Below are 144179 nucleotides of genomic sequence, written 5' to 3'. Positions count from 1 at the left end.
TATATTGACCTTATTTGAAAACTGGATAACTATTACATGCTCTGTAGTAACTCTCTGTGAATTAGTAATGTTACTGTTGTTGTTGTTAATAACGATGATCTACTTACTTACTAAAATGACAGAAACAACTAGTTTTACGAATTAGTAAAAAGATGAATAGAGAATATGTAGTGGACTGTAATGAACGGGTAAGAACATGTAGCGGAGGGATGGAGGAAAATTGTAAGAAAGGGTTGAAAGTTGGGCGGGGGAACATGCTGGGACGTGTAAAGGATTGAGAGATTGTAAGGGATGATATCAAGATGTTCGGAAAACAAGCTACAACATGTAAAGTAGAAAAAGCGTAGTGAGTTGGGCGGTGAACACGCTAGGACTTGTAATGGATGGAAGGAGTTGGGTATATTTACATATGAGTAATGTTTAAATAAGATAGGGGACACAGTAATAGTTGTTTAAGTCTTGTATAAAATGGAAAGAACTAGAGAATATGTAAGACTAAGCACAGATCTGAACTTACAGAGAATATGCTATGAACGGGGGGAAGAGAACGCAAATTAACAGCTACATTTAAATTTATGAGACTTGGATGAGACGGAGGAATGTGAGAGGGGATGAAAGATAATTACACAGGTTGGGGTTATGTGAGTACTCGGATAAGAGTTAGGCTGGAGATGGACTTGATCGAATATATTTATGTCTGATGATCTAAGACAGAGGAAATGGAGCTTGGCTAATGCCCTGATTAATTTTACTACGTTAGAAATAAGGTGATCTTAAATCTCAGGTGATTTAGTTGGATAATAAAGAACTTGTACAAAATGAACTAAGCTGGGGGACAAGAGTTGAAACTTGATAACTGAACTGGTTTTTATTTAATATGTCTGAAAATGTAGTTGGGTGTTTAAATCTCAGGGGGATTTGGACTGATAGTAATGAATTTACATGAGTGAACTTGGACAGAGGACAAGAGCTAGAGTTTTATAATTGTTTACATCATATTTACTATGTCTGAAATACAGAGGGTAGAAATTTCAGGGGAATTGATGGGTTATTTACAAATATACGAGAGAGAACTAAGGTGGGGACGAGAGCTGGAGCTCAGTAACTGACTTGATCTTATTTACGGTGTCTGAAATACAGAGGGCTAAAATTTCAGGGAATTTGATTAGGTTGACGAAGATGTGCGAGGGAACTAAGGTGGAGGACGAGAGCTGGAGCTCAGTAACTGACTTGATCTTATTTACTACGTCTGAAATATGACTGTTTAAAATTTCATGGGGATTTGGACTGCTAGTAGCGAAAATGTGGTCTCTGTCAAATTTGGGTCTTTAATTGGACTCTGATTAATTTCGATCATGAACTGGACTCTGAATATTTTGGCACAAAGTGAACTCTGGCGAATTTTGCTAGAAAACTAGACTCTGACGAATTTCTGTTGATAATTGGACTCTGGCGAATTTGAGCATAAACTGGACTCTGACGAAAATTGGGTATAAAATGGACTCTGACGAAATTCTGTCTATAACTGGACTCTGTTCAATTTTGGTCTTTACAGGTGAAATAGCTGTAAATGGATATAAAACTAAATGTTATGGCTAAGTTGTCTGTTTTCCTTAACAAATCATCTAAGACAATATTCTCTGAAAATGGTCTTTTTTACAAATTCGGTCATAAACATATAAATAAACTTCTATGATTATTTGAAACTCTGAAATATTTTCTTAAAACTGAACTCTGAAAAATTTGAGTTTCTCCCATATGAACTTTAACAAACTTCTAAGTCTCGGAAATTATTTTCATGATAAGAACTTTAACAACTTCTAAAATCTGTGACTGACAAATTTACCTGAAAACCCTGGCTCACAAGCGGGATATTGGACCTCAAAACCTTGACTCACGCAGACGATATTGGAACCTGAAAACCATGGCTCACACAGACGAATTTTTTTTAAGTTGAAAACAGGCAAAATATGTCCGTAGAGTTCACCTGGAAAAGCTGTGACACAAACACGATATTTTCTAAAAATTTTCTTTAAGATTTTCCTACTTATTTTCCTCATAAGAAACCTTAACAAACTTCTAAAATCTCAGAAATTATTTTCCTCATAAGAATTCCTTAATTCCAAATCTGTGACTCCCCAAATTCACCTGAAAACCCTGGCTCCACACAGACGAATTTCTAAAATTACCTGAAAACCCTGGCTCACACGCGGGATATTTGACCTGAAAAAAAAAATCCTCTGTGTGGAGCCATCCCTACTACTTGTGTTCACCTAGATGTATTGACCTAGTTGTGCTTGCGGAAGTTGAGCTCTGCTCTTTCGGCCCGCCTCTCAACTGTCAATCAACCGTTTCTACTACTACTATTATTTTTTCCCCCACACCACACACACCCCAAGAAGCAGCCCGTGACAACTGACTAACTCCCAGGTACCTATTTACTGCTAGGTAACAGGGGCATTAGGGTGAAAAAAAACTCTGCTTATGGTTTCTCGCCGGCGCCCGGGATCACAGGATGACGTGTCCAGTGTGCTGTCCGCTCGGCCGGCCGGCTCCCTGTAACACCACTATAATGGAACACCACAATAATGGAACACCACTATAATGGAACACCACTATAATGGATACTAAACTAATAATGTAAACACTACTTATCCTGAGTAACACTTTCCCATCGGTTGCACTTGGTAACACTGTTATGAGCTGACATATAATGGTTACACCGGAACTAAAAGGTACACGGCGCTCTTGCAAACCTTGCAAGGGAATTTGACTCCAGATTCTTATGTGTAAACATCCCTGGATCTCCCCCTTTTGGCCAGGTCAGAGGTCAGTCACACACGTAATTAATAACTCCTCTCTTGAAGAGTGTATGGTAAATGTCAAACAAGCTTAATGAAAATTCTTGAGTGTTTGTACATGTGTGGCCGTTCTTTTACATTCTTGGTGTAGGTAGCAACAGCAGATCTCCCCCCTCCCCCCTGTGGGGGTTGTATATAGAGGTCCTGTAGGGACTTAGTAGGAGAGTGCGGTACACCGGGATTGAGAGCGGGTCTGTGAAGAACATCTCAGCCAGGGAGAGGCAGAGGTCTTAAGGTAATGTGTGTGATCTCTGAGGTTTTGTTCCATGTCCAAATTTCTTAACTTTTTGCCAGTGTTAGAGTAGGATTTATAAGTGGTGATTGACATAATTTTGGTCTCAATAAACTCTTGTTAAATTTCCCGTTTGTGTCAATTGTTGAATCCTCTTAGCCTTTTGGATATAGTGGCTGACAAACGTCCCATAATTAATGACAGTCATAGAAAGTACTCTCCAAGTCAAGCAATGTTTCTTGCCTCGTTGCTTGATATAGTCTCAATGGTCAAAGGCAGATGGTGGCAGCGTATTTAATCCTGTGTTAACATTTCCTTGTTGGCAGTGTACCTTTGAGTTCCGGTATAACCATCATATGTCAGCTCATAACAGTGTTATCAAGTGCAACCGATGGGGAAGTGTTACTCAGGATAAGTAGTGTTTACATTATTAGTTTAGTATCCATTATAGTGGTGTTCCATTATAGTGGTGTTCCATTATAGTGGTGTTACATCCCTGTGTTTACTAGTTGTGTTTTTGCGGGGGTTGAGCTTTGCTCTTTCGGCCCGCCTCTCAACTGTCAATCAACTGTTTACTATTTTTTTTTTTTTTTACACACCACACACACACACCCCAGGAAGCAGCCCGTGACAGCTGACTAACTCCCAGGTACCTATTTACTGCTAGCTAACAGGGGCACTTAGGGCGAAAGAAACTTTGCCCATTTGTTTCTGCCTCGTGCGGGAATCGAACCCGCTCCACAGGATTACGAGTCCTGCGCGCTATCCACCAGGCTACGAGGCCCCTGTGTGTGTGTGTGTGTGTATGCGCGTGCGTGCGTGTGTGTGTGTGTGCGTGTGTGTGTGTGTGCGTGTGTGCGTGTGTGTGTGTGCGTGTGTGTGCGTGTGTGTGTGTGTGTGTGTGTGTGTGTGCGTGCGTGTGTGCGTGTGCGTGTGCGTGCGTGTGTGCGTGTGCGTGTGTGCGTGTGTGCGTGTGTGCGTGCGTGTGTGCGTGTGTATGCGCGTGCGTGCGTGTGTATGCGCGTGCGTGCGTGTGTATGCGCGTGCGTGCGTGTGTATGCGCGTGCGTGCGTGTGTATGCGCGTGCGTGTGTATGCGCGTGCGTGCGTATGCGCGTGCGTGTGTATGCGCGTGCGTGCGTGTGTATGCGCGTGCGTGCGTGTGTATGCGCGTGCGTGCGTGTGTGTGTGTATGCGCGCGCGTGTGTGTGTGTGTGTCAGTTCAGCCAACTGGTGTGGTTGGTAACCTTGTATCTGTTATATATACATATTTGTATGACGCTAATTTTGTGTAGTTGAACATCTGCGTATGTTCCCAAGGTGTATATATACGTAGGAGTATGTTTCTGTTTGTTGTCTGTACTCTGTGTTGAAGTATATTATGTGTAGCGTTGGTCTGTGGTGTGTGGTGGTGGTGTGAGGCAGAGTTACCTCACTGGTCTGTGGTGTGAGGCAGAGTTACCTCACTGGTCTGTGGTGTGAGGCAGAGTTACCTCACTGGTCTGTGGTGTGAGCCAGAGTTACCTCACTGGTCTGTGGTGTGAGGCAGAGTTACCTCACTGGTCTGTGGTGTGAGGCAGAGTTACCTCACTGGTCTGTGGTGTGAGCCAGAGTTACCTCACTGGTCTGTGGTGTGAGCCAGAGTTACCTCACTGGTCTGTGGTGTGAGCCAGAGTTACCTCACTGGTCTGTGGTGTGAGCCAGAGTTACCTCACTGGTCTGTGGTGTGAGCCAGAGTTACCTCACTGGTCTGTGGTGTGAGCCAGAGTTACCTCACTGGTCTGTGGTGTGAGGCAGAGTTACCTCACTGGTCTGTGGTGTGAGGCAGAGTTACCTCACTGGTCTGTGGTGTGAGGCAGAGTTACCTCACTGGTCTGTGGTGTGAGGCAGAGTTACCTCACTGGTCTGTGGTGTGAGGCAGAGTTACCTCACTGGTCTGTGGTGTGAGGCAGAGTTACATCACTGGTCTGTGGTGTGAGGCAGAGTTACCTCACTGGTCTGTGGTGTGTGGTGGTGTGAGGCAGAGTTACCTCATTGGTCTGTGGTGTGAGGCAGAGTTACCGCACTGGTCTGTGGTGTGAGCCAGAGTTACCTCACTGGTCTGTGGTGTGAGCCAGAGTTACCTCACTGGTCTGTGGTGTGAGCCAGAGTTACCTCACTGGTCTGTGGTGTGAGCCAGAGTTACCTCACTGGTCTGTGGTGTGAGCCAGAGTTACCTCACTGGTCTGTGGTGTGAGCCAGAGTTACCTCACTGGTCTGTGGTGTGAGCCAGAGTTACCTCACTGGTCTGTGGTGTGAGGCAGAGTTACCTCACTGGTCTGTGGTGTGAGGCAGAGTTACCTCACTGGTCTGTGGTGTGAGGCAGAGTTACCTCACTGGTCTGTGGTGTGAGGCAGAGTTACCTCACTGGTCTGTGGTGTGAGGCAGAGTTACCTCACTGGTCTGTGGTGTGAGGCAGAGTTACCTCACTGGTCTGTGGTGTGAGGCAGAGTTACCTCACTGGTCTGTGGTGTGAGGCAGAGTTACCTCACTGGTCTGTGGTGTGAGGCAGAGTTACCTCACTGGTCTGTGGTGTGAGGCAGTTACCTCACTGGTCTGTGGTGTGAGGCAGAGTTACCTCACTGGTCTGTGGTGTGAGGCAGAGTTACCTCACTGGTCTGTGGTGTGAGGCAGAGTTACCTCACTGGTCTGTGGTGTGAGCCAGAGTTACCTCACTGGTCTGTGGTGTGAGCCAGAGTTACCTCACTGGTCTGTGGTGTGAGGCAGAGTTACCTCACTGGTCTGTGGTGTGAGCCAGAGTTACCTCACTGGTCTGTGGTGTGAGCCAGAGTTACCTCACTGGTCTGTGGTGTGAGCCAGAGTTACCTCACTGGTCTGTGGTGTGAGCCAGAGTTACCTCACTGGTCTGTGGTGTGAGGCAGAGTTACCTCACTGGTCTGTGGTGTGATAATGGAATACTCTTCTTGTGTGTGCTGTCTGGAGTATTGTTTAGCAGGGATATTTTTGGACGTATATATATATATATATATATATATATATATATATATATATATATATATATATATATATATATATATATATATATGTCGTACCTAGTAGCCAGAATGCACTTCTCAGCCTACTATGCAAGGCCAAATTTGCCTAATAAGCCAAGTTTTCATGAATTAATTGTTTTTCGACTACCTAACCTACCTAACCTAACCTAACCTAACTTTTTCGGCTACCTAACCAAACCTAACCTATAAAGATAGGTTAGGTTAGGTTAGGTAGGGTTGGTTAGGTTCGGTCATATATCTACGTTAATTTTAACTCCAATAAAAAAAAAATGACCTCATACATAATGAAATGGGTAGCTTTATCATTTCATAAGAAAAAAATTAGAAAAAATATATTAATTCAGGAAAACTTGGCTTATTAGGCAAATCGGGCCTTGAATAGTAGGCCAAAAAGTGAGTTCTGGCTACTAGGTACGACATATATATATATATATATATGTCGTACCTAGTAGCCAGAACGCACTTCTCAGCCTACTATGCAAGGCCCGATTTGCCTAATAAGCCAAGTTTTCATGAATTATTATATTTTCTCATATTTTCTTCTTATGAAATGATGAAGCTACCCATTTCATTATGTATGAGGTCAATTTTTTTTTATTGGAGTTAAAATTAACGTAGATATATGACCGAACCTAACCAACCCTACCTAACCTAACCTAACCTATCTTTATAGGTTAGGTTAGGTAGCCGAAAAAGATAGGTTAGGTTAGGTTAGGTAGGTTAGGTAGTCGAAAAACAATTATTTCATGAAAACTTGGCTTATTAGGCAAATCGGGCCTTGCATAGTAGGCTGAGAAGTGCGTTCTGGCTACTAGGTACGACATATATATATATATATATATATATATATATATATATATATATATATATATATATATATATATTGCCTTCTTACCAGTATGTAGGAGGAGGAGGATTTGTGTAGATCAGAGTTAAAGTGTTTTCACCAGATTCTTAAATTGTAACTATTGTGGTAAGGTGACTTACATTATTAGTTGAACCGTTTGGGGACGTTGTCATATTTTGGTGACTGTGTGAACTTTACCTCTGGAGAGGCGAGTCTGGACTCGGCCAGTTTATCCAGTCATTATAACTCTAACGTTTGAAGACGAGTAATTGACTTTGTCATTTGTAAAGTCATTGTAGACTGTGATTATTTGAGAAGAGTTAATAGACTTTGACATTTGCCAGTCCATTTGGGACTTTGTTTTTCTGAAGACAAAGTGATAGTTCACTGACTTGTGTTATTGATGTTCTGGATTTATGATCCTGTGGTCCTGGGTTCGATCCCGGGCGCCGGCGAGAAACAATGGGCAGAGTTTCTTTCACCCTATGCCCCTGTTACCTAGCAGTAAAATAGGTACCTGGGTGTTAGTTAGCTGTCACAGGCTGCTTCCTGGGGGTGGAGACCTGGTCGAGGACCGGGCCGCAGGGACACTAAAGCCCCGAAAACATCTCAAGATAACCCACCGTGTTCACAACCTTTCAGCCAGTCTTGACTAGGGTCCCAATGTTAAGTGATCTTGACTAGTTGTGTTTTTACGGGGGTTGAGCTTTGCTCTTTCGGCCCGCCTCTCAACTATCAATCAACTGTTTACTAACTACTATTTTTTTTTTCTTTTTTTTTTCCACACCACACACACACACACCCCAGGAAGCAGCCCGTGACAGCTGACTAACTCCCAGGTACCTATTTACTGCTAGGTAACAGGGGCATTCAGGGTGAAAGAAACTTTGCCCATTTGTTTCTGCCTCGTGCGGGAATCGAACCCGCGCCACAGAATTACGAATCCTGCGCGCTATCCACCAGGCTACGAGGCCCCTAAAAGTGATCTTGACTTAGTGACATCTAGTTGCTATGACTTGTACTTGGTGTTAATTCATTGTTATTAGGTTGAATGTATAGAGAGATTTGTGTATACAAGAAGCGGAGTCAAGTGTGCTTCAGTAAGGTGGTGAGGACGTTCACCCTAGACATATTGCAACTGAATAATTTGAGGCCAGGTGGCTCATTGATGTATGAGGGTACGTTCTGATCCACGAGCCTGGCCGGGGAGCATGACATGACAGGGAAGAAAAATAGTGACAAAAATAGGAGAAATCTACTCGATCTGACTAAGGCTGTTGGACCTGATGGAATCTCAACATGGATACTGACAGAGGGGGCAAAAGCACTTTGTATGCCACTATCTATGGCGAATAACAAGTCACTGGAAACAGGAGGCCTATCAGAGAGTTGGACGACAGCTAATATAGTCCCAATATACAAAAATGTGGGATAGGCAGGAGATCTTAAACTACAGGCCAGTGTCCTTAGCTTGTATACCATGCAAGGTGATGGAGAAGATCGTGAGAAAAAGGCTGGAAGCACATCTGGAGAGAGGGGACTTTGTAACACCACCAACATGGGTTCAGGGATGGCAAGTCGTGTCTCATAGGTTTAATAGAATTCTATGACCAAGTAACAAGCATTAAGCAACAAAGAGAAGGATGGGAAGACTGGATTTTATTGGACTGTCAGAAAGCTTTTGACACAGTACCCCCATAAGAGATTGTTGCATAAGTTGGAGAAACAAGCTAGTTTAAGTGGTAGGATGCTCCAATGTAGTCAAGTTTGGATAAAGGGGTACCTAAACAACACGAAGCAGATAGTTATTACTGTGAGAGGTGAGACATCTGACTGGCGTGATGTCACCAGCGGAGTCCCGCAGGGTTATGTATTCGGTCCTATCTTATTTGTGATATACGTGAATGATCTTCCAGAAGGTATAGACTCATTCCTCTCAATGTTTGCTGCTGATGGTAAAATTATGAGAAGGATTAAGACAGAGGAGGACAGCAAGAGGCTACTGGATGACCTGAACAGACTGAAGGAATGGTCCAATAAATGGCTACTAGAGTTTAGTTTGAGCAAGTGCAAAGTGATGAAAATAGGCATAGGGAGCAGGACAAACACAAACTGGGAGAGGAAATCCTTCAAGAGAGAAAGAAGAGAAGAGAAAGAGAGAAGTCAGGAAAAGTGAAAGATCTGAGGGTTGATATCACACCAGACTTATCCTCTGAAGCCAACATTAAAAGCATAACATCAGCGGCGTATGCAAGGCTGGCGAACATAAGAACTCTTCAGAAACTTGTGTAAGGAATCATTCAGAACCTTGTGTTCGTACGTCAGACCAATACTGAAATATGCGGCTCCAGCCAGGAGTCCATATATATAGTCATACACAAAACGAAGTTAGGAAAGATTCAAGGTTTGCCACCAGGCTAGTCCCCGAGCTGAGAGGAATGAGCTACAAGGAAAGATTATTGGAACTAAACCACACGACACTGGAAGACAGAAGAGTTTGGGGAGATATGATCACTAAATATAAAATTTTCAGAGGAATTGAAAGGGTAGATAAAGATAAACTATTTAACACAGGTGGGACACGAACAAGGGGACACAGGTGGAAAGTGAGTACCCAAATGAGCCACAGGGACGTTAGAAAGAACTTTTTCAGTGTCAGAGTAGTTAACAGGTGGAATGCATTAGGCAGTGTTGTGGTGTACTCCCAAACAACGCCTTAGACCATTACACCAAGACATGGTCAAAGGTATTGTGATTTCTTCTGTAGAGACACATTAGGATAGGATAGTTTAAATTTTGTTAGGAGAGGTTGTGGAGAGATTGTGGTGCGGTTGTGGAGAGGTTGTGGTGCGGTTGTGGGGAGGTTGTGGGGAGGTTGTGGGGAGGTTATGGAGAGATTGTGGAGAGGTTGTGGGGAGGTTATGGAGAGATTGTGGAGAGGTTGTGGGGAGGTTATGGAGAGATTGTGGAGAGGTTGTGGAGAGGTTGTGGAGAGGTTGTGGAGAGGTTGTGGGGAGGTTATGGAGAGGTTGTGGAGAGGTTGTGGAGAGGTTGTGGGGAGGTTGTGGGGAGGTTGTGGGGAGGTTATGGAGAGGTTGTGGAGAGGTTGTGGAGAGGTTGTGGGGAGGTTGTGGGGAGGTTGTGGGGAGGTTGTGGGGAGGTTGTGGGGAGGTTATGGAGAGATTGTGGAGAGGTTGTGGAGAGGTTGTGGGGAGGTTGTGGGGAGGTTGTGGGGAGGTTGTGGGGAGGTTGTGGGGAGGTTGTGGGGAGGTTGTGGGGAGGTTATGGAGAGATTGTGGAGAGGTTGTGGAGAGGTTGTGGAGACGTTGTGGAAAAGTTGTGGAAAGGTTTTCAACTTTGTAGGAAAAACACATTAAAGCAGACATCAACCAATCATAAGGTAAAAAAAAAAAACACCACACACACACACGGCACACGCGCACACCCACACACACGGATTAGGAGAGATTGTGGAAAAGGATTGGAAGGCAAAGGATTCAGAGACTACATAGCAGGCACCATGACAATGGGAGGACCCAGGATAGTAGTAGCAGTAATATACAACCCTCCACCAAATGACAGAAGACCCAGTCAAGAGTATGAAAACAACAACATGGCAGTTAACACTATAATTGAGAGGGCAGCCTCTGCTGCCTGTAGAAATAGATCCCACCTGCTCATCATGGGCGACTTCAATCACAGAAGGATAGACTTGGAGAACAGGGAACCGCACGGAGGCGAGGATACATGGAGAGCCAAACTAATGGAGGTTGCGACAAGAAAATTTCTAAGCCAACATGTCAGGGACCCCACAAGGATGAGAGGAAACGATGAACCAGCGAGACTCAACCTAATCTTCACTCTGAACGACTCCGACATAAGGGAAATCGGTTTTGAGGACCCAGTAGGAGTGAGCGACCACAGTGTACTGGCGTTTGAGTATCTGGTTGAAGAAGGGTTATTGAACTCGAGGAGGGATACTGAAAACAAAAGGCTGGCATTCCGTAAGGGAAACTATGAGGAGATAAGAAGATTTGTAACAGATATAACATGGGAAACAGAGCTTAGGGAAAGACAGCCCAAGACATGATGGACTACATCACGCAGAAGTGCAAGGATGCAGCAAACAAGTTTGTCCCAGTCCAAAAGGAAGACAACGAAATGAAGATGAGAAACCCATGGTTTAATCAGAGATGTAGGCTAGCTAAGCAGCACAGTAAAAGGGCATGGAGAAACTATAGGAATAACAGGACACTTGAGAGCAGAGAAAGATACCAGAATGCCAGGAATGAATATGTCAGGATGAGAAGAGAGGCAGAAAGACAATACGAAAATGACATCGCAAGCAAGGCAAAGACTCAGCCTAAATTGCTGCATAGCCACATCAGGAGAAAGACAACAGTAAAGGAACAGGTAATGAAATTAAGGATAGGGGCAGAAGGATTCACTACAAACAACAAGGTGTGCAAGGAACTGAATAAGAAATTCCAGGAGGTCTTCACCTTAGAGCAAGGAGAAATTCCAAAGATAAGAAAGGGAATAGTTAACCAGGAACCACTGGAAGACTTTGAGATCATCAGCGGGAAGAAAGGAAGTGTTTACTAGAGTTGGATGTGACAAAGGCTATAGGCCCAGATGGAATCTCCCTTTGGATACTAAAGGAATGAGCAGAAACACTGTGCTTACCACTCTCCATAGTGTAAAACAAATCACTGGCAACAGGGGAACTGCCAGAAATTTGTAAAGCAGCTAACGTAGTCCCGATATGTATAAGAAAGGGAATAGACAGGAGGCACTGAACTACAAGCCAGTGTCCCTAACCTGCATACCATGCAAGCTGATGGAGAAGATTGTGCGAAGAAAGCTAGTGGAGCATCTGGAGCGAAGGAATTTTGTAGCACAACATCAACATGGGTTCAAAGATGGCAAGTTCTGCCTCACAGGGTTAATTGAATTCTACGACCAGGCAAGAGAAGGATGGGCAGTCTGCATATTTTTTGATTGCCAGAAAGCCTTTGACACAGTACCACACAAGAGGCTAGTGAAAAAGCAGGAGATGCAGGATGGAGTGAAAGGGAAGGTACTCCATTGGATAAGAGAGTACCTAAGCAACAGAAGACAACGAGTCACTGTGAGGGGTGAGGTCTCAGATTGGTGAGACGTCACAAGTGGAGTCCCGCAGGGGTCAGTCCTTGGACCTATACTGTTTCTGATATATGTAAATGATCTCCCGGAGGGTATAGACTCGTTTCTCTCAATGTTTGCTGATGACGCAAAAATTGAAAATGAGGAGGATTGAAACAGAGGAGGATAGTAGGAGGCTACAAGATGACCTAGACAAATTGAATGAATGGTCCAACAAATGGTTGCTCAAGTTCAACCCAAGTAAATGCAAAATAATGAAACTAGGCGGCAGAAACAGAAGGCCAGATACAGGATACAGAATGGGAGACGAAGTACTTCATGAAACAGACAGAGAGAAAGATCTAGGAGTTGATATCACACCAAACCTGTCTCCTGAAGCCCACATAAAAAGAATAACGTCTGCGGCATATGCGAGACTGGCTAACATCAGAACAGCATTCAGGAACCTGTTTAAGGAATCATTCAGAATCTTGTACACCACATATGTAAGACCAATCCTGGAGTATGCGGCCCCAGCATGGAGCCCGTACCTTGTCAAGCACAAGACGAAGCTGGAAAAAGTTCAGAGGTATGCCACTAGACTAGTCCCGGAGCTAAGAAGCATGAGTTACGAGGAAAGGCTGCGAGAGATGCACCTTACGACACTGGAAGACAGAAGAGTAAGGGGAGACATGATCACTACCTACAAAATCCTCAGGGGTATTGGCAGGGTAGACAAGGATAAACTATTCAGCACTGGTGGTATGTATGCAAACAAGGGAACACAGTTGGAAACTGAGTACCCAAATGAGCCACAGGGACGTTAGAAAGAACTTTTTCAGTGTCAGAGGTTATCTTGAGATGATTTCGGGGCTTTTTTAGTGTCCCCGCGGCCCGGTCCTCGGCCAGGCCTCCACCCCCAGGAAGCAGCCCGTGACAGCTGACTAACACCCAGGTACCTATTTTTACTGCTAGGTAACAGGGGCATAGGGTGAAAGAAACTTTTGCCCATTGTTTCTCGCCGGCGCCTGGGATCGAACCCAGGACCACAGGATCACAAGTCCAGTGTGCTGTCTGCTCGGCCGACCGGCTCCCCATGTTTAGTAGAGTAGTTAACAGATGGAGACGTCAGAGTCAGAGTAGTTAACAGATGGAGACGTCAGTGTCAGAGTAGTTAACAGGTGGAGACGTCAGTGTCAGAGTAGATAACAGGTGGAGACGTCAGTGTCAGAGTAGATAACAGGTGGAGACGTCAGTGTCAGAGTAGTTAACAGATGGAGACGTCAGAGTCAGAGTAGTTAACAGGTGGAGACGTCAGTGTCAGAGTAGTTAACAGGTGGAGACGTCAGAGTCAGAGTAGTTAACAGATGGAGACGTCAGAGTCAGAGTAGTTATAGTAGTTAACAGGTGGAATGCATTAGGCAGTGATGTGGTGGAGGCTGACTCCATACACCGTTTTAAATGTAGATATGATAGAGCCCAGTAGGCTCAGGAACCTGTACACCTGTTGATTGACGGTTGAGAGGCGGGACCAAAGAGCCAAAGCTCAACCCCCGCAAGCACAAATAGGCGAGTACAATTTGGTGAGTACACACCGTCAAAAGATTCAAAAGGTGACACCCCTAGCGTCAACACTTGCATCAGAGCAGCTCCAGCATATTTCAATCCTAAGTATTGTAGTACAGGATGATGATAGTGAGTGGTGTCCCAGAGAACATAAAGGTATAGTGCTCTTGAAAAATAGGCGAGATAACAGGAAAGTGCTAAGGGAAGTGAAAAATTGGACGAGAAAAAGTTGCCCTAGTGTTTACAGTGCAAAGAACATTCAAGATGGCCGCGGGCAAGAGGAAAAACAAAAGAGCTTGATTTTGAGGGATTCAATGAAGAAAGCATTGATATTAGCAGTCTACACAACAAGTTGGTAAAATTAGATACTATAGTGAACTCTCATGTAGAAATAATCAGTAAATAGAAAGAAAGTAATGACCATTTAAATAGCAAAGTTGTATGTCTTGAGGGTTTAGTGGAAGACTTGCGCAAGGATAAGAATAAATTGGAAACAAATTGCAAAGCCATGGAAGAAGAAAATAAACTCTTAAAAATAGCTTTGGAAGAAGTTAAAGTAAATTTAAACATAAATGACTACAATAGGTTAGGTAAGGAAATTCAACAGGAGAAACAGCTTTTGTCAGCACAGATGGAGGAAGTTACACAGGGAATAGAACAGTGCAAGAAAGATATGCAACTCACTTATGCACAAGTGGCCAAGGAGAAGGAAAAAAATAGAAGAAGCAGTAATGGAAGTCAAACACTGCAGCAACCAAGATAAAACAAACATTAGGCTGGAAGTGAGAAAAGAATTGGCATCTAACCCTAAGCTGGTGCAAAACACAGTTGATCGTAGTAAGTCCCTGATCATTTTTGGCTGCAAAGAAAAGGAGATAACATCTAGGTCAGAAAGAGCTGTAGAAGAAGCAAAAGTAGTAGATAAAATTGTTGGCCTCGTGGAAGGTCTTACAACCATAGAGAATGTGTGCGACTACAGGAGAATAGGCAGATATGTAAAAGGGAAAGATCGACCTTTGAGGATCATCCTAAATGGTGCCAAACAGATGGAAGAAGTACTAAGGAATGCTAGAAAATTACAAAGTAATGAGGATGGGAAAGTGTGGTCGTTAAGACGAGATCTTTCAAAAGAAGACAGAGAGAAGCTGAAACTGAACCTCGCCGAGGCAAAACGTTTAAATGAGAGCAGAAATGAAGAAGAAATCATTTTTTTTTTCTACAAAGTGGCAGGGGTAGGCAGACCAGTAAAGTGGTACATAAAGGCAAACCAACAAAATCATTAGAGAGAGGGGGAGTGAAGAATAAGGAGAGGGGGAACAAGTTCCTGAAGACTGCATACACCAACATAGATGGAGTGAGATCGAAGATACTGGAGTTAAGTGATGTAATACAGTTGCAGACACCAGACATTGTTGCACTCACGGAGACAAAACTTGAAGATGTAATTTTAAATGAGGTCATATTCCCAAGGGGCTACTCAATTTGGAGACGGGACAGAAAAATTAGGAAAGGCGGTGGCGTTGCTGTGCTGGTAAAAGAACACCTAAAGGTGAACGAAATAATGACTGCCAATCCACAAGAAGTTGACATAATAGCACTAGAGATCTGCCATGAGGATGATAAACTAATGATGATAAATGCATATAGTCCACCGAGAAGCAGCACATGGTCAAAGGAGGAGCTAGATAGTAAACGAGAAGGTCTTATAACAATAATGAGAGAGATCATAGCGAGAGCGGATAATGATAGATCACGACTGTTGATAGTCGGTGACTTCAACTTGAAATTCATTGACTGGGAAGGAAGGAAGGAGTTATCAGGGGAAAGCGCCAAGCCATTGCAACTATATAGCACTTGGAAGGGGTCAGGATAATGATTTGGGATGGGACGGGGGGATGGAATGGTGCCCAACCACTTGGACGGTCGGGGGATTGAACGCCGACTTGCACGGAGCGAGACCGTCGCTCTATCGTCCAGCCCAAGTAGTTGGACCATAGACTGGGAAGCATATGAAGCTAAAACAGAAGATTTTTGGACCTGTAAATTTGTAGACCTCATCCTGGAAACATTCTTGTATCAACATGTTAAACAAGCTACGAGGATGAGGGAAGGGGACGTTCCCTCCATGCTAGATTTGATATTTACCAGGAAGAAGGAAGAAATATTTGACATTCAGTACCTTCCTCCCTTGGGTAAAAGTGACCATGTCTTTTTGGGGAATAAAGTATGCAATGTGTTATAATCTGGAAGAAAATATGGAGGCTGAAGCAGTTGAAAAACCTGACTTTAGGAGAGGACATGATGGCGACCTTAGAAATTTTTTTAGCGAGTATAATTGGACAGACTTGTTGCTAAGCAAGGAAGTGAAGGAGATGTATGTCAAGTTTTGTGAAATATATGCTAAAGGCACAACAAAACTTATACCAAAACAGAGATGCAGAACTTGGAAACAAGATTAGTTCAACAGAAATTGCGAGAGGGCCAGAGACCAAAAGACACAAAAATGGAATCAATACAGGAAGAGGCCAAACCCCGAAACATACCAGCGATACAAAGATGCGAGAAACAACTACACGGCAGTGAGGAGAGAGGCAGAAAGAAATTTTGAAAAAGGGATTGCAGACAAATGTAAAACAGAACCAGGTCTGTTCTATAAACTCATAAACAACAAATTGCAGGTAAAGGATGATATACAGAGGTTGAAAATGGGAAATAGATTCACAGAAAATGAAAAGGAAATGTGTGAAACACTAAACGAAAAGTTCCAAAGTGTGTTTGTACAAAATGAAATCTTCAGGGAACCAGACACAATAAGAATTCCAGAGAACAACATAGAGCACATAGAGGTGTCTAGAGACGAAGTGGAAGAAATGCTCAAGGAGACTCAAGAATGCTCGAGTAAGAACACAGCAGCTGGCCCAGATGGAGTTCCACCATGGGTTCTGAGAGAATGTGCACCTGAGCTCAACATTCCACTTCAACTGATCTTTCAGGCATCCCTGTTTACAGGAGTTGTAGCTGATGTGTGGAAAAAGGCTAACATAGTTCCAATCTACAAAAGTGGAAGCAGGAAAGACCCCCTCAATTATAGACCTGTATCATTGACAAGTGTAATAATCAAAATATTGGAAAACATAATTAAAATTAAATGGGTAGAACACCTGGAGAGAAACGATATAATATCAGACAGACAGTATAGTTTTCGACCTGGAAGATCCTGTGTAACGAACTTGCTCAGTTTTTATGATCGAGCCACAGAGATTTTACAGGAAAGAGATGGTTGGGTTGACTGCATCTATCTGGACCTGAAAAAAAAGGCTTTCGACAGAGTTCCCCATAAGAGGTTGTTCTGGAAACTGGAACATATTGGAGGGGTGACAGGTAAGCTTCTAACATGGATGAAAAATTTCCAAACTGACAGAAAAATGAGTGCCGTAATCAGAGGCAAGGTATCGGATTGGAGGAATGTTACGAGTGGAGTACCACAGGGTTCAGTTCTTGCACCGGTAATGTTCATTGTCTACATAAACGATCTACCAGTTGGTATACAGAATTACATGAACATGTTTGCTGATGATGCTAAGATAATAGGAAGGATAAGAAACCTAGATGATTGTCATGCCCTTCAGGATGACCTGGACAAAATAAGTATATGGAGCGCCACTTGGCAAGTGGAATTTAATGTTAATAAATGCCATGTTATGGAATGTGGAATAGGAGAACATAGACCTCACACAACCTATATATTATGTGAGAAATCTTTAAAGAATTCTGACAAAGAGATCTAGGGGTGGTTCTAGATAGAAAACTGTCACCTGAGGACCACATTAAGAACATTGTGCGAGAAGCTTATGTTATACTTTCTAACTTCAGAATTGTTTTTAAATACATGGATGGAGAAATACTAAAGAAATTGTTCACGACTTTTATTAGACCAAAGTTGGAATTTGCAGCGGTTGTGTGGTGCCCATATCTTAAGAAGCACATCAACAAACTGGAAAAGGTGCAAAGACATGCTACTAAGTGGCTCCCAGAACTGAAGGGCAAGAGCTACGAGGAGAGGTTAGAGGCATTAAATATGCCAAAACTAGAAGATAGAAGAAAAAGAAGTGATATGATCATTACATACAAAATAGTAACAGGAATCGATAAAATTGATAGGGAAGATTTCCTGAGACCTGGAACTTTAAGAACAAGAGGTCATAGATTTAAACTAGCTAAACACAGATGCCGAAGAAATATAAGAAAATTCACTTTAGCAAACAGAGTGGTAGACGGTTGGAACAAGTTAGGTAAGAAGGTGGCGGAGGCCAAGACCGTCAGTAATTTTAAAGATTTATATGACAAAGAGTGCTGGGAAGACGGGACACCACGAGCGTAGCTCTCGTCTTGTAACTACACTTAGGTAATTACACTTAGATAATTACACACACACACACACATAACACACACACAACATACACACAGTGGTGGAGGCTGACTCCATACACAGTTTCAAATGTGAGCCCAGTAGGCTCAGGAACCTGTACACCAGTTGATTGACAGTTGAGAGGCGGGACCAAAGAGCCAAAGCTCAACCCCCGCAAGCACAAATAGGCGAGTACAGACACTTACACACACTCACACACACACACACACACACACACACACACACACACACACACACACAACAACAATATCGGACATCGCTTCATAAATCACCTAATTGTGCTGTGGGATGCTTACTCGGAGGTGAGTGCCTCTCAAAGTCAGTCATATAAGGTGTACAGTGTTTTTTTTTTTTTTTTTATATAGTAATTAGCTTTGAACATAAGTAATTAAAATACGAAAAAGTAGCTCAAGAGCCTCAGCTTGGTACCAGCTTCTCACACCTGTGTGTGACATTACACCGCCACTGACTAGACCTACCCCCCCCCTCCTCCTCACCACAACAAGCCAGTGTAAACACACACACATGCACGCACGCACACACTGGTGACCGCTCACCCTCACTCACCCACCCTCACCCCTCACGTTCCCACGCCTTACAGTACCCCAAGACACCCCCCTACCCCTCCCCCTATACACAAACACCCCCGCACTCAACACACACACATACACACACACATACAAACACACACACACACACACACACACACACACACACACACACACACACACACACACACACACACACACACACACACACACCACACACACGCACGCACACACACACACACGCACACACACACAATCTCTCTCTGTACCCTCCCGCACTAACCCACCCCCACACACCCTCTCCATCCCCCTCCCTCACTTCCACCTTCCACCTCTCCCCATATACTCACACACCTCCTCTCTCTCTCTCTCTCTCTCTCTCCCCCCTCTCTCTCTCCCCCCCCCCTCTCTCTCTCTCTCTCTCTCCTCTCTCTCTCTCTCTCTCTCTCTCTCTCTCTCTCTCTCTCTCTCTCTCTCTCTCTCTCTCTCTCCCCCTCTCTCTCTCTCTCTCTCCCTCCCCCTTTCTCTCTCTCTCTCTCCCTCCCCCTTTCTCTCCCTCTCCCCCCTCTCTCTCCCTCTCCCCCTCTCCCTCCCTCTCCCCCTCTCTCTCACTCTCCCCCTCTCCCTCCCTCTCCCCCTCTCTCTCCCTCTCCCCCTCTCTCTCCCTCTCTCTCCCTCTCCCCCTCTCTCTCCCTCCCCCCTCTCTCTCCCTCCCCCTCTCTCTCTCTCCCTCCCCCTCTCTCTCTCCCTCCCCCTCTCTCTCCCCCTCCCCCTCTCTCTCCCCCTCCCCCCTCTCTCTCCCCCTCCCCCCTCTCTCTCCCCCTCCCCCCTCTCTCTCCCCCTCCCCCTCTCTCTCTCCCCCTCCCCCTCTCTCTCTCCCCCTCCCCCTCTCTCTCTCTCCCCCCCTCTCTCTCTCCCCCTCCCCCTCTCTCTCCCTCACCCCCTCTCTCCCTCCCCTCTCTCTCTCCCTCCCCTCTCTCGCTCCCACCCCTCTCTCTCTTCCTCCCCCTCTCTCTCTTCCTCCCCCCTCTCTCTCCCTCCCCTCTCTCGCTCCCACCCCTCTCTCTCTTCCTCCCCCTCTCTCTCTTCCTCCCCCCCTCTCTCTCCCTCCCCCCCCTCTCTCTCTCTGTGTCTGTCTGTCTCTCTCTCTCTCTCTCTCTCTCTCTCTCTCTCTCTCTCTCTCTCACACACACACACACACTCATAGGGAAATCATGGAAGGGAGACGAACTCTGACTGCCAAATGCAGGAAATTCACAACTGGAACAAACACAGAGGATGGGATGGAACAGGAAGCCTGGATGAAGGAAGTACTCCAGCAAATGCAGAATGAATTCAGTGAAGGACTGAGGGTAATGAGGGAGACAGTAGCCAACCTGCAAGATGATTTAAGGGCAGCAAAGGAGGAGATAAGATACCTAAAGGAGACTCTTCCACAATACCAGGCACAAACCGTACCCCAGGGAGATGGGAATGCTACTGTGGAGGGGACCACCACAACCCAGATCTCATTTGCTGAAATGCTTAAAAAGAGCCCTGAAGCTAGGTCTGCGGTTAAGGAAGTTGCCATGGAAGTGGCTTCCTCTCAGGAAGCAGCTAGATGTACTAGCCGGCTGATAGAGAGAAATAGAGCAGTAGTAGTAGCAGGCATTGAAGAACAAACAGGGACCAGACCAAAGGAGCGGAGAGACAAGGACAAAAACATGATTAAAGAGATCCTTAAAGAGGTAAGGATGGAGGGAGCTGAGCGAAATGTTGAAAAGGTTTTCAGGCTTGGAAAGTACAACAAGGACAGAGACCGAATGATAAAGGTGGTTTTCATGAGCGAAATCGCGAAAGAGGAACTGCTAGCAAGGAAGTGTTGTCTAAAAGGTGTAGAGAAGTTCAAGAAAATATTCCTGCAGAGGGATATGACAAGGGAAGAGAGAATACGGACAGCAGACGCGAGGAAGGAGCGCAGGAAGAGAGAAGGAAATCAGAGTACCACAACCCAGAACCCTACAATCCCAGAGGGAAGTGGAGAACCCTCCTCAAACAGTGCAACAGCCACAGGGATTGGGGCACCACCCCCAAATTCTACCCAACAGACACCCAACCTGCCCCATCCCCTGTCAGCCCCCCACTAAGTACCCACCTAGGGCACCCTCCCCCCACCCACCCCCCACCCCCCACTCACCCCCCTTCTCCCCCTCACCCCTCTCCCCAGGACCTCCCTTCTCCCCCATCCCCCATGCCCTCCCTTCTCCCACATGCCTTCCCGTCTCTCCCACCCCCATGCCCTCCCTTCTCCCCCTCCCCCCTAAGCCCCCCACTCTCCCCCACCCCACCTAAGTCTTCCCCTCTCCCCCACTCCCCTAAACCCTCCCCTCTTCCTCACCCACCTCAGCCCTCCCTTTTCCCCCACGCCCCCCAAGCCCTCCACCCTTTTCTCTTCCCCCAAGCCCCCCCATCTCCCCTATCCCCCACAGCCTCTCCTCCCCCCATGCTTCCCCAACCCTCCCTCTCTTACCCACCCCCTGTACCCTCCCCCTCTTATCCACCCCCTGTACCCTCCCCCTCTTATCCACCCCCTGTACCCTCCCCCTCTTATCCACCCCCTGTACCCTCCCCCTCTCCCCCACCACCCCAAGCCCTCCCTCCTCCACCAATCCCCCCGTGCCAGGTCCCCCCAGCTCCCACTCACCCCAGATCCCAAAGGTCCCCCCCAGAAAAGAAGCAGAAGAGAGTCAGTTTCAGGGTGATGTACTCGAACATAGATGGGATCACAAGCAAGACAAGTGAACTAAGGGAAAGAGCACAAGAAGTTAACCCAGATGTAATCGGACTCACTGAAACAAAACTCTCTGGAATCATAACGAATGCCGTGTTTCCCCAGGAGTATACAGTAATAAGGAAAGAGAGGGAAGGTAGAGGAGGAGGCGGAGTGGCCCTACTCATGAGAAGGGAATGGAGTTTTAAGGAGATGGCCATCCCGGGCTGTGAGGAGTTCAGAGACTACATAGCAGGCACCATAACAATGGGAGGACCAAGAATAGTAGTAGCAGTAATATACAACCCTCCACCAAATGACAGGAGACCCAGTCAAGAGTATGAAAACAACAACAAGGCAGTTAACACTATAATTGAGAGGGCAGCCTCTGCTGCCTGTAGAAATAGATCCCACCTGCTCATCATGGGCGACTTCAATCACGGAAAGATTGACTGGGAGAACAAGGAACCGCATGGAGGCGAGGATACGTGGAGAGCCAAACTATTGGAGGTGGTGACAAGCAACTTTTTAACGCAGCATGTCGGAGAACCCACAAGGATGAGAGGCAATGACGAACCAGCGAGACTCGACCTAGTCTTCACTCTGAACGACTCCGACATAAGAGAAATCGGTTTTGAGGACCCAGTAGGAATGAGCGACCACAGTGTACTGGTGTTTGAGTACTTGATTGAAGAAGGGTTATTGAACTCGAGGAGGGATACCGAAACCAAAAGGTTAGCATACCGAAAGGGAAACTATGAGGGGATAAGAAAATTCCTAACAGATATAGCATGGGAAACAGAGCTCAGGGGAAAGACGGCCCAAGATATGATGGATTACATCACGCAGAAGTGCAAGGACGCAGCAAACAAGTTTGTCCCAGTCCAAAAGGAAAACGGAGAAATGAAGATGAGAAACCCATGGTTTAATCAAAGATGTAGGCTAGCTAAGCAGCAAAGTAAAAGGGCATGGAGAAACTATAGGAATAACAGGACACTGGAGAGCAGAGAAAGATACCAGAATGCCAGGAATGAATATGTCAGGATGAGAAGAGAGGCAGAAAGACAATACGAAAATGACATCGCAAGCAAGGCAAAGACTCAGCCTAAATTGTTGCATAGCCACATTAGGAGAAAAACAACAGTAAAGGAACAGGTTATGAGATTAAGGATAGGGGCGGAAGGATTCACTACAAATGACAAGGAAGTGTGTGAGGAATTGAATAAGAAATTCCAGGAGGTCTTCACCTTAGAACAAGGAGAAATTCCAGAGGTAAGTGAGGGAATAGCTAACCAGGAACCACTGGAAGAGTTTGAGATTACCAGTGGGGAAGTAAGGAAGTGTTTACTAGAGTTGGACGTGACGAAGGCTATAGGCCCAGATGGAATCTCCCCTTGGGTTCTAAAGGAAGGAGCAAGAGAACTGAGCCTACCACTCTCCATAGTGTATAACAAATCACTGGCAACAGGGGAACTGCCAGATACTTGGAAAGCAGCTAACGTAGTCCCGATATACAAGAAAGGGGATAGACAGGAGGCACTGAACTACAGGCCAGTGTCCCTAACCTGCATACCATGCAAGCTGATGGAGAAGATTGTGCGAAAAAAACTAGTGGAGCATCTGGAGCGAAGGAACTTTGTAACACAGCATCAACATGGGTTCAGGGATGGCAGGTCCTGCCTCACAGGGTTACTTGAATTCTACGACCAGGCAACAAAAATAAGGCAAGAAAGAGAAGGGTGGGCAGACTGCATATTTTTGGATTGTCAGAAAGCCTTTGATACAGTGCCCCACAAGAGGCTAGTGCGAAAGTTGGAGATGCAGGCTGGAGTGAGAGGGAAGGTACTCCGGTGGATAGAGGAATACCTAAGCAACAGGAGACAACGAGTCTGTGTGAGGGGTGAGGTCTCAGATTGGCGAGACGTCACAAGTGGAGTCCCGCAGGGGTCAGTCCTTGGACCTATACTGTTTCTGGTATATGTAAATGATCTCCCAGAGGGTATAGATTCGTTCCTCTCAATGTTTGCCGACGATGCAAAAATTATGAGGAGGATTGAAACAGAGGATGATAGTAGGAGGCTACAAGATGACCTGGATAGACTGAGTGAATGGTCCAACAAATGGCTGTTGAAGTTCAACCCGAGTAAATGCAAAGTAATGAAACTAGGCAGTGGAAACAGGAGGCCAGGCACAGGATACAGAATAGGAGATGAAGTACTTAATGAAACAGACAGAGAGAAAGATCTAGGAGTTGATATCACACCAAACCTGTCTCCTGAAGCCCACATAAAGAGAAGAACGTCTGCGGCATATGCGAGGCTGGCTAACATCAGAACGGCGTTCAGGAACCTGTGTAAGGAATCATTCAGAATCTTGTACACCACATATGTAAGACCAATCCTGGAGTATGCGGCCCCAGCATGGAGCCCGTACCTTGTCAAGCACAAGACGAAGCTGGAAAAAGTCCAAAGGTATGCTACTAGACTAGTCCCAGAACTAAGAGGCATGAGTTATGAGGAAAGGCTGCAGGAAATGCACCTCACGACACTGGAAGACAGAAGAGTAAGGGGGGACATGATCACAACCTACAAAATCCTCAGGGGTATCGACCGGGTAAACAAGGACGAACTTTTCAACACTGGTGGGACGCGAACAAGGGGACACAGGTGGAAGCTGAGTACCCAAATGAGCCACAGAGACGTTAGAAAGAACTTTTTCAGTGTCAGAGTAGTTAGCAAATGGAATGCATTAGGAAGTGATGTGGTGGAGGCTGACTCCATTCACAGTTTCAAATGTAGATATGATAGAGCCCAATAGGCTCAGGAATCTGTACACCAGTTGATTGACGGTTGAGAGGCGGGACCAAAGAGCCAGAGCTCAACCCCCGCAAGCACAATTAGGTAAGTACAATTAGGTAAGTACACACACACACACACACACACACACACACGTCATATTTCAGTTTGACAAGAAAAACTGAGAATAAGGCTCGCTGCCGTAGAGATGATTACTGCGATAAAAACATGACGAAGAAGAGAGAGAAACCCAAAGAGAGAGAGAGAGAGAGAGAGAGAGAGAGAGAGAGAGAGAGAGAGAGAGAGAGAGAGAGAGAGAGAGAGAGAGAGAGAGAGAGAGAGAGAGGGGGAGAGAGAGGGAGAGAGAGGGAGAGAGAGAGAGAGAGTGATAGAGAGAGAGAGAGAGAGAGGGGGAGAGAGAGGGAGAGAGAGGGAGAGAGAGGGAGAGAGAGGGAGAGAGAGGGAGAGAGAGGCAGAGAGAGGCAGAGAGAGGGAGAGGGGAGGAGTCCGCCAGCCAGGTTGTATAACAAGTTTTCGTGTTCAACAGAAGCATCCAACCCTAATTATAGCCATTATCATCTCCCAGCTGGGGAGATGGGGGGGAGGGGGGAGGAGTTGATGGGGATGAAGAGGGAGGAGTGAGGGGAGGGCATGGGGGAGGGGCATGGGGGTGAGGGGAAAAAAAGTGGGCAAGAAATAAGAGAGGGGAAGAAGGTTCAGGTCGCCACTGTAAAATATGGACATATGGGGAGGGGGAATTTTAGAGGGCAGGGGAGCAATGGTGGAGGGCAGGGAGCAATGGTGGAGGGCAGGGAGCAATGGTGGAGGGCCAGGGAGCAATGGTGGAGGGCAGGGAGCAATGGTGGAGGGCAGGGAGCAATGGTGGAGGGCAGGGAGCAATGGTGGAGGGCAGGGAGCAATGGTGGAGGGCAGGGAGCAATGGTGGAGGGCAGGGAGCAATGGTGGAGGGCAGGGACCAATGGTGGAGGGCCAGGGAGCAATGGTGGAGGGCCAGGGAGCAATGGTGGAGGGCAGGGACCAATGGTGGAGGGCCAGGGAGCAATGGTGGAGGGCAGGGAGCAATGGTGGAGGGCCAGGGAGCAATGGTGGAGGGCAGGGAGCAATGGTGGAGGGCAGGGACCAATGGTGGAGGGCCAGGGAGCAATGGTGGAGGGCAGGGACCAATGGTGGAGGGCAGGGAGCAATGGTGGAGGGCAGGGAGCAATGGTGGAGGGCCAGGGAGCAATGGTGGAGGGCCAGGGAGCAATGGTGGAGGGCAGGGAGCAATGGTGGAGGGCCAGGGAGCAATGGTGGAGGGCAGGGAGCAATGGTGGAGGGCAGGGACCAATGGTGGAGGGCCAGGGAGCAATGGTGGAGGGCAGGGAGCAATGGTGGAGGGCAGGGAGCAATGGTGGAGGGCAGGGAGCAATGGTGGAGGGCAGGGAGCAATGGTGGAGGGCAGGGAGCAATGGTGGAGGGCAGGGAGCAATGGTGGAGGGCAGGGAGCAATGGTAGAGGGTTGTTTAAACAATAGGAGGGAACAGGAAACACATGTAGTTCCACCGAGAGGGGACAGTGTTCCACCGAGAGGTACAGTGTTCCACCGAGAGGGGACAGTGTTCCACCGAGAGGGGACAGTGTTCCACCGAGAGGTACAGTGTTCCACCGAGAGGGGACAGTGTTCCACCGAGAGGGGACAGTGTTCCACCGAGAGGTACAGTGTTCCACCGAGAGGGGACAGTGTTCCACCGAGAGGGGACAGTGTTCCACCGAGAGGGGACAGTGTTCCACCGAGAGGGGACAGTGTTCCACCGAGAGGGGACAGTGTTCCACCGAGAGGGGACAGTGTTCCACCGAGAGGTACAGTGTTCCACCGAGAGGTACAGTGTTCCACCGAGAGGGGACAGTGTTCCACCGAGAGGGGACAGTGTTCCACCGAGAGGGGACAGTGTTCCACCGAGAGGGGACAGTGTTCCACCGAGAGGGGACAGTGTTCCACCGAGAGGTACAGTGTTCCACCGAGAGGGGACAGTGTTCCACCGAGAGGGGACAGTGTTCCACCGAGAGGGGACAGTGTTCCACCGAGAGGGGACAGTGTTCCACCGAGAGGGGACAGTGTTCCACCGAGAGGGGACAGTGTTCCACCGAGAGGGGACAGTGTTCCACCGAGAGGGGACAGTGTTCCACCGAGAGGGGACAGTGTTCCACCGAGAGGGGACAGTGTTCCACCGAGAGGGGACAGTGTTCCACCGAGAGGGGACAGTGTTCCACCGAGAGGGGACAGTGTTCCACCGAGAGGGGACAGTGTTCCACCGAGAGGGGACAGTGTTCCACCGAGAGGGACAGTGTTCCACCGAGAGGGGACAGTGTTCCACCGAGAGGTACAGTGTTCCACCGAGAGGTACAGTGTTCCACCGAGAGGGGACAGTGTTCCACCGAGAGGGGACAGTGTTCCACCGAGAGGGGACAGTGTTCCACCGAGAGGGGACAGTGTTCCACCGAGAGGGGACAGTGTTCCACCGAGAGGGGACAGTGTTCCACCGAGAGGGGACAGTGTTCCACCGAGAGGGGACAGTGTTCCACCGAGAGGGGACAGTGTTCCACCGAGAGGTACAGTGTTCCACCGAGAGGTACAGTGTTCCACCGAGAGGTACAGTGTTCCACGGATCAGTACAGTGTTCCAACGAGCAGTACAGTGTTCCAGAAAAGTACATTCAGTGTGTACAACCATTGTGATGACGGCTCAAAGCCACCACCATGATAAACGAGTTTGTTACCCGTTAACAAAGTGCATTAATCATCGAGTACTAACTCCCGCTTAACGAGGAGCCCCGCCACTCCGCCTAGCTTACTGCACATTAAACTCGCAGAATATGGTACAAGTTGTATAAACCAGCGCAGCTTATTGATAAGTATACAATGTTGAGTTTAACGTGTGATATATCAATGTTGTCATTGGTACACAACATTGTCTTCATAACTCTAACATCGGTTCTCTCAATACATTATATACTTGACTTTATGGTAAGATTACAAAATATTTTTAATTATTGACAAATGTAACTAGCTTTGTGTGTGCTTTGCTAATTGTGTTCACTTACCTGTGCTTCCGCACCTGGCTTAAGAGCGAGCTCTCAGGTAAGCTCATTAGCTACATAAAACGTTAAGTCTGTAAGAACTCAGTCTATAAGTGCGTTGGAATACACGAAAGTTAGTAGGCCTACTGGCCTATACGAGGCACTGTGGTAGTGTTAACTGACACCAATATATATATATATATATATATATATATATATATATATATATATATATATATATTGTGACGGTAACGCGTTGGTGTTCGGCTGTTTAAGGCTAGGGGTATGGCCTCGTCACATAGTTATAAAAAAAAATAGAAAATCTGGAACTTCGTCTGTGGTAAGGTAAGGAGAAGACACACAAAACACAAGTAAACTTTAACAATGAAATTTTAATTACGTTAAATAAATCAAAACATGAAAAAATGGACAAACAAATTCGTATAATAAAATCAATCAATCAAAATAATAAGAATAATTAAATGACACAATGAAAAGTTACGTTAAGACAAAATAACAAGAAGTGCAACACAAAAATAAAGGGAAGGTGCTGGAATATTGGCTTTAAGCTACCACCTCTCTCAGTACACGCTAACGTCTAGTCGGGAGAAGTGTTAACCGGGGAAGCACTGAATATTCTGAGGTCTGAGGTCGTGGCGACCCCAGACATCAAGTAGTATGGAGGGGGCGAGTGCAGTTGCAGCCAGACCGGCGACCAATCAGCGGAGAGCCGGCAGCGATCAACAGGTAGTTTGGTGGTTTGAGTCTGAACAGGTGTCCCTGGCTGCATACGTTTTGCGCTCTGGCAAACCTTGCTGGTGTTGTTGTCGTTGTTGGACATTTCTTCCATAGTAGTTATATATATTTGTTGCGACGTATTTGTGGAGGGAAGAGCAGGCTCAATCTCTTGAAGGAGATTACCGTCACAATATATATATGTTTCATTGAATATGACCGCATATTCTGTGTTTATTATTTTCTGGTTTAGGGCTTCTATCCCTCTATTTTCTTAGCATCAGGGCTTAATTGAAATAGAAGTTCTCCAAAACTCATTTTCGTACTTTTGAGGTGAAGAAAAGAAGTGATTTACTATAGAGTGTATTATTTATATAATTTGCATTATAGACTTATTTATATAATTTGCACAACGTTTCGAACCTCCATGGTTCATTCTCAAGTGAACAGATCTTACAATACTAGTTGATTTTATACCCGCACTGGGTCAGGTGATAATACAATAAAGGTGAAAACATGGGGGGATACATAAGGGATAAATGGGAGGTGAAACATAGAGGCTGCAGAAGGCTTATTGGCCCATACGAGGCAGCTCCTATCTAAACACAAAGATTAATCCAGTGTAATTGGCCTATTATGTTGTTCTGTTCACTTGAGAATGAACCATGGAGGTTCGAAACGTTGTGCAAATTATATAAATAAGTGTAATACACTCTATAGTAAATCACTTCTTTTCTTCACCTCAAAAGTACGAAAATGAGTTTTGGAGAACTCCTATTTCAATTAAGCCCTGATGCTAAGAAAATAGTTACTGCACATTAAACTCGTAGAATATGGTACAAGTTGCACCGGTTTATATATATAGGTTTATATATATAAACAAAAACCTATAAACCTATTTATATATATATATATATATATATATATATATATATATATATATATATATATATATATATATATATATATATATATATATATATATAACATCGACATTGGGGGCGAGTTTGGGTATGTAGCTTTCTGAAGGAAACTGTTATTATTGCATATAAAGTTTTCACGAGAGAAATGTCGGTTTCGTTGCAAGATTAATAGGGAGCCGGTCGGCCGAGCAGACAGCACACTGGACTTGTGATCCTGTGGTCCCGGGTTCGATCCCGGGCGCCAGCGAGAAACAATGGGCAGAGTTTCTTTCACCCTATACTCCTGTTACCTAGCAGTAAAATAGGTACCTGGGTGTTAGTCAGCTGTCACGGGCTGCTTCCTGGGGGTGGAGGCCTGGTCGAGGACCGGGCCGCGGGGACACTAAAGCCCCGAAATCATCTCAAGATAACCTCATGAAGATCTCCGGAACAGCGGTGTTATGATTGTGTGAGTCGTCTCATGATTGATTGTGAGTTGATGGGCGACCGGGAACTTAGGCGGGAACTTCGAATTTAGGAACTTATATATTAGCATTAATATAGAACCTAATGCGGTTTTGATGAAGTTAAATATGAAATATATGATGGAATTCCCCTGGAGTGTATAGTGGGGGGCAACGAGCAATTTAAGTGACCAATAAAGTTGCTTCAGTTCTTATTATTAATATATTTTCTAAGAGACGGGAGAGAGGAGGTGAAGTCGAGGAGCGAGGGAGCACCCGGGCGCAGCCGGGTAGCCTAGATGTAACAATTAAAATGCCTTTTCTGGGTTGGGCAGGGAGTTGGGGTGAGGGGGGGGGAGAGTTGGGGTGAGGGGGAGAGTTGGGGTGAGAGGGGAAGGGGGAGAGTTGGGGTGAGAGGGGAGGGGGGAGAGTTGGGGTGAGGGGAGGGGGGGAGAGAGTTGGGGTGAGAGGGGAGGGGGAGAGATTTGGGGTGAGAGGAGGGGGGAGAGAGTTGGGGTGAGAGGGGAGGGGGGGAGAGAGTTGGGGTGAGAGGGGAAGGGGGGGGGGAGAGAGTTGGGGTGAGAGGGGAAGGGGGGGGGAGAGAGTTGGGGTGAGAGGGGAAGGGGGGGGAGAGAGTTGGGGTGATGGGAGGGGGGGGGAGAGAGTTGGGGTGAGAGGGGAGGGGGGGAGAGAGTTGGGGTGAGAGGGGAGGGGGGAGAGAGTTGGGGTGAGGGGGGAGGGGGGGAGAGAGTTGGGGTGAGAGAAGAGGGGGGAGAGAGTTGGGGTGAGAGGGGAGGGGGGAGACTTGGGGTGAGAGGGGAGGGGGGGGAGAGTTGGGGTGAGAGGGGAGGGGGGAGAGTTGGGGTGAGAGGGGAGGGGGGAGAGAGTTGGGGTGAGAGGGGAGGGGGGAGAGAGTTGGGGTGAGAGGGGAGGGGGGAGACTTGGGGTGAGAGGGGAGGGGGGGAGAGTTGGGGTGAGAGGGGAGGGGGGAGAGTTGGGGTGAGAGGGGAGGGGGGGGAGAGTTGGGGTGAGAGGGGAGGGGGGGAGAGTTGGGGTGAGAGGGGAGGGGGGAGAGAGTTGGGGTGAGAGGAGAGGGGGAGAGTTGGGGTGAGAGGGGAGGGGGGAGAGTTGGGGTGAGGGGTGGGGGGGAGAGAGTTGGGGTGAGAGGGGAGGGGGGAGAGGGGAGGGGGGAGAGTTGGGGTGAGGGGAGGGGGAGAGAGTTGGGGTGAGAGGGGAGGGGGGAGAGAGTTGGGGTGAGAGGGGAGGGGGGGAGAGAGTTGGGGTGAGAGGGGAGGGGGGAGAGTTGGGGTGAGAGGGGAGGGGGGAGAGTTCGGGTGAGGGGGGAGAGTTGGGGTGAGACGGGAGGGGGGAGAGAGTTGGGGTGAGAGGGGAGGGGGGAGAGTTGGGGTGAGGGGAGGGGGGGAGAGTTGGGGGGAGAGAGTTGGGGTGAGAGGGGAGGGGGGAGAGTTGGGGTGAGGGGAGGGGGGGAGAGAGTTGGGGTGAGAGGGGAGGGGAGAGAGGGGAGGGGGGAGAGTTGGGTTGAGGGGAGGGGGGGAGAGAGTTGGGTTGAGGGGAGGGGGGGAGAGAGTTGGGGTGAGGGGAGGGGGGAGAGAGTTGGGGTGAGGGGAGGGGGGAGAGAGTTGGGGTGAGGGGAGGGGGGGGAGAGAGTTGGGGTGAGGGGAGGGGGGGAGAGAGTTGGAGTGAGGGGAGGGGGGGAGAGAGTTGGGGTGAGGGGAGGGGGGGAGAGAGTTGGGGTGAGGGGAGGGGGGGAGAGAGTTGGGGTGAGGGGAGGGGGGGAGAGAGTTGGGGTGAGGGGAGGGGGGGAGAGTTGGGGTGATAAGGGAGGGGGGAGAGTTGGGGTGAGGGGAGGGGGGGAGAAAGTTGGGGTGAGGGGAGGGGGGAGAGAGTTGGGGTGAGGGGGGAGAGAGTTGGGGCGAGAGGGGAGGGGGGAGAGTTGGGGTGAGGGGAGGGGGGAGAGTTGGGGTGAGGGGAGGGGGGAGAGTTGGGGTGAGGGGAGGGGGGGGAGTTGGGGTGAGGGGAGGGGGAGAGAGTTGGGGTGAGGGGAAGGGGAGAGAGTTGGGGTGAGGGGAGGGGGGAAGAGAGTTGGGGTGAGGGGAGGGGGGAGGGGAGGGGGGAGAGAGTTGGGGTGAGGGGAGGGGGGTGAGGGAAGGGGGGAGAGAGTTGGGGTGAGGGGAGGGGGGTGAGGGAAGGGGGGAGAGAGTTGGGGTGAGGGGGAGAGAGTTGGGGTGAGAGGGGAGGGGGGAGAGTTGGGGTGAGGGGGGGAGAGAGTTGGGGTGAGGGGGGGAGAGAGTTGGGGTGAGGGGAGGGGAGAGTTGGGGTGAGAGGGGAGGGGGGAGAGTTGGGGTGGGGGGAGAGTTGGGGTGAGGGAGGGGGAGAGAGTAGGGGTGAGGGAGGGGGAGAGAGTTGGGATGAGGGAGGGGGAGAGAGTTGGGGTGAGGGGGGGGGGAAAGAGTTGGTGTGAGGGAGAGGGAGAGAGTTGGGGTGAGAGGAGGGGACAGTTGGGGAGAGGAGGGGACAGTTGGGGTGAGGGGGGAGAGAGTTGGACTCGGGGGAAGAGACTCGAACCCTGTACGCCAGCAGAGTGCTCCTGGCAGTATGGGTTCGAGTCACTTCTGGGGTGTGAGTTTTCAGTTTATATATATATATATATATATATATATATATATATATATATATATATATATATATATATATATATATATATGGAAAAATCAGTCAGATCAAAATAGGCAAGATATCCACTTTACTTATACAAAGATCACCGCCCACACTTTAGTTCGAGCATACATAAATTCAATGTTTATCCACGCAAGACCATTTTCAACAGGCACGTGCAAATATACTCTGAAATCCGGACTCACTCTGTATACACCTACTCCGTAGTCACCTCAAACAACACTGATATCCTGCAAGTTAAATAAATATGAACTGTGGCTTATCTGACTGTCTGGAGGGGTGACACTCGATAAAAACTTAAGTTTCGGTCCAACACCACTTTCCTCGGCCGCCATTTTCCTGGTTTAATCACCAAGGACGCCCTCTGACTTCCTGCCCCTTAATACCGGATGTCCAATCATCACTGAATAATCCCTGATTATAGTTTGTATATATTATATATATATCCATAATCATATATTATTTCTAGGTACTACTTTGGTGGGCGGAGGGATATCGCGGACCTGTCGTCTGCCAGCAGCCAGCTAGCTGACTACCGCCTCCATGAACAGATATCTACTCTCCTTGTTTTGTGTGTGTGTGTCTGTCTGTCTGTCTGTCTGTCTGTCTGTCTGTCTGTCTGTCTGTCTGTCTGTCCGTCCGTCTCTCTCTCTCTCTCTCTCACCACTTAGGATGGACGGTAAAGCGACGGTCTCGCTTCATGCAGGTCGGCGTTCAATCCCCGACCGTCCACAAGTGGTTGGGTACCATTCCTTTCCCCCGTCCCATCCGAAGCCCTTATCCTGACCCTTTCCAAGGGCTATATAGTCGTGATGGCTGGGTGCTTTCCGCTGATATTTCCTTCCCTCTCTAGACAAATTACTACATAATCAACTCTACACACAAAATAGTACATTCGGCTAGTAACAAACGGGAGAAAAGGGGCATAGTTGGAAAGGACAGAGGGGAAGAAAGGTGGAGAAGGGAATGGTGAGAGAGGGAGGTGAGGGGAGTGGAGAGACGTGAGCGAGAGGGAGAAATAGAGGGGAGATGATAGGGGAGAAAGGTGGCGAGGGAAAGAGAAGAGGGGGGGGGGATAGGGAACAGAGATGAGGGAGGAAGAGCCTGGGAGAGCGAAGGAAGAGGGGAGGAGGAGAGCGAGGGGGGGGGGAAGGGGGGGGGGAAAGACCCAGACGTTGCCGGGTCCCCTCCCCCTTCCCTCTCTAGTAAGAAAATATAAAATAAATTATAAAGTAGGACTGGCAGGATAGACAAGGACAAATCTCCGAGGTTTTCAGATATATGAAACAAAGATTAATGAGAAGTCTAATTCATTGAAATTAGGACAACAAACTGGTAGGAATTACAAGTAAGTATTTTGAATGTGTTTACTAGAGAAGAACTTGACACTACTATGATGGAGGAGCAAGAATGTCAATTTTACTAATCGAGTGGTGACCAAAGAATTATAATAATAATAATAATAATTTTTATTTAGGTAAGGTACATACATAAAGAGATTTTACAAAGTTTGTTGGCTTTATAGATAGAGCTAGTACATACAATGCCTAAAGCCACTATTACGCAAAGCGTTTCGGGCAGAAAAAATTGATTTTTTGTAGCAAAATTTGACAAATTAAGGCCCCTGCACAAGTCCCGAAGTCCAAAGGAAGTATTTACCACAACTCTTGAAGACTGTAAAGAAGCGCTCAGTGAGCCCGTGTCTTGAATACATAATAGAACATTCGAGTCGATGTAGAGGGGTCGCAATTATGTAAAAACTGCTCGAATAGTTAATCGCATCACCTATTCAACTATATCTTTTTTTTTTTTTTTTAAACACAAGTTTAACTAATTTACTCGCATTACTTTCCAGGATATTTGAAGCAGTCGCCGGCAGAAAAAATTGCGACTCTTGTATTTTGACTTTAATAAAGGTTTTGATACTGTGTCTGTTATGATCTCAGCCTGCAGGAGAAACGAGTCTCCCTTCTTGAGAGTTATTCAGCAAGCCTGACCTAACCAGAAGGTCTAGCAAATATTGAGGTGATAACCCACATGAAAAATGGCTGGTTGGATATGTAAAACAATTTAAGATTATGGGCAGTAAGTAAGGAAATAGATAAATGACTGGCTAGGAGATGTGGACATTTTGCTGGAGGCGTGAGGCTCGCTTCTGGAGGACCTTGACCTCACTTGAGTGCCAGACATCGCAGGGGGAAGCCGCGCTCCGTTGAGCTCCCGCCAGAAGGGAACCCCTAGTGATATATCTCTAAGAGAAGAGAAGTGTGCAGACGTACCAGCTGTGGAATCGAGCTGGGAACGTTGTGGTCTCAAGTCCGGGTCGACGAGCAGATATTAAATCGCCCAGAAGCATTATTGTGGGCTGTGTGGAGCGCCCTGACCAGACGCCGTCAGAGGGAAAGCGCCCTCGATCAATTAATCTGTGGTAAGCACGAGATACGCCAGTTCATAGTGATTGCTTGTAGTTGGTCGTGTGCCCAGCGACAGTAGCAATGTTTATTTATAGGTTAGACATGTTTTAATAAGGCAGAAGGCCTGAGATAGGAGAGTGAAGAGGGAGGAACACGGAGCGACGTCCGTCCTCTCTGAGCGCTGGCGGACGACTGAGGGAGCCTGGCTCCGGATGGAGGAAGACCCTCCCAGCGAGTGAGGACGCCGCCAGGCGAGGTGGAGTATGGACCCGCCCAAAACGGGGGAGTCCACTCTCACTGTATGTAGAGGACAGATAGAGGTTTGAGGCAAGCATATTGTGTGGTTATTTTTGTTTATGTGTTAAAGGGGAACATTTTATTGGAACGTCGATGGGTTGCAGGTTTGTCTTTGGGGAAGAAGTTGCTGAGAACTTCGAAGCCAGCAGATGATGTAGCTGATGAGACTCCAAGGTAGTGGAGCAGAGGACCTCGAGCTGTGAGGAGAAGCAGCAGTGCAGAGGAGTGTCACGTGCTTCTGTAGAGGTGGTGTAGCAGCCAAGAGAGCTGTGGAAGAACCTAACAGAAGGGTGAAGCACCGTAGTTGCACAAGGAAACTTCATGATAGCAGCCTGGAGGAGCTGCAGAGGATCCTGGTAGTGAAGCCCGGAAGAACCTAAGGATATTAGGGTTGTGAACTTCCAGAGGTGGAAGGGGAAGTTCTGATGGATTACTAGTAGGGAGTTGATAGTGTTTGGTTGTCATTAGCGTGCAAGACGCAGTGAGAGGTGAGTGACTGTTTGCATTCTTATGTCAAGGAGTGATTTATTCTGAAGCTTAGAGTTGCAGTCGTAGGCTTGGTTACCTACAGATGTATGTGCTCGAGGACTGACAGGGATCGATTAATCATTGTTGTGTATCAATGAACATTTATACTGATATATGTTATTGCATTCAAATGCTGATTTTCTATATATACATTATCTTGCTGATAGTGCAACAGTGTATGTAGGCTTGACCAACTTGAGGAGGTTAATAGTATCAGGTGGCGAACCAGGAGATAGGATACCCCTTGATAAGCTGATAATAGAGTTCTGATGGTATTGGAGTGCAACCTGATTGTGATATTATAGAGTATAGGATTCATTATTATTATATGTGTGTATGTATCGTGTATGTGCTTTGTTCAGTAAATGTGTCACAATTTGCTGGTGTTTGCCCTTGTCCTAGTGAGGCTTCCCAGGAGGTAGTAAAGAAGGAGAGAGAGAGAGAGAAAGAACCATGAACCACTGCTGTGGACAGGGTAGGAGGTAATACTAGTAAGTCATAGGGGGATTGAGGAGATCATATCTCATAAGGAGAGAGTGGGGAGTCACAGCGGCTCGAGTGGGTGTGTGCACGTGACGACGAGGCTAAGTGTTGGAGCCGCATCCCCTAAACGTGTGACGTCGAGCCCCTCTCCAAGAGCCAGAAACGCCTAGTGTGATCTCCTAGTATAAGCACTCTACCGAGTTGTGGGTTGGGTTGTCCGTAGAGGAGGATCAACGACGACTACACCAACCAACCCACAGTATATAATAAATTGGGGGCCTGTGTCCGGGATAGTGAACTGACACACCCACACCCTGTCCAAGAGTGGATTTGTACACCCTTGCTGAAATAGATAAACTGTGTGACCGCAGGTGTATATTCTCTCTCTTGGGAAGACTCACAGGACAGGATGACAGCAGTCCTGAATTTTAGAGGTTCGGAGAAAGACCTTGCGAGAGCCCAGAAGTACATTGATACAGGAGATGATGAAATCTTGCAAAATTGTACCCAGGAACAACTTTGGTTGATCGCTAAAATGTATGGTGTTAGGTTGAAGTCAAACAGGGCGTCTAGTAAACGAAAGGAAATCAAGGCAATAACGCAGATAGACAGAGTAAGCATGTTCTGCAAAACTCATGACGAGAAGATTCTAGACATGTGCACTAGGAGGCAGATAAGGATGTTGGAAGACCATTTCGGCCTAAAGGGTGGGCAAGATAAGATAGAGGATGGACGCGAGGCGCTACGGACTTGGTTAAGGGAACAAAAAGCAGAAGAGAAGGAAGCGAAACGCCAATGTGAACAAGAGGAAACACAGTGCCAGCAAGGAGGAGCTGAAGCCCTGCCTCAGAATGAAGAACCCGATAGGTTGGAAGAAATTTCAGAGGAAACGGATGATGCGCCAAGTGACGAAGGAATTAATGTAAACTCAAGTAGCAGCAGGGAAAGCAGCCTTGAGAGGCGCGAGATGGAACCAAAGTTGGAACCAGGAGACAATGAGGTACAGCTGCAACGTGAAGAGAGGCAGGCTCGGCTTGAGCAAGAGAAAGCCAAAGCCGAGCAGGAGCGAGCTAAAGCTGAGCAAGAGAAAGCTAAAGCCGAACAGGAAAAAGCTAAAGCCGAACAGGAAAAAGCTAAAGCTGAACAGGAAAAGCTTAAAGTCGGACAAGAGAGAGCCAAGGCCGAACAAGAAACGGCCAAGGCTGAACTGACTATGATAAAGATGGAGGCCGCTAAAGCAGAACAAGAGAGAATTAAGACAGCACGAAGAGAGAACAGAGTGAGAAGCGAGGCGAGATGCAGCAATGGCAGATCCAGTGGAGTCTGGGGAGGAAGAAATTACGAGAGGCCCAGAAGAGTCTGGGATGAGAAAAATTTTGATAAATGGGCAGATAAAAGTAAGTACCCTAAAACTCAGAAGAGTAGGTCGCGCACTTCATCTGAAAGTGAAGATGGAGGAGCTAAACGAGAAACTGATCGGTATCCGGGAAATCAAGAGTCCAGTAAAGCTCCACAGAGTACGAGTAGTACGTCTGGCCCGAGGAAGTCCAATACGAGTGGGCAGAGTCAGAGCCGCTTTGGTACATATAGAAGAGATTTTTCCCAGAAGAGATGTTACAATTGTAACGGATTGGGTCACGTGATGCGAGATTGTCGGCAGGGCAAGAGAGTTGTGACCCTGGCCATGTGTGACCCCCGAGGTAAATATACTAATGTGTTCCGAGACAAACCACAGAGAGCGAACTTAGTGAACGAGAGGTATAGGCCGTTCATGAGCAAAGGTTGGATCAGTGTAGGAGGCCAACCTGAGGTAGAAGTTGGTATCTTAAGAGATACCGGAGCTAATCAGAGCTTGATTACGAGAAGCCTGATTGGGAATGATCGACGGTTAGCTGGCAGGAGTAAGATGAGAGTATATGGGTTATTGTCTGAGAGTGACATGCCCGTATGTACTGTCCAGCTAAGGTCGGAATATGTGTCGGCAGAGGTGATGTTGGGAGTATGCCCCGACATACCTGTTCCAGGAGTCCAAGTGATCCTGGGGAATGACTTGTGCGGGACAAAGGTGTTGCCAAGAGTCATAGTGGAGACTGTGCCAGAGGAGTGCCCAGAAGGCCACTGCACGGGTGGGACACCTGAGAGTGTGAACCTGACTGACATCCGAGGAAATGAGTCAGGAGACCGCCAAGCCATTGAGTACCCCGTCTCGGTAGTGATGAAGACAGAGGTGGCCGACGAGGAAGACGCTGGAGAAGGTGAGACAGTGTCGATTCAGCCGGTGGAAGAGATCGATGTAGACATAGCGTGGCTGTTTGATGAAGGTCCAGCCCAGGCAAATGAAGTCTCGGTGAGGTCAAAAGTGAGGATGACCCAGCCGAAGAAGAATCATGTGGAGAGAGCGGACCTGAGTAGAGCCCAGACTGCTGAAATTAAGAGTCGGAAGGTGAATGCAACTGTGCTGAGTAGGAATGAGGAAGGATGTGGACATACGGAGGACGGGAGTAGAGCGTCAAATTGTCCACGAGCACAGAGGCATAGGGATAGTGGAGTTAAGTTGTTTGAGAGGTCAAGAGTTGACATGTTTCACAGACAACGTGGAGGAGAGATAGTGAAGAAGAGTAATAGCCGAGAAAATGAAAGGAGAAGAGACAGTATGTGTGGAGAGATGCTTACGAGCACTTTGGGAGAGGCAAAGCGACATGTATGGTCGAGTGCTGTTGGATGTAATACAGTTCCCGAAGAAACTTTTAGGGAACGAAGAAGAGTCGAAGGAGAAGAAATGGAGTGGTATAGAAGTGAAAAGTGTAGGAAGAGGATGATGATGCAAGCATGGAGGGATAGAAGAAAGCCGAGGACTCGATGGAAGTCAGACAGGATGAGATCTTGGATAAATGCGGAGACGCAAGGGAGGATCGTCGGTGAAGACGAGGAAGTGAAGTATGATGACAGGAGGCGGAAGTATAACGGCAGTAGATGGAAGTGTGAAGACGACAGAGGAGGTACAGACAGTAGATGTCTGACTCTGGACGGGAAGAGAAGAAGACGAGGAAACGGAGGGTGGAGACAGTAAGTAGAGTGGACCGATGGAGTGCAGGCGTCCAAGGAGGACAGCCTAGCTAAGAGGTGTCAGAGAGGTCAAATCGTTTATGAGAAGACCGTGTTTCTGGAGAGTTGTGAGCCAGATGTTGCAAGGTGCAACGAATTAACTGTAGACTCCTAAGAGAGTATATGGGGTGAAGAACGAGACAGTGTGGTGGCGGAAGTATTATCCCGAGCTTTGCCACTGGAATAACTCTCAAAAATAAGGGGAGGGGAGTGTTATGATCTCAGCCTGCAGGAGAAACGAGTCTCCCTTCTTGAGAGTTATTCAGCAAGCCTGACCTAACCAGAAGGTCTAGCAAATATTGAGGTGATAACCCACATGAAAAATGGCTGGTTGGATATGTAAAACAATTTAAGATTATGGGCAGTAAGTAAGGAAATAGATAAATGACTGGCTAGGAGATGTGGACATTTTGCTGGAGGCGTGAGGCTCGCTTCTGGAGGACCTTGACCTCACTTGAGTGCCAGACATCGCAGGGGGAAGCCGCGCTCCGTTGAGCTCCCGCCAGAAGGGAACCCCTAGTGATATATCTCTAAGAGAAGAGAAGTGTGCAGACGTACCAGCTGTGGAATCGAGCTGGGAACGTTGTGGTCTCAAGTCCGGGTCGACGAGCAGATATTAAATCGCCCAGAAGCATTATTGTGGGCTGTGTGGAGCGCCCTGACCAGACGCCGTCAGAGGGAAAGCGCCCTCGATCAATTAATCTGTGGTAAGCACGAGATACGCCAGTTCATAGTGATTGCTTGTAGTTGGTCGTGTGCCCAGCGACAGTAGCAATGTTTATTTATAGGTTAGACATGTTTTAATAAGGCAGAAGGCCTGAGATAGGAGAGTGAAGAGGGAGGAACACGGAGCGACGTCCGTCCTCTCTGAGCGCTGGCGGACGACTGAGGGAGCCTGGCTCCGGATGGAGGAAGACCCTCCCAGCGAGTGAGGACGCCGCCAGGCGAGGTGGAGTATGGACCCGCCCAAAACGGGGGAGTCCACTCTCACTGTATGTAGAGGACAGATAGAGGTTTGAGGCAAGCATATTGTGTGGTTATTTTTGTTTATGTGTTAAAGGGGAACATTTTATTGGAACGTCGATGGGTTGCAGGTTTGTCTTTGGGGAAGAAGTTGCTGAGAACTTCGAAGCCAGCAGATGATGTAGCTGATGAGACTCCAAGGTAGTGGAGCAGAGGACCTCGAGCTGTGAGGAGAAGCAGCAGTGCAGAGGAGTGTCACGTGCTTCTGTAGAGGTGGTGTAGCAGCCAAGAGAGCTGTGGAAGAACCTAACAGAAGGGTGAAGCACCGTAGTTGCACAAGGAAACTTCATGATAGCAGCCTGGAGGAGCTGCAGAGGATCCTGGTAGTGAAGCCCGGAAGAACCTAAGGATATTAGGGTTGTGAACTTCCAGAGGTGGAAGGGGAAGTTCTGATGGATTACTAGTAGGGAGTTGATAGTGTTTGGTTGTCATTAGCGTGCAAGACGCAGTGAGAGGTGAGTGACTGTTTGCATTCTTATGTCAAGGAGTGATTTATTCTGAAGCTTAGAGTTGCAGTCGTAGGCTTGGTTACCTACAGATGTATGTGCTCGAGGACTGACAGGGATCGATTAATCATTGTTGTGTATCAATGAACATTTATACTGATATATGTTATTGCATTCAAATGCTGATTTTCTATATATACATTATCTTGCTGATAGTGCAACAGTGTATGTAGGCTTGACCAACTTGAGGAGGTTAATAGTATCAGGTGGCGAACCAGGAGATAGGATACCCCTTGATAAGCTGATAATAGAGTTCTGATGGTATTGGAGTGCAACCTGATTGTGATATTATAGAGTATAGGATTCATTATTATTATATGTGTGTATGTATCGTGTATGTGCTTTGTTCAGTAAATGTGTCACAATTTGCTGGTGTTTGCCCTTGTCCTAGTGAGGCTTCCCAGGAGGTAGTAAAGAAGGAGAGAGAGAGAGAGAAAGAACCATGAACCACTGCTGTGGACAGGGTAGGAGGTAATACTAGTAAGTCATAGGGGGATTGAGGAGATCATATCTCATAAGGAGAGAGTGGGGAGTCACAGCGGCTCGAGTGGGTGTGTGCACGTGACGACGAGGCTAAGTGTTGGAGCCGCATCCCCTAAACGTGTGACGTCGAGCCCCTCTCCAAGAGCCAGAAACGCCTAGTGTGATCTCCTAGTATAAGCACTCTACCGAGTTGTGGGTTGGGTTGTCCGTAGAGGAGGATCAACGACGACTACACCAACCAACCCACAGTATATAATAGTCTCACTACAGACTTGTTACAGTGTTAGAGCCACAACGGGGGTGGGGGATCTTTTATCTGAATAAGGCATAGTTATTTAAAACAACCAAAAAAGTAGAGATTAAGATTTGTACTTCTAATGTAAACAAGTAAAAACTTTGTAAACAACATAGTATATAACATAATAATATATAATAACATAACAATAACATAGTATATAACAACAATAACAGTTATTTAAAACAACCAAAAAAGTAGAGATTAAGATTTGTACTTCTAATGTAAACAAGTAAAAAAATTCTAAAGTAGAAACTTTAGAAGTACACGGATATAAGTAGCAGTGGAAGGTGATGTAAGTGGAGTGCCTCAGGGGCTCTGTCCTGGGACCTCTCTTCTTTATCATATTTATAAACGACTTGGATACAGGATTAAATAATATTTCCTATCGAACCACCGTCTTGGGTCCTCCTAGACACGCCTTAACCCACAGGAGCACGATGCTGTAAATAATTAAACCTTTGATCGACCAGAGTCCTCCAGGAGTCTGGAGGCACCGAGTTGGTAGCCAATCCAAGTTTTGTACAAACTATCCACATGCACTCGTGTGGGGAATGGAGCTCGCCACCAAGGCGCGTGCCTGGGGTTATCTTGAGATGATTTCGGGGCTTTAGTGTCCCCGCGGCCCGGTCCTCAACCAGGCCTCCACCCCCAGGAAGCAGCCCGTGACGGCTGACTAACACCCAGGTACCTATTTACTGCTAGGTAACAGGGGCATAGGGTGAAAGAAACTCTGCCCATTGTTTCTCGCCGGCGCCTGGGATCGAACCCAGGACCACAAGTCCAGCGTGCTGTCCGCTCGGCCGACCGGCTTCCCTAATTACTGGGGAGTAATTAGTCCCCCTCCTGCTGTCCCCCAGTGTCACCAGGGGTGACACTGGTTCGATCCCCGTCCTGTTCCAATGTCGTCGTCGTGAATAAGCAACATTTCGTAATTTACAAACGATGCAAAACAACGTGAATATGAGTTACTTGGCTCATATCCTTAAGCACTCGTGAAATAGTTCGGGTCTTGTATTGCTCGTTCGTGTTACTTCCTCACACGGAGAGCTGTGAACCTTAGCAACCCGTTCTCGCAAATTCGTAAAGTCAATATTGACTTATTAACTACGTGCATAGGTGATATACTAAACATAATAGATACCCTTAAAAAGATTCATAGAAAACACCGACCTTACCTAACCTTGTTAGTATCTTAAGATAAGCATCTTATTGCTTCGTAATTACAATTGTTACTTAACCTATTATAGGTATAGGTTAAGTAATAATTGTAATTATGAAGCAATAAGATGCTTATCTTAACATACTAACAAGGTTAGGTAAGGTCGGTGTTTTCTATGAATCTTTTTAAGGGTATCTATTATGTTAAGTATGTCACCTATGCACATATTTAATAAGTCAATATTGACTTATTAAATTTGCGAGAACGGGTTGACCTTAGACACATAGAACAAAAATAGTCATGCCAAATATTTCTTTTTCTTTTAATATTTATCTAAGGCTCAGCCAACGTCATCTTGCTTGAACAGGCCAATTATTCAGCCCCTCCTCCTGTTGTGGTAGTACTTATAGTACCGATGAGGACCATAGTACATATAACCGACGTACAACACATTTATTAAGTAGAAATCGGCACTATTGAGAAACAAACCGGAAAACTGTCTTTGCAACATAACTAGAAAATAAACTAAACTAATCTAACTTTCCTAGGCCTAATACACGATATCTGAGGCCTAATACACGTTATCTGAGGCCTAATACACGATATCTGAGGCCTAATACACGTTATCTGAGGCCTAATACACGATATCTGAGGCCTAATACGCGATATCTGAGGCCTAATGCACGATATCTGAGGCCTAATACACGTTATCTGAGGCCTAATACACGATATCTGAGGCCTAATACACGATATCTGAGGCCTAATACACGATATCTGAGGCCTAATACACGTTATCTGAGGCCTAATACACGATATCTGAGGCCTAATACACGTTATCTGAGGCCTAATACGCGATATCTGAGGCCTAATACACGTTATCTGAGGCCTAATACGCGATATCTGAGGCCTAATACACGATATCTGAGGCCTAATACACGATATCTGAGGCCTAATACACGATATCTGAGGCCTAATACACGATATCTGAGGCCTAATACACGATATCTGAGGCCTAATACACGATATATGAGGCCTAATGCACGATATCTGAGGCCTAATGCACGATATCTGAGGCCTAATACACGATATCTGAGGCCTAATACGCGATATCTGAGGCCTAATACGCGATATCTGAGGCCTAATACACGATATCTGAGGCCTAATACACGATATCTGAGGCCTAATACGCGATATCTGAGGCCTAATACGCGATATCTGAGGCCTAATACACGATATCTGAGGCCTAATACACGATATCTGAGGCCTAATACGCGATATCTGAGGCCTAATACGCGATATCTGAGGCCTAATACACGATATCTGAGGCCTAATACACGATATCTGAGGCCTAATACACGATATCTGAGGCCTAATACGCGATATCTGAGGCCTAATACGCGATATCTGAGGCCTAATACACGATATCTGAGGCCTAATACACGATATCTGAGGCCTAATACACGATATCTGAGGCCTAATATAGTACATGTGTGTGCTATACTAGGAATATGTAACTTTGCTTTTTAACTTCATTTGTTTCCCGACTCTATAAGTGACTAGTACAAAGTTCTAATTGCTTAGAATGGCAATATTTGTACTATAGTGCACATAGTTACACAACTACTGTCTAAAACAGGAGAATGGGTGGAATTATATGTCACAAAAATATTAGCCAGGGGGCCAGATTCACGAAGCAGTTACGCAAGCACTTACGAACGTGTACATCTCTCCTCAACCTTTGACGGCTTTGGTTACATTTATTGAACAGTTTACAGGCATGAAAACTTCCCGATTAACTGTTGTTATTGTTATAAACAGCCTCCTGGTGCTTCGGAGCTCATTAACTGTTTAATAATTGTAAACAAAACCACCAAAGATTGAGAAAAGATGTACTGGTTCATAAGTGCTGGCGTAACTGTTTCGTGAATCTGGCCCCAGTACTGTGGGAAAGTTTTGTTTGTTGTTCGGTAGACAATGGACTGTATAAAACAATACGATTTTATTTAGCTCCAACACGAACCTCGGGTTAGTTTAATTTCATTAATTAATTAAAACTTAGACCGTCCAGCCTGTCGTTGAGCTTAGGCCCAGATTTCATTTAGATATTTTGATTACTCTGATAATTAATAAATAAGTTTAACCACTCGAGTGCCTATATTACAGTAAATGTATTTAGTAATGTATGCACTCGAGCGCTTAGCTGGTCGAGGGAGAGGGGCGGCCCAAACATGTGGTCGACGGAGAGGGCCGGCCCCCAACATGTGGTCGACGGAGAGGGCCGGCCCCCCAACATGTGGTCGACGGAGAGGGCGGCCCCAACATGTGGTCGACGGAGAGGGCGGCCCCAACATGTGGTCGACGGAGAGGGCCGGCCCCCAACATGTGGTCGACGGAGAGGGGCGGCCCCAACATGTGGTCGACGGAGAGGGCGGCCCCAACATGTGGTCGACGGAGAGGGCGGCCCCAACATGTGGTCGACGGAGAGGGCCGGCCCCCAACATGTGGTCGCCGGAGAGGGCTGGCCCCCAACATGTGGTCGACGGAGAGGGCGGCCCCAACATGTGGTCGACGGAGAGGGGCGGCCCCAACATGTGGTCGATGGAGAGGGCCGGCCCCCAACATGTGGTCGCCGGAGAGGGCCGGCCCCCAACATGTGGTCGACGGAGAGGGGCGGCCCCAACATGTGGTCGATGGAGAGGGCGGCCCCAACATGTGGTCGACGGAGAGGGCGGCCCCAACATGTGGTCGACGGAGAGGGCCGGCCCCCAACATGTGGTCGCCGGAGAGGGCTGGCCCCCAACATGTGGTCGCCGGAGAGGGCCGGCCCCCAACATGTGGTCGACGGAGAGGGCGGCCCCAACATGTGGTCGATGGAGAGCGGCGGCCCCCAACATGTGGTCGACGGAGAGGGGCAGCCCCAACATGTGGTCGACGGAGAGGGCGGCCCCAACATGTGATCGATGGAGAGCGGCGGCCCCCAACATGTGGTCGACGGAGAGGGGCGGCCCCAACATGTGGTCGACGGAGAGGGGCGGCCCCAACATGTGGTCGACGGAGAGGGCGGCCCCAGCATGTGGTCGATGGAGAGGGGCGGCCCCCAACATGTGGTCGACGGAGAGGGCCGGCCCCCAACATGTGGTCGACGGAGAGGGCTGGCCCAACATATGGTCGATGGAGAGGGCCGGCCCCCAACATATGGTCGACGGAGAGGGCTGCCCCCAACATGTGGTCGACGGAGAGGGACGGCCCCCAGCATGTGGTCGACGGAGAGGGCGGCCCCCAACATATGGTCGATGGAGAGGGCGGCCCCCAACATGTGGTCGACGGAGAGAGGCGGCCCCCAACATGTGGTCGACGGAGAGGGGCTGCCCCAACATGTGGTCGACGGAGAGGGGCTGCCCCAACATGTAGTCGACGGAGAGGGGCGGCCCCAACATGTGGTCGACGGAGAGGGCGGCCCCCAACATGTGGTCGACAGAGAGGGGCGGCCCCAACATGTGGTCGATGGAGAGGGCGGCCCCCAACATATGGTCGATGGAGAGGGGCGGCCCCCAACATGTGGTCGACGGAGAGGCCGGCCCCCAACATGTGGTCGACGGAGAGGCCGGCCCCCAACATGTGGTCAATGGAGAGGGCGGCCCCCAACATGTGGTCGATGGAGAGGGCGGCCCCCAACATGTGGTCGACGCAGAGGGCCGGCCCCAACATGTGGTCGACGCAGAGGGCCGGCCCCAACATGTGGTCGACGCAGAGGGCCGGCCCCAACATGTGGTCGACACAGAGGGCCGGCCCCAACATGTGGTCGACGGAGAGGGGCGGCCCCCAACATGTGGTCGACGGAGAGAGCTGGCCCTCACCATGTGGTCGACGGAGAGAGGCGGCCCCCAACATGTGGTCGACGGAGAAGGCTGGCCCCCAACATGTGGTCGACGGAGAGGGGCGGCCCCCAATATGTGGTCAATGGAGAGGGCTGGCCCCCAACATGTGGTCGCCGACTTCGTCCGCGAGGCAGGAGAACTAGAGTCAACTCTTCCTTGCCGGCAAACACACTATTAAATTGGATTTATATTACATTTATTCAAAGAATCCCACACAAATGTTAATGAGAATATTAATTGTATGTTCTTACGTGAGATACTGGTGTTATCATGCTTCGTATCCACAGTCAACTACCTCTCTGTGCCTCCCTCCACACACACACACATTGTGGCCACAACACTTGTGCTAGGCTACTGAAGCAGGGGTATCACTTGTCTGTAGTTGACGTGTGAGGCGGGCACGACTTGATTTAGTAGTCGTGACGACGGCAGCAAAATAGTCAAACTTTGGCTGCGTAGTGAAGGTGTGCTGGAGTCCGTGGCCATGTAGCCGACCAGAACGTGTCATGGCGTCCACCTCCGGAGTCAAGCAGAAACTATAGTATATTATTCACTCCTTTAGAGTTTAAGGTTTTATCTATTTATGAAACTGAATCAACAATGTTAATTCTTTAATAACTAATTAGTTTCTTTTGTCGTATAATTTATTAGAAGTGATAGACCAATTTGGCTTCCTACTTGATAGTCATGGTAAGCACCGGGCCGACGCAGTCCAGCCTCTGGCGCCATTCTGAAGAACTACACACATATAATTGACATTTTAATTTGTTAATTAAACTTGAACAAAGAGTATCTCTCATTAAGATTCACTGAAGTTATTGTAACAAATATATCCAAAAAGTACCTTATATCCTGTGACTCAAGAGGAAGAGCTGTGAAATTGAAATGAATTCCAAATTATTTCAATTTCACAATCGAAATTGCAATTGAAAACAACATTGACCCAAAAATACACTTTCATGCAATGTGCTCACATGCTCAAAAACTTCATCATGTACCCTTCACTTCCTGGACAAAAAGTTACAAAAAATCCACATATGGTCAAACACTTAAAATAATGGACATGAACAAATAAGTGCACCATATTGCACATATTTATCTAGTATTCTTAAGTCCAGTGAAGATTGTTCATTAATAACATTATGGTGTCGCTTCATGCAGGTCAGCGTTCAATCCCCGACCGTTCAAGTGGTTGGGCACCATTCCTTTCCCCCGTTTCATCCCAAATCCTTATGCTGATCACTTCCAAATGCAATATAGTTAAAACTGAATTAAGTTTATTGAGGTATAAACACACACAAAGGGATGAGGTAGCTCAAGCTATTCTCCCCCCCCCCCCCCCCCCGTTCAGTACAACGTGTTCTATATATATATATATATATATATATATATATATATATATGCAACCAAGCCTGAATGGTCCCCAGGCATCTATACAACTGAAAGTAAGTAATTATCAAAAGAAGGCACCAAACCGGGAAGGCTATGTAGCACCATCAAATACGCAAAATAATCAGAGGGCGCTAAATATCACCAAGAATGCCAATACGAGAACAAAAACGCATAAGGCGAACGATATCAAAAGTATCCGAGTCACCAAGAATTCTATCGAGGGACAGGTGACCGCGAGGGGCGGTCGGAAAGCAAGACACACGCTCGTCCTGGAAGTCAGGACATTCAAGAAGGACATGCACGACCGTAAGAGGGACAATGCAACTAGGACAATAAGGAGCAGGGCGGCGCTCCATCAAGTGACCATGGGTCAAGCGAGTATGGCCAATACGCAACCTCGCCAGAGCTGTTTCCCACCGCCGGTTACGGTGGAAGGAGGACCGCCACGAGGAAACACAACATTTAAGAGTACGTAGCTTGTTACCAGTAACAGACAACCAAGAAGCCTGCCAACGGGTAAGGACTGAGGAATGGATAACCGGGTAAAAGTCGGAATACGGAATGCCTTTACGAGAGATGGGACAAGAGCGGACAGCTTCCTTGGCGGCAGCATCCGCACGTTCATTTAAAGACACACCAATATGGCTGGGAACCCAACAAAACTCAACCGACTTAAATTTACTGTGAACGAGAAACAGCCAATGCTGGATCTCGACAACTACTGGATGAACCGGATTAAAGGACCCGAGAGCCATGAGGGCACTACGAGAGTCATCAACAACTACAAAGGAAGACTGACAACGAGAAAGCAGGAGACGAAGAGCATAGAGAATAGCATAAAGTTCCGCTGTAAAGATGCTAATCTCCGGAGGCAAGCGACACATATAAGTGCGATCAGGAAAAACAACAGAGTAGCCAACACCGTCTGCTGACTTAGACCCATCGGTGAAGACAGAAACGGAGCGGGAGTGAGAAGAAAAGTGCTCGAGGAAAAGGCGTTTTAGAACCGTAGGAGGGGTAAAAGCTTTAGTGATACGGGTCAAGGATGTACAAAACCGCGGAAGAGGGACCCTCCACGGGGGCAAAGAAGGAACAACACGAGGAGAAACATCAGAAATACGAACGGAAAGAGAATCCTGCAGGCGAGATAACCGGACAGAATGAGGGAGGTGGTGAAGAGGAACAGGAACCGCAGGAGGGGCAAAAGTTAAAGCACGACAGAGGCGAGAGGAAGGATGTTGCAAGGACCGCGCAAGATAGCGAAGACAGTAGCGATCACGGCGGTCCTGGAGAGACAGGAAGCCAGTGTCAACATACAAGCTAAGGATGGGAGTCGAACGAAAGGCACCAGAACTGAGGCGCAACCCAGTATGGTGCAAAGCATCAAGACGGCGAAGAGTAGAAGGAGAAGCAGACGAGTAAGCAGGGCAACCATAATCGAGCTTAGACAGGACGAGAGTGGAATGTAAAGCAAGGAGAGTGCGCCTATCTACCCCCCAAGAAGTATGGGACAAGACCCGAAGGAGGGTAAGGGCCTTAGAGCACTCAACACGGAGGTAAGAGATATGGGGAGACCAAGACAAACGAGTGTCAAGGAATAACCCCAAAAGCTTCGCGGAATCTTTGTATTCAAGGGGATGACCATAAAGTGACAAAGAGGGACGAAGAACAACCCGTTTCCGCGTAAAAGTCATGGCACACGTCTTAGAAGTAGAGAACTTGAAGCCATGATCTGTGGCCCAAGACGACACGGCATCAATTGCAAGTTGAAGCCGGCGTTGAAGGAGAGGCGAATCATCACCCTGACAACAAAGGGTAAGATCATCGACATAGAGAGCGGAGAAGACACCAGAAGGAAGAGAGGAAAGAAGACCATTGAGGGCAACCAGAAAAAGAGTAGTGCTCAGAACACTACCCTGGGGCACACCTTCGTATTGCTGAAAAGAGGGAGAGAGAGCGGTACCAAGGCGCACCCGAAAGGAACGACGAGAGAGGAAGCTGCGGAGAAAGAGAGGGAGATGACCACGAAGGCCAAAAGAATGAAGTTGAGATAGGATATGATAACGCCAAGTGGTGTCGTAAGCCTTTTCCAGGGCAAAAAGGACGGCAACAACGGAGGTCTTCGCAGCAAAAGCAGTACGAATATAGACCTCCAAGTTCACCAGGACATCTGTCGTGCTGCGGCACTTGCGGAAACCAAATTGAGAAGGGGAGAGGAGGTGTTGGTGTTCCAGGAACCACATCAGACGAACGTTAACCATACGTTCAAAGAGTTTGCAGACAACTTGTGAGAGCAATAGGGCGAAAGTCCTTAGGGGAAGTACCCAGAGACCCCGGTTTGCGAACAGGGAGGACAACGGCATCGAGCCAGTCCTCAGGGACTGACGACGACTCCCAGATCCGATTATACAGACTCAGTAAATACTGAGACGTGCTCGGAGGGAGATGGCGAAGCATCTCATAATGAATACCATCGGAGCCCGCCGTAGAACCGCAGAGGGCCAGGGCAGAACGAAGTTCAGAGAGAGAGAAGGGATCATTATAGGGAAGCTGAAGATGAGTGCAGAAATCTAAAGGACGAGACTCAAGGACAGGTTTACGAAGAAGGAAAGATTGGGGAAGATGAAGACCAGAGCTAACAGAAGAAAAGTGGGAACCCAGTTCGGAAGCGACCTGCAACGGGTCCGCCACAAGAGTATCATGGATGTGAAGGACCGGTGAAACATCGGGAACGAACTTACCCGCTATCTTGCGGATACGCTTCCAGATCTGGGCCAGAGGGGTTTCGGACGTAATTGTTGAGACATAAGATGCCCAACATTCACGTTTAGCCGTACGGATGGCCCTACGGGCCACCGCACTCGCTTTCCGAAAGAAAAGAAAAGAATCGGTCGTCTGCCTACGGCGGTGCCTCTTCCAGGCTGCACGCTTACAGCGGACAGCCCGAGCACAGTCTGCATTCCACCAGGGAACGCACTTCCGTGGACCCCGAGAGGAAGAGCGAGGAATAGAGCGGAGGGCAGCGTTGAAAACAGTGTCATGAAAAAGGAGGAGAGCGCGAGAGAGAGGCAGAAGGGAGAGGTCAGAGAGAGCAGCACTGAGGGTAAATAGGGTCCAGTCTGCCTTAGCAAACTGCCACCTAGGGAAAGAGAGGGAAGGGCGAAAAGAGAAAAAGGAAACAAGGATGGGGAAATGATCACTTCCATGGAGGTCATCAAGAACCCGCACGTGAAATCTAAGTAAAGAGAAGAAGAGCAGAGAGAAAGATCAAGACAAGAAAGGGTGCGAGTCCGAGAGTCCAAATGAGTGGGCTCACCAGAATTCAGAAGAGACAGGGAAGAAGAGAGGAGAAACGGCTCAAGAAGGCGACCCCGGGTATTCGTCAGAACGTCACCCCAAAGAGAATGATGACAATTGAAGTCACCCAGCAGGAGCACAGGCTCCGGCAAGGAGTCTAGGAGGTGTTTCAAATCAGGAAGAGAGAGCCGGACACTTGGGGGGAGATAAATGGAACAAACTGTGTACCATTTCCCCAGAAAGATACGAGCAGCAGAACAATGGAGAGGCGAAGGAAAAAGCAAAGGAACAAAGGGAACATCAGCACGAATCAAGAGAGCAGAAGAATTAGAAGCCCCAGCAATGGCTGGGGGGGGGGGAGAGAAAGGAATAGCCACGAAAATGACCAGGACGAGCACCAAGCATTGGCTCCTGGAGACAGACACAAAGGGGCGAAAACCGCGAAATCAGAAGTTGGAGTTCGAGGAAATTGGCGTAATAACCTCGAACGTTCCATTGAAGAATGGACAACGACGAGAAGAGAAAGGACAAAAACAGAGAACAAGGAAGAAACAAAGGCGAAAGAGCAACAGAGCACGTTAAAGAATATCAGGGTCGGGATCAGGGTCAGCAAAGTCAGGGTTAGGGGGCATGGGTAAACTGAGTAAAGACGGAGGGAAGGAAACGGGAGAACAGATCAGAGGCGGGCGGGCAGGGTCCAGAGGAGGAGGAGGAGGAGGAGGAAGAGGAGGAGACAACGGAGAGGAGCAGTCAAGGACAGCAGCAGGAAGAGGGGGAGTAGAAAGAGGGGAGCGCACCCCAGCAAGAGCAGCAACCGAAAGGGAAGCAGGGGCCAAAGAAACCTCCATAGCAGGAACAGGGGGCGCAATCACTGAAACGGGAGGGGAAGGAGCAACAGAGCCAGAAGTAGGAGCTGAGGAAGAAAGCGAAGCCTTCTTACCCGCCGGGGAAGAGGAAGGAGAGGAGCCAGGCTTCAACCCGTTCTCGCAAATTTAATAAGTCAATAGTGACTTATTAAATATGTGCATAGGTGACATACTTAACATAATAGATACCCTTAAAAAGATTCATAGAAAACACCGACCTTACCTAACCTACTTAGTATGTTAAGATAAGCATCTTATTGCTTCGTAATTACAATTATTACCTAACCTATAATAGGTATAGGTTAAGTAATAATTGTAATTACGAAGCAATAAGATGCTTATCTTAAGATACTAACAAGGTTAGGTAAGGTCGGTGTTTTCTATGAATGTTTTTAAGGGTATCTATTATGTTTAGTATATCACCTATGCACGTAGTTAATAAGTCAATATTGACTTTACGAATTTGCGAGAACGGGTTGCAGGCTTACGCTTCTGACTTAAAGAGACCGGTGTCCCAGCACCTACGTACCGGGCAACGGATTCCAGTGTCTCAACAGGAGAAGCCGAACGAGAGCACACACGACGGCCGTTAGGAGAGCGATGGACATCCGCCCGCACCGACAGGCGGTGGGGAGAGCCGATAGATGGAGGAAGAGGATGGGAAGGAGGATCGGAGGGGGACGAGGAAGAAGACACAGGAGACACGACAGACTGGGTAGAAGGAAGGGGAACCCCAGACAGAGGACCAGGAGGAGGATCCTTCGGGAGAGAACCCAAAGGAACAAAGGAGGGGGCAGTGGGTGCATCAGGGTCCAAGGCCCGGAAACGGTTGTGAGTCTGAGGAAGGCGGGAAGGACGAGGAGAGGAAGAGCGCAACACGCGAGCATAAGAGATATTAGCATAAGGCGGGAGCCGGCGAACCTGGCGTCTCGCCTCAGGAAAAGATAAACGCTCCCGGTGCTTCAAGTTGAGGACGGCTGCCTCAAGCTTGTAATAGACACACGCACGGGAGAAGGTAGGATGGGCCTCACCGCAGTTGAGGCAACGAGCCTGGGGAGAAGTGCACTCCGACTTAGAGTGACCTTCGCCACCACACAAAGGACGGAGAGAGACAGTCCCGGAGCAGCGGAGGGCACCATGCCCAAACCTCCAGCACTTGTTGCAGAGCCGAGGAGAAGGAATGTACTCCTGGACAGAGCACCTGGCACCAGCAAGAATGACAGAGGGTGGAAGGGTCCTACCATCAAAGGTAATCTTCACAACCCGGAGGGGTTGACGACGACTACCACGAGGGGGACGAGTAAACGTGTCCACCTGGAGAATAGAATGGCCCTGGGCAGCAAGGATATGTCGAATATCGTCGTGGCAGTCGCGCAGGTCCCGAACACCGGTCGCAACATGGGGCGGGAGCAAAATAGTGCCAACACTGGCATTCAACTGAGCGTTCTTCGAGACCCGAACAGGGGTCACCAAGGCAGGATAAGGCAGCCAAGCGGGAAGCAGCATCCTGAGAAGGAGCAGCAACGACACGTGTACCGAGACGAGTGGGGTTGAAAGTAATGGAGGCATCCACGGAATCAACGAGATGTCGATGGAGGGAGAAATCGTCAGGAGGCGCAGAATCAAGAGGGAGGAGATCAAAATATTTGGCGGAAATATTTGGTCACGAAGCGGGACCAAACAAGGCTTGATAAGTAGCAGAACTGGAAGGAATCGAGCGAGGGCGGCCGTGACGAGGACGGCGGTGAGAACCCCTAGAGAGAGAGGGGTTAAAAGGCGCAGTAGTTACAACTAGAGAAGGAGCCGCGCCAGGGGACGAGGTAGTCACCACTGGGGGCTTGGGGCTCGACCCAACCACAGAGGAGGGAGGGGAGCCAGGGGAAGGAGTCAGAGAGGCCAAAGGAGGAGCAAGGTCGGGGCCCAATGCAGCGGAGGCTACAGAGCCCGGTCTTCCAATACGGACCGACTCGGGGGCTTGGTCGCCCACCCCACGAGCCTGAGAAGGTAAACCAGAAGCAGCCGAAACAGGGTTTATCATCATGACGAAAATAAGAATTCATTCACGAATGTGCCCCCACACCCACCACGGAGCCACAATTAGAGGCAGGACACCCAACAAGAAGCTATCGCCGATCTTGCCGGGGCCTCCTAGGGGTGCGTCGTGAGTATACGCCCCACAAACGCCACCTTAAGAAACCGACAGTCCGTCGAGATCGGGTTCAGTGACGAAAGGGGGATTGACAATAAAAGGTTCCCCTCGCTCTCGACGTCGGGTACTGCAGTTCTACGGGTGCAAGAGTATGCCTCCTCAAGCACCCGGGCGTCAAAATAGAAGAAGTCCAAGGGAAGAACCAGAACGAGCAAAAGGTCGGCAGGAAACGGCAAGCAGATAGGAGAAGAGGGGGGAGAAAAACGAAACAGAAGGAAAAGGAAAAGATGCCCAGCAGAATTGGAGAGGACGGCAGCAGGAGCACAAGGCTAGAAAAGGACAGAGGACTGTCCCAAGGAGCATCACACTCCGGCAGCCGCCCACTAAGCCCCCACACGGCGTATGCAACTGAAAACTCACACCCCAGAAGTGACTTGAACCCATACTGCCAGAAGCACTATGCAACTGGTGTACAGGGCATCTTATCCACTCGACCATCACGACCGGACAAAAGCTGATGGTAGCCGAGGCTATTTTCCCCATCAGCCCACCGGCACTCTGATGGTAATCTTGGGCATAGTATTTTATCAAATCACCTCATTCTTGGGTCCTTTTCCAGGAATTCTATTTGTCCGTCTGGGAATTTGCGGTGGAATTCCGGGTAGCGGTACTCTGTCTTCAGTGTGGCGAAGTCAGTGTAGGAGTTCATGGAGGAGGCGTGGACATACATGGGGGTGTTTGTTGACGTCCTTCATGCTCATTATCCAGTTACATTTATGGGCCAGTTGTCGTCTGGTGTTGGCGTTGCCATTGAATTCGCTGGGCGAATTGAACTTGCCGCAGAGAACATAGGCGATCCTTTTATCTTCCTCGTCTTCGTCGGTCGCAAGGCCATCCTCGTCAACGTCGATGTCGGCTCTGGAGCGCCTCCTGAAGTCAGTTGTCGGAGTTACGGGTAGTCCATCGTCGTCTTCGGATGTGGTGATGTCGATGCTAGCAAGGACAGCCAGTGGTAGGTGGCGTCCCTGTTTCCGGACTGGTGGTGGGGCCGGCAGCAGCTGGAGGAGCTGGGAAGTCACCGAGGACCGTCACCGGGTACGAGCAGCCGGTTGATGGTGTGGACGTATAGGCTGACGTCGTTGTCCGCTAGTGTGTCGGCGAGGTGTAAAAGTTCCGGTAGTAAGGTGGTGTTGGTGGTAGCTGTAGGCAGAGATGAGGTCGGCTCAGTCCCCGTTCGCATGCTATACAGTCGTAATGGCTTGGAGATTTCTCCTCATAGTTTCCTCCATGGAGACACTCGCCGGTTATTTCTCACTGGTAGCTCCGCAACCCGTCCTCTTAAAAATAACGTCACTTTTGGCTCGTATGCAAGCTATGGCCAAATTTGGATGTAATTTGAAATGAAATCTACTCACAAAAGTGACGTACTGTTCCGTTTTTCTGTTTGAGTCGTCCGGCTTACTCGGCAAGCTTAGAAGTGGATTCTTTCCATTAACGTTTTTCATACCGTTTTGAAACTTTATGAGAATTTCCTGCCCACATAACCTATCAGAGGACCCTTAACTTACTGTTGTTGAAAAAAAATCCCAAATTTATATTCATTTTTTTTCATTTTCAAATTACGTCCATATTCGGCCATACGGGCAAACGGCCGAAAGCGACGTTATTTTTAAGAGGACAGGTTCCACCAGCTCCGGACTCCCGCAGGAGCGCACACACTGTTATGGTGACTAGATATTATTCTCCTCTCCCGGCAGTAAGAGTCATACTCCCGGCCTTGTAAATACTCAGTAGTAGTCCTAATTTCATTTTGTAACTCCTTGCCAATACCACCAAGACAATACACGGCCAACAGAACAATTTTTGTCATCAGGCTGAACCGCTGGACAGCGGAAAAAGCTGAAGATATTATTCTCCAGGTAAATGAGTAAAATCCCTCTTTAACCGCCACTTGGACACAAGTAATCAGAAATGTTGACAACACTCGCCCTACACTGAAAATATCGTTTGCAACAGCCTCGCAGAAAGTGGCTCAACGAGGATTCAGATGCTTCGGCATTACTTCCTCTCCATCCCTGATCTCTATGAAAACACTACAACATAAAACAGTGCTTTAAGTACGGCGTGCTGGAGTCGACGGAGAGGGGGGACCTCCAACATGTGGTCGACGGCTTCGTCCGCCTGGCAGGAGAACTAGTCAACTACTCCTTGCCAGCAAAGACACTATTAAATTAAATTAAATCTCACACAACTTCACAAACAAATGCCCAGAAGTTGTAGCGAGATGCAGCACATGTTCAGGCACACACAGCGAGAAGGAACACCAAAACCTGCACCCTCTGTGGTGGACAACACACCGCCACCTCCCACCTTTGCTCCAAAAAGGAAGGAAGATGTACAAAAATGAAGAACACGTGAAATTAAACCGCGTCCACTCAAAGCCAACTGCTGACAACATTGACCTAAGCTGAGAACGGTTCCCGAGCCTACCTGCACCCATCAAGCGACAACAGCTGTGTGAATGGACAGGTCACAATCGCCTGCCATTAAAGTCGAACCCTCCAAGGTCTGAAGCACCAGCGACCAACTCCGTCCATACCCAGGTTATACTAGCACACGCTGACAGGGCCGCAATAGAAGGCCACAGGCTGTTCATCCACAGTCAATAATCTTCTGAAGACCAACACCATGCCGCCTGTGAACGTGCCGGATAAGGCCCTGGTGAATGCAGCCACCCAGACAGAATCGCCATTGACGATGACGGCACTACATGTTGCTCTTGCAACCTCGATAGCTGCAGCTCCCGTCCAGATCACAGATGCCACAGCTATACCTGTTGACGATGAGGATGAAGATACCCATTCATCATCAGATGACTGTGAAATTGAAGTAAGTTTATTGAGGTAAAATACACACAAAGAGATGAGGTAGCTCAAGCTATTCTCACCCCGTTCAGATGACTGTCAATATCATAAATGTCTCTGACAACTCTACCACCCCAGGATTACAAGTCCAAGAAATCTCCAACGCCATGCAAAATAACAATTGCTAATCTACCAGGACAACCTCCTGTTCCTCTAAGTATTCTACATACCAGCAACGGATCGTTCACTATTCACGTCACGGGACGACCAGTCACCATCTCCATTCCACCAGGTCTTATGTCACCTTCCTCTGTCAGAGATGACAGCAATGTGAAAGCGTAGAGTCAGACAACCAAGAAGAGGTGAAACTCAGAAGCATGAAAAGATGCAGTTAAGTAGAATGAAAGGCATTATCTTCTGAGCTGTTCCGGCGCCCTCGGACCTCTGTTGCCTCAGATTCTTCATAGAGTCTGAGGGCGGTAGCCTAATCTATTATTTTCATAACTGTGTAACAGTGCAAATGTATTACCTTGTTCCATGTTATATTAGTGAGTAGTAGTGTGTGTGTGTGTCGTGTGCGCATGAGTGTGTACTCACCTAATTGTGCTTGCGGGGGTTGAGCTCTGGCTCTTTGGTCCCGCCTCTCAACCGTCAATCAACTGGTGTACAGATTCCTGAGCCTATTGGGCTCTATCATATCTACATTTGAAACTGTGTATGGAGTCAGCCTCCACCACATCACTTCCTAATGCATTCCATTTACTAACTACTCTGACACTGAAAAAGTTCTTTCTAACGTCTCTGTGGCTCATTTGGGTACTCAGCTTCCACCTGTGTCCCCTTGTTCGCGTCCCACCAGTGTTGAATAGTTCATCCTTGTTTACCCGGTCGATTCCCCTGAGGATTTTGTAGGTTGTGATCATGTCCCCCCTTACTCTTCTGTCTTCCAGTGTCGTAAGGTGCATTTCCCGCAGCCTTTCCTCATAACTCATGCCTCTTAGTTCTGGGACTAGTCTAGTAGCATACCTTTGGACTTTTTCCAGCTTCGTCTTGTGCTTGACAAGGTACGGGCTCCATGCTGGGGCCGCATACTCCAGGATTGGTCTTACATATGTGGTGTACAAGATTCTGAATGATTCCTTACTCAGGTTCCTGAACGCCGTTCTGATGTTAGCCAGCCTCGCATATGCCGCAGACGTTATTCTCTTTATGTGGGCTTCAGGAGACAGGTTTGGTGTGATATCAACTCCTAGATCTTTCTCTCTGTCTGTTTCATTAAGTACTTCATCTCCTATTCTGTATCCTGTGCCTGGCCTCCTGTTTCCACTGCCTAGTTTCATTACTTTGCATTTACTCGGGTTGAACTTCAACAGCCATTTGTTGGACCATTCACTCAGTCTATCCAGGTCATCTTGTAGCCTCCTACTATCATCCTCTGTTTCAATCCTCCTCATAATTTTTGCATCGTCGGCAAACATTGAGAGGAACGAATCTATACCCTCTGGGAGATCATTTACATATACCAGAAACAGTATAGGTCCAAGGACTGACCCCTGCGGGACTCCACTTGTGACGTCTCGCCAATCTGAGACCTCACCCCTCACACAGACTCGTTGTCTCCTGTTGCTTAGGTACTCCTCTATCCACCGGAGTACCTTCCCTCTCACTCCAGCCTGCATCTCCAACTTTCGCACTAGCCTCTTGTGTGGCACTGTATCAAAGGCTTTCTGACATTCCAAAAATATGCAGTCTGCCCACCCTTCTCTTTCTTGCCTTATTTTTGTTGCCTGGTCGTAGAATTCAAGTAACTCTGTGAGGCAGGACCTGCCATCCCTGAACCCATGTTGATGCTGTGTTACAAAGTTCCTTCGCTCCAGATGCTCCACTAGTTTTTTTCGCACAATCTTCTCCATCAGCTTGCATGGTATGCAGGTTAGGGACACTGGCCTGTAGTTCAGTGCCTCCTGTCTATCCCCTTTCTTGTATATCGGGACTACGTTAGCTGCTTTCCAAATATCTGGCAGTTCCCCTGTTGCCAGTGATTTGTTATACACTATGGAGAGTGGTAGGCTCAGTTCTCTTGCTCCTTCCTTTAGAACCCAAGGGGAGATTCCATCTGGGCCTATAGCCTTCGTCACGTCCAACTCTAGTAAACACTTCCTTACTTCCCCACTGGTAATCTCAAACTCTTCCAGTGGTTCCTGGTTAGCTATTCCCTCACTTACCTCTGGAATTTCTCCTTGCTCTAAGGTAAAGACCTCCTGGAATTTCTTATTCAATTCCTCACACACTTCCTTGTCATTTGTAGTGAATCCTTCCGCCCCTATCCTTAATCTCATAACCTGTTCCTTTACTGTTGTTTTTCTCCTAATGTGGCTATGCAACAATTTAGGCTGAGTCTTTGCCTTGCTTGCGATGTCATTTTCGTATTGTCTTTCTGCCTCTCTTCTCATCCTGACATATTCATTCCTGGCATTCTGGTATCTTTCTCTGCTCTCCAGTGTCCTGTTATTCCTATAGTTTCTCCATGCCCTTTTACTTTGCTGCTTAGCTAGCCTACATCTTTGATTAAACCATGGGTTTCTCATCTTCATTTCTCTGTTTTCCTTTTGGACTGGGACAAACTTGTTTGCACTTCCTTTCCTTGCACTTCTGCGTGATGTAATCCATCATATCTTGGGCCGTCTTTCCCCTGAGCTCTGTTTCCCATGCTATATCTGTTAGGAATTTTCTTATCCCCTCATAGTTTCCCTTTCGGTATGCTAACCTTTTGGTTTCGGTATCCCTCCTCGAGTTCAATAACCCTTCTTCAATCAAGTACTCAAACACCAGTACACTGTGGTCGCTCATTCCTACTGGGTCCTCAAAACCGATTTCTCTTATGTCGGAGTCGTTCAGAGTGAAGACTAGGTCGAGTCTCGCTGGTTCGTCATTGCCTCGCATCCTTGTGGGTTCTCCGACATGCTGGGTTAAAAAGTTGCTTGTCACCACCTCCAATAGTTTGGCTCTCCACGTATCCTCGCCTCCATGCGGTTCCTTGTTCTCCCAGTCAATCTTTCCGTGATTGAAGTCGCCCATGATGAGCAGGTGGGATCTATTTCTACAGGCAGCAGAGGCTGCCCTCTCAATTATAGTGTTAACTGCCTTGTTGTTGTTTTCATACTCTTGACTGGGTCTCCTGTCATTTGGTGGAGGGTTGTATATTACTGCTACTACTATTCTTGGTCCTCCCATTGTTATGGTGCCTGCTATGTAGTCTCTGAACTCCTCACAGCCCGGGATGGCCATCTCCTTAAAACTCCATTCCCTTCTCATGAGTAGGGCCACTCCGCCTCCTCCCCTACCTTCCCTCTCTTTCCTTATTACTGTATACTCCTGGGGAAACACGGCATTCGTTATGATTCCAGAGAGTTTTGTTTCAGTGAGTCCGATTACATCTGGGTTAACTTCTTGTGCTCTTTCCCTTAGTTCACTTGTCTTGCTTGTGATCCCATCTATGTTCGAGTACATCACCCTGAAACTGACTCTCTTCTGCTTTTCTGGGGGGGACCTTTGCGATCTGGGGTGAGTGGGAGCTGGGGGGACCTGGCACGGGGGGATTGGTGGAGGAGGGAGGGTTTGGGGTGGTGGGGGAGAGGGGGAGGGTACAGGGGGTGGATAAGAGGGGGAGGGTACAGGGGGTGGATAAGAGGGGGAGGGTACAGGAGGTGGGTAAGAGAGGGAGGGTTGGGGAAGCATGGGGGGAGGAGAGGCTGTGGGGGATAGGGGAGATGGGGGGGCTTGGGGGGAGAGAAAAGGGTGGAGGGCTTGTGGGGCTTGGGGGAAAAGGTAGGGCTTAGGTGGGTGAGGAAGAGGGGAGGGTTTAGGGGAGTGGGGGAGAGGGGAAGACTTAGGTGGGGTGGGGGAGAGTGGGGGGCTTAGGGGGGAGGGGGGGAAGGGAGGGCATGGGGGTGGGAGAGACGGGAAGGCGTGTGGGAGAAGGGAGGGCATGGGGGATGGGAGAGAAGGGAGGTCCTGGGGAGAGGGGTGAGGGGGAGAAGGGGGGGTGAGTGGGGGGAGGGGGTGGGTGGGGGGAGGGGGGTGGGTGGGGGGAGGGGGGTGGGTGGGGGGAGGGTGCCCTAGGTGGGTACTTAATGGGGGGGCTGACAGGGGATGGGGCGGGTTGGGTAGAATGTGGGGGTGGTGCCCCAATCCCTGTGGCTGTTGCACTGTTTGAGGAGGGTTCTCCACTTCCCTCTGGGATTGTAGGGTTCTGGGTTGTGGTACTCTGATTTCCTTCTCTCTCCCTGCGCTCCTTCCTCGCGTCTGCTGTCCGTATTCTCTCTTCCCTTGTCATATCCCTCTGCAGGAATATTTTCTTGAACTTCTCTACACCTTTTAGACAACACTTCCTTGCTAGCAGTTCCTCTTTCGCGATTTCGCTCATGAAAACCACCTCTATCATTCGGTCTCTGTCCTTGTTGTACTTTCCAAGCCTGAAAACCTTTTCAACATTTCGCTCAGCTCCCTCCATCCTTACCTCTTTAAGGATCTCTTTAATCATGTTTTTGTCCTTGTCTCTCCGCTCCTTTGGTCTGGTCCCTGTTTGTTCTTTAATGCCTGCTACTACTACTGCTCTATTTCTCTCTATCAGCCGGCTAGTACATCTAGCTGCTTCCTGAGAGGAAGCCACTTCCATGGCAACTTCCTTAACCGCAGACCTAGCTTCAGGGCTCTTTTTAAGCATTTCAGCAAATGAGATCTGGGTTGTGGTGGTCCCCTCCACAGTAGCATTCCCATCTCCCTGGGGTACGGTTTGTGCCTGGTATTGTGGAAGAGTCTCCTTTAGGTATCTTATCTCCTCCTTTGCTGCCCTTAAATCATCTTGCAGGTTGGCTACTGTCTCCCTCATTACCCTCAGTCCTTCACTGAATTCATTCTTCATTTGCTGGAGTACTTCCTTCATCCAGGCTTCCTGTTCCATCCCATCCTCTGTGTTTGTTCCAGTTGTGAATGTCCTGCGTTTGGCAGTCAGAGTTCGTCTCCCTTCCATGATTTCCCTATGAGTGTGTGTGTGAGAGAGAGAGAGAGAGAGAGAGAGAGAGAGAGAGAGAGAGAGAGAGAGAGAGAGAGAGAGAGAGAGAGAGAGAGAGAGAGAGAGAGACAGAGACAGAGACAGAGACAGAGAGAGGGGGGGAGGGATCGAGAGAGAGGGGGGGAGGAAGAGAGAGAGAGGGGTGGGAGCGAGAGAGGGGAGGGAGAGAGAGAGGGGAGGGAGAGAGAGAGGGGAGGGAGAGAGGGGAGGGAGAGAGGGGGTGAGGGAGAGAGAGGGGGAGGGGGAGAGAGAGAGGGGGGAGAGAGAGAGAGGGGGAGAGAGAGAGGGGGAGGGGGAGAGAGAGAGGGGGAGGGGGAGAGAGAGGGGGGAGGGGGAGAGAGAGGGGGGGAGGGGGAGAGAGAGGGGGGAGGGGGAGAGAGAGGGGGGAGGGAGAGAGAGGGGGAGAGGGAGAGAAAGGGGGAGGGAGGGAGGGAGAGAGAGAGAGAGAGGTGTGTGAGTATATGGGGAGAGGTGGAAGGTGGAAGTGAGGGAGGGGGATGGAGAGGGTGTGTGGGGGTGGGTTAGTGCGGGAGGGTACAGAGAGAGGTTGTGTGTGTGTGCGTGTGTGTGTGCGCGCGCGAGCGTGCGTGTGTGTGTGTGCGCGCGCGAGCGTGCGTGTGTGTGTGTGCGCGCGCGAGCGTGCGTGTGTGTGTGTGTGTGTGTGTGTGTGTGTGTGTGTGTGTGTGTGTGTGTGTGTGTGTGTGTGTGTGTGTGTGTGTGTGTGTGTGTTGAGTGCGGGGGTGTTTGTGTATAGGGGTAGGGGTAGGGGGGGGTGTCTTGGGGCAGTGTAAGGCGTGGGACCGTGAGGGGTGAGGGTGGGTGAGGGTGAGCGGTCACCAGTGTGTGCGTGCGTGCATGTGTGTGTGTGTGTGTGTGTGTGTGTGTGTTTACACTGGCTTGTTGTGGTGAGGAGGAGGGGGGGGTAGGTCTAGTCAGTGGCGGTGTAATGTAACACACAGGTGTGAGAAGCTGGTACCAAGCTGAGGCTCTTGAGCTACTTTTTCGTATTTTAATTAACTTATGTTCAAAGCTAATTACTATATAAAAAAAACACTGTACACCTTATATGACTGACTTTGAGAGGCACTCACCTCCGAGTAAGCATCCCACAGCACAATTAGGTGATTTATGAAGCGATGTCCGATATTGTTGTTGACTTCCCCGCCAGAGGTCCTCCCACGTGGTGGTCCAAACTCTTCCGTTCGCAGCCTCTGGTGCCACCGTCTTGCCACAATCCCGTTCTTTTTCAATTTTTTTCTTATCAAACGTTATAAGAATTCACTATGTTGCGTTATCACTGCGTTGCTGTACCTTTCATATGACCAAAAACTATGTTTTGGGCTCACTGGTACGTAAATATCCCGAGAATATTGAAGTAATTCGCGGACTGCACGTCCTACCCTTGTTCACTGACCGCCGTCCTACTGCCTACTTACATATCTTGTAAGTCTTGCATATCTTATATGTAAGTATATGATATGTAAGTCTTACATATCTTACATAGTCTTGTCCTACTGCCTACTACTGCCCCACTGTTAGGTGAAAACAACCCACCTACACAGAACTAAGCACAACCCACCTACACAACCCACCTACACAGAACTAAGAACAACCCACCTACACAGAACTAAGCACAACCCACCTACACAGAACTAAGCACAACTCGCCTACACAACCCACCTACACAGAACTAAGCACAACCCACCTACACAACCCACCTACACAGAACTAAGCACAACCCACCTACACAGAACTGTGTGTGCATGTAGGAGTGTGTGAGAGGGGTGAGGCGAGCGAGGCTGGCTGGCACCTGCTGTGTTCAGCAGGACATACAACACAACCCGTTCTCGCAGTTGCTTTTAGTCAATATTGGCTTATTTAATAAGTGCATATGTGACATACTAATTGATTGTGAATATTTTAGTTAACCTTGAAACGTTTCATAGAAAACACCTACCTTATCTAACCTTCTTAGTATGTTAAGATAAGCATCTTATTGCTTCTTAATTACAATTATTACTTAACCTATACCGTTGATAGGTTAAGTAATAATTGTAAATAAGAAGCAATAAGATGCTTATCTTAACATACTAAGAAGGTTAGGTGAGGTCGGTGTTTTCTATGAAGCTTTTCAAGGTAAACTAAAATATTCACAATCAATTAGTATGTCACATATGCACTTATTAAATATGCCAATATTGACAGAAAGCAACTGCGAGAACGGGTTGTATAACAAGGAGCCTTGTACTGACGGACCAACTTGGTCCTGTAAGGCATTTTAGCAGGTTTCAGTCCTTATATGGTCAAGAGGCACAACAACGTTGTGGTTGTTGACGCACAACCCACCTACACAACCCACCTACACAGAACTAAGCACAACCCACCTACACAGAACTAAGCACAACCCACCTACACAGAACTAAGCACAACCCACCTACACAGAACTAAGCACAAACCACCTACACAGAACTAAGCACAACCCACCTACACAGCACTAAGAACAACCCACCAACACAGAACTAAGCACAACCCACCTACACAGAACTAAGCACAAACCACCTACACAGAACTAAGCACAACCCACCTACACAGCACTAAGCACAACCCACCTACACAGCACTAAGCACAACCCACCTACACAGCACTAAGCACAACCCACCTACACAGAGCTAAGCACAACCCACCTACACGGTACTAAGCACAACCCACCTACACGGTACTAAGCACAACCCACCTACACGGTACTAAGCACAACCCACCTACACGGTACTAAGCACAACCCACCTACACAGTACTAAGCACAACCCACCTACACAGAATTAAGCACAACCCACCTACACAGAACTAAGCACAACCCACCTACACAGAACTAAGCACAACCCACCTACACAGAACTAAGCACAACCCACCTAAACAGAACTAAGCACAACCCACCTACACAGTACTAAGCACAACCCACCTACACAGTACTAAGCACAACCCACCTACACAACCCACCTACACAGTACTAAGCACAACCCACCAACACAGCACTAAGCACAACCCACCTACACAATCCACCTACACAGCACTAAGCACAACCCACCTACACAACCCACCTACACAGTACTAAGCACAACCCACCTACACAGCACTAAGCACAACCCACCTACACAACACTAAGCACAACCCACCTACACAGCACTAAGCACAACCCACCTACACAGTACTAAGCACAACCCACCTACACAACCCACCTACACAGTACTAAGCACAACCCACCTACACAGAACTAAGCACAACCCACCTACACAGAACTAAGCACAACCCACCTACACAGAACTAAGCACAAACCACCTACACAGAACTAAGCACAACCCACCTACACAGAACTAAGCACAACCCACCTACACAGAACTAAGCACAAACCACCTACACAGAACTAAGCACAACCCACCTACACAGCACTAAGAACAACCCACCAACACAGAACTAAGCACAACCCACCTACACAGAACTAAGCACAAACCACCTACACAGAACTAAGCACAACCCACCTACACAGCACTAAGCACAACCCACCTACACAGAACTAAGCACAAACCACCTACACAGAACTAAGCACAACCCACCTACACAGCACTAAGAACAACCCACCAACACAGAACTAAGCACAACCCACCTACACAGAACTAAGCACAAACCACCTACACAGAACTAAGCACAACCCACCTACACAACACTAAGCACAACCCACCTACACAGTACTAAGCACAATCCACCTACACAACCCACCTACACAGTACTAAGCACAACCCACCTACAAAACCCACCTACACAGAACTAAGCACAACCCACCTACACAGAACTAAGCACAACCCACCTACACAGCACTAAGCACAACCCACCTACACAGCACTAAGCACAACCCACCTACACAGAACTAAGCACAACCCACCTACACAGTACTAAGCACAACCCACCTACGCAGTACTAAGCACAACCCACCTACACAACCCTAAGCACAACCCACCTATACAACCCTAAGCACAACCCACCTACTCAGCACTAAGCACAACCCACCCACACAGCACTAAGCACAACCCACCTACACAGAAATAAGCACAACCCACCTACACAGCACTAAGCACAACCCACCTACACAGCACTAAGCACAACCCACCTACACAGAACTAAGCACAACCCACCTACACAGTACTAAGCACAACCCACCTACGCAGTACTAAGCACAACCCACCTACACAACCCTAAGCACAACCCACCTATACAACCCTAAGCACAACCCACCTACTCAGCACTAAGCACAACCCACCCACACAGCACTAAGCACAACCCACCTACACAGCACTAAGCACAACCCACCTACACAGCACTAAGCACAACCCACCTACACAGCACTAAGCACAACCCACCTACACAGAACTAAGCACAACCCACCTACACAGTACTAAGCACAACCCACCTACACAGTACTAAGCACAACCCACCTACACAACCCACCTACACAGTACTAAGCACAACCCACCTACACAACCCACCTACACAGAACTAAGCACAACCCACCTACACAGCACTAAGCACAACCCACCTACACAACACTAAGCACAACCCACCTACATAACACTAAGCACAACCCACCTACACAGCACTAAGCACAACCCACCTACACAGCACTAAGCACAACCCACCTACACAGCACTAAGCACAACCCACCTACACAGCACTAAGCACAACCCACCTACACAGCACTAAGCACAACCCACCTACACAGCACTAAGCACAACCCACCTACACAGCACTAAGCACAACCCACCTACACAGCACTAAGCACAACCCACCTACATAACACTAAGCACAACCCACCTACACAGCACTAAGCACAACCCACCTACACAGCACTAAGCACAACCCACCTACACACCACTAAGCCCAACCCACCTACACAGAACTAAATACAACCCACCTACACAGCACTAAGCACAACCCACCTACACAGCACTAAGCACAACCCACCTACACAGCACTAAGCACAACCCACCTACACAACACTAAGCACAACCCACCTACACAGCACTAAGCACAACCCACCTACACAGCACTAAGCCAAACCCACCTACACAGAACTAAATACAACCCACCTACACAGCACTAAGCACAACCCACCTACACAGCACTAAGCACAACCCACCTACACAGCACTAAGCACAACCCACCTACACAGAACTAAGCACAACCCACCTACACAGAACTAAACAACCCACCTACACAGCACTAAGCACAACCCACCTACACAGAACTAAACACAACCCACCTACACAGCACTAAGCACAACCCACCTACACAGCACTAAGCCCATCCCACCTACACAGAACTAAGCACAACCCACCTACACAGCACTAAGCACAACCCACCTACACAACACTAAGCACAACCCACCTACACAGCACTAAGCCCATCCCACCTACACAGCACTAAGCCCATCCCACCTACACAGAACTAAGCACAACCCACCTACACAGCACTAAGCACAACCCACCTACACAGCACTAAGCACAACCCACCTACACAGCACTAAGCCCATCCCACCTACACAGCACTAAGCCCATCCCACCTACACAGAACTAAGCACAACCCACCTACACAGCACTAAGCCCATCCCACCTACACAGCACTAAGCACAACCCACCTACACAGCACTATGCACAACCCACTTACACAACACTAAGCACAACCCACCTACACAACACTAAGCACAACCCACCTACACAGCACTAAGCACAACCCACCTACACAGCACTAAGCACAACCCACCTACACAGCACTAAGCACAACCCACCTACACAGCACTAAGCACAACCCACCTACACAGCACTAAGCACAACCCACCTACACAACCCACCTACACAGCACTAAGCACAACCCACCTACACAGCACTAAGCACAACCCACCTACACAACACTAAGCACAACCCACCTACACAGCACTAAGCACAACCCACCTACACAGCACTAAGCACAACCCACCTACACAACACTAAGCACAACCCACCTACACAGCACTAAGCACAACCCACCTACACAGCACTAAGCACAACCCACCTACACAGCACTACACTACCTACACAGCACAACCCACCTACACAACCCACCTACACAGCACTAAGCACAACCCACCTACACAGCACTAAGCACAACCCACCTACACAACCCACCTACACAGCACTAAGCACAACCCACCTACACAACACTAAGCACAACCCACCTACACAACCCACCTACACAGCACTAAGCACAACCCACCTACACAACACTAAGCACAACCCACCTACACAACCCACCTACACAGCACTAAGCACAACCCACCTACACAACACTAAGCACAACCCACCTACACAGCACTAAGCACAACCCACCTACACAGCACTAAGCACAACCCACCTACACAGCACTAAGCACAACCCACCTACACAACACTAAGCACAACCCACCTACACAGCACTAAGCACAACCCACCTACACAACACTAAGCACAACCCACCTACACAGCACTAAGCACAACCCACCTACACAGCACTAAGCACAACCCACCTACACAGCACTAAGCACAACCCACCTACACAGCACTAAGCACAACCCACCTACACAACACTAAGCACAACCCACCTACACAACCCACCTACACAACACTAAGCACAACCCACCTACACAACCCACCTACACAACACTAAGCACAACCCACCTACACAACCCACCTACACAACACTAAGAACAACCCACCTACACAGCACTAAGCACAACCCACCTACACAGCACTAAGCACAACCCACCTACACAGAACTAAACACAACCCACCTACACAGCACTAAGAACAACCCACCTACACAGCACTAAGCACAACCCACCTACACAGTACTAAGCACAACCCACCTACACAACACTAAGCACAACCCACCTACACAGCACTAAGCACAACCCACCTACACAGAACTAAACACAACCCACCTACACAGCACTAAGAACAACCCACCTACACAGCACTAAGCACAACCCACCTACACAGTACTAAGCACAACCCACCTACACAGCACTAAGCACAACCCACCTACACAACACTAAGCACAACCCACCTACACAGAACTAAACACAACCCACCTACACAACCCACCTACACAGCACTAAGCCCATCCCACCTACACAGAACTAAGCACAACCCACCTACACAGCACTAAGCACAACCCACCTACACAACCCACCTACACAACACTAAGCACAACCCACCTACACAGAACTAAACACAACCCACCTACACAACACTAAACACAACCCACCTACACAACACTAAGCACAACCCACCTACACAGCACTAAGCACAACCCACCTACACAACACTAAGCACAACCCACCTACACAGCACTAAGCACAACCCACCTACACAGCACTAAGAACAACCCACCTACACAGCACTAAGCACAACCCACCTACACAGAACTAAACACAACCCACCTACACAGAACTAAGCACAACCCACCTACGCAGCACTAAGCACAACCCACCTACACAACACTAAGCACAACCCACCTACACAGCACTAAGCACAACCCACCTACACAGCATTAAGCACAACCCACCTACACAGAACTAAACACAACCCACCTACACAGCACTAAGCACAACCCACCTACACAGCATTAAGCACAACCCACCTACACAGAACTAAACACAACCAACCTACACAGCACTAAGAACAACCCACCTACACAGTACTAAGCACAACCCACCTACACAGCATTAAGCACAACCCACCTACACAGCACTAAGCACAACCCACCTACACAGCATTAAGCACAACCCACCTACACAGAACTAAACACAACCCACCTACACAGCACTAAACACAACCCACCTACACAGCATTAAGCACAACCCACCTACACAGTACTAAGCACAACCCACCTACACAGCACTAAACACAACCCACCTACACAGCACTAAGCACAACCCACCTACACAGTACTAAGCACAACCCACCTACACAGCATTAAGCACAACCCACCTACACAGCACTAAACACAACCCACCTACACAGCACTAAGCACAACCCACCTACACAGTACTAAGCACAACCCACCTACACAGCATTAAGCACAACCCACCTACACAGCACTAAACACAACCCACCTACACAGCATTAAGCACAACCCACCTACATAGAACTAAACACAACCCACCTACACAGCACTAAACACAACCCACCTACACAGCACTAAGCACAACCCACCTACACTGAATTAAACACAACCCACCTACACAGCACTAAGCACAACCCACCTACACAGCACTAAGCACAACCCACCTACACAGCACTAAGCACAACCCACCTACACAGCACTAAGCACAACCCACCTACACAGCACTAAGCACAACCCACCTACACAGCACTAAGCACAACCCACCTACACAACACTAAGCACAACCCACCTACACAGCACTAAGCACAACCCACCTACACAGCACTAAGCACAACCCACCTACACAGCACTAAGCACAACCCACCTACACATCACGAACACAACACCATCACTCCACTTACCTTTGAGTCAGGAATAGCCTCCAAAACAATCTCTACTGAGAGGGGGAAAAATTTGCCATCAAAAATGTTTTGCAGGCGGCAGGGTATGACCTGTTTTGGCACCCAGCGTCCCCCACGCCCGCCTGAATAATAGAGGCGAGCATGCACGCATGCCATGCGCCTGCCTGGTGTTGGGGGACCCATGATCCCGCCTGGCGTGCTCCCCGACCCGCACCCCTGCTTGGCTGATGTCCCTGAATCACTCCCCTACCTGGTGATGTCCCAGACCCACGCTCCTGTTTCGTGTTGTTACCTAATCTTGCGGTCAACCATGTTGTGATTCCTGGGAGTCAAGGTCTGGTCAACCAGGGTGTTGGACGCGGCTGCTCGCAGCCTGATGTATGAATCACAACCTGGTGGATATTTTATTGTTTGGGTGTGTTTATAAAGTTCTCTCTTGAACACTGTGAGGGGTCGGCCAGTTATGCCCCTGATGTGGATTGGAAGCGAGTTGAACAGTCTCGGGCCTCTGGTATTTATTGATTTCTCCCTCAGCATACATATTGCACCTCTGCTTTTCATTGAGGCTATTTTGCACTTCCTGCCATGTCTACTGGTTTTATGTAATATTATTTCCGTGCGCAGATTCTGAACCAGTCCCTCTTAATATGTTGCACGTGTAAATTATTATGCATCTCTCGCCTGCACTTCTGAGTATACAGATTTAGAACTTTTAATCGGTCCCAATAATTTAGATGTTTTATAGAGTGGATTATAGCAGTACAGAATCACTGCACGCTCTCCAAGTCAACAATTTCTCCAGCTTTGAATGGGCCTATCACGATAATCCTTTGTGGGGGTTTCAGTTAGGGCGGCAAACACTGCACTTGTCTCATTTAGGAGGGCAGCAATAAAGTGGGCCTTGTTCGATCTGCATGTTTTTATACCCTGGATGTTAGCAATACAAATAATATCGTATGATACGATATTACGGTGACCACAAGCACAGTGGCCACCTGGTAAGGTGGCCACTGTACTTGTGTCCTCTCTAGCATTTGACTGAGTTGGTGGTAAAGTCTGGACATTTTAAGTAATTCTACTCCTCTTCCTCGTGCAAAAAAAAATATCCCTGGGTATGTAGAGTTGGGGATGTCTCCATTATGGTGCTCTTTTGCTTTGATTCCCATAGTTCATTCTTACAAGAAAAGCTGGACAGTTTCTGTTTAAACATTCTTTCTTATTTAATGAGCTCCTAAAAAGTTGTATGTGGAAAAATTTGCAGCTTTTAGAGCACACTGCTGCATGGTTTTGTTCCCGATCCAGGCTCCTACTAGGTGCTCTACCCAACTGAAGCTGCTTGCTCTTTTCCCCAATCAAAGTTCCTGCTTAGTGATGTCCCTGACCCAAACTCCTACTTGGTGGGTGTTCCCGACTTTATCTCCTGCTTGGATTTACACCCGACCCATGGCCGGGGTGGGGGTGGGGGGGGGGGAGGATGGAAAGGTAGGCAGTGATGATGGGAGAGAGAGTGTGAATGTTGGACGCCTTAGTATGTTTGGTCACTATGCCTACTTACGTCGACTCACCATCCATCAGAACAAGGAGAAAAGGCAATCTTTTTTTTTCCACTAGTCCCAGAGGGCCCGAGGACCAATATTATAATATATATATATATATATATATATATATATATATATATATATATATATATATATATATATATATATATATATATATGTCGTACCTAATAGCCAGAACGCACTTCTCAGCCTACTATTCAAGGCCCGATTTGCCTAATAAGCCAAGTTTTCATGAATTAATGTTTTTTCGTCTACCTAACCTACCTAACCTAACCTAACCTAGCTTTTTTTGGCTACCTAACCTAACCTTACCTATAAATATAGGTTAGGTTAGGTTAGGTAGGGTTGGTTAGGTTCGGTCATATATCTACGTTAATTTTAACTCCAATAAATAAAAATTGACCTCATACATAGAGAAAAGGGTTGCTTTATCATTTCATAAGAAAAAAATTATAGTAAATATATTAATTCAGGAAAACTTGGCTTATTAGGCAAATCGGGCCTTGAATAGTAGGCTGAGAAGTGAGTTCTGGCTACTAGGTACGACATATATATATATATATATATATATATATATATATATATATATATATATATATATATATATAATATATATATAATATATATATATATTAGTATATTTTGGTAGCAGTCTTTCCTGTAGACATATATTATTAAATATGACCGAAAAAGTAAGATTAATAATTCTAACACGAATTTTCTCAATCTTTCGTACATTTCTTTTTACTGTTGGAGGTAATTCAAAAATCAATTCTCCAAAATTCATTTTTATTTCTAGTCTGACGCGACACTTGAGCGCGTTTCGTAAAACTTATTACATTTTCAAAGACTTTACACATACACAACTGAATAGAACTTACATATCTCCGATTTGTTTATATCTACATTTGAGTGAGGTGGATTGGGTGAGGTGGTATTTAATAGGGTATTAATTTCATCAACACAAGACAGAACATGAAACAATGGGTATTGAAATGGAAGTGATTGTAGAAAGCCTATTGGTCCATATTTCTTGATGCTTCTATATTGGAGCGGAGTCTTGAGGTGGGTAGAATATAGTTGTGCATTAATTGGCTGTTGATTGCTGGTGTTGACTTCTTAATGTGCAGTGCCTCGCAAACGTCAAGCCGTCTGCTATCGCAGTATCTATCGATGATTTCTGTGTTGCTTACTAGGATTTCTTTGGCGATGGTTTGGTTGTGGGAAGAGATTATATGTTCCTTAATGGAGCCCTGTTGCTTATGCATCGTTAAACGCCTAGAAAGAGATGTTGTTGTCTTGCCTATATACTGGTTTTTTTGGAGCTTACAGTCCCCAAGTGGGCATTTGAAGGCATAGACGACGTTGGTCTCTTTTAAAGCGTTCTGCTTTGTGTCTGGAGAGTTTCTCATGAGTAGGCTGGCCGTTTTTCTGGTTTTATAGTAAATCGTCAGTTGTATCCTCTGATTTTTGTCTGTAGGGATAACGTTTCTATTAACAATATCTTTCAGGACCCTTTCCTCCGTTTTATGAGCTGTGGAAAAGAAGTTCCTGTAAAATAGTCTAATAGGGGGTATAGGTGTTGTGTTAGTTGTCTCTTCAGAGGTTGCATGGCGTTTCACTTTCCTTCTTATGATGTCTTCGACGAAACCATTGGAGAAGCCGTTGTTGACTAGGACCTGCCTTACCCTACAGAGTTCTTCGTCGACTTGCTTCCATTCTGAGCTGTGGCTGAGAGCACGGTCGACATAGGCGTTAACAACACTCCTCTTGTACCTGTCTGGGCAGTCGCTGTTGGCATTTAGGCACATTCCTATGTTCGTTTCCTTAGTGTAGACTGCAGTGTGGAAACCTCCGCTCCTTTCCATGACTGTTACATCTAGAAAGGGCAGCTTCCCATCCTTTTCCATCTCGTAAGTGAAACGCAGCACGGAACTCTGCTCAAATGCCTCCTTCAGATCCTGCAGATGTCTGACATCAGGTACCTGTGTAAAAATGTCGTCAACATACCTGCAGTATATGGCCGGTTTCAAGTTCAAACTTGAACTTGAAAAAACAAACTCCTCTGCACAAGGGGGGTAGTAAAGCCTTGGCAAAAACTTAAAAGACTAGTTGCACTAACATCACACATAATTAAATTTTTGGAAAGAGTGATTAGTAATCAAATTTTCAGTTTTATTGAAAACAATAAACTTCACAACCCAGAACATGGATTTAGAGCAGGAAGATCCTGTCTGTCACAGTTACTCAACCACTATGACAAAATCACAGAATGCAAATGTTGTATACACAGACGTGGCAAAGGCATTCGATAAATGAGACCATGGAATGATAGTCCACAAAATGAGGTCAATAGAAATAACAGGTAAAGTGGGCCATTGTCCCTGCCCCTCAGGCAAATATTAATAAAGTCTTCGATTGGGCAACTGAATATAACATTATGTTTAACGGTGACAAGTTCCAGGTACTGAGGTATGGTGGAAACGAGGAAGTTAAACGAAACACAGGTTACAGGACACACTCAGACACAATCACAGAAGGAAAGCAAAATGTAAAGGATTTGGGAATTATGATGTCTGACGACCTGACATTTAGTGAACATAACCGAGCACATATAGCGGCGGCCAGGAAAATGATAGGATGGATTTTGAGAACCTTCACATCCAGAGACCCCACAGTAATGATAATACTATTTAAATCACTGATGCTGTCTCGTCTTGAGTATTGCTCGGTACTCACTTCCCCTTTCAGAGCGGGAGAGATCTGTGAATTATTGGGAATACAGAGAACATATACGGCACGCATAGACACGATTAAACGTCTAAATTATTATGACCGTCTCAAAACTCTCAAAATGTACTCTCTGGAAAGGAGACGAGAAAGGTATCAAATAATATATACTTGCAAGATACTGGAGGGCCAGGTCCCAAATTTACACAGTAAAATAACAACATACTGGAACGAAAGATACGCAAGGAAATGCAGAACAGAACCAGTTAAGAGCAGAGTTACCATAGGCACAATCAGAGAACACTGAACATCAGAGGTCCACAGCTGTTCAACACCTTCCCAGCAAGCATTATAAATATTGCCGGAACAAAAGTGGATATATTTAAGAGGCACTTAGATAAGCTCTTGCAAAAAGTGCCGGATCAACCAGGCTGTAGTGGATATGCGGGCCGCTCCAAGCAACAGCCTGATGGACTAAGTTATCACAAGTCGATCCTGACCTCGAGCCGGGCTCTGGGAGTAGAAGAACTCCCAAAACCCTCCCCAGCCCCAGGTATAGTCCAGGTAAGCCCAGGTACATTACACCTCTGCCACAGCTGGTGTGTCAGATGGAACATATACTCCAGTGCATCAAATATACTTAAAATTCGAGTTGAGAAGACAAGATACGCTTGTACCTAGACAAAATATTCTAATATACGAAATTTAATTATTATATTAACTCATACCTGGCCGAGGGAGTCTAATGTTATGCCTGAGGCAAGCACTCACTGTCACCTGGTGTGTTCTCTTGCATGTTCACCCAATGTTCTTCTCACCGTGTTCTTCACTCCGTGTTCAGACTCTCACAGTGGCCAGGAGTAACACACTTGGCTTCACCTGGAATTTACAAAATCCTGGGTGCTTGTGAAGCAAGAAATTCCACCAATGTCAATCCACTCTCTCTCATTGTCATGTCACAAGAGATGAGCCGAGATAATAGAACATAGTTGCATACAAAGTCAAATTTAACGCATTCATGTGTTCTGAATAAATAGTAACCCATTGTTCCTCCCCATGGAGGGTATTTTGAGCCTGTGATCGCAGCCACAACATCACACACTTATGTTCACTTATTAAAGTTCTCTTTAATCACTTAAGTTCTTCTCTCTAATGACATGAGGTATTATGTTTAGAAGAAAGGTCCATATATCAGTGCTAAATTATATATATATATATATATATATATATATATATATATATATATATATATATATATATAGAGAGAGAGAGAGAGAGAGAGAGAGAGAGAGAGAGAGAGAGAGAGAGAGAGAGAGAGAGAGAGAGAGAGAGAGAGAGACTGTCAGACCACGGAGGAAGAATTGAAACAGGAATTTCCTGAAGTACTTTCGTATATTAATACATCTTCAGAAGGAATGATTTACAGGTCAAGTATTGGACATATATAGGCAGGAGAGAATGGTGGAGTGAGGTGAGGTACAATGAATAATGAATGGCAATTACGTAAACACAAATATGAGTCGCACAAGAACTGCTGAAGGCCTATTGTCCCATACGATGCAGCTCCTATTCTTACCCACCAATAGGCCCACACATGGATTATAATAGCATAAGATTGTAAATATTTACAATGAATTAGTGAGTCAAATGTGTATCAATGATCCTACTCAAATCGCCCTTTAATTGATTTGATCAATTGACTCCGTTGTCTGACACTGTCACATTTTTCATCACGTGTTAATTTTCGTTATTTACACACACACACACACACCTATATTATATATATATTATATATATATATATATTATATATATATATATATATATATATATATATATATATATATATATATATATTATATATATATATATATATGTATATGCGGAAAATCCACAGAGAAATATGAAATGAGGTGAACGTTTCGGCTTGTTAAAGCCTTTGTCAACACCAGACTGACTGTCAGTCTGATGTTGACAAAGGCTTTAACAAGCCGAAACGTTCACCTCATTTCATATTTCTCTGTGGATTTTCCACATAAAATGATCAGTGTTTTGTGATCGTCAATTGCATATATATATTATATTATATAATCTCACAAAACTCTTGGCCCCTGAAGGATTCGAACATGGTAACCCAGAGTATCCGTACCCCTTATCAGTCCAGTACTGCTACCACTTGGCCGTCAATTGTACACAAGTACGGGGAAGCGAGACCGCAACCCGTTCTCGCATTTGCTTACTGTCAATATTGGCTTATTTAACAAGTGCATATGTGACATACTAATTGATTGTAAATTTTTTAGTTTACCTTGAAAAGCTTCATAGAAAACACCGACCTCACCTAACCTTCTTAGTATGTTAAGATAAGCATCTTATTGCTTCGTAATTACAAATATTACTTAACCTATACCGTTGATAGGTTAAGTAATAATCGTAAATAAGAAGCAATAAGATGCTTATCTTAACATACTAAGAAGGTTAGGTAAGGTCGGTGTTTTCTATGAAGCTTTTCAAGGTAAACTAAAATATTCACAATCAATTAGTATGTCACATATGCACTCGTTAAATAAGCCAATATTGACTAAAAGCAAGTGCGAGAACGGGTTGAGAGACCAATATACCCCAAGACCCGACAGCATTCGTGGCATTATTGGACATAGATATTTCATCAAATCACTTCAACACACTGGGGCTGCTGCACGAGGACCAAGTGAGCATAAAGCTTGCATGCTCTGTCAACATGTTCAAGCTGGTGCACCTATACACCATATGTAAAGTGTACGTAACACAAGATTCACTAGGAGCGTGCTGGTAGAAGATATAACGCTCCTGGCATACACCACTGACCAGAGCAGACTGCAAAAACGGGAAGCTATACTCACGAGAAAATATACCCACTCTAGATATACCGAGTGACGACTCCAATACCTTGCCTACGGAGTGCAGAGTAGTGCCCAAGGTGGGTGTGAGGCGGCAGAGTAGTGCCCAAGGTGGGTGTGAGGCGGCAGAGTAGTGCCCAAGGTGGGTGTGAGGCGGCAGAGTAGTGCCCAAGGTGGGTGTGAGGCGGCAGAGTAGTGCCCAAGGTGGGTGCAAGTATTACGTTATTGTAGGTAGGTGCTTACATCCCCTACCGCACAACTAACCAAAACCCGTAGAGTGCTTATACTTTGATCAGGTGATCACCCTGTAGGCTTCCTGCTCTTGGAGAGGGGCTCAGCGTCACACATTAAGGGGGTGCGGCTCCAACACTGGCCTCGTTGTCACGTGCACACACCCAATTCGAGCCGCTGTGACTCCCCACTCTCTCCTTATTTGGTATGACCTCCTCATTCCCCCTTTCTTTGAATTATAATCCTGTACCACCCTGTCCACAGCTGTGGTTTTTTCTCTCTCTTCTACTTTCTGGGAACCTCACTAGGACAAGAGCAAACTATATGCATTTACTTAGACAGTGGACATGTACAACGTACATACAAGATACAATAATGTGACTCCAACACTATGCTATTATAGTCAGGTTGCATCCAATCTCATCAGGGCTCTATCAGCTGCTTATATCTAATGGTAGCCCAACTCCTGGCTTGCCACTTATGCTACCAACCTCACCTAGTCGGTTAAAACTTGTAATACAATATGGCACTATCAGCCCTAGAATATATATATAAATATACACAAGGGATCCAGCCTATGGCTGCAACAACATAAACATCAGTATAAATATTCCTTGACACAAACATCCGATCACTCACCTCCCACTGTGTCATGCACGCTAATGACACTCAAACACACTATCAACCCTCTTTAAGTAATCAATAAGAACCTCCTCTCTGATCCAGAGGTTCACTACCCTGAACACTTCAGGTTCTCACAGAATTGTCTAGCAGGGTCTTCCACAGCTCTTCCGGCTGCTACACCATGAAGTCTTCCTTAAACAACAATGGTGCTTCACCACTGGTACCACAGAGGCACGTGAAACTCCACTCCACTGCTTCTCCTCTCACAACTTGAGGTCCAACTCCTCTCTATAGGGATTGCTCTTCCGTAGAGCTCAGTGTTTCTTCAATAGCCTTGGAGTTCCATCCACTGACTCCTCCTCTACTGGCTCGAAGTTCTCAGCAACTCCTTCCCCAAGACAAACCACAGAATTTGCTCCGCTCGCAGCACTCACTGACTGAGCGGTCGCCACAGGGCACTCTAAGCTGCCCACAAAACTGCTCCTCACTCTTTCTGCAGTTCACGACTTGAGCCGACATGTCCACAGACTAATTCCTCAATCGAGGCATCTGTCAACTTCCTTCTTGAAGGTACATCACTCAGGGGTTCTTCCTCACCAGGGGTTCAAACGGAGAACGACTTACCTTCACCTTTTCTTCAGCTCAAATGAGCTGAACGTTCTCTGAAGCGAGCCTCACACCTCCAGCAAGTTCTCCACATCTCATGTCAAGTTATTTATATTCTTACTTACTGCCCATACTTATAAACTACTCGTCAAATTCAATCGAGTGTTTACTATATACATTTCCAGGTTTATATCTCCTTGACTTCTTAGGTCAGGTCTGACAGAATAACTCTCAGGGGGTAAACTCGTTTCTCAGGCAGCCTGGGATCATAACACGAGGCAGCAGAGTAGTGTCCAAGTTGGGTGTGAGGCAGCAGAGTAGTGTCCAAGGTGGGTGTGAGGCATCAGAGTAGTGTCCAAGGTGGGTGTGAGGCAGCAGAGTAGTGTCCAAGGTGGGTGTGAGGCAGCAGAGTAGTGTCCAAGGTGGATGTGAGGCAGCAGAGTAGTGTCCAAGGTGGGTGTGAGGCATCAGAGTAGTGTCCAAGGTGGATGTGAGGCAGCAGAGTAGTGTCCAAGGTGGGTGTGAGGCAGCAGAGTAGTGTCCAAGGTGGATGTGAGGCAGCAGAGTAGTGTCCAAGGTGGGTGTGAGGCAGCAGAGTAGTGGACGACACAGTGGCCTCACAAACCCCACAATAAAGTAGCAGTATTTAATGCCGTTAACTCTCACTAATAAGTCGTTTCCAACAGGACTGCCGGCAGGCCGCGCCGGCCTCTCCTGCGCCAACTCCTTCACTCCCTCATATTCCACGTTCTCACTCACATGGGTCCTTGGAGGGGTGTGAGTGGGGGTCCTTGGAGGGGTGTGAGTGGGGGTCCTTGGAGGGGTGTGAGTGGGGTTCCTTGGAGGGGTGTGAGTGGGGGTCCCTGGCGGGGTGTGAGTGGGGGTCCTTGGAGGGGTGTGAGTGGGGGTCCTTGGAGGGGTGTGAGTGGGGGTCCTTGGAGGGGTGTGAGTGGGGGTCCTTGGAGGGGTGTGAGTGGGGGTCCTTGGAGGGGTGTGAGTGGGGGGTCCTTGGAGGGGTGTGAGTGGGGGGTCCTTGGAGGGGTGAGAGTGGGAGTCCCTGGAGGGGTGTGAGTGGGAGTCCCTGGAGGGGTGTGAGTGGGGGTCCCTGGAGGGGTGTGAGTGGGGGTCCCTGGAGGGGTGAGAGTGGGAGTCCCTGGAGGGGTGAGAGTGGGGGTCCTTGGAGGGGTGTGAGTGGGGGTCCTTGGAGGGGTAAGAGTGGGGGTCCCTGGAGGGGTGTGAGTGGGGGTCCCTGGAGGGGTGTGAGTGGGGGTCCCTGGAGGGGTGTGAGTGGGGGTCCCTGGAGGGGTGTGAGTGGGGGTCCCTGGAGGGGTGTGAGTGGGGGTCCTTGGAGGGGTGTGAGTGGGGGTCCCTGGAGGGGTGTGAGTGGGGGTCCCTGGAGGGGTGTGAGTGGGGGTCCTTGGAGGGGTGTGAGTGGGGGTCCCTGGAGGGGTGTGAGTGGGGGTCCTTGGAGGGGTGTGAGTGGGGGTCCCTGGAGGGGTGTGAGTGGGGGTCCTTGGAGGGGTGTGAGTGGGGGTCCTTGGAGGGGTGTGAGTGGGGGTCCTTGGAGGGGTGTGAGTGGGGGTCCTTGGAGGGGTGTGAGTGGGGGGTCCCTCGAGGGGTGAGAGGGAAGGTCTTTCTCCAGGTCCACATTCGCGGTCAAGTCTTGTTTTATGCTTCAATGTGCCCTGACGATTATGTCTGTTATACTGCTGCTGCTGCTGCTGTGGGTGCTACTGGTGCTGCTGTTGCTTCTGTTGGGGGTGCTACTGGTGCTGCTGCTGTGGGTGCTACTGGTGCTGCTGTTGGGGGTGCTACTGGTGCTGCTGTTGTGGGTGCTACTGGTGCTGCTGTTGTGGGTGCTACTGGTGCTGTTGTGGGTGCTACTGGTGCTGCTGTTGTGGGTGCTACTGGTGCTGCTGTTGGGGGTGCTACTGGTGCTGCTGTTGGGGGTGCTACTGGTGCTGCTGTTGGGGGTGCTACTGGTGCTGCTGTTGGGGGTGCTACTGGTGCTGCTGTTGGGGGTGCTACTGGTGCTGCTGTTGGGGGTGCTACTGGTGCTGCTGTTGTGGGTGCTACTGGTGCTGCTGTTGTGGGTGCTACTGGTGCTGCTGCTGCTTCTGTTGGGGGTGCTACTGGTGCTGCTGTTGGGGGTGCTACTGGTGCTGCTGTTGGGGGTGCTACTGGTGCTGCTGCTGCTTCTGTTGGGGGTGCTACTGGTGCTGCTGTTGGGGGTGCTACTGGTGCTGCTGTTGTGGGTGCTACTGGTGCTGCTGTTGTGGGTGCTACTGGTGCTGCTGTTGTGGGTGCTACTGGTGCTGCTGCTGCTTCTGTTGGGGGTGCTACTGGTGCTGCTGTTGGGGGTGCTACTGGTGCTGCTGTTGGGGGTGCTACTGGTGCTGCTGTTGTGGGTGCTACTGGTGCTGCTGTTGTGGGTGCTACTGGTGCTGCTGCTGCTTCTGTTGGGGGTGCTACTGGTGCTGCTGCTTCTGTTGGGGGTGCTACTGGTGCTGCTGTTGGGGGTGCTACTGGTGCTGCTGTTGGGGGTGCTACTGGTGCTGCTGTTGGGGGTGCTACTGGTGCTGCTGTTGTGGGTGCTACTGGTGCTGCTGTTGTGGGTGCTACTGGTGCTGCTGCTGCTTCTGTTGGGGGTGCTACTGGTGCTGCTGTTGGGGGTGCTACTGGTGCTGCTGTTGGGGGTGCTACTGGTGCTGCTGTTGTGGGTGCTACTGGTGCTGCTGTTGTGGGTGCTACTGGTGCTGCTGTTGTGGGTGCTACTGGTGCTGCTGCTGCTTCTGTTGGGGGTGCTACTGGTGCTGCTGTTGGGGGTGCTACTGGTGCTGCTGTTGGGGGTGCTACTGGTGCTGCTGTTGTGGGTGCTGCTGTTGTGGGTGCTACTGGTGCTGCTGTTGGGGGTGCTACTGATGCTGCTGTTGCTCCTGTTTCTAGTGCTACTGATGCTGCTGCTCCTTCTGTTGGGGGTGCTACTGGTGCTGCTGCTGCTTCTGTTGGGGGGTGCTACTGGTGCTGCTGCTGCTTCTGTTGGGGGTGCTACTGGTGCTGCTGCTGCTTCTGTTGGGGGTGCTACTGGTGCTGCTGTTGGGGGTGCTACTGGTGCTGCTGTTGGGGGTGCTACTGATGCTGCTGTTGCTCCTGTTTCTAGTGCTACTGATGCTGCTGCTCCTTCTGTTGGGGGTGCTACTGGTGCTGCTGCTGCTTCTGTTGGGGGTGCTGCTGCTGCTTCTGTTGGGGGTGCTGCTGCTGCTTCTGTTGGGGGTGCTGCTGCTGCTTCTGTTGGGGGTGCTGCTGCTGCTTCTGTTGGGGGTGCTGCTGCTGCTTCTGTTGGGGGTGCTACTGGTGCTGCTGCTGCTTCTGTTGGGGGTGCTGCTGCTGCTTCTGTTGGGGGTGCTGCTGCTGCTTCTGTTGGGGGTGCTACTGGTGCTGCTGCTGCTTCTGTTGGGGGTGCTGCTGCTGCTTCTGTTGGGGGTGCTACTGGTGCTGCTGCTGCTTCTGTTGGGGGTGCTGCTGCTGCTTCTGTTGGGGGTGCTACTGGTGCTGCTGCTGCTTCTGTTGGGGGTGCTACTGGTGCTGCTGCTGTTGGGGGTGCTACTGGTGCTGCTGCTTCTGTTGGGGGTGCTACTGGTGCTGCTGCTGCTGCTGTTGGGGGTGCTACTGGTGCTGCTGCTGCTGTTGGGGGTGCTGCTGCTGCTTCTGTTGGGGGTGCTGCTGCTGCTTCTGTTGGGGGTGCTACTGGTGCTGCTGCTGCTTCTGTTGGGGGTGCTGCTGCTGCTTCTGTTGGGGGTGCTGCTGCTGCTTCTGTTGGGGGTGCTGCTGCTGCTTCTGTTGGGGGTGCTGCTGCTGCTTCTGTTGGGGGTGCTACTGGTGCTGCTGCTGCTTCTGTTGGGGGTGCTGCTGCTGCTTCTGTTGGGGGTGCTGCTGCTGCTTCTGTTGGGGGTGCTACTGGTGCTGCTGCTGCTTCTGTTGGGGGTGCTGCTGCTGCTTCTGTTGGGGGTGCTACTGGTGCTGCTGCTGCTTCTGTTGGGGGTGCTGCTGCTGCTTCTGTTGGGGGTGCTACTGGTGCTGCTGCTGCTTCTGTTGGGGGTGCTACTGGTGCTGCTGCTGTTGGGGGTGCTACTGGTGCTGCTGCTTCTGTTGGGGGTGCTACTGGTGCTGCTGCTGCTGCTGTTGGGGGTGCTACTGGTGCTGCTGCTTCTGTTGGGGGTGCTGCTGCTGCTTCTGTTGGGGGTGCTGCTGCTGCTTCTGTTGGGGGTGCTACTGGTGCTGCTGCTGCTTCTGTTGGGGGTGCTGCTGCTGCTTCTGTTGGGGGTGCTACTGGTGCTGCTGCTGCTTCTGTTGGGGGTGCTGCTGCTGCTGTTGGGGGTGCTACTGGTGCTGCTGCTGCTTCTGTTGGGGGTGCTACTGGTGCTGCTGCTGTTGGGGGTGCTACTGGTGCTGCTGCTTCTGTTGGGGGTGCTACTGGTGCTGCTGCTTCTGTTGGGGTGCTACTGGTGCTGCTGCTGCTGCTTCTGTTGGGGGTGCTACTGGTGCTGCTGCTGCTGCTTCTGTTGGGGGTGCTACTGGTGCTGCTGCTGCTGTTGGGGGTGCTACTGGTGCTGCTGCTTCTGTTGGGGTGCTACTGGTGCTGCTGCTGCTGCTTCTGTTGGGGGTGCTACTGGTGCTGCTGCTGCTTCTGTTGGGGGTGCTACTGGTGCTGCTGCTGCTTCTGTTGGGGGTGCTACTGGTGCTGCTGCTGCTGTTGGTGGTGTTACTGGTGCTGCTGCTGCTTCTGTTGGGGTGCTACTGGTGCTGCTGCTGTTGGGGGTGCTACTGGTGCTGCTGCTGCTGCTTCTGTTGGGGGTGCTACTGGTGCTGCTGCTGCTGCTTCTGTTGGGGGTGCTACTGGTGCTGCTGCTGCTTCTGTTGGGGGTGCTACTGGTGCTGCTGCTGCTTCTGTTGGGGGTGCTACTGGTGCTGCTGCTGCTGTTGGTGGTGTTACTGGTGCTGCTGCTGCTTCTGTTGGGGTGCTACTGGTGCTGCTGCTGTTGGGGTGCTACTGGTGCTGCTGCTGTTGGGGTGCTACTGGTGCTGCTGCTTCTGTTGGGGGTGCTACTGGTGCTGCTGCTGCTTCTGTTGGGGGTGCTGCTGCTGCTTCTGTTGGGGGTGCTATTGGTGCTGCTGCTGCTTCTGTTGGGGGTGCTACTGGTGCTGCTGCTGCTTCTGTTGGGGGTGCTACTGGTGCTGCTGCTGCTGGTGCTGCTGCTGCTTCTGTTGGGGGTGCTACTGGTGCTGCTGCTGCTTCTGTTGGGGGTGCTACTGGTGCTGCTGCTGCTTCTGTTGGGGGTGCTGCTGCTGCTTCTGTTGGGGGTGCTACTGGTGCTGCTGCTGCTTCTGTTGGGGGTGCTGCTGCTGCTGCTGTTGGGGGTGCTACTGGTGCTGCTGCTGCTTCTGTTGGGGGTGCTACTGGTGCTGCTGCTGTTGGGGGTGCTACTGGTGCTGCTGCTGCTTCTGTTGGGGGTGCTACTGGTGCTGCTGCTGCTTCTGTTGGGGGTGCTACTGGTGCTGCTGCTGCTTCTGTTGGGGGTGCTGCTGCTGCTTCTGTTGGGGGTGCTACTGGTGCTGCTGCTGCTTCTGTTGGGGGTGCTACTGGTGCTGCTGCTGTTGGGGGTGCTACTGGTGCTGCTGCTGTTGGGGGTGCTACTGGTGCTGCTGCTGTTGGGGGTGCTACTGGTGCTGCTGCTGTTGGGGGTGCTACTGGTGCTGCTGCTGCTTCTGTTGGGGGTGCTACTGGTGCTGCTGCTGCTGTTGGGGGTGCTACTGGTGCTGCTGCTGCTTCTGTTGGGGGTGCTACTGGTGCTGCTGCTGCTTCTGTTGGGGGTGCTACTGGTGCTGCTGCTGCTTCTGTTGGGGGTGCTGCTGCTGCTTCTGTTGGGGGTGCTACTGGTGCTGCTGCTGCTTCTGTTGGGGGTGCTACTGGTGCTGCTGCTGCTTCTGTTGGGGGTGCTACTGGTGCTACTGGTGCTGCTGCTGCTGCTGCTGCTTCTGTTGGGGGTGCTACTGGTGCTGCTGCTGCTGCTGCTGTTGGTGTTACTGGTGATGCTACTGCTTCTGTTGGGGGTGCTACTGGTGATGGTGCTGCTGCTTCTGTTGGGGGTGCTACTGGTGCTGCTGCTTCTGTTGGGGGTGCTACTGGTGCTGCTGCTGCTGCTTCTGTTGGGGGTGCTACTGGTGCTGCTGCTGCTGCTTCTGTTGGGGGTGCTACTGGTGCTGCTGCTGCTGCTTCTGTTGGGGGTGCTACTGGTGCTGCTGCTTCTGTTGGGGGTGCTACTGGTGCTGCTGCTGCTGCTTCTGTTGGGGGTGCTACTGGTGGTGGTGGTGCTGCTTCTGTTGGGGGTGCTACTGGTGCTGCTGCTTCTGTTGGGGGTGCTACTGGTGCTGCTGCTGCTGCTTCTGTTGGGGGTGCTACTGGTGCTGCTGTTTCTGTTGGGGGTGCTACTGGTGATGCTGCTGCTGCTTCTGTTGGGGGTGCTACTGGTGGTGGTGGTGCTACTGGTGGTGGTGCTGCTCCTGTTGCTAGTGCTACTGATGCTGCTGCTCCTGTTGGTAGTGCTACTGGTGCTGCTGCTCCTGTTGATGGTGGTGTAACACTGGCAGCAGCAGCAGCAGCAGGGGTCACACACCAGGGCTGTAACGCTGGCTGCTGCTGCTGCTGCTGCTGCCACACCCACCCAGGTGTCACCAGACCCGGAACATCACCTTCCCCCTGGTTAACAGGCAGTGGTAACTCAACTCCAGTACCTGACTAGAATGTTTCGACTCCAAGGTCGCTTTTCCTCCAGATGTTCTGTGACGCAGGTTGGCTGTGTGGCTCCCACGGGTCCCTGGCAGGTGCTCTCTCCCGCCGGACGATTTCTCTAGTGTTACTGGTGTTACTGGGTACCGAAATTTCGATTTCTCCTGACGGTGCTCTCTAGTCGCCGGAGGCGGCTAGATTATTGTGCACCCCTCATTGGGGGGCCTCGTAGCCTGGTGGATAGCGCGCAGGACTCGTAATTCTGTGGCGCGGGTTCGATTCCCGCACGAGGCAGAAACAAATGGGCAAAGTTTCTTTCACCCTGAATGCCCCTGTTACCTAGCAGTAAATAGGTACCTGGGAGTTAGTCAGCTGTCACGGGCTGCTTCCTGGGGGTGGAGGCCTGGTCGAGGACCGGGCCGCGGGGACACTAAAGCCCCGAAATCATCTCAAGATAACCTCAAGATAACCCCATACTCATCCTGTGAGCGGTAGCGCAAAAAAGCATTACAGAGGGCACAAAAGGTCTTTATCAGACCTCATCTTAGATTATTACATAAACAATGTTATCTATCCTTCACACCTTATAGTTACAATGTCAGCTAATTACAGAGAATGTGCTATTTCAAGAGCTATATATTTACAGTAAGTCATTATACATCAATGGTAGGTCTTATTGGTAATACATAATTGTTTGAGCAATGGAGATATTAGTCATAGGGGAGCTGCTGTTTATTATTAGTCTTCACAATACACTACTTGTTTCTGAATCTCATATGTCGTTAATCTACTGGAAGCGAAATATGGATACAGTGCAAGGATTTCAGGTAATTTATCCATGGTAATAAGATAGGTTGCCATATCATACAGAGTGAGCTTAGATTTATCTATAAAAGGCTCAATTTTACTACAATCCAAGATAGTGTTAGTGTGTGTCCCTGTCTTTGTCCACACACTTTACACTTTACTTCATCTAGATCCCTATACAAGCCGAACTGCCAGAGATACTTGTAGCCAAGTCTTATACGAGCTGTGACAACACCTGTTAGTCTACTGACTTTGTTACTTGCCCCATACACATGTTTTACTTCACACATTTCATTGTGATGAACAATGGACCTGCTAGTTCCAGTTTGCACTGTTCTACTTTCTTCAAATTCATTCAGGAGTTCTCGTCTAATGACACTTTTAAGGGACCTATTTGATAACTCAAGATTCCGTTCAATACTGTCTTTATTTACTGCAGCCTTAGCAAGGGCGTCAACTTTGTCATGTTCCTGCAGGCCAATGTGAGAAGGAATCCACAACATTTTTATATTTACCCTCTTGCTAAGTATTCTTATATATCTACGTCTAGCTTCCAAGACAAGCACGTTATTACTTGATTGCAAACTGTTTATTGCTCGTAGTGAGGATAGGGAGTCAGAAATAATTAAGCTGTCTACTTCAGTGTTGTCAATAATTTCGAGTGCTACCAGCATCGCTACCAACTCGGCTTGCATTGTGGATGCCCAGTTACTAATTCGGATATTCCTTTGAATTGTGCTGCCATCGGGCTGATGAGCAATAACAGCACTTCCTGCCCTCCCTGTAGCTGTACTGAGTGATCCGTCAGTGTATATGGTCTGTGCTATGTTGTTTTCAGCTTGTATATTGTGAATGTGTTCTATGGTGCTTAATTTAGCAGCAAGCTGAGCATGAGGGTTGCTTGTGATTAGTTTCTTGGTACGAAGATCCTCTCGTCCATGCTTCACTCAGAAGGTCGTATCACCACCTCCCTTCTGAGGCGTCAGGATACCTACCTCAGGCTCTCCTCTAGGTGTGATGCAAGGCCCCGGCACCTGCCTCGGGTGAGTGTATATATAAAAGAGGATCCAGTGTCTCCCTCCCTTTAAATCCAATATTTAACAAGTGGGACCCTCAAGGGAGGTGGACAATGGCGACCCCAGCTTTCCTCCCTGGCCCGCATATTGTAATTAACATTGCAGGTCTCCTCGCCAGCGAGACCCACGGGTTTCCCTCAGCCTGCTTACTGTTGCCTCTGAGCTCTTGCGAGGCCGGCTTTCCAACGCAGGCTGTGCTGATTTCTGCGTGTAGTCTAAGCGCGGTGCGAAGCCTGGCGCTCACTACACGCCAAGCTGATCCTCTTCCTCCATGCTGACTACATGTGGCATGAGGCCTGCATGTCATGCTGATGCTCCCCTCCATGTGCAGTCAACATATGTTGTGAGTCCTGCCACCTAAAGCAGCTTGTGTTGATCATCTTCCTGTGTTCAGTGGGAAGTAAAATACAACCTACAGTGTTTATTTTTTCTCCTGCATGCCAGAGTTTGGACTAAAATCTTAGTATTTAGTAGTATTAGTAATTTAGTGTTACTAAAATTTGCTATGAATGATATCAACAGTTTATTACAATAGTGAATTCCAGTTAAACATATTCCAGTCACTTTATTTTTTCCAAATATTGTTAAGTAACTATTCAAAAATTATAAATGTAATGTTAATGAATGTATATAATTTTAGTCAAGATAAATTTTTTGTTTTACAGTGAAGGAATGTTTAATTTCTTCCCGTTTTCAATGAATGTTTATGCCCCATTTTCGAAGATTGCTTATTTATTCCCGTTTTCAAATGTTTATTTGTTCCCATTTTCAATAATTACTTATTTCTACCAACTAGTCAATTAAAAGAATGCATGTGAAACATAAGAATGAAATTGCAGAATATTTGTTGCACCATACATTTGCTATATATATCCACCTATATTCATTCATATATGCTACCCTTTTTCAATGAAATAAAACTGCACAAGGCGTATTAGTCTATTCATAAGAAACAAGAAAATTGCAGAATGTTCACAGACCTGTATTTACCCAAGTCTTTCCTTAAAACTTTAAACTTATTAATCGTTTATGTTAAATACTCTATTGACACCTCCCTTGATCTACCCATTCATCCTCTTGCAAATGTCATCCTCAATTCTTTATCTATCTATAGAATGCATTTAAAGATAGCCTCTTTTGTTCAATTATTTTTAGTAACTACTAAAAGATTACTTAATTTGTAAAAAATATTTTTGGTATCCAGGTGTTATTGCACAATTGCACCTAATATTTTTAGTGTATAATCAAAGATTGCTTATTGAACACAAAGATGAATAAAACTGCAGAAGGCCTCTTAACATTTCCTATTCATATCCACCTTATTCTCTTGCTGTAGTCAAAGCAGAGATCACAGATGGCTCCAGCAGGGGGGGGGGGGGGGGGGGAGGGTAGAAATAGCCTAAGCTACTCTATCCCTTTGAGATGTATTTCTTTCATGTCTCAATAAACATACCTGGGGCCAGATTCACGAAAGTACTTACGCAAGCACTTACGAACCTGTACATCTTTTCTCAATCTTTGGCGGCTTTGTTTCCTTTTTAAAACAGTTAATGAGCTCCGAAGCACCAGGAGGCTGTTTATAACAATAACAACAGTTGAATGGCAAGTTTTCATGCTTGTAAACTGTTTAATAAATGTAACCAAAGCCGTCAAAGATTGAGGAAAGATGTACACGTTCGTAAGTGCTTTCGTGAATCTGGGCCCTGAACTTGAACTTGGCTGCAGCAAGTGCGCTACTCACACGCCTCTATATCTCCACGCAAGCCGTGTGCACCAGCAAGAATATAACTCCATGTTAAGAACAGATATATTTATCACTATACAGTCCTTAATAAGTTACAATGCTTCTTGTAACATGGGTTTATATCACGTCATTAGCGACCAGGAGCTATATTTTAACCCCAGATGCTGGTATTGATGGTATATCAGAGTCACAAGGTTATTCAGAATAACCCAACTCAATTACGGGCTCACCATAGCCCGTGCTACATGGACACTTCGTTCTGAGTAGCTAAACCTGAAACAACAACGATACTGGTGACGTCATTATCCCAACACCACATATCCTTATCAGTGCTAATTATATTGTCTCTAATTCATCCCATATAAAATATTTATGCAAAATATATTTTTTTATTTTATCTACATTTATGCAATCAAGATTTATACACACTGCCAGTCTCAAAGGAGATTTCAATGCATGTCTTGTGGTACAAAGTCTTTCATTGAGGCCTAAACACTATTAATTAAGCACTTAAGTGCTAGTGTTTAATTGGTTAATTATTCAATCTCGCAGCTGTGATGTCAGTGACAGTGTCATTAAGTGGGAAATCTTAAAGCGGCCTTAGCCAAGTGTGGCCCTTGATTATTGCTTCCTTTTCAATATTTTATTCAATTCATTAACCCAACTTAACCTAGCCTGACCTTTAAAGTTATGGCATAAACAATAACAACACATAGACCCAATATATTTAACGGAAACAATATGGACCCATTACTGACCATTCATTAAAACACAGCAACAGCGAGCTCCGGAAAATCCATATATAATTACCAAGCCTAATGCACAATAAACTCTGATTAAAGTGATATATCAATGAGAAAATCAGTAGGAGCCATTAGGAAGATTCGAACCCCACACACTTGGTACTCTCAAGCCCCTGCCCTAGACCACTACACCACGACACGGTTACAAACAATGCAACTGAGGATTCAGCTGAATCCACCAGGAGTCCTGAAGCTCCCAGCCAGACCCTAAATACATCATTGATAAAACTCGTTAATGCGAGATCATTGTGCAGTTGACTAGAACCGTGAACTACGTGATCACAAAGAGTAGTCACGAGAGTACCTCCGAGAGTACTCTGACCACCGAGAGTACAAGGAGTAAATTTAAATTTTGCCCCGAGGGGCGAGTTTATTGGGCAGCGTCACTCATCTTGTGAGTGGACATACCGCCATAGTGACAGTATTGGGCAGCGCCACTCATCCTGTGAGTGAACATACCGCCATAGTGACAGTATTGGGCAGCGCCACTCATCTTGTGAGTGAACATACCGCCATAGTGACAGTATTGGGCAGCGCCACTCATCCTGTGAGTGAACATACCGCCATAGTGACAGTATTGGGCAGCGCCACTCATCCTGTGAGTGGACACACCGCCATAGTGACAGTATTGGGCAGCGCCACTCATCCTGTGAGTGAACATACCGCCATAGTGACAGTATTGGGCAGCGCCACTCATCTTGTGAGTGAACATACCGCCATAGTGACAGTATTGGGCAGCGCCACTCATCCTGTGAGTGGACACACCGCCATAGTGACAGTATTGGGCAGCGCCACTCATCCTGTGAGTGGACACACCGCCATAGTGACAGTATTGGGCAGCGCCACTCATCCTGTGAGTGGACACACCGCCATAGCAGAATGTACAACACTCCCCAATAGAAAGAAAACCCGCTGGGTTGTTCATCCTGTCACTTGTACCCAGACACAGCTGGGACTTGCTTAACTGTCTCAAGTGAACAGCTCCTCAAACAAGAAGATTAACATTTATCAACCCTTAAAAGTTTGTTATCTTGCGGGTGCAAAATGGGGAAATCTTTTAAGAACAGTATCAATATTTGACAAATAGTGTTTTCCTAACTCAATGTGGGGTTTATTATTCTACAGTTATTCCTAATGTCTCTCAGGTGTTCACATTCACGTAGATAGTGGTCAAGGCGGTGTCCATCACTCACCACAGATTCTGCAACTTCGTTGAGCAACTGTTGTTTCCATTCCATATCTCCATGGATATTTGTATCCAAGACGGATTCTCGCTATTACTGACTCTCTCCCTCGTCGTCCTCCTCTTCGGCCATAATGATTGGGATTGCCAGCTGCAACCATGTTGTACCATCGTACAGATTCACTGGTTTGTGCTTCTATCCTCCTTTCCTCAGTTACCTTGTCACGGTGATGTTGCCTGATAATACCTCTAATTTGAAGTCGAGTCTTGGGTATGAAGTATTCAATATGGTCTCCTTCAGCAGCCAGCACATCTGCTCGTTCATTCCCACATATTCCAACATGGGAGGGGATCCCCAACATGGGAGGGGGGCTCCCCAACATGGGAGGGAATCCACAGAAACTTGATGACTCTTCCCTGATTGGTAAGTACTCTCACAGCTCTCTTAATTTCAGCGACTATTGCAAGATTTTCTGCCTGATTTTTACTTAGGCTTTGCAGTGCTGCTTTCGAATCGGTGCAAATCACTGCACCATTAGTGTTCCGTTCAAGAAACCTTAACGCCATAACAATGGCAGTTAGCTCTGCTTGCGTTGAAGAGGCATAGTTCTCAATACGGGCTTTTTCTTCATTTCTGCGTTGGAAAGTATTATCCTTGATTACCGTGTATGCTGCACCAGCCCTGCCATTGATAGGATTAGATGACCCGTCAGTGTAGATTTGATCTTGCTCATCTCCGGCTTCTTTATAAATTTCCTCGAGATACTTGTGCCTCATTTCTTGTGGTATCATGTTGGACTTTTTCGTTGCCATTTCATTGATGATAATCTTGCATGAGTCATCCTCCCAGGGAGGTAACCTCTCTACAGGCAGGAGCTCACGGGCTTGCTCAAGCAGGTGAAGTTCTTTCAGGTAGCAGACTGATCTGTGATGCCATTTTTTGCTTCTCCTGTTTCAGTGTGTGAAACCCCGGGTTCGATCTCCGGTTGGGAGCCTCAAGAAGCCTAGTAATTTCAGCTGAATCCCAGGTTGGGTTACTTTTACTATGTTGTGGTGTAGTGGTCTAGGGCGCTATAGCTTGAGAGTACCAGGTGAGGAAGTTCGAATCCTCCTTATGGCTCCTAATGATTTTCTTTAAGCCTAATATTTGAATCACATCTCAAAATCTCCTCCAAGTTACATTAAGGTGTCAGCATGTTGAGGGCATGTGTTTATATCACATTAAAATGAACTCAAATTAGTCATTATTATTTAAGATAAAAGTTATTCTAATATATAATCCTTTATATCACTTTTTTTTTAAACCTAGAAGGGGTACCACCTCTGGTGCAAGTGTAGGGACCCATAGCCTCGGAGAAGAAAATAAAGAGTACTCATTTATATCACTATATATACACATTTTACTAAAACTGCCTAACACACAAAATGGCACACTTTTACAAAACTTAAAATACAGAAAATAAATCATACAGCATAAAAGTCACACACATACACACAAAATATCACATTTACGTAAACATTGTATTTACACACACTAAGCATGACATTTACACGCATATCACATTACTCACACATTATAACATTCATGCAAAATATCACGTTTTAACAAAGCGCATGTTCTCTCGTAAAAATTTCAATGCACTTTCTCAACACTGCACAATTTCATAAATATGTGTATCACTTTCACAAAATGCTTACACAGTCACAAAGCACCAAACACACTTTCACAAAATACTTACACAGTACAGTCATAAAGCACCAAACACACTTTCACAAAAAGATATTTTTTTCACAAAAATAAGACACACACACAGAGCTTGCACAAATATACAATATGCACAATCAAAATCATCTGGAACAATAAATACATCAAATACAACCAATATACAAGCATTTTTCTGTGTGTTTAACATCAATTATGATATACTCTTAAGGAGTTGAACAAAATAGCCTCCCAAATATCATACAATTTCATAGATATTTATCCTAATTTCACAGATATTTATCCTAATTTTACAGATATTTATCCTAATTTTACAGATATTTTTCCTAGTTTCACAGATATTTATCCTAATTTCACAGATATTTATCCTAATTTCACAGATATTTATCCTAATTTCACATATTTATCCTACATCTGGATAAATCTAAAATTTCACAGGATTCAAAGTTCTCAGTCCTCATAAACGCCAATATATCTATAGATACTTCAACATTATTTATGCTGAACTGTTCTCTAACCCTCTCACCAATATTTCCTGATCTCATCTAATTTATATTCGTTGTTTTAATGTACTAAATACCTCATTAATAACCCTTTTTGCTGCACCCATTCATCCACTCCAATCATGTCACCAATATTTACTAATCCATATAATCCGTACAGCAATCTTGTTCGTTAAATTACCAAATGTGCTGAAACCTTACTCACCCATATGAACTTAGTCTATTCATTTAGGAAACTCACATGTTTCATATATTTTAAGTTAAAATGCATATTTCGGATATAATTTAGCGTACAAACACTTAATTATACATATATTCATAAATGCAGACACTCCCAATATCTCTCTTCACTCTCCTTCATACACTCCTCTATTCAAATCTATCCTAAGCTAAGTTCAACTAGATTTAACCAATCCCCTGGGTGGGTACCAGGGTGTTACTCAGCTGAACCTGGGTGTTACTCAGCTGAACCTGGGTGTGACTCAGCTGAACCTGGGTGTTACTCAGCTGAACCTGGGTGTTACTCAGCTGAACCTGGGTGTTACTCAGCTGAACCTGGGTGTTACTCAGCTGAACCTGGGAGTTACTCAGCTGAACCTGGGAGTTACTCAGCTGAACCTGGGTGTTACTCAGCTGAACCTGGGTGTTACTCAGCTGAACCTGGGTGTTACTCAGCTGAACCTGGGTGTTACTCAGCTGAACCTGGGTGTTACTCAGCTGAACCTGGGTGTTACTCAGCTGAACCTGGGTGTTACTCAGCTGAACCTGGGTGTTACTCAGCTGAACCTGGGTGTTACTCAGCTGAACCTGGGTGTTACTCAGCTGAACCTGGGTGTTACTCAGCTGAACCTGGGTGTTACTCAGCTGAACCTGGGTGTTACTCAGCTGAACCTGGGTGTTACTCAGCTGAACCTGGGTGTTACTCAGCTGAACCTGGGTGTTACTCAGCTGAACCTGGGTGTTACTCAGCTGAACCTGGGTGTTACTCAGCTGAACCTGGGTGTTACTCAGCTGAACCTGGGTGTTACTCAGCTGAACCTGGGTGTTACTCAGCTGAACCTGGGTGTTACTCAGCTGAACCTGGGTGTTACTCAGCTGAACCTGGGTGTTACTCAGCTGAACCTGGGTGTTACTCAGCTGAACCTGGGTGTTACTCAGCTGAACCTGGGTGTTACTCAGCTGAACCTGGGTGTTACTCAGCTGAACCTGGGTGTTACTCAGCTGAACCTGGGTGTTACTCAGCTGAACCTGGGTGTTACTCAGCTGAACCTGGGTGTTACTCAGCTGAACCTGGGAGTTACTCAGCTGAACCTGGGAGTTACTCAGCTGAACCTGGGAGTTACTCAGCTGAACCTGGGAGTTACTCAGCTGAACCTGGGGGTTACTCAGCTGAACCTGGGGGTTACTCAGCTGAACCTGGGTGTTACTCAGCTGTCACGGACTGCTTCCTGGGGGTGGAGGCCTGGTCGAGGACCGGGCCGCGCGGACACTAAAAAGCCCTGAAATCATCTCAAGATCTCAAGATAACCCCTATTATTTACCCTACCCTCAAGATAACCAAGATAACCCCCACCAAAATTTAACCTATTTTATAACAAAACACCAAATTTAACTATATAGAGCCAAATTTAACTATATAGAGCCAAATTTAACTATATAGAGCCAAATTTAACTATATAGAGCCAAATTTAACTATATAGAGCCAAAATTTAACTTATCCCACCTAAATTTACCGGGTAGTACAGTTGGAATCTTTCTCGACGCACAATTAAGAATTCCGGGCTCAATCCCGGGTGGGACAGAAATGGTTGAGCACATTTTCTTTCACCTAATGCATCTGTTCACCCAGCAGTGAGCAGGCACTCAGGGGTTAGTCAGCTTGTTGTGGGGTTGCCTCCTGGGCGGGGGCAGTAAATTTGCCTTAAATAAAAAGCCTTGGGGTTTACCTCGATAAAAGTCAAACGTGTATGAATACACACTGGCTTCCTGTCCCTCAACACAGTGAATTATTAAATTTAATCTAACACGGAGCTATACTAAATTCAATAACATTTAGCCCCTTCCCATCTATTTTTTTAGCCCATTTTATCCTAACCGAATCAAAATTAACTAAATCTAGCTAAAGTTAACTAACCCCACCAGATTTTAAGTAAATTAACACCATCTCGCCCAAATTCAACCAAACGTGGGTTAGTAACTCTCTCTTACCTTCAGGTGTTCTTTCACCAGCACAGCCACTCCTCTACCCCCTTCCTAGTTTTCCCTGTTACGTCTCCAAATTTATTTATATACAAGAAGGTACATTGGGTTAGAGAGAATACATAGCATAGTATTTACAATCTTGTAAAGCCACTAGTACGCGCAGCGTTTCGGGCAATTGAGAAGCCCCTTCGGAATGTGACCTCGTTTAAAATGTTCTTTTCAAGTTTCGTCTCTGTTAGTGCGACAATATCTGGGACCTTAAGATGAATTATATAGTTTAGCTTCAGTATTTGGTTTTATCTCACTCCGTCTATGCTGGTATATACAATTTTCAGGAACATGTTCCCTCTCTTTCTGTATTTTACTCCCCCCTTTCCTCTAATGATTTTGTTGGATGGTTTTTATCATTTGTTTTTATTTTTATGTACCATTCTGTGTGTGTCTGTGTGTGTGAAAAAGCTTGAATAGTCCCCAAGTCAACATGAAGCCGAAAACGCATTCAGGGGTGAGGCGTTATGTTTATATATAATATATATACACACACTATATATATATATATATATATATATATATATATATATATATATATATATATATATATATATATATATATATTCAATGAGGTGGTGGCGAGTGTTAGATAAGGACCATGTGTGAGGTAATATCTGACATAAGCACCAGAACAAGGAGGAAGAGGACAGCACCAGAGGGCAGGAGTCAGCAACTCCGCTGACAAGTCAATTAATAATGTTTTCAGCAACATGGGGGCCCCCTGGCGGCCCAGCTCCTCCAATAGTAACACCAGCCACAGAAACTTTTCAAACTTTTACACTGCGCCCCGTCCCCTCGCCCCCCCCCCCCTGCCTCGCCCCCTCGACCCCCCTGCCTCGGCCCCTCGTCCCCCCGCCCCCTCGACCCCCCTGCCTCGCCCCCTCGACCCCCCCTGCCTCGGCCCCTCGTCCCCCCGCCCCCTCGACCCCCCTGCCTCGGCCTCTCGGCCCCTGGCCTCGCCCCCGCGACTGTAAGAGTATGAACTGAATAAAACACCGCAGCCAAAACCCAAAACCTTAACCACATAATGGTCGCTTGGCTATTATTCAGGAGTGTTCATCAGGGTGGCGGAACCGCGATTTTCCGAAGGGAATGAATAAATGAGAAGTGTCTTGTTAATTGAAGGGTGAGCGCTTCGATACCTGCAGCCACAGGTAGGTGGGTGGGTGGGGGGGGCGGCGCTCCCAGTCTCCTGTTATAATGCTGTAGGCCTTCCTCATGACTACATTCCTCTCTCATCTCTCTCTCTCTCTCTCTCTCTCTCTCTCTCTCTCTCTCTCTCTCTCTCTCTCTCTCTCTCTCTCTCTCTCTCTCTGCGTCTCCTTTCATTCACTCGGCATGATTTTCAGGCATTTGGCACTTAAAGTGATATTGTTTATCGCTTATGATAGCATGTGTTTAATCTCCCTGGGCCCTTCCAGCAGGATGGAGCACCCTGCACCCTTCCAGTAGGATGGAACACCCTGCACCCTTCCAGCAGGATGGAGCGCCCTGCACCCTTCCAGTAGGATGGAGCGCCCTGCACCCTTCCAGCAGGATGGAACACCCTGCACCCTTCCAGTAGGACGGAACACCCTGCACCCTTCCAGCAGGATGGAGCGCCCTGCACCCTTCCAGTAGGATGGAACACCCTGCACCCTTCCAGTAGGATGGAACACCCTGCACCCTTCCAGCAGGATGGAGCGCCCTGCACCCTTCCAGTAGGATGGAACACCCTGCACCCTTCCAGTAGGAAGGGCAGGGTGCTGAGTTAAGTGAGCAGTTAACTGTGTACAGTTAAGTGAGCAGTTAAGTCTCCGCTTAAAGCACAGGTAGGTGAGGGCTTGGGGTGTTCTGACACTAGTCCTGAGCGGTCATATTACGGTGTATGAGCAGCCCCTTGATTTCAAGGGCAGTTGGGAAGATCGCAAGACTAATGGCAATGTGGCAAGGCCGGTTGATGACTCTGGGGCAAGATCAGTAAAACTTGTCGTAAACGGGTCTTCCCATCAACCTATCTTGGCACCAACTGGCTGTACCATCTTTTCATCGACAAGTCTAACCAAATTGGCATCAAGTAGGGAGCCGGTCGGCCGAGCGGACAGCACGCTGGACTTGTGATCCTGGGTTCGATCCCAGGCGCCGGCGAGAAACAATGGGCAGAGTTTCTTTCACCCTATGCCCCTATTACCTAGCAGTAAAATAGGTACCTGGGTGTTAGTCAGCTGTCACGCGCTGCTTCCTGGGGGTGGAGGCCTGGTCGAGGACCGGGCCGCGGGGACACTAAAGCCCCGAAATCATCTCAAGACAACCTCAAGATAGCACCATTTTCTGTTGACCTCTCACTCGAGACTATCTCTCACCAGTATTCTCTCTCACTCGAGACTATCTCTCACCAGTATCATCTCTCACTCGAGTCTCTCTCTCACCAGTATCATCTCTCACTCCAGGCTCTCTCTCACTCCAGGCTCTCTCTCACTCCAGGCTCTCTCTCACTCCAGGCTCTCTCTCACTCCAGGCTCTCTCTCACTCCAGGCTCTCTCTCACTCCAGACTCTCTCTCACTCCAGACTCTCTCTCACTCCAGACTCTCTCTCACTCCAGACTCTCTCTCACTCCAGACTCTCTCTCACTCCAGACTCTCTCTCACTCCAGACTCTCTCTCACTCCAGACTCTCTCTCACTCCAGACTCTCTCTCACTCCAGACTCTCTCTCACTCCAGACTCTCTCTCACTCCAGACTCTCTCTCACTCCAGACTCTCTCTCACTCCAGACTCTCTCTCACTCCAGACTCTCTCTCACTCCAGACTCTCTCTCACTCCAGACTCTCTCTCACTCCAGACTCTCTCTCACTCCAGACTCTCTCTCACTCCAGACTCTCTCTCACTCCAGACTCTCTCTCACTCCAGACTATCTCTCACTCCAGACTATCTCTCACTCCAGACTATCTCTCACTCCAGACTCTCTCTCACTCCAGACTCTCTCTCACTCCAGACTCTCTCTCACTCCAGACTCTCTCTCACTCCAGACTCTCTCTCACTCCAGACTCTCTCTCACTCCAGACTCTCTCTCACTCCAGACTCTCTCTCACTCCAGACTCTCTCTCACTCCAGACTCTCTCTCACTCCAGACTCTCTCTCACTCCAGACTCTCTCTCACTCCAGACTCTCTCTCACTCCAGACTCTCTCTCACTCCAGACTCTCTCTCACTCCAGACTCTCTCTCACTCCAGACTCTCTCTCACTCCAGACTCTCTCTCACTCCAGACTATCTCTCACTCCAGACTATCTCTCACTCCAGACTCTCTCTCACTCCAGACTCTCTCTCACTCCAGACTCTCACTCCAGACTCTCTCTCACTCCAGACTATCTCTCACTCCAGACTCTCTCTCACTCCAGACTCTCACTCCAGACTATCTCTCACTCCAGACTCTCTCTCACTCCAGACTCTCACTCCAGACTATCTCTCACTCCAGACTCTCTCTCACTCCAGACTCTCTCTCACTCCAGACTATCTCTCACTCCAGACTCTCACTCCAGACTATCTCTCACTCCAGACTCTCTCTCACTCCAGACTCTCACTCCAGACTATCTCTCACTCCAGACTATCTCTCACTCCAGACTCTCTCTCACTCCAGACTATCTCTCACTCCAGACTATCTCTCACTCCAGACTATCTCTCACTCCAGACTATCTCTCACTCCAGACTATCTCTCACTCCAGACTATCTCTCACTCCAGACTATCTCTCACTCCAGACTATCTCTCACTCCAGACTATCTCTCACTCCAGACTATCTCTCACTCCAGACTATCTCTCACTCCAGACTATCTCTCACTCCAGACTCTCTCTCACTCCAGACTATCTCTCACTCCAGACTATCTCTCACTCCAGACTATCTCTCACTCCAGACTCTCTCTCACTCCAGACTATCTCTCACTCCAGACTATCTCTCACTCCAGACTATCTCTCACTCCAGACTATCTCTCACTCCAGACTCTCTCTCACTCCAGACTCTCTCTCACTCCAGACTCTCTCTCACTCCAGACTCTCTCTCACTCCAGACTCTCTCTCACTCCAGACTCACTCTCACTCCAGACTCTCTCTCACTCCAGACTATCTCTCACTCCAGACTATCTCTCACTCCAGACTCTCTCTCACTCCAGACTCTCTCTCACTCCAGACTCTCTCTCACTCCAGACTCTCTCTCACTCCAGACTCTCTCTCACTCCAGACTATCTCTCACTCCAGACTATCTCTCACTCCAGACTATCTCTCACTCCAGACTATCTCTCACTCCAGACTATCTCTCACTCCAGACTCTCTCTCACTCCAGACTATCTCTCACTCCAGACTATCTCTCACTCCAGACTAGTTTTATTTTATTACATAACAAGACAAACCTGGCTCCATGGCCGGGCTTGGGGGGGGGGGCCATGGCCGGGCTTGGGGGGGGGGGCCCATGGCCGGGCTTGGGGGGGGGGGCCCATGGCTGGGCTTGGGGGGGAGGCCATGGCCGGGCTTGAGGGGGGCCCCAAGGCCGGGTTTGAGGGGGGAGGGCCATGGCCGGGCTTGAGGGGGGGGGGGCCATGGCCGGGCTTGGGGGGGGGGCCCATGGCCGGGCTTGGGGGGGGGCCCATGGCCGGGCTTGGGGGGGAGGCCATGGCCGGGCTTGAGGGGGGCCCCAAGGCCGGGTTTGAGGGGGGAGGGCCATGGCCGGGCTTGAGGGGGGGGGCCATGGCCGGGCTTGGGGGGGAGGCCATGGCCGGGCTTGAGGGGGGGGGCCATGGCCGGGCTTGGGGGGGGGGGCCATGGCCGGGCTTGGGGGGGGGGGCTCCATGGCCGGGCTTGGGGGGGGGGGGGCCATGGCCGGGCTTGGGGGGGGGCCATGGCCGGGCTTGGGGGGGGGGGCCATGGCCGGGCTTGAGGGGGGGGGGCCCCATGGCCGGGCTCGAGGGTGGGGCCCATGGCCGGGCTTGAGGGGGGGGGGGCCCATGGCCGGGCTTGAGGGGGGGGGGGGGCCCATGGCCGGGCTTGGGGGGGGGCCATGGCCGGGCTTGGGGGGGGGGGCCATGGCCGGGCTTGGGGGGGGGGGCTCCATGGCCGGGCTTGGGGGGGGGGGCCATGGCCGGGCTTGGGGGGGGGCCATGGCCGGGCTTGGGGGGGGGGGCTCCATGGCCGGGCTTGGGGGGGGGGGGGCCATGGCCGGGCTTGGGGGGGGGGCCATGGCCGGGCTTGGGGGGGGGGGCCATGGCCGGGCTTGAGGGGGGGGGGCCCCATGGCCGGGCTCGAGGGTGGGGCCCATGGCCGGGCTTGGGGGGGGGGGGGGCTCCATGGCCGGGCTTGAGGGGGGGAGGCCATGGCCGGGCTTGGGGGGGGGGCTCCATGGCCGGGCTTGGGGGGGGGGCCATGGCCGGGCTTGGGGGGGGGGCCATGGCCGGGCTTGGGGGGGGGGGGGCTCCATGGCCGGGCTTGGGGGGGGGGCCATGGCCGGGCTTGGGGGGGGGCCATGGCCGGGCTTGGGGGGGGGGGCCATGGCCGGGCTTGAGGGGGGGGCCCCATGGCCGGGCTCGAGGGTGGGGCCCATGGCCGGGCTTGGGGGGGGGGGCTCCATGGCCGGGCTTGAGGGGGGGAGGCCATGGCCGGGCTTGGGGGGGGGGGGCTCCATGGCCGGGCTTGGGGGGGGGCCATGGCCGGGCTTGAGGGGGGGGGGCCCCATGGCCGGGCTTGAGGGGGGGGGGGGCCCATGGCCGGGCTTGGGGGGGGGGCTCCATGGCCGGGCTTGAGGGGGGGGAGGCCATGGCCGGGCTTGAGGGGGGGGGGCCATGGCCGGGCTTGGGGGGGAGGCCATGGCCGGGCTTGGGGGGGAGGCCATGGCCGGGCTTGGGGGGGGGGCCCCATGGCCGGGCTCGAGGGTGGGGCCCATGGCCGGGCTTGAGGGGGGGGGGCCCATGGCCGGGCTTGGGGGGGGGCTCCATGGCCGGGCTTGGGGGGGAGGCCATGGCCGGGCTTGGGGGGGAGGCCATGGCCGGGCTTGAGGGGGGGGGGCCCATGGCCGGGCTTGAGGGGGGGGGCCATGGCCGGGCTTGAGGGGGGGGGGGCCCATGGCCGGGCTTGAGGGTGGGGCCCATGGCCGGGCTTGAGGGTGGGGCCCATGGCCGGGCTTGAGAGGGGGGGCCATGGCCGGGCTTGGGGGGAGGGCCATGGCCGGGCTTGAGGGGGGGGCCCATGGCCGGGCTTTGGGGGGGGGTCCATGGCCGGGCTTGAGGGTGGGGCCCATGGCCGGGCTTGAGGGGGGAGGGCCATGGCCGGACTTGAGAGGGGGGGCCATGGCCGGGCTTGAGGGGGGGGGCCATGGCCGGGCTTGGGGGGGCCATGGCCGGGCTTGAGGGGGGAGGGCCATGGCCGGACTTGAGAGGGGGGGCCATGGCCGGGCTTGAGGGGGGCCCCAAGGCCGGGCTTGGGGGGGGGCCCCATGGCCGGGCTTGAGGGTGGGGCCCATGGCCGGGCTTGAGGGGGGGGGGGCCCCATGGCCGGGCTTGAGGGTGGGGCCCATGGCCAGGCTTGAGGGGGGGGGGCCATGGCCGGGCTTGGGGGGGGGCCCCATGGCCGGGCTTGAGGGTGGGGCCATGGCCGGGCTTGGGGGGGCCCATGGCCGGACTTGAGAGGGGGGGCCATGGCCGGGCTTGAGGGGGGCCCCAAGGCCGGGTTTGAGGGGGGAGGGCCATGGCCGGGCTTGGGGGGGGGGCCATGGCCGGGCTTGGGGGGGGAGGCCATGGCCGGGCTTGGGGGGGAGGCCATGGCCGGGCTTGGGGGGGAGGCCATGGCCGGGCTTGAGGGGGGGGGCCCATGGCCGGGCTTGGGGGGGAGGCCATGGCCGGGCTTGGGGGGGAGGCCATGGCCGGGCTTGGGGGGGAGGCCATGGCCGGGCTTGGGGGGGGGGCCCCATGGCCGGGCTTGGGGGGGAGGCCATGGCCGGGCTTGGGGGGGGGGGCCCCATGGCCGGGCTTGGGGGGGAGGCCATGGCCGGGCTTGGGGGGGGGGGCTCCATGGCCGGGCTTGGGGGGGAGGCCATGGCCGGGCTTGGGGGGGGGGGGCCCCATGGCCGGGCTTGGGGGGGGGGGCCCCATGGCCGGGCTTGGGGGGGGGCCCATGGCCGGGCTTGGGGGGGGGGCTCCATGGCCGGGCTTGGGGGGGAGGCCATGGCCGGGCTTGAGGGGGGGGGCCCCATGGCCGGGCTTGGGGGGGAGGCCATGGCCGGGCTTGAGGGGGGGGGGCCCCATGGCCGGGCTTGAGGGTGGGGCCCATGGCCGGGCTTGGGGGGGAGGCCATGGCCGGGCTTGAGGGGGGCCATGGCCGGGCTTGAGGGGGGGCCATGGCCGGGCTTGGGGGGGAGGCCATGGCCGGGCTTGAGGGGGGCCATGGCCGGGCTTGAGGGGGGGCCATGGCCGGGCTTGGGGGGGAGGCCATGGCCGGGCTTGAGGGGGGGGGCCCCATGGCCGGGCTTGAGGGTGGGGCCCATGGCCGGGCTTGGGGGGGAGGCCATGGCCGGGCTTGAGGGGGGGGGGCCCCATGGCCGGGCTTGAGGGTGGGGCCCATGGCCGGGCTTGGGGGGGAGGCCATGGCCGGGCTTGAGGGGGGCCATGGCCGGGCTTGAGGGGGGGCCATGGCCGGGCTTGAGGGGGGCCATGGCCGGGCTTGAGGGGGCCATGGCCGGGCTTGAGGGGGCCATGGCCGGGTTTGAGGGGGGAGGGCCATGGCCGGGCTTGAGGGGGGGGGTCCCATGGCCGGGCTTGAGGGGGGGGGCCCCATGGCCGGGCTTGAGGGTGGGGCCCATGGCCGGGCTTGAGGGGGGGGGCCATGGCCGGGCTTGGGGGGGCCATGGCCGGGCTTGAGGGGGGAGGGCCATGGCCGGACTTGAGAGGGGGGGCCATGGCCGGGCTTGAGGGGGGGCCCCAAGGCCGGGTTTGAGGGGGGCCCCAAGGCCGGGTTTGAGGGGGGAGGGCCATGGCCGGACTTGAGGGGGGAGGGCCATGGCCGGGCTTGAAGGGGGAGGGCCATGGCCGGGCTTGAGGGGGGAGGGCCATGGCCGGGCTTGAGGGGGGAGGGCCATGGCCGGGCTTGAAGGGGGAGGGCCATGGCCGGGCTTGGGGGGGGGCCCATGGCCGGGCTTGGGGAGGGGGCCCATGGCCGGGCTTGGGGAGGGGCCCATGGCCGGGCTTGGGGGGGCCATGGACAGGCTTGGGGGGGCCATGGACAGGCTTGGGAGGGGCCATGGACAGGCTTGGGAGGGGCCATGGACAGGCTTGGGGCGGGGGGCCATGACCGGGCTTGGGGGGGGGCCATGGACGGGCTTGGGGGGGGGGCCTTGGCCGGGCTTGGGGCGGGGGGCCATGGCCGGGCTTGGGGCGGGGGGCCATGGCCAGGCTTGGGGCGGGCCGGGCCATGGCCAGGCTTGGGGCGGGGGGCCATGGCCGGGCTTGGGGCGGGGGGCCATGGCCAGGCTTGGGGCGGGGGGCCATGGCCAGGCTTGGGGCGGGGGGCCATGGCCAGGCTTGGGGCGGGGGGCCATGGCCAGGCTTGGGGCGGGGGGCCATGGCCAGGCTTGGGGCGGGGGGCCATGGCCAGGCTTGGGGCGGGGGGCCATGGCCAGGCTTGGGGCGGGGGGCCATGGCCAGGCTTGGGGCGGGGGGCCATGGCCAGGCTTGGGGGGGGCCATGGCAGGGCTTTGGGGGACCATGGCCGGGCTTAAGGGGCCATGGCCGGACTTAAGGGGCCATGGCCGGGCTTAAGGGGCCATGGCCGGGGCTTTGGGGGACCATGGCCGGGCTTGGGGCGGGGTAGTAGCGTGGTATACCTCTGTATACACACGAAGTAGCGTGGTATACCTCTGTATGCACACAGTAGCGTGGTATACCTCTGTATACACACAGTAGCGAGGTATACCTCTGTATACACACAGTAGCGAGGTATACTTCTGTATACACACAGTAGCGAGGTATACTTCTGTATACACACAGTAGCGAGGTATACTTCTGTATACACACAGTAGCGTGGTATACCTCTGTATACACACAGTAGCGAGGTATACCTCTGTACACACACAGTAGCGTGGTATACTTCTGTATGCACACAGTAGCGAGGTATACTTCTGTATACACACAGTAGCGAGGTATACTTCTGTATACACACAGTAGCGAGGTATACCTCTGTATACACACAGTAGCGTGGTATACCTCTGTATACACACAGTAGCGAGGTATACCTCTGTATGCACACAGTAGCGAGGTATACCTCTGTATACACACAGTAGCGAGGTATACCTCTGTATGCACACAGTAGCGAGGTATACCTCTGTATACACACAGTAGCGAGGTATACCTCTGTATGCACACAGTAGCGTGGTATACCTCTGTATACACACAGTAGCGAGGTATACCTCTGTATACACACAGTAGCGTGGTATACTTCTGTATACACACAGTAGCGTGGTATACCTCTGTATACACACAGTAGCGTGGTATACCTCTGTATACACACAGTAGCGAGGTATACTTCTGTATACACACAGTAGCGTGGTATACCTCTGTATACACACAGTAGCGTGGTATACCTCTGTATACACAATAGCGTGGCATACCTCTATACACACAGTAGCGAGGTATACCTCTGTATACACACAGGAGCGAGGTATACCTCTATACACACAGTAGCGTGGTATACCTCTATACACACAGGAGCGAGGTATACCTCTGTATACACACAGGAGCGAGGTATACCTTTATACACACAGTAGCGAGGTATACCTCTGTATACACACAGGAGCGAGGTATACCTCTATACACACAGTAGCGAGGTATACCTCTGTGTACACACAGGAGCGAGGTATACCTCTGTATACACACAGGAGCGAGGTATACCTCTGTATACACACAGTAGCGAGGTATACCTCTGTGTACACACAGGAGCGAGGTATACCTCTGTATACACACAGGAGCGAGGTATACCTCTGTATACACACAGGAGCGAGGTATACCTCTGTATACACACAGGAGCGAGGTATACCTATGTATACACACAGGAGCGAGGTATACCTCTGTATACACACAGTAGCGTGGTATACCTCTGTATACACACAGTAGCGTGGTATACCTCTGTATACACACAGTAGCGAGGTATACCTCTGTATACACACAGTAGCGTGGTATACCTCTGTATACACACAGTAGCGTGGTATACCTCTGTATACACAATAGCGTGGCATACCTTTATACACACAGTAGCGTGGTATACCTTTATACACACAGTAGCGTGGTATACCTTTATACACACAGTAGCGAGGTATACCTCTATACACAGTAGCGTGGTGTACCTATGTATACACACAGTAGCGTGGAATACCTCTGTATACACACAGTAACGTGGTATACCTCTCGGTGTATATATTCTTTCACTCGTACTTCCAGATGTCAATTTTAGGTATACAACATAATTACTCTCACCCCCCCCCCCCCAAATTCATCATTTACAATTATGATGAATACTCGTATATATATATAATAGGTTTTAGTAACACATCCTCTCTGGGTTCCTGGAGTGGCTGCACTCTTCACAATTGGTGTTTTTACATCGGAAATAATATTCGTCCGATGAATATCCTGTCACTTCATCTAGAAGTAAAACCTTTCTCACATTACCTGTTTTTCCGTAACACTAAACGGAAATTTTAGGTATTTACACACTCTGTAACTTACACACTCTGTAACTTACACACTCTGTAACTTACACACTCTGTAACTTACACACTCTGTAACTTACACACTCTGTAACTCTCTAACTCACACACACTGTAACTCTCTAACTCACACACTGTAACTCTCTAACTTTCACACACTGTAACTCTCTAACTCACACACACTGTAACTCTCTAACTCACACACACTGTAACTCTCTAACTCACACACACTGTAACTCTCTAACTCACACACACTGTAACTCTCTAACTCTCACACACACTGTAACTCTCTAACTCTCACACACTGTAACTCTCTAACTCACACACACACTGTAACTCTCTAACTCACACACACACTGTAACTCTCTAACTTTCACACACACACTGTAACTCTCTAACTCTCACACACACTGTAACTCTCTAACTCACACACACACTGTAACTCTCTAACTCACACACACACTGTAACTCTCTAACTCACACACACACTGTAACTCTCTAACTTTCACACACACACTGTAACTCTCTAACTCACACACACTGTAACTCTCTAACTCACACACACACTGTAACTCTCTAACTCTCACACACACTGTAACTCTCTAACTCTCACACACTGTAACTCTCTAACTCACACACACACTGTAACTCTCTAACTCACACACACACTGTAACTCTCTAACTCACACACACACTGTAACTCTCTAACTCACACACACACTGTAACTCTCTAACTCACACACACACTGTAACTCTCTAACTCACACACACACTGTAACTCTCTAACTTTCACACACACACTGTAACTCTCTAACTCACACACACTGTAACTCTCTAACTCACACACACTGTAACTCTCTAACTCACACACACTGTAACTCTCTAACTCATACACACTGTAACTCTCTAACTCACACACACTGTAACTCTCTAACTCATACACACTGTAACTCTCTAACTCACACACACACTGTAACTCTCTAACTCACACACACACTGTAACTCTCTAACTCACACACACACTGTAACTCTCTAACTCACACACACACTGTAACTCTCTAACTCACACACACACTGTAACTCTCTAACTCACACACACACTGTAACTCTCTAACTCACACACACACTGTAACTCTCTAACTCACACACACACTGTAACTCTCTAACTCACACACACTGTAACTCTCTAACTCACACACACTGTAACTCTCTAACTCATACACACTGTAACTCTCTAACTCACACACACTGTAACTCTCTAACTCACACACTGTAACTCACACACTGTAACTCACACACTGTAACTCACACACTGTAACTCACACACTGTAACTCTCTAACTCACACACACTGTAACTCTCTAACTCACTCACTGTAACTCACACACTGTAACTCACACACTGTAACTCACACACTGTAACTCTCTAACTCACACACTGTAACTCACACACTGTAACTCTCTAACACACACACACTGTAACTCACACACACTGTAACTCACACACACTGTAACTCACACACACTGTAACTCACACACACTGTAACTCACACACACTGTAACTCACACACACTGTAACTCACACACACTGTAACTCACACACACTGTAACTCTCTAACTTACACTGTAACTCTCTAACTTACACTGTAACTCACACACTGTAACTCACACACTGTAACTCACACACTGTAACTCACACACACTGTAACTCACACACACTGTAACTCACACACTGTAACTCACACACACTGTAACTCACACACTGTAACTCACACACACTGTAACTCTCTAACTTACACTGTAACTCACACACTGTAACTCACACACTGTAACTCTCACACACTGTAACTCACACACTGTAACTCACACACACTGTAACTCTCTAACTTACACTGTAACTCACACACTGTAACTCACACACTGTAACTCACACACTGTAACTCACACACTGTAACTCACACACTAACTCACACACACTGTAACTCTCACACTGTAACTCACACACTGTAACTCACACACTGTAACTCACACTGTAACTCTCACACTGTAACTCACACACTGTAACTCACACACTGTAACTCACACACTGTAACTCACACACACTGTAACTCACACACTGTAACTCACACACACTGTAACTCACACACTGTAACTCACACATTGTAACTCACACACTGTCCTCTACAGTACAAAACAAAACACAGTAAAATAATGAAAAGGGAAATGAGAATTAAGTGACATATTAACAGCTTCGAGGGAGAATGACAGCAATTCAAATCTAGAAAGAAAACGGGAACTATTAGAAAGACTATATAGCACTTGGAAGGGGTCAGGATAAGGATTTGGGATGGGACGGGGGAAAGGAATGGTGCCCAACCACTTGTGGACGGTCGGGGATTGAACGCCGACCTGCATGAAGCGAGACCGTCGCTCTACCGTCCAGCCCAAGTGGTTGGCCTAGAAAGAAAACGTAGTTGTGTTTTTACTTGGAGGACGAACGAGAGAGGAATATGCTTAAAATCCTGAATGCGTTTTTTTTTTACTAGGAGGGACGAGAGGGAGAGAGATTTCAATGTTGCTCAAATAGTAATCGAAGTTGTTATTATTTTTATACAAATTACAAACATTTCGAAGATTTAAACAAAAAATTATTATAATCATTTTGAATTGGACGTGAGTCGTCTTGGTCGTAGAGGGAGTCGTGCAAGTTTGAAGTTGACACACAGAAGAGGTGGCTTACATTGTATAATACAATGTTATGAACACTTATAATAAATTATGTTAAAACAAATTTAGACGATGGTGTGAAAAACTTGATGTACAGGTCAACATTGAAGAGTTCATTTACAAAGATGTATACATGGATGAGTTGAGTTTCAGAAAACAAGTACTTATTTTAATTAAAATACCCTATACCATGGAGCATATATTAGGAGGCGGCGACCACTCGTTACGAGAAAAATACCAAATAGTCAAAGCACTGGCTAAATATCTCCAGTCGACCAACAAATTGGGTCACATCTGACCCGCGCCACATTTATACCTGGCGCCACCATTTATACCTGGCGCCACCATTTATACCTGGCGCCACCATTTATACCTGGCGCCACCATTTATACCTGGCGCTAAACACAGAAAACAACTGCCTCGTGGCAGCACCAAGGATCAGCTGACGCCATAAACACAACACACCGCCCTACGGTGCGGCAAGTCTCCCTACAACACACACCTCTGTTGTAGTCGCCGCTCCTCTGTCTACACCACAACGCAACAAGCACTTTTGAAACTGTTATCATCTTCAACATAAACGCCTCTACCAACATCTGTACTGGTGCAGTCATCGGAAGGACAAACCCTTCATGCAAACTGCTCCTACTATCAAGAAGAAGAAGAAATGCATAGGTGGGTTGATTTTGAGAAGATTGCATGGAAGGGGCTAGTTCCAGAGAAACTCATTCAAGATTGGAGTTACAGAGGCAATGTCTACTATCAGGGGATCAGGGATTTTATAAACCTGATACTAAACTTGACTACTTTATATCTAACGAACACAGACTCCTACCACTTCCCTGATAACACAAGATTAACCACTGCAACTACACTGGTGTCGTCTAGCAGCCAATAAGGACACAGGAGGTTATCTTGAGATGATTTCGGGGCTTTAGTGTCCCCGCGGCCCGGTCCTCGACCAGGCCTCCACCCCCAGGAAGCAGCCCGTGACAGCTGACTAACACCCAGGTACCTATTTTACTGCTAGGTAACAGACCCATAGGGTGAAAGAAACTCTGCCCATTGTTTCTCGCCGGCGCCTGGGATCGGACCACAGGAACCACAGGATCACAAGTCCAGCGTGCTGTCCGCTCGGCCGACCGGCTCCCCATATTGGAGGATCCCCAGGATTGGAGGAGGGCATATTGGAGGATCACACTGAAATCTTTGTATACTCGGAGAGCGGTTCAACGTCACCTTGTGGAAACGACTCCAGTCTGGCCCTTTGGTCATGAATACACACCCTCTCGAGCCGCTGTGATTCCCCCCACACTCTCCTTGCTTTGGGCTGATCTCCTAGGGAGCCGAGCGGACAGCACGCTGGACTTGTGGTCCTGGGTTTGATCCCAGGCGCCGGCGAGAAACAATGGGTAAAGTTTCTTTCACCATATGCCCCTGTTACCAAGCAATAAAATTGGTACCTGGCTGTTAGTCAGCTGTCACGGGCTGTTTCCTGGGGGGTGGAGGCCTGGTCGAGGACCGGGCCGCGGGGACACTAAAAAGCCCCGAAATCATATCAATATAACCTCCTAATTCCCTTTCATTATACTATTGTCCGCTGCGAACCAATCTGCAAACTTCTCTCTCTAGAAAGCTTCAGCAGGGCAAGAACAACTTGTCTACAAACATTACATGAACATACAAAGAATAAAGTAATAGAACATGGTATCAACGGATTCTACAAACCATAGTCACAATTTACATAATAGCAGTTCAAGTAAACTGCGTTAGGCTGCTGCTTAATTTCCGCCCTCAGCAGTTTGCCTTCTCACTGCTCGTAACTGGGTAGTATATAAAAATATCCCAACAAGAAAAATAATTACTTCCTCACCTTACACTGCGTCACGCATGCCTTGTGCAACCAAGCACTCCCACAAGCATATCATGATGTCCATACTATTCTCTGTTCTGCATCCTGAGGCCCGACTCTACAAACATCTGTCTTTGGGTCCTTGAAATCAAGTAGGTACTCCTGCAGTCTCTTCAATGTTTACTGCCACTTCAAGTCCCACTCAATGCCTGACAAGTTCCTCTATGCGGCTTCACCAAAAAACACGTGTAGCTCCACTATATATATATATATATATATATATATATATATATATATATATATATATATATATATATATATATATATATATATATATATATAGTTAAATATGGCCGAGAAGGTAAGATTAATAATTCTAACACGAATTTTCTCAATATTTCTTATGTTTCTTTTCACTGTCGATGGTAATTGAAAAATCAATTCTCTAAAATTCAGTTTTATTTCTAGTCTGACACGACGCCTGAACGCGTTTCGTAATAACTTATTACATTTTCAAAGACTTTAGTTTACACACACAACTGTAACCTGTAAACACGCAAATTCGTCCATACTTATACTCGCATTATACTCGTGGGTGAGGTGATATGGTACAACAGTTTTGGGTGAGGTGAACAAACGTGTGACACACACAAGACAAAACACGAAGCTATGGGTAATAATTGGATATGGGAACATAAGAATGGAAGTAACTGCAGAGGGCCCATACATACCTATTGGCCCATACTTCCTCTTGATGCTTCTATATTGATTCGGAGTCTTGAAGTGGGTAGAATATAGGTGTGCATTAATTGGATGTTGATTGCTGGTGTTGACTTCTTGATGTGTAGTGCCTCACAGATGTCAAGCCTCCTGCTATCGCTGTATCTATTGATGATTTGTGTGTTGTGTGTCAAGATATCTCTGGTGATGGTCTGGCTGTGAGAAGAGATTATATGTTCCTTTATGGAGCCCTGTTGCTTATGCATTGTTAATCGCCTGGAAAGAGATGTTGTTGTCTTGCCTATATACTGAGTTCTTTGGGGCTTACAGTCCCCAAGTGGGCATTTGAAGGCATAGACGACGTTGGTTTCCTTCAAGGCGTTCTGCTTTGTGTCTGGAGAGTTTTTCTTTTGTAGGTTGGCCTTTTTTTGGTTTTATAGTAAATCGTCAATTGTATTAAAAAAAACGGCCAACCTACTCATGAAAAACTCTCCAGACACAAAGCAGAATGCCTTGAAGGTCACTTCTGGGGTGTGAGTTTTCAGTGGCATATATGCCTGGGGACCATTCAGGCTTGTTTGCATTTGTGTTCCTAACGTGTGCCCCAAAGAATGAGGTGATTTGATAAAATGCTATGCCCAAGATTACCATCAGAGTGCCGGCGGGCTGATGGGCAAATAGCCTCGGCTACATCAGCTTTTGTCCGGTCGTGATGGTCGAGTGGTTAAGGTCTCCTGTACACCAGTTGCCGAGTGCTCCTGGCAGTATGGGATCGAGTCACTTCTGGGGTGAGTTTTCAGTTTATATATATAATATATATTATATATATATATATATATATATATATATATATATATATATATATATATATATATATATATATATATATATGCGAACAAGCCTGAATGGTCCCCAGGACAATATGCAACTGAAAACTCACACCCCAGAAGTGACTCGAACCCATACTCCCAGAAGCAACGCAACTGGTATGTACAAGACGCCTTAATCCACTTGACCATCACGACCGGACATAATGAGGTGATAGCCGAGGCTATTTGAACCACCCCACCGCCGGCACTCGGATAGTAATCTTGGGCATAGCATTTTACCAAATCACCTCATTCTTTGGGACACACGTGAGGAACACAAATGCGAACAAGCCTGAATGGTCCCCAGGACAATATGCAACTGAAAACTCACACCCCAGAAGTGACTCGAACCCATACTCCCAGAAGCAACGCAACTGGTATGTACAAGACGCCTTAATCCACTTGACCATCACGACCGGACATAATGAGGTGATAGCCGAGTGCCGGCGGTGGGGTGGTTCAAATAGCCTCGGCTATCACCTCATTATGTCCGGTCGTGATGGTCAAGTGGATTAAGGCGTCTTGTACATACCAGTTGCGTTGCTTCTGGGAGTATGGGTTCGAGTCACTTCTGGGGTGTGAGTTTTCAGTTATATATATATATATATATATATATATATATATATATATATATATATATATATATATATATATATTTCTATTACATAGTAGAATTAATATACAATATATATATTTATTATACTATTATATAATAACATATATTCTCTTCTAGCGCCTCAGTGTCGCAATCCAGAGGGGGAATGCCCGCTGCGTCCTCGGTTCCTGCCCGGCGTCGGAGGAGTTTAAAGAAATCTACAGCCTCTAGGAAACAAACTACTTCTTATGTCCTCTTAATGTTCATTTTTTGTATACAGTCAGATATGTAACTGTATAACCTTGTATAGTAAAGTGTACAACATAAATAAGGGGGTGGTAGAAGTGAACACTCATACGTATTCAGAGTTAAATGGCAAGTTTTTCTCTGAATGCTCTGTGTTCCTTTCTTTGAGGCTGTGGGTCCCTATAATTGCACCAGTGGTGGTGCCCCCCTATATATTATATATATATATTATATTTCTCCTGGCGACATCACCTTCTACATGTCAACCCTGCCGTGGTGGGTACTCCCCCACTTATGGACGAGTCCACAATGAATTTCTCCTCCAATGGGCGCCCTGGGGCTCCGTCCCTCAGTCCTTCACTGACCTCCATCGAGCGAGCATGTGTCGCTCCCGCCCCCACAATTTCCAATCACTTCTAACTCCTTATATCTGCTATCTTCATACACCCCCTGTCAGCAGGGCGTACCGACAGACAAGCACGGGGGGGGCGGGTGCCGACAGACAAGCACGGGGCAGTGCCGACAGACAAGCACGGGGCGTGCCGACAGACAAGCACGGGGCGTGCCGACAGACAAGCACGGGGCGTGCCGACAGACAAGCACGGGGCGTGCCGACAGACAAGCACGGGGCGTGCCGACAGACAAGCACGGGGCGTGCCGACAGACAAGCACGGGGCGTGCCGACAGACAAGCACGGGGCGTGCCGACAGACAAGCACGGGGCGTGCCGACAGACAAGCACGGGGCGTGCCGACAGACAAGCACGGGGCGTGCCGACAAGCAGGGCGTGCTGACAGACAAGCACGGGGCGTGCCGACAGACAAGCACGGGGCGTGCCGACAGACAAGCACGGGGCGTGCCGACAGACAAGCACGGGGCGTGCCGACAGACAAGCACGGGGCGTGCCGACAGACAAGCACGGGGCGTGCCGACAGACAAGCACGGGGCGTGCTGACAGACAAACACGGGGCGTGCCGACAAGCAGGGCGTGCTGACAGACAAGCACGGGGCGTGCTGACAGACAAGCACGGGGCGTGCCGACAGACAAGCACGGGGCGTGCTGACAAACACGGGGCGTGCCGACAAGCAGGGCGTGCTGACAGACAAGCACGGGGCGTGCTGACAGACAAGCACGGGGCGTGCCGACAGACAAGCACGGGGCGTGCCGACAGACAAGCACGGGGCGCGCCGACAGACAAGCACGGGGCGTGCCGACAGACAAGCGCGGGGCGTGCCGACAGACAAGCACGGGGCGTGCTGACAGACAAACACGGGGCGTGCCGACAAGCAGGGCGTGCTGACAGACAAGCACGGGGCGTGCTGACAGACAAGCACGGGGCGTGCCGACAGACAAGCACGGGGCGTGCTGACAGACAAGCACGGGGCGTGCCGACAGACAAGCACGGGGCGTGCCGACAGACAAGCACGGGGCGTGCCGACAGACAAGCACGGGGCGTGCCGACAGACAAGCACGGGCGTGCCGACAGACAAACACGGGGCGTGCCGACAGACAAGCACGGGGCGTGCCGACAGACAAGCACGGGGCGTGCCGACAGACAAGCACGGGGCGTGCCGACAGACAAGCACGGGGCGTGCCGACAGACAAGCACGGGGCGTGCCGACAGACAAGCACGGGGCGTGCCGACAGACAAGCACGGGGCAGTGCCGACAGACAAGCACGGGGCAGTGCCGACAGACAAGCACGGGGCAGTGCCGACAGACAAGCACGGGGCAGTGCCGACAGACAAGCACGGGGCAGTGCCGACAGACAAGCACGGGGCGTGCCGACAGACGAGCACGGGGCGTGCCGACAGACAAGCACGGCCGTGCTGACAGACAAGCACGGCCGTGCTGACAGACAAGCAGGGCGTGCTGACAGACAAGCAGGGCGTGCTGACAGAGTTCACTATGCCAAGGCCCCCTAAGAGGTAAAGCAAATGGAAGCGACCTGAAATATTAACCTCTGAATGATTCTCTATAATATTTCTTTCTGGGCAAAAGAGCGCCACCAGCGGCCGAGGACAAAAAAGATCGAGTGAAATTATTCATTGAATAAATAAATAGAATAAATATACCAAACATAATACATTATACACCACAACAGGTGGGCGCCATCCTAGCAACAGTGAGGGACCCGCCATGGTCACCACCTCTGAGAGTAGAGGAACATGATAACCTAAAAATTAGTGACCACTACAGGAGGATTATTGGCCCATACGAAGCAACTCCTCTTTATATCCAACCCGTTCTCGCAAATTCGTAAAGTCAATATTGACTTATTAACTACGTGCATAGGTGATATACTAAACATAATAGATACCCTTAAAAAGCTTCATAGAAAACACCGACCTTACCTAACCTTGTTAGTATCTTAAGATAAGCATCTTATTGCTTCGTAATTACAATTATTACTTAACCTATACCTATTATAGATTAGGTAATAATTGTAATTACGAAGCAATAAGATTCTTATCTTAACATACTAAGTAGGTTAGGTAAGGTCGGTGTTTTCTATGAATCTTTTTAAGGGTTGTTATATCCACCCTGGGTCATTCATGATCTTTGTCTAGCCTACGCTCGAAACAATCAAGGCGATTTGATAAGATCTTTAAAATGGATGAAATAACTCTGAAACAGTAGATCAATTAAGTCTTGGTTCAGGAAAGACTTGGGTAAATACTGGTCTGGAAGCAGGTTTGATGATTTATGAAACAAATTTCCGAGTAGGTGTCGTGGGACAGCTGAATTGTTTCAAGCGTAGGTTAGACATATATATGAATTAATTTGGGTGGACATAAATATCAGCTGCTTCATATAGGCCTTGAACAGTCTCATATATTCTTATGGTCATGTCTTCAACAACGATCAAGGAGACGGCGGAGGGAAGGAATGATGCCCCAACCACTTCGACCGTCGGGGATCGAACTCCGACCTGCAATAACAAGCATGTATTACCGTTATGTCTCCCACGGAGTAACCACCCAATCATTCCAGAGGCAGACCAGCCAAGGAAGGACATTCCAGCCGTCCACCATGGGCCAGATTCACGAAGCAGTTACGCAAGCACTTACGAACCTGAACATCTTTCCTCAACCTTTGACGGCTTTGGTTACATTTATTAAACAGTTTACAAGCATGAAAACTTGCCAATCAACTGTTGTTATTGTTATAAATAGCCTCCTGGTGCTTCGGAGCTCATTAACTGTTTAATAATTGTAAACAAAGCCGCCAAAGATTGAGAAAAGATGTAAAAGTTCGTAAGTGCTTGCGTAACTGCTTCGTGAATCTGCCCTGCTTCCTTTTCCAATCCCAAAACCCCGAGAGCCAATGAGGCAAGTGCTTCCACTTCAGCACTCGGCCAGCGGCGCTCACCCTAGGTCCTCAGCCTCACGAGGGAGGACCTCCACACCTGAAGAGGACCTCCCTCTGGGTCCTCCACACCTGTAGAGGACCCAGAAGCCCTCGACGTTCGCGCCACACCAACTCGATGAGCTTCAAGTATTATTATCCAGGCGGCGAGGCATAAGGGGGCTACCTGACCTGATATTGTCCGGCTGTCATAGTGCCGGATACAGGTGTAGGGGGAGTGGTGTCCGGCTGTTATAGTGCCAGATACAGGTGTATGGGGAGGTGTCCGGCTGTTATAGTGCCGGATACAGGTGTAGGGGGAGTGGTGTCCGGCTGTTATAGTGCCTGATACAGGTGTAGGGGGAGATGTCCGGCTGTTATAGTGCCAGATACAGGTGTATGGGGAGATGTCCGGCTGTTATAGTGCCAGATACAGGTGTATGGGGAGATGTCCGGCTGTTATAGTGCCAGATACAGGTGTAGGGGGAGATGTCCGGCTGTTATAGTGCCGGATACAGGTGTAGGGGGAGGTGTCCGGCTGTTATAGTGCCGGATACAGGTGTAGGGGGAGATGTCCGGCTGTTATAGTGCCAGATACAGGTGTAGGGGGAGGTGTCCGGCTGTTATAGTGCCGGATACAGGTGTAGGGGGAGATGTCCGGCTGTTATAGTGCCTGATACAGGTGTATGGGGAGGTGTCCGGCTGTTATAGTGCCGGATACAGGTGTAGGGGGAGATGTCCGGCTGTTATAGTGCCAGATACAGGTGTAGGGGGAGGTGTCCGGCTGTTATAGTGCCGGATACAGGTGTATGGGGAGGTGTCCGGCTGTTATAGTGCCAGATACAGGTGTATGGGGAGGTGTCCGGCTGTTATAGTGCCGGATACAGGTGGGGGTCAAGACGAGCCAGAGGTGGGGGCCAAGGCGGGCCAGAGGTGGGGGGTCAAGGCGGGCCAGAGGTGTGGGTCAAGACGGGCCAGAGGTGTGGGTCAAGACGGGCCAGAGGTGTGGGTCAAGACGGGCCAGAGGTGTGGGCCAAGACGGGCCAGAGGTGGGGCCAAGACGGGCCAGAGGTGGGGGCCAAGACGGGCCAGAGGTGGGGGCCAAGACGGGCCAGAGGTGGGGGGGCCAAGACGGGCCAGAGGTGGGGGGGGCCAAGACGGGCCAGAGGTGGGGGGGCCAAGACTGGCCAGAGGTGGGGGGCCAAGACTGGCCAGAGGTGGGGGGGCCAAGACTGGCCAGAGGTGGGGGGGCCAAGACTGGCCAGAGATGGGGGGGCCAAGACGGGCCAGAGGTGGGGGCCAAGACGGGCCAGAGGTGGGGGCCAAGACGGGCCAGAGGTGGGGGGGCCAAGACTGGCCAGAGGTGGGGGCCAAGACTGGCCAGAGGTGGGGGGGCCAAAACGGGCCAGAGGTGGGGGCCAAAACGGGCCAGAGGTGGGGGCCAAGACGGGCCAGAGGTGGGGGGCCAAAACGGGCCAGAGGTGGGGGGGCCAAAACGGGCCAGAGGTGGGGGCCAAAACGGGCCAGAGGTGGGGGCCAAGACGGGCCAGAGGTGGGGGGGCCAAGACGGGCCAGAGGTGGGGGGGCCAAGACTGGCCAGAGGTGGGGGGGGCCAAGACGGGCCAGAGGTGGGGGGGCCAAGACGGGCCAGAGGTGGGGGGGCCAAGACGGGCCAAAGGTGGGGGGGGGCCAAGACGGGCCAGAGGTGGGGGGGCCAAGACGGGCCAGAGGTGGGGGTCAAGACGGGCCAGAGGTGGGGGCCAAGACTGGCCAGAGGTGTGGGTCAAGACGGGCCAGAGGTGTGGGTCAAGACGGGCCAGAGGTGGGGGCCAAGACGGGCCAGAGGTGGGGGTCAAGACGGGCCAGAGGTGGGGGCCAAGGCGGGCCAGAGGTGGGGGCCAAGGCGGGCCAGAGGTGGGGGGCCAAGACGGGCCAGAGGTGGGGGTCAAGACGGGCCAGAGGTGGGGGCCAAGACTGGCCAGAGGTGGGGGTCAAGACGGGCCAGAGGTGGGGGCCAAGGCGGGCCAGAGGTGGGGGCCAAGACGGGCCAGAGGTGGGGGCCAAGACGGGCCAGAGGTGGGGGCCAAGACTGGCCAGAGGTGTGGGTGAAGACGGGCCAGAGGTGGGGGTCAAGACTGTTACACACCCCCAGGAAGCCGCCCGTAGCAGCTGTCTAACTCCCAGGTACCTATTTACTGCTAGGTGAACAGTCACATCAGAGTGAAAGAATCTCTGCCCATTTGTTTCCGCCTCCACCGGGGATCGAATCTGGAACCTCAGGACTACGAATCCCGAGCGCTGTCCACTCAGCTGCCAGTCCCCATGTGCCAAGATGTGCAGGGTGCTGTCCACACCTGTCCATAGTGTTGTCATGTGTGTGGGTTATGGACAGAGAAGCACTGACAGGTGTGTGACGGGTGCTGTCTTCTCTACTACCATTATGGCTGACGTCTTGCTGACAGCCGGACTTGAAGTCTTGCTGACAGACGGACTTGAAGCCGAGAGCAGTGTGCCTCTACAGTGCCTGCTGTGTGTAGGTGCCTCGTCCCTCCTCGTATTCCATATCTGACATCTGCTGCCATTCTCTCTCTCTGACTTTTCCCTCCATGACGTCTCTATGTAATGAGGACTTTTTCACCGTCTTAGTTTATGCTCAACACACACTCTAGGGCGGGAGAAATCCACTTAAACGGAGGTCGTAAAATGGCTTCCTCCATGTGGACTCTTGAACACCTAGCGCCTATTTGAGCCATTAGTTCAACCGTGTCTTTCCTCGAGCACCTTGTGTGGCTAGCTATGTCACAGGCGCCACCTGCAACTGGGTGGGTTGGTAGGTGACAGCCACCTGCAACTGGGTGGGTTGGCAGGTGACAGCCACCTGCAACTGGGTGGGCTGGTAGGTGACAGCCACCTGCAACTGGGTGGTTTGGTAGGTGACAGCCACCTGCAACTGGGTGGGCTGGCAGGTGACAGCCACCTGCAACTGGGTGGGTTGGTAGGTGACAGCCACCTGCAACTGGGTGACCTGGCAGGTGACAGCCACCTGCAACTGGGTGGGCTGGCAGGTGACAGCCACCTGCAACTGGGTGACCTGGCAGGTGACAGCCACCTGCAACTGGGTGACCTGGCAGGTGACAGCCACCTGCAACTGGGTGACCTGGCAGGTGACAGCCACCTGCAACTGGGTGACCTGGCAGGTGACAGCCACCTGCAACTGGTGTTGCACAGAGTGGGGCATCATTAACACTGTTCAGTACAGGTGGTGAACATCTTAATATAACAAAAGAACATCAACAGAGCTTTGAAAATGTTATTCAAATCTTCAAGCAAGAATCAATGTAACCACAGTGTGGGGGTACGGCCCCACAGTGTGGGGGTACGGCCCCACAGTGTGGGGGTACGGCCCCACAGTGTGGGGGTACGGCCCCACAGTGTGGGGGTAGGGCCCCACAGTGTGGGGGTAGGGCCCCACAGTGTGGGGGTAGGGCCCCACAGTGTGGGGGTACGGCCCCACAGTGTGGGGGTACGGCCCCACACTGGAGGGGGGAGTGGTCCCCACAGGGGGGGTGGGTATGGGCCCCACACTGTGGGTGTATGGGTCCAGACTGTGTGCCACTCAGCTACACACGGAAGACGAGGGAGGGGGGGGCGACCCTCCCGCCCTCCATCACCGCTGCCACAAGATGCCGCCCAAGATAACCAGGTGGATCAAGTCTCCTTTACTTATAAAGCACTAGAAATGAGTTGTGTTTGGGGGGAAGGGAGGAAGGGGCGGGGGGGGGAGGGAGAGAGAGACGAAAAGAGAGAGAGAGAGACGAAAAGAGAGAGAGAGACACACACACACGCACACCCACACGCACACCCACACGCACACACACACGCACACACGCACGCACACGCGCACACGCACACACACACACACACAGTTGTGTTATGACCATCGTTTTAGCTGGACGTGGATTTGGGAGCTCATGGGTCACTAGTACAGTGGGAGGGGTGATCAGGCTACTTCCAAGTGAAAAGGTATATACGACTGAATGAAAAATCTTAGATTTTGACTAAAACCATAAGGTAGTGAAGAAATACACTTGAAATAGCGTAATTGAAAGTAGTTGTTGAACGCATAGTGGCAGTGTGAAGAGTGGAAATGTGACTGTGACCTGACAGCCTCCATCTGTGACCGACCGGACCTCACCCCCGGCGGCAACCCCTTCCTACACCACGTGGGAAGACGCTTGGAGACTAACTCGCCTTAGCAGGTCGGTAAGGTAATTGGAACCCCTGTGGGTAAGGTGGGATTATAGCAATGACTAGGTCAGGAAGGGCGTCTAGGTCCAGCAGTATCATGATTGAAGAAGAGGATAGGTTTGTGGAGAAAATGATTGGGAAATTAGTAGAGAAGAGGGATGTTTGGATAGATGATCTAATCCAGGGGATCAAGAGTAACATCTTTAATAAGATATAGGATGAGGTTCAGAGACAAAAACGAGAATTTATGGATTATAATCAAGAAGAGCAGAGTAGCATGGGAAAGTGAGACAACTAGGCTTACAACTGAATGTGACAGGAATAAGGGAAGCATGGCAAGGGAAAGAGGAAGTGGTGGGGGATGGAATAGTGAGTGTGGGAGGGGTGGGGGTCAGCCAGGGGGGAGAGGGCGACCAGCATGACCTTTCACTGAGAAGGTCAATCATAATCCATGGATTACTTGAAGCCAAGGCATCATCGAGGCAGGAAACGATAGAGATTGAAGAGTTTGAGTTACAGGGGATCTTGAGAGATATCAGAGCCGAGATGGCAGGGAATGAGGTGGGAATCCACCGCAGCATTGGGGCTTATAACTGTAACAGGAAACGACCTGTCCTGCTACAGTCCACTAACGAAGAGGCTGTGGATTACATACTGCAACACAAGCACTTACTCAGAGATAGCAAAAACTATTCCAACGTGTATATTGAGAGATACATTACCAAAGATGAGCAGATAGCCCACAGGGCGAGCCGGCCTCCACGACTCATCTCTTCAAATTTGAGCATAGTTACCCACCCCATGCCCCACCCAGTGCCCCACCCCATGCCCCACCCCGTGCCTCACCCCGTGCCCCACCCCGTGCCCCACCCCGTGCCCCACCCCATGCTAATGAGTCCACACCTGCTTCCCAGGTCACACCCTCCCCAAATCAGCCCTCCCTGCCCCTGCTTATCTCCTCAACACCTCCCCTGACCCATCTGACCCCATTGCATTCGAAGCCATCTGCTTCATCCCACATTCCAAGGACCCCCTCATCCCCTCAACCCCCAAAACCCACCCAGCCCTCATCCCCCCGACCCTCAAAACCCGCCCAGCCCTCACCCCTCTTCATCCCCTCTCCTTCCAGGTGACCCCCACCCTTACGAGGGGGGCACATGGACCCCCCGTGGGGGACGGAGGGACCCCCCCACCTCTTCCTCCATTTCCCCACTTCCCCCTTCTCCCCCAATGCCCACACCTACCTCTGAGGTTCCCCTGAATAATACACCCTCCCTCCACTATCACTATCCATGTTCCATCCGCCCCTCTTTCCCCCACCCCCTCTATCCTTCTCCCCCCCCCAATCCTCTCAACCTTACGCTACCTCTCAACCCCTCTATGCCTCTCAGACCCTCCCTAATCTACAAACCCAGTATGCCCTTACTACTCCAGACCTACCTACCCAGGCCCTACCCAAGACCTTCCTACCTACCTTCCTAGATGCCCAGCCCCCCATTCGCCCCCCCTCAAGCACCCATCCACACCCCATTCACCCCCAGACACCCCCCAGATCCCCCCAGCCCCCCCGACCCCCAGAGAAAGGGCGAACTCTGGTACAAAAGTTTCCATGAAGAATCTCAAGGTTTGGTACACCAATGCTGATGGGGTATCTAATAAAGTATAAGAGATAAAATAAATAATGAGTGAGGCAGATCCTGACATAGTTGCAATAGTGGAAACTAAAATAAATGACATGATCTCGAATGCAATCTTTCCAGAGAGGCTACCAGGTGATAAGAAAAGAGAGGACACAGAGACAGGGAGGGGGAGTGGCACTCCTAATAAAACGGAAATGGAAGTTTGAAGACCTGGGAAATCAGGTTACCAATGAGTGCACAAGCTTCATACATGGAACTCTGACAGTAGATGGGAGGAAGATTGTGATCTTGGTAATCTACAATCCCCCACCAAACAGTAGAAGACCCAGGCAGGAGTATGATGACAACAAGGCATACATAGATGAACTGCAGAAGGAAGCAACATTAGCTGACAGAATGAGAGCGAAGCTGCTGGTCATGGGGACCTAAATCATGGAGAGATAAATTGGGAATCAAGGAATCCCCATGGAGGGGATGAAACGTGGGCAGCAAAGTTAGTAGATGTTATAGACAGAAATTTCCTAACACAACATGTGAAGGAAGACACAAGGGAAATAGGAGGAGATGCACCGAGCCTATTAAACCTGATTTTCACCCAGAACGGAGAAGACATCGAGAATTTGGAGCATGAAATACCTCTAGGGGCCAGTGACCATTGCATCCTAGTCTTTGACTACATGTTGGAATTCAAACTTGTGACCATGGGACAAGAGGTCTGGGAAAGGAGAGTGGACTACATGAAAGGGGACTACAGGAGGATAAGGGACTACCTGGGAGAAGTGCAGTGGGAGGAAGAAATTAGAGGAAAAACAGTGCAAGATATGATGAACCTGGTCATATGGAAATGCCAGGAGGCCGAAAAGAGATTTATACCAACTGCAAAGGGAAAAAATAAGAGGGAATATAATAACCCATGGTTTAATAGACAGTGTTAGGAAGCAAAGGTGAGAAGCAGGAGGGAGTGGAGGAAGTACAGAAGACAAAGAACAGAGGACAACAGGATCAGATACAACAGAGCTAGGAACGATTACATTAACATAAGGCGAACATCGGAAAGGAACTATGAGAACGATATTGCTATCAAAGCGAAAAAGCAACGTAAATTATTACACAGCCATATAAGAAGAAAAATGTCAGTGAACGACCAAGTGACAAGACTAAGGAAAACAGAGGAGGCATATACTGAAAGTGACAAGGAAATCTGCGAAGCACTGATTGCCAGTTTCCATGGAGTGTTCACACCGAGCCTGAGCAGCTCCCATTGTTGGAAGAGATTACCATAGATGAAAGACTATCAGATATAGAGGTGACAGCAGAGGAGATAATGAAACAGTAGACAACACTGGATGCAACTACAGCAGTTGGCCCAGACAAAGTATCACCGTGGATACTAAAAGAGGCAGCGCAGGCCCTTAGCGTGCCTCTGGCGATGATCTTTAATTAGTCACTTATGTCGGGAGAATTGCCCAGTTGCTGGAAGTAGGCAAATGTCATACAGATTTTCAAGAAAGGCGATAGGGAGGAGGCACTTAACTATAGACCCGTATCGCTGACAAGCATCCTCTGTAAAATACTTGAAAGAATAATTAGGCTACGACTGGTTGCTCACCTGGAGAACATTAGGTTTGTGAACAAACAACATGGTTTCTGGAAAGGGAAATCGTGCCTAACTAACCTTTTAGAATTTTATGATAAAATAACGATGATAAGAAAGAACAGAGATGGTTGGGCAGACTGCATATTTCTGGACTGCCAAAATGCCTTTGATACAGTACCGCACATGAGACTACTGTTCAAGCTCGAGAGGCAGGCGGGAGTGGGAGGAAAGGCCTTAGCATGGATAAGGAACTACCTAACAGGAAGGAGCCAAAGAGTTACGGTAAGGGGCAAGAAGTCGGACTGGCAAACAGTAACGATTGGAGTACCACAAGGATCGGTGCTGGGACCAATTCTATTTCTAATGTTTGTTAACAATATGTTTACAGGAGTAGAGTCCTACATGTCGATGTTCGCGGATGACGCAAAGTTGATGAGAAGAGTTGTGACAGATGAGGATTTCAGGATCCTCCAAGAGGACCTGAACAAGTTGCAGAGATGGTCAGAGAAATGGCTACTGGAGTTCAACACGAGCAAATGTAAAGTTATGGAAATGGGAATAGATGATAGGAGACCAAAGGGACAGTACACAATGAAGGGAAAGTGCCTACCTGTGATAACGCGAGATAGAGACCTAGGCGTGGACGTAACACCTAATCTATCTCCTGAGGCACATATAAATAGGATAACGACAGCAGCGTACTCTACACTGGCAAAAGTTAGAACATCATTCAGAAACCTAAGTGAGGAGGCATTTAGGGCACTCTACACTGCCTACATGAGGCCAGTCTTAGAGTATGCTGCTTCATCATGGAGTCAACATCTGAAGAAGCATATAAGGAAACTGGAAAAGTTCAGAGGTTTGCAACGAGACTTGTCCCAGAGCTACGAGGGATGGGGTATGAAGAGCGCCTGAAGGAACTGTGCCTTTCGACACTAGAAAAAAGAAGGGAGAGGATGGAGATTTGATAGGAACGTATAAAATACTCATTGGAATTAACAGAGTGGACAGAAACGAAATGCTCACACGGAATAGTAACAGAACGAGGGGACATGGGTGGAAGCTTGAAGCTCAGATGAGTCACAGAGATGTTAGGAAGTTTTCTTTTAGCTTGAGAGTAGTAGAAAAATGGAATGCACTTAAGGAACAGGTTGTGGAAGCAAATACTATTCATAATTTTAAATTTAGGTATGATCGGGAAACTGGACCAGAGTCATTGCTGTAAACATTCGATGCTCGAAAGGCGGGATCCAAGAGTCAATGCTCGATCCTGCAGACTCGTCGATTCTCGATCCATAGGCGAGTACACACACTAGGTGACACCAGTTTAGCCTACTAACTGGTGAAACAGATGTTAACAATGCAGCCCTTTCTTTCCCAGCTAAGTCAGCAGTTGGCTTTACCAGACTAAAACCCCAAACACATCAAGGAAATGCTAAACCCCACACATGGTGATGCTGCATAAGGTCTTCTTGTAGAACACACAAGGCTCGCCAACACGTGCCCGGCTGGTGATATACCCGAGGTCATCAGGCCCCCCCCCCCCCTTTTTCAGTGCTTCCCTCTGTGCTCTCAACAAGAAGGTTCGGGGGAATCAGGTCAAATGCTGTTGGCAACACTCTCCGATGCCTAGTTGCCAAGGCTGCCATGAGGGTTGTCAGCCAACAAGTGGCTGAATTGCTGAAGCCCAATTTGGGATTCCTCAAGGATGTGAAGCGGCCGCTCATGCTGCACGGGCCTATGTCTCTGACAACGGCTCTGATGAAACTGGACTTTAAAATGCCTTTAACATGGCCAAAAGAGATACATTCCTCCCATGGTGTGCACTACCATTTCCAGCGTCCTTTCCCATTTACCCTATCATGGTACAGTGGCAAATCAAAATTGCTCTTCGGCGAACACGAAATCAGATCATGCGAAGGCCACCAGAGAGGTGATCCTCTAACGCCTTTTCTTTCCCCCTTAATTCTATAATTAATTCCCGAAAAAAATTGTCCAGCTAGTTCATTATCTGGTGTTTGGACGATGGCACTATAGCTGGCTCTCTTGATCCTCTCTTGGAGGACATCAGAAAAATAGAGGATCAAGGAGAAAACCTCGGGCTCTTCCCAAACCCTCCCACGTGTGAAGTAGTCTCAAGCTGAACCATCATAGATGGAGTCAAATCTGTCTTGCCCGGCGTGTTTGTAATCAGTTCTGCAAAACTGGTTACTGGTACTCTCCTCGGAGCTCCTCTCGGCCCAAACGCTGTTGAAGCAATCCTTGACAAGAAAATCTCAGGACTTAAAGAGAATGGGAGATAGGACTGGTGACGTCGATGTTCAATATATTTTCCATCTTCTCACCAACTGCTTCTCCCTTCCAAGGTTAACCTACTTTTTGACGAATGCCTCATTGCATAACAGCTAAAAGCTTGAATAGTACGACACACTACTTTTTCTAGCTTGGTCTTCCAAAATCAACATTTCCCTCAATTAATGTCAGTAGAAACAGGCCACTCTTCCAGTCAGACTCGGTGGCCTTTGTGTCCACACTGCCGCCCAAATTGCTGTCCCAGCATTTTTGTCATGTTCCTTGGCATCAGCTGACGGCTCAAGGTAATCTACCAGACAATTTGGGTGACTCAGTGGGGATACAGCCCCCCCCTCCCCCCCACCACCTCCCAGAATGCAGCACAAAGTGGGATACCCTGACAGACCAACCCTTCTGAAAACCAACAAATAATCTAGCTGGGACATCTCTATTGTAGACAAAAAGTAGCCACAGCTTTGCTGGAGGCAACAACAGGCCTCCATGACCATTCCCGCCTAACAGCTGTGCAGCTCCCCATGCAGGGAATTTCCTTTTGTCAGTCCTTATGTCTGTTACAGGCACCCGTCTGCATCCACAGTAGCAGCTTATTGCAGTAGCCCCTCCGCCTTGCTGCCCCAATCCACACTGTATATTAGTGTATTTGCAGCGAGGCAGATGAATATGAATTGCATGGCCTGCATTGCCGGGGAAATAAGGATGCTGGCAAACAAAACACGATGAGGTCAACGACATTCTCAAGTGGAGCCTTGCCTCTACTTAGTGTCCAGCAGAAAGAGAGCCTCGGAATCTAATGTACTGTAATTCTACTACTGGAGTAGGCTGACTGGATGGAGTCACATTGTGCCCATGGAAATGTAGTAGGCAATTGGCGTGTAACTACACTTGTGTATCCAACTTGGACTCCACTTACATCACCCTCTCAATTGGGCAACCAGGAGCCGCTGCCACACACAGAAAGCAAACAAGCACAGGAACATAGATCAACGTTTCAACTTTGCTCCACACAGGATCCAAGACGTTGGGTTCATGGGGAGAAAGTGCAAGGTGGTGTCTTAACAATCTGGGGACCAAGCTCATTGAAACAATAAGGGACTCTAGAGCAGCGAGCTTCCTTCTCCAGTGCCTCAGCGTGGCGATCTAGAGAGGGAATGCATCCTCAATTCCATTTTTTTTTAGAGAGGGGTATTTTGTTATTTCTTTATTTATTTATTTATTTATGCATATACAAGAAGGTACATTGGGATTGTGAGGATACATAATATGGTAATTGCAATCTTGTAAAGCCACTAGTACGCGCAGCGTTTCGTTAAACGCTTTTCTTTTAAATTAAACATATTTCGTTGAAAACAACAGAAAGTTTAAGATTTATCATTCTGGCATGAATCTTCTAGATATTTCTTCTGTTTTTCTTCCCTGAAGCAGGAAGTTGAAAAATGAACTCTCTAAAGTTCATTTTTACTTTTCATTGTGTCTGAGGCCTGGTGATGCGTTGCGCAAGGTCACTCCTCACACATTTTCAAAGACAAATTCTACCGTTCTTAGCACCGAGTTATAACTGTCTTTGATTTAGATGAAGCATTTACAGGGTTGTGGTTCGAGCAAAGCTCTGCAGTGAAGCGTGTTCGATAAATGGTTGATCATCAGTTGAAATTGAAATTGAAATAAGTTTATTGAGGTAAAATACACACAAAGGGATGAGGTAGCTCAAGCTATTCTCACCCCGTTCAGTACAACGTGTTAATACATACATACACACATCACAAATAAACATATTATCAGTTGTGAGTCAGGTGTAACGACCCGTCACCATAAACACCAGCCCGCCAATATAAACAAAGACACTGTTATCAATGACAAACAGTTGACACACGACTCGACTGATGACGTTCGAACACTTCTCTAACAAGGGCTTCGCTGACGACTTTTGTTCGAACCCCAATGCTGCAAATGCTTAACTATACAAATCCACAAGGGCCGTGACGAGGATTCGAACCTGAGTCCGGGAGCATCCCAGACACTGCCTTAACTATACAAGTATTCTAATATATAACAATTTTAATTTATATCTGAGAAAATTTCTATTTTGAATGAACATGTTAATTGATGAATGCGTCACTGGGGTCGACCGCTGGATGGAATGGAGTGAGGACGGGATGGGTGCTTACCGTCTTTCATTCATAAACAGGGTTTTGGCGGCTGGATTACCGAGCATTTGGCCTTTGTTGATGAGGACTGGTTGGTGGGAGGCAGGTGAACCGGCTCGCACTTTTGTGGGCCCGTGTTCGAGGCTGCCATCATCCTAGTGAGTGGAGTATCATCATCCTGTAAATGATGTAAATTACTTGGTCCTATCCGTTTAGGGTTTACTACTATTATTAGATGTAAACTTGGGTCCGATATTGCCACATGTAAACTGAGGAATGAGCTAAACTATACACCACACTCCTGGAAACGGCATATTTTATAATATATATATATATATATATATATATATATATATATATATATATATATATATATATATATATATATATATATGCAAACAAGCCTGAATGGTCCCCAGGACTATATACAACTGAAAACTCACACCCCAGAAGTGACTCGAACCCATACTGCCAGGAGCAACGCAACTGGTATGTACAGGGACGCCTTAATCCGCTTGACCATCACGACCGGACATAAGGAAGTGATAGCCGAAGCTATTTGAACCACTTCCCCGCCGGCACTCGGATGGTAATCTTGTCCGGTCGTGATGGTCAAGCGGATTAAGGCGTCCCTGTACATACCAGTTGCGTTGCTCCTGGCAGTATGGGTTCGAGTCACTTCTGGGGTGTGAGTTTTCAGTTATATATATATATATATATATATAATTATTAAATATGACCGAAAAAGTAAGATTAATAATTCTAACACGAATTTTCTCAATCTTTCGTACATTTCTTTTCACTGTTGGAGGTAAATCAAAAATCAATTCTCCAAAATTCATTTTTATTTCTAGTCTGACGCGACACGAGCACGTTTCGTAAAACTTATTACATTTTCAAAGACTTTAGTTTACAAATACACAACTGAATAGAACTGACGCATCTCCGATTTTATATCTACATTTGAGTGAGGTGGATGGGGTGAGGTGGCATTAATAGGGTATTAATTTCATCAACACAAGACAGAACATGAAACAATGGGTATTGAATAGAAGTGTTTGTAGAAAGCCTATTGGTCCATATTTCTTGATGCTTCTATATTGGAGCGGAGTCTTGAGGTGGGTAGAATATAGTTGTGCATTAATTGGCTGTTGATTGCTGGTGTTGACTTCTTGATGTGTAGTGCCTCGCAAACGTCAAGCCGCCTGCTATCGCTGTATCTATCGATGATTTCTGTGTTGTTTACTAGGATTTCTCTGGCGATGGTTTGGTTGTGGGAAGAGATTATATGTTCCTTAATGGAGCCCTGTTGCTTATGCATCGTTAAACGCCTAGAAAGAGATGTTGTTGTCTTGCCTATATACTGGGTTTTTTGGAGCTTACAGTCCCCAAGAGGGAATTTGAAGGCATAGACGACGTTAGTCTCTTTTAAAGCGTTCTGTTTTGTGTCTGGAGAGTTTCTCATGAGTAGGCTGGCCGTTTTTCTGGTTTTATAGTAAATCGTCAGTTGTATCCTCTGATTTTTGTCTGTAGGGATAACGTTTCTATTAACAATATCTTTCAGGACCCTTTCCTCCGTTTTATGAGCTGTGGAAAAGAAGTTCCTGTAAAATAGTCTAATAGGGGGGTATAGGTGTTGTGTTAGTTGTCTCTTCAGAGGTTGCATGGCGTTTCACTTTCCTTCTTATGATGTCTTCGACGAAACCATTGGAGAAGCCGTTGTTGACTAGGACCTGCCTTACCCTACAGAGTCCTTCGTCGACTTGCTTCCATTCTGAGTTGTGGCTGAGAGCACGGTCGACATATGCGTTAACAACACTCCTCTTGTACCTGTCTGGGCAGTCGCTGTTGGCATTTAGGCACATTCCTATGTTCGTTTCCTTAGTGTAGACTGCAGTGTGGAAACCTCCGCTCTTTTCCATGACTGTTACATCTAGAAAGGGCAGCTTCCCATCCTTTTCCATCTCGTAAGTGAAACGCAGCACGGAACTCTGCTCAAATGCCTCCTTCAGCTCCTGCAGATGTCTGACATCAGGTACCTGTGTAAAAATGTCGTCAACATACCTGCAGTATATGGCCGGTTTCAAGTTCATGTCGACTAAGACTTTTTGCTCGATGGTACCCATGTAGAAGTTCGCAAACAGGACACCTAGGGGAGAACCCATGGCGACCCCATCTACTTGCTTATACATGTGCCCATCCGGGCTCAAGAACGGTGCCTCTTTAGTACAAGCTTGGAGTAGTTTCCTCAGAATATTTTCTGGTATGTCAAGAGGAGTACAGGCTGGATCACGATACACTCTGTCGGCTATCATCCCGATTGTCTCGTCCACAGGTACGTTGGTAAACAGCGATTCTACGTCCAACGAGGCTCTTATCCCTGTGGCCCGTGTGCCCCGCAGTAAGTCAACAAATTCCTTTGGAGACTTCAGGCTGAAGGCGCAAGGAACATAAGGAGTCAGCAGGCCGTTGAGTCGCTTCGCCAGTCTGTACGTGGGTGTGGGTATCTGGCTAATGATTGGCCGAAGTGGGTTTCCAGGCTTGTGTGTCTTGACATTTCCATACGCATATCCAGGTTTATATTCCCCAATGATCTTTGGCAGGTGGAGTCCGGATTTCTTGGCGTTCACAGTTTCGATCAGTTTGTTGACCTTTGCTTTTAATTCGGCTGTAGTGTCCTTCGTTACCCTTTGGAACTTAGTTTGGTCAGAGAGTATGATGTTCATTTTCGCCAGATATTCGTCTTTTTTAAGAATGACATATATTGGCGACTTGTCACCTCTCCTGACAACTATCTCCTTGTTCTCACGAAGGCTTTTAGCTGCCGCTTTGAGCTCGGGGGACAGTATGGTGCTTCTGTAATTGCCTCGATACACAAGAAATATGGACCAATAGGCTTTCTACAAACACTTCTATTCAATACCCATTGTTTCGTGTTCTGTCTTGTGTTGATGAAATTAATACCCTATTAATGCCACCCCTTGTTCTGTCTTGTGTTGATGAAATTAATACCCTATTAATGCCACCTCACCCCATCCACCTCACTCAAATGTAGATATAAAATCGGAGATGCGTCAGTTCTATTCAGTTGTGTATTTGTAAACTAAAGTCTTTGAAAATGTAATAAGTTTTACGAAACGCGCTCGTGTCGCGTCAGACTAGAAATAAAAATGAATTTTGGAGAATTGATTTTTGATTTACCTCCAACAGTGAAAAGAAATGTACGAAAGATTGAGAAAATTCGTGTTAGAATTATTAATCTTACTTTTTCGGTCATATTTAATAATATATGTCTACAGGAAAGACTGCTACCAAAATATATATATATATATATATATATATATTGGATTAAGGCATCCTGTACATACCAGTTGCGTTGCTCCTGGCAGTATGGGTTCGAGTCACTTCTGGGGTGTGAATTTTCAGTTGCATATAGTCCTGGGGACCATTCAGGCTTGTTCGCATATATATATATATATATATATATATATATATATATATATATATATATATATATATTTTATTAAATATGACCGAAAAAGTAAGATTAATAATTCTAACACGAATTTTCTCAATCTTTCGTACATTATGCTTCACTGTTGGAGGTAAATAAAAAATCACTTCTCCAAAATTCATTTTTATTTCTAGTCTGACGCGACACGGGCGCGTTTCGTAAAACTTATTACATTTTCAAAGACTTCACAAATACACAACTGATTAGAACTTGCGTTTCCCTGATTTTATATCTACATTTGAGTGAGATGGGAAGGGTGATGTGGCATTACATTTGAGTAAGGTGGGAAGGATGATGTGGCATTAGAGGATATTAATAGGGTATTAAAAGTATCAACACAAGACAGAACACGAAACAATGGATATTGAATAGAAGTGTTTGTAGAAAGCCTATTGGTCCATATTTCTTGATGCTTCTATATTGGAGCGGAGTCTTGAGGTGGGTAGAATACAGTTGTGCAATAATTGGCTGTTGATTGCTGGTGTTGACTTCTTGATGTGTAGTGCCTCGCAAACGTCGAGCCGCCTGCTATCGCTGTATCTATCGATGATTTCTGTGTTGTTTACTAGGATTTCTCTGGCGATGGTTTGGTTATGGGAAGAGATTATATGTTCCTTAATGGAGCCCTGTTGTTTATGCATCGTTAAACGCCTAGAAAGAGATGTTGTTGTCTTGCCTATATACTGGGTTTTTTGGAGCTTACAGTCCCCAAGTGGGCATTTGAAGGCATAGACGACGTTAGTCTCTTTTAAAGCGTTCTGTTTCGTGTCTGGAGAGTTTCTCATGAGTAGGCTGGCCGTTTTTCTGGTTTTATAGTAAATCGTCAGTTGTATCCTCTGATTTTTGTCTGTAGGGATAACGTTTCTATTAACAATATCTTTCAGGACCCTTTCCTCTGTTTTATGAGCTGTGGAAAAGAAGTTCCTGTAAAATAGTCTAATAGGGGGTATAGGTGTTGTGTTAGTTGTCTCTTCGGAGGTTGCATGGCTTTTCACTTTCCTTCTTATGATGTCTTCGATGAAACCATTGGAGAAGCCGTTATTGACTAGAACCTGCCTTACCCTACAGAGTTCTTCGTCGACTTCCTTCCATTCTGAGCTGTGGCTGAGAGCACGGTCGACGTATGCGTTAACAACACTCCTCTTGTACCTGTCAGGGCAGTCGCTGTTGGCATTTAGGCACATTCCTATGTTTGTTTCCTTTGTGTAGACTGCAGTGTGGAAACCTCCGCCCTTTTCCATGACTGTTACATCTAGAAAAGGCAGCTTCCCATCCTTTTCCGTCTCGTAAGTGAAACGCAGCACGGAACTCTGCTCAAATGCCTCCTTCAGCTCCTGCAGATGTCTGACATCAGGTACCTGTGTAAAAATGTCGTCAACATACCTGCAGTATATGGCCGGTTTCAAGTTCATGTCGACTAAGACTTTTTGCTCGATGGTACCCATGTAGAAGTTTGCAAACAGGACACCTAGGGGAGAACCCATAGCGACCCCATCTACTTGCTTATACATGTGCCCATCCGGGCTCAAGAAGGGTGCCTCTTTAGTACAAGCTTGGAGTAGTTTCCTCAGAATACTTTCTGGCATGTCAAGAGGAGTACAGGCTGGATCACGATACACTCTGTCGGCTATCATTCCGATTGTCTCGTCCACAGGTACGTTGGTAAACAGCGATTCTACGTCCAACGAGGCTCTTATCCCTGTGGCCCGTGCGCCCCGCAGTAAGTCCACAAATTCCTTTGGAGACTTCAGGCTGAAGGCGCAAGGAACATAAGGAGTCAGAAATGAATTTTGAAATGAAAAATAAAAATGAATTTTGGAGAAGTGATTTTTGTTGAGAAAATTCGTGTTAGAATTATTAATCTTACTTTTTCGGTCATATTTAATAAAATATGTCTACAGGAAAGACTGCTACCAAAATATACTAATATATATATATATATATATATATATATATGTCGTACCTAGTAGCCAGAACGCACTTCTCAGCCTACTATGCAAGGCCCGATTTGCCTAATAAGCCAAGTTTTCATGAATTAATTGTTTTTCGACTACCTAACCTACCTAAGCTAACCTAACCTAATGTTTTCGGCTACCTAACCTAACCTTACCTATAAAGATAGGTTAGGTTAGGTAGGGTTGGTTAGGTTCGGTCATATATCTACGTTAATTTTAACTTAAATAAAAAAAATTGACCTCATACATAATGAAATGGGTAGCTTTATCATTTCGTAAGAAAAAAATTATAGAAAATGTATTATTTCAGGAAAACTTGGCTTATTAGGCAAATCAGGCCTTGCATAGTAGGCTGAGAAGTGCATTCTGGCTACTAGGTACGACATTATATATATATATATATATATATCACGTGTGGTGGTGGTCATGGCCAGGCCGAGCGGGCGCAGTGACACTTGTCTAGATAACGACAAAGGACTGTACAAGACACTCAATATATCAACAGGTGTCCAGCAGGTGAGACAGGCAGGAGACAGGAGGCCCAGCACCTGTCTCATCAATAATAGGGCAGGTAAGACCAGACAAGGTGCCATTGTCTCACCTCTCGCTGGATGAGGGACACTCAGATGTACTCACCTTCATGTACTCATCGAGGTGAGGTGGGAAGGTATTCAATAGTCTGAGTGATCCGTTGATGAGCAAATCCTACACCAGTTAAGTCAGTCTCCTCTAAAGAATTAAGACAGACTAATGGTTTATAACAAGTGTTGAATCCCTGGAAACACAAACCGAAACTGTCTATTTTCCGCTTGTTACAACTTGTAATAAAGTTGTTACATCTTGGCTTAACGTGTTTATGACGTATTAGAACGTTGTTACAACTTGCTATATTGGTTGTTACAACTGGTTAGGTGTTAAAACTTGTTCCAACGTTGTACCAACGTCATAGTTTCGGTGTGTGTTTGGCAGGAAATTACCACAGGGACAATCATAAGTGATTGTATAGGATCCAACCTATATAGTGGTTATATAGTGATTGTATAAGACAACTTTCTTTAGCCATACCCATGACATATACTACTGATGTGCTCATTTACGAAGCAGATTGTGTTTAAATAATCCACAAGCTAGGATTAACAAACCATAAGATTTAAATCCCTCATGAGTGCCTTGACACGCCCGACACACCAAGAGGTAAATATTTACTTGCCAGAATTAAGTACATGGTCTGGGGTTGAGTTACATTAATACTGATGAATGCATATCATTATTCCCACAGTTGGTTCATTCAGGAGTACACGAGAGGCCTCACACCATATCTTAGACAATCATCTTAGACTTAGGGGTCTCGTAGCCTGGTGGATAGCGCGCAGGACTCGTAATTCTGTGGCGCGGGTTCGATTCCCGCACGAGGCAGAAACAAATGGGCAAAGTTTCTTTCACCCTGAATGCCCCTGTTACCTAGCAGTAAATAGGTACCTGGGTGTTAGTCAGCTGTCACGGGCTGCTTCCTGGGGGTGGAGGCCTGGTCGAGGACCGGGCCGCGGGGACACTAAAGCCCCGAAATCATCTCAAGATAACCTCAAGATAACCTCCTTCAACTGGGACGGAAACAGTTGGGCATGTTTGCTTACAGTATACAAGGTGAAGGGCAAGAACTGTCTCAGACACAATAGACAGACAGACGGTGGATCCATTAAGAATATTTGATTATATTGTGTTGTGTATAATAATTTTTACTCTATCATTCTAATGTTAATTATTTTTATATATCATACATTAGTTTAATTATTTATGTTAATTAAAATAAATAACTGGTGAAGCAGGCTGCGCCTATTACGTCTGGCTGCGAGAAGCCGCGTCGAACAGCCTGGATAATCAGACCAGCAACCAGGAGGCTTTCTTAGAGACTGGGCCGCGAGGACGTTGATCCTCGAAATCATCAACAGGTAACAAGGTACAGGAGGCACCCGGCACTTCGTTCTACGGTCGAACCACTTTGAGTGGACGGTAGAGCGAAGGTCTCGCTTCATGCAGGTCGACGTTCAATCCCCGACCGTCCAAGTGGTTGGGAGCCGGTCGGACAGCACGCTGGACTTGGGATCCTGTGGTCCTGGGTTCGATCCCAGGCGCCGGCGAGAAACAATGGGCAGAGTTTCTTTCACCCTATGCCCCTGTCACCTAGCAGTAAAATAGGTACCTGGGTGTTAGCTGTCACGGGCTGCTTCCTGGGGGTGGAGGCCTGGTCGAGGACCGGCTGCGGGGACACTAAAGCCCCGAAATCATCTCAAGATAACCTCAAGATAACCTACCAGTCTGTGGTTGTTCTAAGTGAACACTGCTCTAAGGTATCTTCATGAAAGACTGTAAGAGCAGTGACTTAGTGTCATCTTTGGCTTCTGAAAGAATGTTGTGAAACTATGGGTTTAAATTAAGTATTGTTTTTAATTACTAGTGAGAAAAAGTATTGTGGAGTGTCTGTTTTGGTGTGTGTGTGTGTGTGTGTGTGTGTGTGTGTGTGTGTGTGTGTGTGTGTATTCACCTAGTTGTGTTTGCGGGGGTTGAGCTTTGCTTCTTTCAGCCCGCCTCTCAACTGTCAATCAACTGTTTACTAACTACTTTTTTCCCACACACACACACACACACACACACACACACACACACACACACACACACACACACACACACACACACACACCAGGAAGCAGCCCGTGACAGCTGACTAACACCCAGGTACCTATTTAGTGCAAGGTAACAGGGGCATTCAGGGTGAAAGAAACTTTGCCCATTTGTTTCTGTCTCGTGTGGGAATCGAACCCGCGCCACAGAATTACGAGTCCTGCGCGATTTCCACCAGGCTACGAGGCCCCTGTGTGTGTGTGTGTGTGTGTGTGTGTGTGTGTGTGTGTGTGTGTGTGTGTGTGTGTGTGTGTGTGTGTGTGTGTAGTCACCTAGTTGTGCGTGCAGGGGTTCATTGGGCCCGCCTCTCAACTGCTAATCACTTGTCCCCCCCCCCCCCAGAAAGCAGCTAGTAGCAGCTGTCTAACTCCCAGGTACTTATTTACTGCTAGGTTAACAAGGGCAAGGTGAAAGAAACTCTGCCCATTAGTTTCTGCCTCCGGCGGGCGTCGAGCCCGGACCCTTAAGACTACGAATACCGAGTGCTGTCCACTCTGCCGTCAGGCCCCTTGGTCAGGTATTCACCTAGTTGTATTCACCTAGTTATGTTTGCGGGGGTTGAGCTTTGATCGACAGTCGAGAGGCGGGCCGAATGAGCAACTGTTTCTACTACTTTTTTTTACTACTACTTTTTTTCACACACACACACACACACACACACACACACACACACACACACACACACACACACACACACACACACCGCAAGAAACAGCCCATGACAGCTGACTAACTCCCAGGTACCTATTTACTGCTAGGTAACAGGGGCATCAGGGTGAAAGAAACTCTGCCCATCGTTTCTCGCCGGCGCCCGGGATCGAACCCGGGACCACAGGATCACGTGCCCAACGTGCTGTCCGCTCGGCCACCTGCTCCCTAGGGAGTGAGTGAGTGAGTGAGTGAGTGAGTGAGTGAGTGAGTGTGTGTGTGTGTGTGTGTGTGTGTTGTAGAGTGTGTGAGAGAGTTGTTAAGACCCCAAGTAGCCTGAAGAACGAGTCTACCTGTCAGAGTTATTCCGCCTACCAGACCCAATTGAGAGGTCAGAAGAAGGATATATATATAAATATATATTATATTTATATAATAAATAAATAATTAAATAATAAATAAAAAATAAATATAAGTAATAAATGGTGACTAATTCAAATATATGAGCAGAGGATGAGCTCTTGGCAAAGGAGGAACAACTGTGTGCTGCTTCAAGAGGAGGGAATCAAGCAGGTGTTTATGTGTGAAGCCTGGTGGACGACTTAATGTACTCAAGTCAAGAGCTGTGAGGCCGTCATAAAGGAACTTTGGTGGAGGTCTTAAGAGGCTGACCTCTGGGAGTCCCGCAGCCCAGCGCCTCTGACATACAGATTCTGCGGTAAGCTCAAATAACAATTGTTACAGTGGATGCCTGTGCTTGATCGTGTGCCCAGCGATCATGGCAGATGTTTATACATGTAGGCTAGATATTTTATTAAGGCAGTAAGCTGAAATAAGAGGGTAGAGATGAGAGAACAAGGTGGAGAGAGCGGTGATGCATCCACCCTTGCCGAATGTCAGTGGGTGACTGAGGGGGGGGAAAGCCCCTGGCGGCGGCGGGCAGCAACGTTTCGGGACATGTCGAAGATAGACCCGCCCAAGATGGGGGAGGACCGTTGAGGCGACGTGTTAGTGTTTAAAAAGATGGAGGAGTTTTAATTTCTGTGAATACATTTATGTTTTAGTAGGGAAACATTTTCATTGGCATGGCAATGGAATTGCAGATTTGTTTGGGAAGAAGTTAATGGAGGAAACTTCGAGACTGGAGAAGTGTATGCTGAACTCTGTGGAAGAGCAGAACTCCATAGTGAGGAGCTGACCTCAAGCAGTGTAAAGGAGCTGTGAAGAGGAGTTTCACGTGTCTATGGAATCAGTGGTGAAGCATTACTGATGATGGATTAGGACTTCATTGTGCAGCAGTTTAGGAGAACTGCAGAAGTGGTTGTTTGAATATTTTGGAGAACCTGGAGATATTGAATGGATGTGAGCCTCTAGGAGCAGAACAGAGGTTTATGGTGGATACATAGGAATGTATAAGGGAAGTGCTTGAGTGATTATTGGCGTGTAAGATGCAGTGTAAGGTGAGAGATTGACTACTTCTTGTCTTGGGAATATTTATGTACATGTTCCTGGTATTTCAGCCACAGGCTGAGTTTTATATACTTTTAGGGCTGAGTGTACAATAATGTGAGATTTCAACCCCATTTAGTGAGTAGTAAGTGGTAAGCCAAGAGTTGGGCAGCCACTTGACATAGACGAATGGTGAAGCCAGGATATGATATTGGATTGCTACCGGGTTGTAACAACTTAGAGTTGTATGATAATATTTTATTTTTGTATCATGTATTGTATATGATTTTTTGCTTATTAAATGAGTATTGTTAGCTGGCTTTTGCTCTTGTTCTGGTGAGGCTTCCCAGAAACCAGGAGAGAGAAAGGATCATGGCTGTGGATAGGGTGGCAGTAAATTCTAATTCACAAAAAGGGGGATTTAGATCATTCAAACAAAGAGAGAGTGGGGAGTCACAGCGGCTCAAGTAGGGTGTGAACATGAGATGAGGATAGTGGTGGAGCCGCACCCCTAAATGTGTGATGCTGAACTCCTCTCCAAGATCAAGAGGCGTACAGGATGATCTTCCGAGTAAATTTCAAGCACTTCAGTGTCCATTGCTGGTCGACCGAGGGTAGCGGGAGTATGGCTGCCGAGGTCGGTTGGTTGTTCCGTCAGAGTGGTTGGGGGGGGGGGGACGTTGTCCGCCAGTACACCAGTAACAGTCTGGTCCAACAACCAGAGTTTTTTTTTGGAGGTTTAAATTCCATAAGCCCCAACCCCCTTAGGCCAGAACAGAGTGTACTGTGGAGTGTGTGTGTGTCTGTGGTGTGTCTGTGGTGTGTATGTGTGTGTGTGTGTGTGTGTGTGTGTGAGAGTGTGTGTGCGTGTGTGTGTGTGTGTGTGAGTGTGTGTGTGAGTGTGAGAGTGTGTGTACTCACCTAGTTGTGTCTGCAGGATCGAGCATTGACTCTTGGATCCCGCCTTTCGAGCATCGGTTGTTTACAGCAATGACTCCTGTCCCATTTCCCTATCATACCTGGTTTTAAAATTATGAATAGTATTTGCTTCCACAACCTGTTCCTGAAGTGCATTCCATTTCCCCACTACTCTCACGCTAAAAGAAAACTTCCTAACATCTCTGTGACTCATCTGAGTTTCAAGCTTCCATCCATGTCCTCTCGTTCTGTTACTATTCCGTGTGAACATTTCGTCAATGTCCACTCTGTCAATCCCTCTGAGTATCTTATACGTTCCTATCATGTCCCCCCTCTCCCTTCTTCTTTCTAGTGTCGTAAGGCACAGTTCCCTAAGGCGCTCCTCATACCCCATCCCGCGTAGCTCTGGGACGAGTCTCGTTGCAAACCTCTGAACCTTTTCCAGTTTCATTATATGCTTCTTCAGATGGGGACTCCATGATGAGGCGGCGTACTCTAAGACTGGCCTCACGTAGGCAGTGTAAAGCGCCCTAAATGCCTCCTTACTTAGGTTTCTGAATGATGTTCTAACTTTTGCCAGTGTAGAGTACGCTGCTGTCGTTATCCTATTAATATGTGCCTCAGGAGATGGATTAGGTGTTACGTCCACCCCCAGGTCTCTTTCACGCGTCGTTACAGGTAGGCTGTTCCCTTTCATTGTGTACTGTCCCTTTGGTCTCCTATCTCCTAGTCCCATTTCCATAACTTTACATTTGCTCGTGTTGAATTCTAGTAGCCATTTCTCTGACCATCTCTGCAATCTGTTCAGGTCCTCTTGGAGGAGCCTGCAATCCTCATCTGTCACAACTCTTCTCATCAACTTTGCATCATCCGCAAACATCGACATGTAGGACTCTACGCCTGTAGACATGTCGTTAACATATACAAGAAATAGAATTGGTCCCAGCACCGATCCTTGTGGTACTCCACTTGTTACTGTTCGCCAGTCCGACTTCTCGCCCCTTACCGTAACTCTTTGGCTCCTTCCTGTTAGGTAGTTCCTTATCCATGCTAGGACCTTTCCCCCCACCCCCGCCTGCCTCTCGAGCTTGAACAGCAGTCTCATGTGCGGTACTGTATCAAAGGCTTTTTGGCAGTCCAGAAATATGCAGTCTGCCCAACCATCTCTGTCCTCTCTTATCCTCGTTATTTTATCATAGAATTCCAGAAGGTTTGTTAGGCATGATTTCCCTGTCCAGAACCCATGTTGATGTTTGTTCACAAACCTAATGTTCTCCAGGTGTGCAACCAGTCGTAGCCTAATTATTCTTTCCAGTATTTTACAGGGGATGCTTGTCAGTGATACAGGTCTATAGTTAAGTGCCTCCTCCCTATCACCTTTCTTGAAGATCGGCACGACATTTGCCTTCTTCCAGCAACTGGGCAATTCTCCTGACATAAGTGACTCATTAAAGATCATTGCCAGAGGCACGCTGAGGGCCTGTGCTGCTTCTTTTAGTATCCACGGTGATACTTTGTCTGGTCCAACTGCTTTAGTTGCATCTAGAGTTGTCAACTGTTTCATTACCTCCTCTGCTGTCACCTCTATATCTGATAGTCTTTCATCTAGGGTAACCCCTTCCAACTATGGGGAGCTGCTCAGGCTCGGTAGTGAACCGAAGTGTGTGTGTGTGTGAGAGAGAGTGTGTATTCTGCTAGTTGTACTCACCTAGTTGTGCTTGCGGGGGTTGAGCTCTGGCTCTTTGGTCCTGCCTCTCAACTGTCAATCAACAGGTAGAGTGTGTGTGTGAGTGAGAGAGAGTGTGTGAGATTGTGTGAGAGAGTGTGTGTGTGTGTGTGTGTGTGTGTGTGTGTGTGTGTGTGTGTAATTACCTAAGTGTAATTACCTAAGTGTAGTTACAAGATGAGAGCTACGCTCGTGGCGTCCCGTCTTCCCAGCACTCTTTGTCATATAACGCTTTGAAACTACTGACGGTCTTGGCCTCCACCACCTTCTCCCCTAACTTGTTCCAACCATCTACCACTCTGTTTGCGAAAGTGAATTTTCTTATATTTCTTCGGCATCTGTGTTTAGCTAGTTTATATCTATGACCTCTTGTTCATAACGTTCCAGGTCTCAAGAAATCTTCCCTATCGATTTTATCAATTCCTGTTACTATTTTGTATGTAGTGATCATATCACCTCTTTTTCTTCTGTCTTCTAGTTTTGGCATATTTAATGCCTCTAACCTCTCCTCGTAGCTCTTGCCCTTCAGTTTTGGGAGCCACTTAGTAGCATGTCTTTGCACCTTTTCCAGTTTGTTGATGTGCTTCTTAAGATATGGGCACCACACAACTGCTGCATATTCTAGCTTTGGCCTAACAAAAGTCGTGAACAATTTCTTTAGTATATCGCCATCCATTTAAAAGCAATTCTGAAGTTAGAAAGCGTGGCATAGGCTCCTCGCACAATATTCTTTATGTGGTCCTCAGGTGACAGTTTTCTATCTAGAACCACCCCTAGATCTCTTTATCAGAATTCTTTAAAGATTTCTCACATAATATATAGGTTGTGTGGGGTCTATGTGCTCCTATTCCACATTCCATAACATGGCATTTATTAACATTAAATTCCATTTGCCAAGTGGCGCTCCATGTACTTATTTTGTCCAGGTCTTCTTGAAGGGCATGACAATCATCTAAGTTTCTTACCCTTCCTATTATCTTAGCATCATCAGCAAACATGTTCATATAATTCTGTATACCAACTGGTAGATCATATATGTAGACAATAAACATCACTGGTGCAAGAACTGAACCCTGTGGTACTCCACTTGTGACATTTCTCCAGTCCGATACATTGCCTCTGATTACTGCCCTCATTTTTCTATCAGTCAGAAAATTTTTCATCCATGTTAGAAGCGTTCCTGTCACTCCTCCAATATTTTCCAGTTTCCAGAACAACCTCTTATGTGGAACTCTGTCGAAAGCCTTTTTTAGGTCCAGATAGATGCAGTCAACCCAACCATCTCTTTCCTGTAATATCTCTGTTGCTCGATCATAGAAACTGAGTAAATTCGATACACACGATCTTCCAGATCGAATTAGTTTTAATTATTTTTTCCAATATTTTGACTATTACACTTGTCAATGATACAGGTCTATAATTAAGGGGGTCTTCCCTGCTTCCACTTTTGTAGATTGGAACTATGTTAGCCTTTTTCCACACATCAGCTACAACTCCTGTAAACAGGGATGCCTGAAAAATCAGTTGAAGTGGAATGCTGAGCTCAGGTGCACATTCTCTCAGAACCCATGGTGAAACTCCATCTGGGCCAACTGCTGTGTTCTTGTTTAGCTCCTTGAGCATTTTTTCCACTTCGTCTCTAGACACCTCTATGTGTTCTATGTTGTTCTCTGGAATTCTTATTGTGTCTGGTTCCCTGAAGATTTCATTTTGTACAAACACACTTTGGAACTTTTCGTTTAGTGTTTCACACATTTCCTTTTCATTTTCCGTGAATCTATTTCCCATTTTCAACCTCTGGATATTATCCTTTACGTGCAATTTGTTGTTTATGAGTTTATAGAATAGACCTGGTTCTGTTTTACATTTGTCTGCAATCCCTTTTTCAAACTTTCTTTCTGCCTCTCTCCTCACTGCCGTGTAGTTGTTTCTCGCATCTTTGTATCGCTGGTATGTTTGGGGGTTTGGCCTCTTCCTGTATTGATTCCATTTTTGTGTCTTTTGGTCTCTGGCCATCTCGCACTTTCTGTTGAACCAATCCTGTTTCCTAGTTCTGCTTCTCTGTTTTGGTAGTGTGTGTGTGTGTGTATGTGTGGTGTGTGTGTGTGTGTGGTGTGTGTGTGTGTGTGTGTGTGTGTGTGTGTGTGTGTGTGTGTGTGTGTGTGTGTGAGAGAGAGAGTGCGTGAGAGAGTGCGTGAGAGAGAGCGCGTGAGAGAGAGCGCGTGAGAGAGAGCGCGTGAGAGAGAGCGCGTGAGAGAGTGCGCGTGAGAGAGTGCGCGTGAGAGAGT

The 144179-nt window shown here is 48.5% G+C and overlaps 3 protein-coding genes across 3 annotated transcripts; 2 read left to right on the top strand and 1 right to left on the bottom strand.

The window, feature by feature from the left end:
• Positions 1-44500: 44500 nt before the first annotated feature.
• Positions 44501-45904, bottom strand: LOC123769032 (trophinin-like). The gene has a single exon (XM_045759987.2). It carries the CDS (start codon positions 45902-45904, stop codon positions 44501-44503), a length of 1404 nt encoding a protein of 467 aa, XP_045615943.2.
• A 29-nt stretch (positions 45905-45933) lies between these two features.
• On the top strand, positions 45934-46398 carry LOC138354658 (foot protein 1 variant 2-like). The gene has a single exon (XM_069309015.1). The coding sequence runs from the start codon at positions 45934-45936 to the stop codon at positions 46396-46398; it is 465 nt and encodes a 154-aa protein (XP_069165116.1).
• A 10249-nt stretch (positions 46399-56647) lies between these two features.
• On the top strand, positions 56648-95244 carry LOC138354657 (uncharacterized protein YhgE-like). Its single transcript, XM_069309014.1, has 2 exons — positions 56648-56848; positions 94174-95244. Exons 1-2 carry the CDS (start codon positions 56648-56650, stop codon positions 95242-95244), a joined length of 1272 nt encoding a protein of 423 aa, XP_069165115.1.
• The last annotated feature ends 48935 nt before the right edge of the window (positions 95245-144179 follow it).

This window comes from Procambarus clarkii, chromosome 64, assembly GCF_040958095.1.
Source record: "Procambarus clarkii isolate CNS0578487 chromosome 64, FALCON_Pclarkii_2.0, whole genome shotgun sequence".
Taxonomy (NCBI): Eukaryota; Metazoa; Arthropoda; class Malacostraca; order Decapoda; family Cambaridae; genus Procambarus; species Procambarus clarkii.
This window is presented reverse-complemented; position numbering and strand designations above follow the sequence as displayed.

Bases quoted from the DNA above. Each gene is read 5' to 3' on its own strand.
- LOC123769032 (XM_045759987.2), bottom strand. From the start codon at position 45,904: ATGTTGGGGGCCGCCCTCTCCATCGACCACATGTTGGGGCCGCCCCTC.
- LOC138354658 (XM_069309015.1), top strand. From the start codon at position 45,934: ATGTGGTCGACGGAGAGGCCGGCCCCCAACATGTGGTCGACGGAGAGG.
- LOC138354657 (XM_069309014.1), top strand. From the start codon at position 56,648: ATGCCGCCTGTGAACGTGCCGGATAAGGCCCTGGTGAATGCAGCCACC. The intron at 56,849-94,173 runs GTAAGTTTATTG...GGTGGGTACCAG, and splicing joins CAGATGACTGTGAAATTGAA to GGTGTTACTCAGCTGAACCT.